Source organism: Brachyistius frenatus, unplaced genomic scaffold (genome assembly GCF_029030835.1).
Source record: "Brachyistius frenatus isolate BFR_SWC_R1_liver_20210118 unplaced genomic scaffold, ASM2903083v1 Contig_43, whole genome shotgun sequence".
Taxonomy (NCBI): domain Eukaryota; kingdom Metazoa; phylum Chordata; class Actinopteri; family Embiotocidae; genus Brachyistius; species Brachyistius frenatus.
Window position 1 is genome coordinate 421,819 of NW_027210642.1, and position 120,188 is coordinate 542,006.

The 120,188-nt window shown below is 41.7% G+C and overlaps 9 protein-coding genes and 1 non-coding gene across 12 annotated transcripts; 5 read left to right on the top strand and 5 right to left on the bottom strand.

Annotated features, from left to right (window-relative positions):
• The first annotated feature begins 1,136 nt into the window (after positions 1-1,136).
• Positions 1,137-22,063, top strand: mosmoa (modulator of smoothened a). Of its 2 annotated transcripts, none has more exons than XM_069702757.1 (3): positions 1,137-1,883; positions 11,886-12,086; positions 21,608-22,063. In XM_069702757.1, the coding sequence occupies exons 1-3, from the start codon at positions 1,778-1,780 to the stop codon at positions 21,790-21,792; spliced, it is 492 nt and encodes a 163-aa protein (XP_069558858.1). In that variant the 5' UTR covers positions 1,137-1,777; the 3' UTR covers positions 21,793-22,063. The 2 variants fall into 2 exon arrangements, with proteins under 2 accessions (XP_069558858.1, XP_069558856.1); XM_069702755.1 differs by having other exon boundaries at positions 1,139-1,883; positions 11,874-12,086.
• A 20,539-nt stretch (positions 22,064-42,602) lies between these two features.
• sdr42e2 (short chain dehydrogenase/reductase family 42E, member 2) lies at positions 42,603-52,671 on the top strand. Its single transcript, XM_069702710.1, has 11 exons — positions 42,603-43,112; positions 44,329-44,424; positions 45,189-45,246; positions 46,387-46,505; positions 46,703-46,778; positions 47,936-48,018; positions 48,946-49,083; positions 49,240-49,305; positions 49,934-49,997; positions 50,089-50,162; positions 52,252-52,671. The coding sequence occupies exons 1-11, from the start codon at positions 42,639-42,641 to the stop codon at positions 52,498-52,500; spliced, it is 1,497 nt and encodes a 498-aa protein (XP_069558811.1). The 5' UTR covers positions 42,603-42,638; the 3' UTR covers positions 52,501-52,671.
• A 723-nt stretch (positions 52,672-53,394) lies between these two features.
• Positions 53,395-53,476, bottom strand: trnal-uag (transfer RNA leucine (anticodon UAG)). Its single transcript has one exon. It is a non-coding gene; the product is annotated as a tRNA-Leu (tRNA).
• A 1,707-nt stretch (positions 53,477-55,183) lies between these two features.
• On the bottom strand, positions 55,184-62,726 carry cdr2a (cerebellar degeneration-related protein 2a). The gene is made up of 7 exons (XM_069702775.1): positions 62,583-62,726; positions 60,830-60,942; positions 59,093-59,241; positions 58,728-58,904; positions 57,379-57,681; positions 57,004-57,274; positions 55,184-56,852 (listed from the first exon to the last, which is right to left on the bottom strand). Exons 1-7 carry the CDS (start codon positions 62,659-62,661, stop codon positions 56,580-56,582), a joined length of 1,365 nt encoding a protein of 454 aa, XP_069558876.1. The 5' UTR covers positions 62,662-62,726; the 3' UTR covers positions 55,184-56,579.
• Positions 62,727-63,296: 570 nt separating this feature from the next.
• On the top strand, positions 63,297-67,936 carry mfsd13al (major facilitator superfamily domain containing 13a-like). The gene is made up of 7 exons (XM_069702776.1): positions 63,297-63,687; positions 64,255-64,569; positions 64,657-65,085; positions 65,550-65,704; positions 65,822-65,905; positions 66,594-66,737; positions 67,173-67,936. Exons 1-7 carry the CDS (start codon positions 63,475-63,477, stop codon positions 67,312-67,314), a joined length of 1,482 nt encoding a protein of 493 aa, XP_069558877.1. The 5' UTR covers positions 63,297-63,474; the 3' UTR covers positions 67,315-67,936.
• A 708-nt stretch (positions 67,937-68,644) lies between these two features.
• LOC138623326 (uncharacterized) lies at positions 68,645-71,162 on the bottom strand. The gene is made up of 6 exons (XM_069702778.1): positions 71,102-71,162; positions 70,598-70,903; positions 70,392-70,492; positions 70,218-70,265; positions 69,871-69,981; positions 68,645-69,736 (listed from the first exon to the last, which is right to left on the bottom strand). The coding sequence occupies exons 1-6, from the start codon at positions 71,151-71,153 to the stop codon at positions 69,683-69,685; spliced, it is 672 nt and encodes a 223-aa protein (XP_069558879.1). The 5' UTR covers positions 71,154-71,162; the 3' UTR covers positions 68,645-69,682.
• A 1,456-nt stretch (positions 71,163-72,618) lies between these two features.
• On the top strand, positions 72,619-78,297 carry LOC138623327 (ER lumen protein-retaining receptor 2-like). The gene is made up of 5 exons (XM_069702779.1): positions 72,619-72,872; positions 74,513-74,613; positions 74,717-74,875; positions 74,963-75,215; positions 77,150-78,297. The coding sequence occupies exons 1-5, from the start codon at positions 72,782-72,784 to the stop codon at positions 77,182-77,184; spliced, it is 639 nt and encodes a 212-aa protein (XP_069558880.1). The 5' UTR covers positions 72,619-72,781; the 3' UTR covers positions 77,185-78,297.
• Positions 78,298-79,025: 728 nt separating this feature from the next.
• LOC138623328 (lipid droplet assembly factor 1-like) lies at positions 79,026-80,574 on the bottom strand. Of its 2 annotated transcripts, XM_069702781.1 has the most exons (5): positions 80,501-80,574; positions 80,101-80,217; positions 79,815-79,983; positions 79,568-79,714; positions 79,026-79,261 (listed from the first exon to the last, which is right to left on the bottom strand). In XM_069702781.1, the coding sequence occupies exons 2-5, from the start codon at positions 80,206-80,208 to the stop codon at positions 79,203-79,205; spliced, it is 483 nt and encodes a 160-aa protein (XP_069558882.1). In that variant the 5' UTR covers positions 80,209-80,217; positions 80,501-80,574; the 3' UTR covers positions 79,026-79,202. The 2 variants fall into 2 exon arrangements, with proteins under 2 accessions (XP_069558882.1, XP_069558881.1); XM_069702780.1 differs by lacking the exon at positions 79,026-79,261 and having other exon boundaries at positions 79,311-79,714; positions 80,101-80,198; positions 80,501-80,568.
• A 12,679-nt stretch (positions 80,575-93,253) lies between these two features.
• Positions 93,254-107,202, bottom strand: gpr139 (G protein-coupled receptor 139). Its single transcript, XM_069702798.1, has 2 exons — positions 106,523-107,202; positions 93,254-95,968 (listed from the first exon to the last, which is right to left on the bottom strand). Exons 1-2 carry the CDS (start codon positions 106,668-106,670, stop codon positions 94,941-94,943), a joined length of 1,176 nt encoding a protein of 391 aa, XP_069558899.1. The 5' UTR covers positions 106,671-107,202; the 3' UTR covers positions 93,254-94,940.
• Positions 107,203-113,349: 6,147 nt separating this feature from the next.
• On the top strand, positions 113,350-119,491 carry proza (protein Z, vitamin K-dependent plasma glycoprotein a). The gene is made up of 9 exons (XM_069702782.1): positions 113,350-113,515; positions 115,419-115,558; positions 116,224-116,375; positions 116,489-116,513; positions 116,602-116,715; positions 116,813-116,947; positions 117,225-117,340; positions 117,446-117,563; positions 118,494-119,491. The coding sequence occupies exons 2-9, from the start codon at positions 115,480-115,482 to the stop codon at positions 119,024-119,026; spliced, it is 1,272 nt and encodes a 423-aa protein (XP_069558883.1). The 5' UTR covers positions 113,350-113,515; positions 115,419-115,479; the 3' UTR covers positions 119,027-119,491.
• Positions 119,492-120,188: the final 697 nt, after the last annotated feature.

Genomic DNA, 120,188 nt, shown 5'->3' on the forward strand with positions numbered 1-120,188 from the left:
ATATATTTTTTGTTGAGTTGGCTGAAAATGCTGGGCCCAACTATGTTTATATACCAATGTAATCAAGCAAAGAATCATTAAGATAACATAAAATAAGACTTTATTAATCCCACAATGGGGACATTTATGTCACAGCAGCATAGAAACACAGGACAAAAAAGGGAAGCAGAAAACAAGACAAACAAATGACGAAATACGCATATAATCAATATAAGATTAAAAAAAAAAAAAAGTATAAAACAAAGACTAATGTATGAATTTATATATCACCTATCAAACAAATCAAATGTAATAAAAAAAAAAGGGCTTTACAGGCGACTGACAAAATGTAAAACATTAAAAATTATGGTGCAAAAACTAAACGCAATTAATCACATAATTAAACACACTTTTGGGACTTGTGGCCCCTGCTGTCTACGAGCTGGGGTGATTTAAGGTTGCTGGTCACCGCCTCATGGCAGGGCTTTAAATGCGCCACCGGCACATCACTGATATTTCAATTAATTTAATTCCCCCCCCCCCCCCAAAAAAAAAAAAAAAAAAACCAAAGCGATTCAGGACAAGAGCCCCAATTTATTTAATTTTTTTTTTTTTTTTTAACAAAGTATCGCGAGAACAGAGGGAATGACTCCCCTCCTGAACGTGAGCTGTGTGTGTGTGTGTGTGAGCATTTGTGTGTGTGTGTGACGCTGCGTGGGGGTGTCCGCCTGATGTCATTTGGCAGAAGGGGGAGGCTGAGCTAGCGGTGGGCATACGGGTGGGAAGCACAACAATACCGTTCCCATTTTACCGTCCAGATTTATTATTATTTTTTTTTTTTTGGGGGGGCTTTTCGGGAGCGTCGCCTGTGGCCCGAAGCACGCCGCGCTTTTGAGGAGCCCCGCGCTTTCAGTCTGTCGCCGCGGTCCGGAGCGGGCGCACAGGAGGGGAAGGGCTGGCTGGCTAAACGGACCGAAAGTACCAGATGCTATTCCAGCGGAGAAGGAGGAGAACGGGCTCGCTTCAGCAGGAGACGGTGATGGGTTCTCGTTTTCCCGACGGGTAACGCTGAAACCTCCGCCAGAAAACACGGGATACTGCGAAGCGAGGAGAGAGAGAGAGAGAGAGGGGGTGGGGAGGGAGGTGTGGGGGGTGGGGGCTGGGGGGGGAACTTGCTCCGGTTCTTCCGCGCCTCCCGTTTTGTGTGTGACATTGTCCCTGAAATGCTAGCGCAGTCCCGGTCCCGACCGTCGAGCAGCCTCTGGGCCGCAGCTCGGCGCACCGAGTCCGGATCGGTGGAAATAAGCCAGCTAGCCGTCTGCTAGCCGCAGACTGTGCCCGATGCTGCTGCTGCTGCGGCGGCTGCTGCTGCTAAACGGATCCGAAAGACAACACGAGCGGTTCGGGGGCCTCGGCGCCGAGTGAGCTTTTTGTTTCACCTCGCCGGACTACAAACAAAACAAGGCATTTGAGATGTGATGCTTTTGTGCGTCGTATTTGAGCCCTTTTTTTGTTGTTGTTGTTGTTTTTTTTTTTTGTTTGTAGCCGGAGGCTCTCGCTTGCTTGACGCGTGAGGAGCTAACATTGCTGCAAAAAAAAAAAAAAAAAAAAAAATGCACAGCAGAACCACAACAGCGGGCTCCTGTTGAAGGGGGGCGAGGTCAGACTGATAACAGCCCACCCTGTGTCTCTCAACGCCCGGGGTCAAATTTGGACGAGGACCGCCGCATCTCTCCCCCCCCCAACACACACACACACACACACACACACGTCATTCAGCGCGTCGTAGGCTGGCGGTATGGATAAACTCACGATCATTTCAGGGTGCCTCTTTCTGGCAGCAGATATCTTTGCAATAGCCAGCATTGCAAACCCAGACTGGATCAACACTGGTGAATCTGCAGGTAAACGAAAGCAGACCGTTTCAAAAGTGCTGTTGTGTTTTGTGTGTTGTTGTTTTTTTAAGCGGGAGCTCTCGCCCTCTTGGACTGTTTGCCATCAGATAATCTTCTCAGCTCGTACATGTCCCATTGTGTGCAGGGTTTCCATCTGCAGCTACATCTTTTGTCCTCCCAACAGCAGCGCTGTTGGTGTGTTATTTATGTTGCATCCCCCCCCCCCCCCCCAAATGGAAATATCAACTTTACAGTTGACCGATCAGCACCAAGCCTCTCTGTTATGGCCTCTAACTAATTATTATTTTCAATCAAATCGGTTCATCATTTAGTGGCTCAAACGTCAGCTCCGTCAATCTCTGCCACAGGCTAGTCTCTAATTAGTATTTTCATCTTTTTCGATCAAATCAATGAAACATCTCGGTCTTCGGAAAGTCAGAAGAGAGTGAACATGCCAGTCATTATTTTCTAGAATACAACAGGACGTCTCAGCTGTTGAACTCAAAAGATATTTAATTTACACTGATTTATAAAATATACAACAAAGCAGGATATCCTCAAAAATAAGAAGCTCTCACTAGAGCATGGTTTTACTAATTATCCAATAAAGTGACAAGTTTGATCAATTTTACCCTCTCAAATAAGTGAGTTTGCTTCCTGTCTTTGTCTGGTGTGATTGTACACTAAATAACTTTAAAATTTTTTTTTTTTTTTGCACGTTTGGACCAAAGCGAGCTGTCTGAAGATGTCACTTCAATGGGGGAAATGTTGCTTTGCACGTTTCCCTATTTTCAGACATTTTGCGCAGCAAGCAGTGGATTGATGGCAAAAAATAATTGCAGCCTTTTTATCTGTCCAACGACTAATTGATTAAAGGACTTATTTCAGCACTTGAAGGTAATGCCGGTTCTGTGTTAAAACGGGTGACTTGACATTTGAAGTGACCTCCGGTGTGATCCGATCGAATAGCAAGGGACCCGAAGTAGGTGTTTATTTGCGGCGTCCCTCCTGATTGAAGACGGAAGCACGTGCTGCTGTTCCTGTGTTTTATTTGTGTCGGCCCTAAAAACACACTGGAGCTATTGACGGACAGCTGCTACTCTTTGTTCCCTCCGCGGGATGACGGCTTAGTAAGTGGGTCAGGGAGGGTTCATCATCCGCCAGTACGTGTCCAGACTGTTTTAGCCCAACGGAATAAATAATCTGTACAAAAGCAATAATGGCCTGCAAATGAAATGCGGACAATGGCTCCCATTTGACTGCGTGGCCTAATGCGTCTCTCGTCCATTTAGGTTCTGGATATTTTGTCTCGGCTCGTCTAAACTTAGCACGCCGCAGCCGAAGGTCGAGTGGCCGGTGACGGCACACCGAGATCCCTCGGCTCTGTACCTGCGTGTGCCGAAAGTTGAACCTTTTTGCTATATTTAAACTGCGTTGTTATGGAGAGCGTCGGATGTTGTGATTAGAGAGGATGTCGTGCAGCCACCGATTTCCACCCCGCCGTCACTTTTCTCACTTCTTCCCCTCGCGGGTTTTCTTTGCCTTTTTTCTCCTTTGATGATCGCGACGCGTCCTGTCTTGGATGGTTTTACGAGACGTGTAGGTGATAGATCACCGACAGGCATCTCCTCCGCACCTTTTTTTTTTTTTTTTTTTCCTCTCTCTCTCACCGTGTTGAGCATGTGCCAGTCAGTAAAATAGGAACACATAATAGGAAACTAACAATCTTTTATGTTAGTTGATGAAAAGTGTCTCTGGTTTGTTCTCTTTGCAAGGTCAACTTTTTGTTTACGTTTTCATCCTGGACAGTTTGTTGCAGTTTCTGTCGATCTTTGTGCAGCAAGAATAGAAAAGTAGTTTTATAACGGACGCCTTTGATCATTTAGACAGTAGGAAAATAGATGCAGACATTATTATTATTATTTTTTTTTTTTTAGAAAAGATTCCTCATTATATGGTGGGATGGGTAAATATACAATTTTCTCTTTGGAGCCTCTGTCTTTTAAAAACATTTTAACATTTAAATGAATTTCAAAATTGTTGTGTTTTTAATGAATTAAGTTCTTTCAGAGTAGCTGAATTATGGAGCTGTTTCTATTATCTAGTTTATTGTTTGAAGTGGATACTAAGTAGGCTTTGATGACTATCTACATATTGTTGCCTCCAGTCAGCTGACCGATGGTCCCCTGCGTCGCTGTCGTCTTATCGGAGGACTCTGTGCTTGACAATCTGCCCTTGTAAGTCCTCAGCGTGACGTCTTTGTACGCGAGCGCCTTTGTACTCCGAGTGTTGAGAAACAGACACGCTCCCCTGAGCAGGTCGCATTGATAAAAGCCGACTTTGCTCGAGGCGTGTGGGGCTTTTACCTCCTGTTTTACTTTTGATCTCGTCTTTTTTGTGTGAACTAATGAAGAACAAGTTCACCATCTGTAAGGCTCGTGCAGAGAATCAATTGGCGTCGACTGTCTTTTTCTTGTAATCGTCCTCGCTGATTGTGGCCGGATTTGATTCACATTTAAAGACAAATCTCCGTCGCCAGGCGGGAGAAGTAGCACGGCCGTCCTCGCTACGGTGTGATATTCTCGGGCAGTAGCAGCTAGAGCCGACTTCCTGTGCTGTGCTTCAAGACAGAGCCATTGTTGTAGCAGTGTCAGACACAAACTGTGATTCCCGGCAGCTCCGCCAACGACTGCCCTCCTGCAGATACTTGTCACCACAGTGGATGTCATTCTCTCGAGCCGGAATAACCTCTGAAACCCTCCGTGTGTGTGTGTGTGTGTGTGTGTGTGTGTGGGTGGGTGTGTGTGCGTGCGTGTGCTTGTGTGTGCGTGCGCACTTAAATGCAAAATCTCTTCCAGCCTCAAGCTGCTGTATCTGGCCAGTGAGTGATTTAAAAAAAAAAAAAAAAAAAAAAAATTATTAGATACTTACCACCATTTAATTTATAATTTTAGCATAAAACCTGAAAGGTAATCGTTTCACAAGTGCTCTTATCACTGGAGTGAAACAAAACATACCAATCCAGCGCGGCACCATCCTGACTTTACTTTAAAAGTGCTTTATTGCGTGTAGTGAGCTGCTGTATTACGCTGCAATAAAGCGTTGATGGAGATCCCCAGGTGATCATTGTGGCTTTTCAAGACTCTTTTCAAGTAAACAGATTTTGAAGACACGGCAAAGGCCTTTTGCATTCTTATCGTCTTGATTGTAATTAATCTCCACGCCACAGACATTTTCCCCTCAGAGCGGAAAATGTTGATTACCCCAAAGTGCCTTTTTTCAGCATCACTTGTGTAATAATAAACAGACAAATATATTTTCCACTGAGGGCTAAGGAGCAGCATCAGCTCCAGTATGCCGCTGTGAGTTTTGATTTGATGTCGTCTTTTCAGTAAATCACACAAAAAGCCTGATTTATTGACAAGAGAATTGCACTCCAGTGTTTGTAACCCACCAAAAAAAAATTAAAGTAACATTTGGCCAAATTGCTGCACATAATGACCAGTGCTCAGGACCTGCTGCTGAAGTTATAGACCGAAACTGACATTATCCGAAATGGATGAAACGGGAGACTATTAAATGTTCTTATTTTATGTATCCCTTTTCAAAGCACAAGGGCGCTCGGTGTCATTGAAACCAGGCCGAGCCATTATCGTCCAGTTACCGGGCTGCACTGCCAAAACTGCTGTTGGGGCCCAAACTCTGGCACCAAGAAGGGCAGAAACCCAGCACTGCAGATGTAGGACACATGGCAATGTTCGCCAGGTTCAGGCAAACAAAATGTAGTTTTAAAAAGGGCCTTCCGCAGGCAAGCTGGTTTAACGTACAGGTATTGAATGGAGAACCTAAATCTCGCTCACGAAAAGCTGCAGCTGTAACACTCGCGACCCAAGCGAGTGACCCAAGTGGTAAAACTGCTCCGGTTATTACTTTTTTTTTTTTTTTTTGCCTGCAGGTGGGGGGGGATCTAAACTTATTTCACTTTTCCATCGACGCTGCCGGTTGTCTGGTCAGACTTGAACTGAACATCTGACATCATCTTAATAATCTTCGGGATGCTGTTTATGATTGAGTGACTGTTTATGATTGAGTGACTTTCTGGTAGGTTGCTTGGTTTGCTTTACATCGAAATTAAAAAAAAAAAAATGTCTGTTCCGGCTCCTTTTGTGTTTCTAATGTCAACACACACTAGTTCATATTATAGTAGTTGAACATTAGATTCATTTGCAGTGTTGGATACACTTACTGTAGGTTGAAGGAATGCAACACTCCCATGCAATCCATCACAAAGCCCTCCTGTTTATTGGTATGCATTGCCAACAGATGTGCCAGCATAATACTGTGCTGTTGCATGCTCTCAAAAGCAGCATTGTACAAATGTATTTTTCTGCATTTTACAATCGGTCAGGGTGTTGAGGTTTATCCTAAAAGAATGCATCAGTGGTGGATAAAATGCCTGTAAGCCACGCTTAAATACAGGTACAGATATCGGATAAAAGTTTAAGTCGCCTATGAAGAAAATGGCTTTAATAAAACTCTTGGAAGTATCTGATATTCCCTGTACTTCAGTATCAAAAGTATATTTTTCAATATAAAACGTGTTTAAGTATTGAAAGTGTTTTTTTTTTTTTAAATGCAAGGGGTTCAGACATTTGAGAGTTATGAAGTTTATTCTTTTAAAACGACACCTGCTGAATTGGTGCCACTGTGGCTACAAGTGAAAATCAGGATCAATTAATTATTCAGTTATCATGATGTAGTTGTGACTTGCGAGCGTCTATTGTGTCTTAAGTGGAAACATAAGCTCAAGCAAGGCTTTCAGAGCACTTGTTTGCACTTCAGCATAAATGTGATTCAGCTGTAGCTTCCGATCTTTGACCACCGATTCGCCAGACCTGCTTGCGGGCAGTCAGCATCATCAGGTCATCAAATTTCTTCTCCTTTAATTTTGTAGTAAAGAAACTATGATGATTAGGGGGAAATGTATTGGAAGTAAAAGTATATATGTTATTTAGGAGATGTAGGGAAGTTAAAGGGAAAGTTGAAGTTCTACTTTGTTCCATCCCGCTACTGGAATACATGTAAACATCTGATTGTTGGTCGACGGATTTAGAGGCGAGGTAACTGAGATTCTCCCTTGCATACGGAGCATCGATATTTTCTGCCTATGAACAGGAAACTGACCAGTGCAACCTGAGTAAAGGGTTTCCATCATCTTACAAAGTCGCGCTCACCACGCTTTGCCGTGCTGGCCTTTTAAACTCGGACATGTGTGCAATTTGTCTTTATTTAGCTTGGAGCATCGGTTTGAGGTCGGTTTTCATGCGTGTCGGCGTTTGCATCTCATGCTTTACGGGTTTGTCGGCCTTGTTTTGGGCGCAAGTTCGGGCCGTAGACAGCTGCGCTCCAGTGCCCCGACATGGCAAGTGGGCACTGGAAGAGCCTCCGGCGGCGGCAGCGGCAGCTGTTGGCTGCTTTCGCTTGCCTACTTGCCGCCCACTAAAGTTCAGAGGGCTGTTTGAATCATCCCTCCAGAGCTTACAAACATCAGCACCTACTATGCTCCACTAATGACAGCATCATCACGCTGAATATGAGCAGACACGCCGCTCATTTCCTCTCATTTAGACAGAGACATGGTGAGAGGAGTGTTTTGATCATAGTGAGAGGCAGAGCTCACCGCGGGTTGAAAGGGCATGATGGGGTTGTGAAAGTGAGCTCGGGCCCACAAATGGGAAAATTGGCCATTATTTTCTACAAATGAGAGACGGAGGAACCGAGGGTTGTTTGTAAACCAAACATAATGGGAAGTATAGTTCGCACCGCATTCACATCTTGTGAGTATTTTCCTCGTATTGAATTTAATAGAAGCATGTGTGACTCATCAGTTCAAACCGCCACTTCCTCTCTTGGTGCCGTCTTGGTTCAGCCTGTTCCAGTGGGCTCTCGGGTCAAAGCTCACCGTCTTTAACTGTGACCCTGCGGCTGTGCTCGGCTAGCCCCCCCCCCCCCCCAAAAAAAAACAACAAAAAAACGAAACACAGATGCACTCGTTATGTGGCATCAACCAGACTGCAAACTGCTGCTGCGTCACTCTTCCGGACTGAGATATCGCTGCTCGACGTTATTTATCACCCACAACTTCTTTTAACGTCACATCGGTGCTGAATGAAAGGAAGGCTAATGCGACTTTCCCTTTACGGAGCACCCTTACATGTGGCTCAAGGTTTTTCCTCACATCCCTCTCTAACCTGCCTCCGTCCTACTATTGGCTGGAATGAGCGTATGGTCGTACCCGCTAGTGTTTTTCCTCAGTTAAAAGAAATTGCTCAGGCTTACTTGCTGAGATTTTGACGCCAAGATTGACACAGCTGCCATATCTGTCAATTAAATCCTGCATAAAGCCTGCGTGCTGGTTAGCTTAGCTCAGCACCAAGATTGGAAGTAAGTCTGAAAGTAGCAAAATCAGCCAGCCAAAGACCTCTAAAACGTACTATGTCGTGTCTCTATTGATTAATCCACACAGTGGGGTTTGTGCAAAAAAAAAAAAAAAGAAAAGAAAAAGTCACCACTGCAGTTTTTGCACAGATGTGAATCTGTCACAATTGTTTGTTTGTTTATCACTGAGATTTTAACCAGACCAGTTTGTGTGTTCCTGCTTGTTGAGTTGTTTACTCGTGTCCGTGTACCATAGCGTGCCTGCCTGCTGTAGGGCAAGAATTCCACAGAGAGCCAGTGAAACAGCAGGAGGCCGGAGGATCCAGGGGAAACGGTCATAAACCGCTGCCATTAACTGCAGCTATCAAGCGTTTGCCTAATGTTCCCCTATTCCCAGCACCAGTCCTCCGCTTTCTCTGCCTCGCTCACCTCCCGTTCTTTAATTTGTTCAAGGTTACTCTGTAATATTGGGGCGACTTCTCGAATAGGCTGTTGAGTAAGTCTGAGAGCCATTCAAGTGCTGGTTTGCGTCAAGAGCCATGACCTCCTCTTTTCAGAGGCCTCCTTTCTAGTTGTTCCTTGTCTGTAGTAAAATATACGCCGCGTCGACAGTATTTCTGTGGATTGTCTAAAAGCTTTTTTTTTTTTTTTAAGCCTGTGTTACAGCCCTGAGTTCTACAGTTCCATATATAACCTGTCGTCTACAGACTCCCAAGCCTTTCTTGTAACCACTGGTATTGTCTGTGGGAGTTGGGACAGGCTGAGCTTGTGTTTGGTTGTTACTGTAAAAGCAGCGCTTTCATTGGGTGTTGTAAAGGGGACAGGATTTCCTCTGGACATGCCAGCACGCCTGCGGGGGCCAACAAGAACACTTCGCTCACACACAGGCTTTGCTGTTCTGTTCGTATTCGAGTGCTCAAGCATCATTAAGCATCATGTATTACAGACGGGTTATAAAATGTCTAGATTTGGGTGCCAGACCAAAGTTGACCTTCTTAAATTCCGGCTTGCATACTTGTCTCATGCTGCTCACGTAACGCCCACCTGCTGAGCCGCTGTTGAGCTTTCATGACGTCGCCCACACAGGCTCGGCTTTTCAGTGAATGGGTTGTTTTGTGGTCAGCGTTTATCACTCGTTAATTTCTGTTTATGTCTAACAAGTGTTGAGACAATTGTGTGGAGAATAGGTTTTTGCCATGGAAGCCTCAATTCAGAACAAGCTCAGCGAGATACTGTTTTGTTTTCGTTGGAGCAATTTTTACATGGACAAGCAAATTTGATTTAAAGTTCCCCTGTGGAGTTTTTGAACTACGGTGGCGCTGTGGAGCTACTTTTTTTTTCTTCGCAGTCGTCCCGGACTTGCTGAGTGTTCATCCTGAAAACAGAAACCGTGTCAAAGAAAGAAAAAAAAAGGGGGCTGCTGCGTTGGTCAATGAAATGCGACCGAGGTCAGTGCGAGACAAACGTCCCCGAGTTTGGAGGTTCATCCGACTTCGGGAGGCCGTGCGGCACTTTTTTGTCGTAGCTGTCACCTCGAAAACGAGATTAATCCGATTCTATAGTTCTGGAAAGATTTCGCAGAATCATTTTGTGAATGGGAAAAGTAAACGATAGAATTACCTCGTTCAAAAAAAAAAAAAACTTTAACAAACAGCTTATTTTTAAGCCGATGCGGCGACCTTCCCCCGAACACGACTCTACCTGAACCTACCGTCAAGTTTGTTTCGGCTCCTGAACTTAAAGAAACCTCAGCCGGTGTTGTCAGTGATTCGTAAAAGGTTTTGGAAGGCGTTATCACAGCCCTGTCACATTATTTACACACGGAAACTGTCGACGCATGAAGTTGTACGGCAGCTCTTCCGCTCACAATCCCACCACACGTAGTGAAAACCTCAAACACAACCTCGTCTTTTCCCAAAGAGCACTTCCTACCCCCGCGGGGCTGTCGTTGATAGTGCGCCTTTCATTGCCCGAGACCTGTGATCAGCAGTAGCCTGAGCATTGTGATGCTGTTCTGCTTACTCGGGTGGAAAATCCCTTTGAGGACGAAGCTTTAATTGAATGCCGAGTCTCCAGAGTGGCCGCTCTGCTGGAGCGCGATCCTGCTCTGAGTTTTGGCCTTCACACTCTGGCAGAGCTTCGCTTCTGTCTGGGGCATGAATCCATTTGTCTCCCTGTCCGATCAGTGATGGATAGATACAGAGGGACATTAAGGCGTGTCCTGTTTCAGATAGCTGATGAGCTCTTGCACTCTTAAAAGATCTTGGACAGAACAGCTGGAGGATGGAGATATTTTTTTTTTTTTTTTTTTGTGAAGAGTCTGTGCTTTTAGCTGAGCGTGCAGAGGCTTGGACTTCCAGTATATCGATAGAGATATTGTGATAAGTGTCGCCCCTGTGTGGGATACAGTCAGTAATTGGCAGGACGGATTGAGTGCCCACCTTCTCTGCTTGAGTGTGGAAGCTTTGGGCCCACCAGCGTGAGAAAGCACAGTTAGTCCTCAGCTCGCTACTAGATGGGCGACATTTTAAAGGAACATCTCTTTTTATTATTTTATTTATTTATTTATTTTTTCAATTCCTCCCTTTTCACCTGTTCCTTTTTCACTTTGCCATCAGTTGAGCTGCTCACATTGGTCCCCCACCTCCCCAGAGACCTGGCTGTGGACGGGGACACTAATTTGTCACCACTTTTAATGTTTGTCATCAGAATGAGAATCTTAACTTTTTTTTTCTATCTTTCCTTTTTTTTTTTTTACCTGTAGATTATTTCCCCTTTTCTCGCTCAGGCTTGAAGCATGATGAACAACCATTCAGCCTGCGAGTTCTGGGTTTTAGATCAAATACCGGGTTGATGCTGAAAATATACTTAGGAGGATCTTTCTCGCTGCTTCAGATTTTGGTTTATTTCTTCTGCAGCAGAGATGCAGTCTCTAGATGTACCTGAACACTCAAGGGACCAAAATATTTTTAGGTGCAAAAACAAAAGATTATTTTACATTTGACTTAATGGTAAAGCATTTTACTGTCTTTACTTTAAGGACAATTTTGTATAAATGTTCTCTGCATGTGCTGTGTACCTCGTCTGACGTTTTAAGTGCATCGTGTGTGCTTTTTATTTGCTGTAGCATTAAATTATTATGGATCAGGGATTTGGAACCCGTTCAATGGATTGGATATGAGGCCACGGAGCGTGTACTGCAAGGCTGTAAAGATGATTCAGCCAAAAATAAAACAGGACAAAACCGTTTAAAAAAAAATAATGATGTAACTTTAGAAGCAATTGAATGGTACTTAAATATCTGCTTAGATACTCCATTTGATTGTGCAATAATCCAAATACAGCAACAAACAAACAAAAACGGATTTCCTCTAAATAAGCAACTTTGTTATGTAAAAATTATTTGCGGTTTAAAATTGGTCTCGACTTCCTGCCACAGATTGACTAGTAACCCCCAATATTCAGTGGTTGTTGTTTTTTTTGGTACATTTTACAAATGATGAATTCAAACGCGTGAATTTAAATGGCCGCCCCTTCACTTTGCCTGCTCTCTCTTTGCAGGTGCCCTTACAGTCGGTCTCGTCCGGCAATGTCAGACCATCCACGGACGAGACCGGACTTGTATCCCGCCACGGCTGCCCCCAGAGTGGGTCACCACACTGTTCTTCATCATCATGGGCATCATCTCCCTCACAGTCACCTGCGGACTGCTGGTGGCATCGCACTGGCGTCGAGAAGCCACCAAATACGCCCGCTGGATCGCCTTTACTGGCAGTAAGTGAACGAGAATATGACATTCACACCGAGTGAAATCGTTTTACTCACCAGACTCGCCGTCGGCACATTCTCCCTGGAGCTTTCTCACTTTCTTGTCTGCCTCAATGCATCTGTCATGACATAACATCCAAAACATTCCCGCCCCCTTTGGCATTAGTATGTTCCATGGACATAGTCTCTATAAGACAGGAAAAATAAAAGGAAAAGAGGTCAAGTTCCATTTTTGTCACTCGGTTTTAGGCCTGCTCATTTTCACGTGTGGAAAATGTGTGTGACGTCAAAAACATCTGAATGTGTTTGTGTTTCTGAGCGTGATATTAGAACTTATGTGTGGGAGTGTGTTGTTTTGGAGTATTTTTTTGCATGCTTGACGACTCCTCTTGCTCCCTTAAGCTAATTTATAGATTAATGCAGCTTGTGTGGTTCCTGAGTGGGTGGCTTATGTGCCGCAGCGTTTCTCTTGTGTTTTATCTTCGTTTTTGCCTTGAACATTGCACCTCCTTTTTTTTTTTTCTTTTTTTCCCCCAGACATTATATTTGTATAGATGCACTTCCAGTGTTCGATGATAACTCGGCATCCATCTTGTGCACTGTGGCTGGACTGGTTTCGTAAGGCTGCGTGGGAGGCTGGAGTTTGATCGGTCCGCTACTTGAGGAAATAGACAGCCCCGAGCACACTCGTACCGATGGAGCAGTGCTACGCGAAGCCACAATTCCCCGTATTATTGTTTAAAAGCTGTGTGCGTTTTTCAAGACGCTGATGCCGAGAGGAGAAGTCACCCGCATATCTGCACGAGCACCCCAAGTTTCGCTTTCCTGCCAGGCACACAGTTTTTAAACCTCATCCTAATTGCTCGCAAATACCTGACGAATCGCCACTTTTCAGAATCCCAAACCTCTCCACAAAGTGTCTGTCCGGTGAGCACAAATCTGTGTCACAAGCTAAATTGGAAGGCGTTTAGTGATTGTTTAACAATCACGCTCAATGAAAAGAAAGGGAGTTGCCATGGCAACTGGGAGCAGTTGTCACCCTTGTCCCCCTTGTTAAGCTTCAGCTGGCCACATTAGACAAGCGGTGTATTAATAGTTCAGTTTTTTTTATTTTTTTTATAAACCTTTAAATCTTGATGATGATCGTCAGTGAGGAAATAAATGAGGAGATAAGCCTGGAGGGGGGAAAAAAGACTTGTGATATATTTGAGGATTTATTCAAGAGATGAATACAGGTCTTTTGTAACACAGGGAGGAGTGATAGTTAAGTATCACTTTTTCTGCTTCAGAACAACCATTCGTCACTTCAGCGGCTGATGGGTTTCTTTGCTTTAAGTGCAGTTAAAGACGGACAATAAGGCAAAGAGCAACCAGGGCTGATGTTGCTGTATTTGAGCTGTGAGGGCGAACACCTTTCTGCTGCCGGTCGTGCGGGTGAAAGTGGGAGAGGTTAAGTGAGAAAACGGATTTGGGGCCGGAGAAGAGGAGAGAAGAGAGGAGGAGCTGAGTGAAAAGTCATGTTTGTAGAGGTCAAGAGCTGGAGGTGTCAGAAAGGGAGAGGAAGATGCCAATGGAAAGGTGAAATAGGAAAACAGCAAAGTTGGTGGCGAGGAGATGGCGGGGTGGGGGGGGGGGGGTAAGATTCGTTCGGGACAAACAGGTGATGAAGGTTGAGAAGAGGTGGGCAGCCTGTAGTGTAACTGGCTCCAGGCCCTCAGCACCTGAATGGACAGCTTTGTATAACTGGCACAGGCCTGCCTCTGTCCCTCTGAACACACACACCAGCAGTATCCCCCCCCCCCCATCTCCAGGTACGAAGGTCATCTACCGGGGTAGAGGGATAATAAATACAACTCTGACAATACATTACCAGTACCATTTAAATTTATAATGGGGTTCCCCCTGAAGAGAAACCTTATATCAAACTGAAACTTAACACTAAATTGACTTTTTTTTGGGGGGGGGGGGGGTTTTAGTAAACTACTTATTAGACTATCTATTGATCTTGTTTTTGTGTTCGTTACAAGCGAAGTTTTACTTTTCCAGAGAAGATCCAGTGATTTTGTAATTTTGAACACTCCCTAGGGCACACAAGTTGAGGCAATGTCAAGTCGAGACGATGTTTTTGAATTTGTGAAAAGCGCTCCGGTGACACTAAAACGGGGTTAAATTGCTGTTTATGGCGCATCTCTGGATAGTCGCACATTTCATCAGTTCTGTGCACTTTCCAGGATGCAATTCGTTGGCAAACTCGTATCCAGCAAGTTGCTCCGGGTTGGCTATGAACCCTTGAGCGTATAATCGGTGAATCTGATTGCAGGCCTGGGTATGAAAAAGGAGACTGAAGTACTAAGAGGGAGAGTCAAAACCTGACAGCTACAATGACTGTGAGGGGCTGATAGTTGTCTTTGGTAAGGATATATAGATGCAGCCAATCTTAATTGCTTTTGTTTTTTACCTTGGCATATAATAACAACATTAACCAGTGGTTCCCAAAACTGGGTGGCGTGCCCCCTGGTGGGGCACAGAAACATTGCAGGTGGGCACATCATATACGAGACCAGGAGAGAAATGTACACCACAAAAATTGTTATGGAAAAAGAAAACGAAGAAATCCGATGCAATCAAGATTCAGGTTTGAAGGATTTATTCAGACAAACAGACATGTCTGAAATATGACAACTAGTTTGCTCCTGAGTGCACAATGAACATAGCAAAAAAATATATATTTGTCTCTTGTGTCTAAAATCTTTTTGGCAGTTTAACTACATTTTTACATGAATTTGTTACTTAATGTTACGTGTGGCTACTAAAAGGTGGCAATCCAGAAAAAGAGAACTAACCACTAACATAAACTAATATTGATTAGGACAGTGGTTCTCAATAATCTGTTTGATTTTCATGACTCGGCGTTTCCCTCCAGCATCGCTTTGTGTAAACACAGAACAACAGCTAGCAACAACAGAACACTTATGAGAGGTATGTTTCATCTCCAAATGTGTCCTAATTTGAACAACTTTGAAGCTTCATGTGCGAGTACATTTGCACAAATATCACACTGTGGATATTCCACGTTGGTATGGGCCACGCGCGTAAATTTACGATGCATAAAGTCGGGGCGATATTTCTGAGGCTCGGCGTGAGCTCGGGGTTCTGCTGGACCCAGCAGCACCTTATGTTTCTCCCCGATGCTGCCGCTGTCAGACTTTCAGGTGACTCGCTTTGAGACGCCTCCCGTTTGCCACAGTCTTGAGCTGGAAGACTTTTTGTCGCCACGTGCTACCAAACGGTCTCTGGCTGCTTGGTTCAGCACGGTACGATGGCAAAACAAAAAAAGAATTCAAGAACGCTGGCTGTTCCAAATTAAAAGCCCGGCAGAGATTCGTGCTCCGTCCAAGCCTTAAACTAGATTTTGACCTTGTTTTTCCCGCAACCATCTGGCGACACCCCGCCCCCACCCGAAAATTATCGACCCCCAGGTTGAGGCCCCACCAGATTAGGACCCTTTGAACACGTTATTTAAAAAAAAAAAAAAAGTGTGATTTGAGATAATTGCTGAGCACCTCTGTAGCGGGGCCTCTTGTTTCTAAATGACCTCAGACGTATCTTTGATGGATCCTGTCATTTATCATCTGAGGCCGTCTGGAACAATGAGTGCTGTTAACGAGGAGCATCAGTGTCGTTAAACGCACATTAACAAGGAGTGCGGCTCTCATGGTTCTTGTTAACGGCGCTGGTGCAGATTAAACATGTTTATTAGATCATCTTGTCAGGAATTCTGTAAAATGACTTTAATGGAGCACTGACGGAAAAACACGTCAGCCTTGTTAAACCGTTCACCACTGCATTCGTTAGAGCAGCTTCATTAATTGATTGGTTAATTCGATTTTTTAATTTTTTAATTTTTGAGTCCCCGGGACTGTTCAAACTGTGACAGTTCTCCACAGACGGCTCCGTGGAGGGGAAACGCTGCATCAGTTAATCTACCGGCTCTGGTACGTTACCTTCAAATATCACATCTTCTCAAACACTGTGGAGCGATTACACATCATAATGATTCTAATAAGAGAAATGAGGTCGTTACACCAGCAGAGCAAATGGACGCGAGGGAAGGAAACAAGAACATAATAGGGGAGTGAGAAGAAGGCCCGAACGGTGAAGGTGAAAACTAGGGCTGCGCGATTAATCGTATTAAAAACATAATCTCTATTCATACCTGTATGTGACAACAATTCTGCAGCCTTTTCATTAGGTAAAGGAGCTGCATGAAAACAAGTGCTTCTACTTTCGCCCTCAACAAACAAACAGCGCAGCGTTTTACCGCGTGACGCCGAGCGGCAGAAACCAGCAGTAAATGAGTGCAATGCATTTATATAAAGAAAAAAAAAAAAGGAGCGTGAGAGAATCGTGATCTCAATTTTATGCAAGAAAATCATGAATTACATTTTATTATTGCAGCCCGAGCCCGAGTTTTTACTCGGCTGTACAAATAAAAGATAAAAATGCCCAAATGATTCTCGGCTACTAACGGAAAACAGGGTAAAGTAGAGTTGGAAACAAGATGCATCTATATACCAAGATTACAGTTCACCTGTCATTCTTCTTTTTTCTATTCTTTTTTTTTTTTTTTTATCAATTAATGGTTTGGTCTTTAAATTGCCAGAAATGAATGAAAAATTGTGATGAATCAGTTTTCTAAAGCCCAGCAGTCCAAAAACAATAATAATAATTCAAGCTTATTTTCAAATAGGACAAAGAAGAGCTGCAAATTCTCTCATTTGAGGAGCTCGTTTGGTGTTTTTTTTTGGCTTGAAAAAGAACTCCCCAATGAATCTGTTGTCAAAACAGTTGCACGTTACTTGTCGAGGAACCGTTGCTCTTCGAGTGCAGTAAGTTAATTGCTCTACGGTATAGAAGTAAATGTTAGTTGTTAGTACATCGGTGAAGTTGCTGTAGTTCCGCCAGCAGCAGGTGAGCGAAGCCTCCGTATGTCATCAGTTTAGGCACTTAGTAGAAGCAGTGGGCCACGAAGTGCACTTCAACTAATTGACCGGTGAAACTTGCAGTTGCTGAGTCACGTATTCCTGGCTGCGCTTTAGCTTTCCTTTCACCACACCCTTTTAACACCCGCAGCCTCCTCGTAGACAAACACGTGGCCGGTAAGAGTAACGAGCATGGAAATGACAGACATAAATATGAACTTGTGTCCCGTCTCGCGGTGCCGGCTACCAAAGTTGATTGAGGCCCGCTGACAGACTGGAGACGAGTCAGCACGATGCATCCGATTGGCTGTTCGAAGAGGTGGCTCTTGACCTGCTGCCACTCTGGTTTTATGCAGTACGTGCTGGTTTGCTTCTTAGATAGGGCGGGGGCGGACCGAAACAGCTAATAGGATCATGACGCTATAAAACCAGTTTATTAGTTAATCATGTAGCTGCATGATGATACACTCAGCTAATTGTGTTCAGATGAAATGTAAGAGTATTAAAACTGCAGCTGCCATCCCATAAATATCTCAAGATTTATTGGACATTGTGGGTGAAGTTACAAGGAGATGAGCGAGACTGATTGAAGGACCTATTGGATCGTTATATGATTTTTGCCTGATTATGATTTCGAATTATTTAAAACACTTTGATTTGTTCAGTTAATCACTTCATTTCTGGCTGATTATATTCTCGTAGCCCACCGCTAAACATTTGATCTCCGGAGTGAATTGCAGATATTGATTGCTTGATTAATATTTTCAAAGGCGCAGAAAAATCACGTCTTTCATTCCCAGAGTGCGGCAGTACTGCCGCCCGTCTTATCCGAGCGACACCGTTCTAGTTAACAAAACTACTGAATGGAAAATTTCCATCGGGAGGGACTTATGTGAACGAGAAATGAATTCGATTGCCATTGCACAACCGAAAGGAGAACGCGCGGGAAATGTGAAAGCCTTTGACGACTACACCCCGTCGTGGTGTCTTCATCTTAATTGAAGAGGGTGAGCAACGACGAGGAGGGGACGCAGCAAGACGCACCGAGGCCACGTCCGACTTGGAGAGAGAGAGAGAGAGAGAGAGAGAGAGAGGAGAACAGATTTACAATTTGAGAGGTACGGGCACGATTGGCTCATTGAGATCGTGGCCAAATCTGATTGGTTTCCTTGGACACACCCACAGCCAGCTGACAAGAAAAGTGTGAAGATAAATCTTGAGCTGAGGTCCATTAGTAAGATGAAACTAGGAAACGTCGTCCATGAGGTACTGAACACTTGCGTGAAAAGGTAAATGCTAAAAAAAAAAAAAAAAAAAAAAAAAAGGCTTCTCGTGCCGTCGTGCATAACCAGGATTATTTAAAAAGGAAGTCCCCGTCTTGTACTGATTTCATCCAGCGCACACTATTAACACGTGCCGGGTGACAGCGCAGCTTTCTGGCTGCATTTCCCACCTGCACCGATGCTCAGCACATAAAGACAGCACGTGAGGAAATGTCGGTCCAGAGCTGGAGAAATGGCGAACAGCTCTTTGATACATCAGCGAGAGTTATTTTTGATGAGATGAAGGTGTTCCACAAAATCTGCACATCCATTGATCTGTGATTTTAAAAAGTCACGCAGTTTGCTTCGGTTGGAACGTCTTCACAGGAAACAGAAGAAAAGAGCCATTTTAATTAGCCACAGCTTTTGTTACGCAATCGCAGGCACCGACTTCCCGGACAGTTCAAAACGACTAACATGACGTATCCATCCACGACTTGCGATTGCTCCGCAGCTGCTGACACGCCCGACATGTGCTGAGCAGGACATCCCAGCGGGGCTCGCGGGAACCGAGAGGGGGCGTCTTGTTGTGGATGTAATGATTGTCAGCAACGGGGGTCGACGCTGATTGATCCCGCTGGGGTTGATGCTGGTTTCACAGCTCACGAATCAGTGCGTTTACGTGTACACGTGAAAACCAGGTTTACGCAGGGAAACCGAGGACACGTGGGCTTCTGGACGAGCTCTGACCTCGTGGAGTTACTCCGGGATTACATGACGAGACGCTCACAAATCCACAGAATCGTTTTACCTGGAAAAAAATGTAAAAGTGCACCGAGCAGGACCGGTGCTGTTTTAAAGGCAAAGGGTGACGCGGCAAATATTGATGTGTTTGAGGTGTTTTGTCTTTCCGTGTGAAGTCTTTAGACAATGACTATTCGTGGCATTTCGGGTTGTTGTTTTTTTGCATCCTTATCTTTAAGTGTTTAAAAAACCTTTTGCACACTATTGTAAGTGAAAAGTTGGCACATTAGCCACCACTAGAACAGCTCACCTGAACCTACGCTCGAACTCTTGGTTGGCTGTGTTGCATTGTGGGTAATGTCGCTGGCAGCTTTTTGTAAAGGAAACAATAATACCGATTTCAGATTTTTTTTTAAATATATATATATTTGAAGGGGTTTACAATAAAGTAATTAATTAGGTTGAGAGTTGCTGGTTACTGAAGTGCATTTATAATAAAATCACCGATTTAGAGAATTTAAGCTCAAATTTGCAAACCGAGTGAATTGATTATGGTATTATCAGTGCAGACAAAACCAGTGTGATTTATAATCTCCTGTTAGAAGACAAACAGAGGAGGGTGGTTTGTGAATTTAGTCAATGTCGGTGTTTTTTGGTGGAGCTCCCTGCAGCGCTGCTGTCGTCTCAAGACTTTTCTAAAAAAACAACAACAACACTGAACTAAAACGGTTTCGCTCGGGTGCAGTTGAAACGGACACAACCTGAATGCGTTTGACATAATGCGAATGTCTCATGACGTAACCTGTTCAATCAGTAAATCACACCTCTCGTGTAACATCAAGTGGCAGCTGGCGATAACTCAACAACAATATCAGCATCCACGAGCTCCCTCCACTAATGTTTTGTCTTTTTGTAATTTAGCAAATCCTTTTTTTTTTTTTTTTTTTGGATTAGACTTAACAAGCATGCAAATAAACAGAGCTGCAGTATGTTTGTTTAAAAAGCGTGAAATCTGATTACTGATTTGCACCTTTAAGCTTGCAGAGAAATTATAAACTGCGTTAATCAGCTTGAGGTAAGGCAAGGAGCTTATTTATGCCTCATAACATTTACTGCACTGTGGTAGTTTGGGGGAATTGTGTACATTAGAGCTCAAGGTTATGGCTTCACGATTTTACCCACAAACGATTCCGACAGAAACTTTTCACAGACTTCGCCAACTTCAGAGCTGAAATCGGGAGTGTTGCTTTGTGAAGATTTGCTGAAAAAGTTGCCTGTAGAAGAATGCTGCCTTTAGTTGCTTTTAAAAAATATTGCAATTTGGATTTCCAAATATAACAGAAGGGAAAAGAGTGCGTTATCGAACAGAAAGGTTTATAGTAGACAGTGTGGATACGGTTACTTATAGATTGGGGAATGTTGTTGCACATCTATAATGATCATTATTGAATCTGCACCAGCATGGAGGGGAGGAGGAGGAGGAGGGGGGTGGAAGCTGAGCATAACATTAATCAATATTTCATCAGGTTTTTGCTACTGAGCTGCACACCTCTGGTCAACAAACATCCTCAGTAAGCGTGTGCACGTGTTTTTGTATTTGTGTCCTAATGAAATCACAAGATGTTTATGCTTATTGGGGGGGGGGGGGGGGGGGTCTGTGCAAAGTGTTGTGGTCTTATGTAAAGACACAGTAGTTTACAAAAAGCAGTTTAATGCTCTATATCAGTGTCTCTTCATTCTCACAAGTTTCAATTTGCGAAGTCTTAAGTTCCCCGGTGCAGCACTGCTTTTACCTCGAAGTAAAATGTGGTCGAACTTGAGTGTTTTCAATAGACATTTATATCAGTCGTGTGCCGTTGGTAAAGAAAAAAAAAAAAAAAAAAAAGCTCCAGCTGCAGCTCGTACAGACGCATCGATAGTGTGAAATGTCCGATTTCTGCCTTATTCAGCATAAACTGAATGTCACCAAATTAAAGTATTTACAATTATTTGCGGAAACGCCTTTTTGTCTCTTTTTCTAGTGAAGATGGGCTGCTGAACTCTGGTTTGACTGAGCCACTCCTTATATTGTGTATTTGGCAGAATAATCTGTGACAAATAGTGAAACATTAAAATGCCATTAAGGCTTGTTTATTGCCTCCTTCCCTCGTCTTTGAAAAAACACGAGGCAGAGTCAACAGAACGAGTCTGTTTTGTGTAATTGTTCCTTCGAAGCCATTTGAAAGGCACCATTGTATCTCCCTAATGAACTTGCTCAAATTGAATTCAATTTATGCCTCATAAAATTGAATTCAATTTGAGCAGCCATCCTGCTCAAGTTGATGTGGTTATGCTTCATTTTCTGAATGTGGAGAACAAACACTAAAACAAAGGAGGTCCGACTCGTTTTCTGTCCTTTCGTTGGTGTTTGTTGATGTTTTGTTTGTGTCTGAAAAGCCCCCTGGAGCCTTGGGCCATTTTTACACGCAGGTATTCGGACACATCAAGAAGTCAACTTGAAGTATTAACTAACATTTTTGTCTCTTGCTCCTTCTTCCAGTGATCCTGTTCTGCATGGCGGCGCTCATCTTTCCAATAGGCTTCTATATCAACGAGGTGGGAGGCCAGCCCTACAAGCTGCCCAACAACACGGTGGTCGGCTCCTCGTACGTGCTGTTTGTCCTCTCCATCTTCTTCACCATAGTGGGACTGCTGTTTGCAGGCAAAGTTTGCCTCCCCGGCTGAGGACTCCGCCGTGCTCGCCTCTGGACTGACAGGAGAGGCTCTGAAAATTTTATGGGATTTACAAAAACACACAAAGACTGAAAATCAAAAACAACAAACTCTGGCCGGAAGCCTGAAACGGGAAGTCTCTGCTTATGTGTCAAGGGACCGCAGCACCATGGAGTACCTAAACTACTAAAAGATGAAAACGATTAAATGAACAAAACACGAAAAAGGGGGACATGGGCGCAAAGGTGGTGGAGAGAGAGAGAGAGAGAGAGAGAGAGAGAGAGAGAGGATGGGAGGAGGAGAGGGGGGGCAGCTGAGGCTGTCGCAGCACCCTGCCACTGTTGATTTAAAATATGGCCGTCTCTCTGTTGTTGTTCTGCTGGAAAGGGTGCTTAATGTGCTGCTGTCATGGCAACCGAGGCCACAATGCTGGCGCACATTTCTTGAGGACCACTACAGCCGCTCCTCGACTTGATTCCCGGCCGTCCGCCCCGCCACCCTTAGCACACATCTGCGCCGTCACAACCGCTCTTGTTGCTATTTTTGGCTTCTCTTAAGCTATTTTCCGTTTTGTGTTTTTCTGTTGTTGTACAATTTGTGTTCAGGTTTTTTTTTTTTAGTTTTTGTTGTTGTTGTTTTTTTTTTCCTTTTCTCTCTTCTTCTCCCACCCACTGCCACCTTTCCACTGAAGTAGTTTTGAGTGTTATTGAGGTTCACTGAACTGAACCATTGAAGGGAATTGGGAGGGAGGGAGGGAGGGAGGGAAGGAAGAGGAGGGGCGGGGTTCTGCCAGCTTGGCTTCGGAGCAGGGTTTACTCTCGGCCGTCGCGTCGCACGACCCCCAGGTGTGTGATGGGAGGAGAGCAGCTGCGTTCCCAGCTGTCCGGGCCCGGTACACGGGCCGCTGCGGATGAGAGGACGATGCAGGTGTGCCTCCTCTTCGTCTCCAACCGGCTCCGGCTCGGGGGGGGGGGGGGGGGAGGGGAGGGAGGGGAGACCGGACGGGACAGGAGGTCGAGCACCGTAAAGGAGAATGCCACTCAACGTAAGACCCGGCATCATGTTATTTACGCGGACCGCGACGACGGAAGCATTAGTGAGCGGCGGCGGACGCCTATTTTCGCTCCGCCGGACCCAACGACGCTGACACACCTCCTTTGCCAATAACTAGAAGACTGTGAATTTAGAGAAGAATCGTCCGAACATAAACACACCTCTTGTATTTGTATAAAACACTCTTGATTCTGTCGAGTACGGCCACATTGCGGCGTCAGTGGCGTTACATTTCCCGCGGGGTGGGTGGGTGGGTGGGTGGGGGTAGAGATGGACCCCGTACATCGCTAACTCACACCGGACAGTGTTAACTTTTATAAATAGACGATGAGGTTAAATAACGTGTGAAAACAACGTACGTGAACGCTAAGCAACGGTGGTATTCTCCTTTAATGTCGGGACAGGAAAATAAGCGAGCCAGGAGCATTTTTCTTCGTCTTGTTTTGTGCAACAATGAAGTCGCTGGGACTGCGGGTCAGGTCCACGCATGGGGCTGTGCCTCGCTGTGCTGTTTGTGAGGTCTGTGAATGCAACACACACACACACACACACACGCGCGCACACAACACAACACACTGTCTGCAGTGTGTCAGTCGACATATTATAGCTGCAACCACGTCCGGTTATAGTCCCTATTATTTTTCCGATTATTCACTTCAGTCAAAACCAGAAAATATGAGTCCTCGGAGCTTTAAAAGATGTTTTAAATTGTACCTTCTTCTCCAATAAAACTCACTTTGTTCAGCTCAACAGCAGTTTTCAGCTATCTTTTCTCCGTCAAGGTCGTGTCTCGGGTGGATACGAAGTGAATGGCCACGCGTGCAAAACATCATAGTGCAAACATCTTCTCAGAATGCTCTTTTAGAGAATATAATCGATCGGTAGAGTTGTGCATTCATACATCTTTACGGTGGGTTTTCAAAATTTAGTCAAGCCGGTTTTGATTTGTCACGTTTCATAGTTTCGGGGGATCTGAACAGGAAGTTGCTGTGGAGTTGATTAGCGAGCTGTGAGCGACAACTTGTTTTTAATCCCACATTTTGTTACATGCCACGATTGAAAGAAAGATACCAAATCAGCTGTTAGCACTTCCTGTCACTCACCTGGATTTACACTGATTGACTGATGAAAACTTAAAAAAAAAACCATGATGATTCTCAGCTGTAAGGAGCCTCTTTTACTGCGTCTATGGTTCCTAAACCGATCTATGGATATTAATTTGGGATGATTGCACCTCAGTTTGGAAACTTTCTGCTCTTAAAAAAAAAGCAACAAATTCAGAATTCTGCGATCCTCATTATTCAGACTCATTCTTCAAAACACACTTAACTAAAAAAAAAAAAAAAAAAAAAAATCTCCGTCTCTGAAATTAGATGTATCCACAAACGTTAAAAGCCCATCTGCGGGTGACCTCAGCGGAGCCGAACCCGAACTAAATCGTTTTTTTTTTTTTTTTTAAACCCTCGGATGAATAATTTAGTCCGACGTCAGCGGCGACGGCGTCACCGCGGAAGCATTTCTGCTGAAACAATTAATCCAGACGGTTGCAGGTACTTTCGATCGACTCATTATCGCAGCTCTTTCACATTTCTATAAACATACTGTACATGTTTACACAATAATGCAGAGAGCATACAAGCCACTGACACTCGGATCGCTCTCGATGTGTGTGTGTGTGTGTGTGTGTGAGAGAGAGAGTGTGTGTGTGTGAGAGAGAGAGAGTGAGTGAGAGAGTGTGAAGTGTGTGTGTGTGTGAACGCAATCACGGCCGCTCAGTCGCTAAGTCTTTAGAGTTTTGTATTTTCCGTTTCCTGCTCAGCTTTTCTTACTCTCGGCCTGATGATGTATACTGCTACACTTTACACTCTGCAGTGCCCTGTCTTGGTTGGTTTAGTATTGTGCCATGACCTGTTTTTGTTTAATAATGTACAGACACAAAAAAGGCAGGATCTCTGTATTAGGAAGCACTGTGCATTCAACAGTATAGGTAACAGACATAGACGCACCACAAATGTATAAAAAAAAAGAGAACTTCTTACCTCATTGTTTTTGTTTCTGCTATTATTTTCTAATGGTGGCAACATGTGTGCCCTCTAATTTGTCTCCTGCCTTGATCGGATGTCTACACATAAAGCCTATGATCATAGGAAATTATTTATCACAGAATAAAAACGAGAAAAAACAACCAAAAACGGGTGTGTGACTCTGACACGGTCTGTATTGTGCTTATTTTAAAGGATGTAAAAAGCTTTTTTTTTTAAAAAGATGAATCGCGTAAGTCGAGTAGATGATACAAAATAAGGTTTTCTCTGGTTTCTGAAGAGCTCTCTTGCTGTGGTCTCAGCGGGGGTGGGGGTGGGGGGGGGTTATTTAAATAAAACTTCGCATTTTCGCATAATGTCGGACTATTATTATAATCACTAAACCCCGGTAGAACAAAGCTCGTGCTGAAGCTGCAGCGGCCTCTGTGCCGTGAAATTTTGCCTGAGCGCTGCACCTCGGCGTGACCCTGCAAAATAGAACGGATATTAATCTTACAGCCGTCATGATATTTCTGTCTGATGCGGCCCAAATGTTCTCCTCTTCCTACTTCATTAAAATCTATATAAATACACGTCCTCAGACACAAACCTGCTGTGATTGAAGAGCAGCAACGTCGGGATGCGTCCGCGACGGGCTGCCCCGAGTGCGTCCGCAAAATACTTCACCGTCATTTAGGCGCAAGGAAGCCAAACTGCAAACCTGCACTTCAATAGTGACCAACAGCTGAGACATTTGAAGATTGGGTTTCACTCCCGTCAACTCACCTCTCTGCGACCTCAAAATCTATTTATACGACAGCATTTTCTGGGTGCGCTAATTAAGTTACACTCGCACTCTGATCAGTGTGAGCTGAAACTGTGTTCGGGACGTGCGGCGCTTCCACCCTTTATGTTGACCTTGGTAGATCGGTGAAATGATTTGATTTGGTAATGAAAAAGAAAATTACATTATCCATCATAAAGTTGCTTGTGGCAGCTTCTGGCATTGCTTTTTTTAATTGGGACTTCACCTATAAACGTTTTTTTTAATTTTTTTTTAATTTTAACTTTGACTTTTAACTAAGTTTCAGCAGCTATTAAAGAGATGATTCAACGTTTTTCTTATTAGTTTTCTGGCTGAGAGTTAGATGAGGAGAGCAGGTGAGCTGTCCTGCAGAAATACCACCCTGAATGCTATTTATAATATCATGTGAAGATTACTTGTGAAAAGTCCATTGTGTGATATATGTCGCTCCTAATCGACTTTAAGTGCCAGAAGAAAAATAAGTAAGCGGTTCATTGGCTGAGACAAGTTGGTCAAATCTGCCTTACCTTGATGTCACCATGACTTTCACAGGCAACCAGGAAGCAACTGTGTCCAGCCAGAAATTGCCAGGCACATAACTTGGCCATAAAACCCCAATATGTCGTCGTTTTTTTTTACTCTTTGGTTTTTGTCTGCCGAAGAGAAAACATCAACATCTCTCAAGTAATCTCTGCGACATGGGGCACTTAAGTTTATTACTTCTCCTCATTAGCATCTATAAAAGAGTTTGGCACTCTTTTCATTCACAGCCCAAACAACACTCGTACAGAGCTCAACATTCGAACCCAGGATGCAGATTTTTTTTTTTTTTTTTTATACCACATCTCGCACAAATAAAGCACACGGACCCGAGGGCAGCGTTCGATTCTCGGGAAGGAAGTCCACCGTGAAAGGTCTTTTTTTTTTTATTCACGTTTGTCATCCATTCAGGTGAAACTAGTCTCCTTCATTTGTTTGTCATTTGCTCCCCGTCAGCACGCGGCAGGAGATAAGACCTCCCAGGGCCGCACCTCCATTAGCCTCTCGGTAAACCCCGCAGGCGCCGAGTTGAGCTTGAGTGGTGTTTCCATTTAGGATTTCAGAAGGTCACAGGAACAGTAACGGCGGAACGCATCAGTCTGCTGCTCTCCTAAGTCAGCAGCTGGACTTCAGCGGAAACAACAGGAAAAATATGCGCTGATGAATATTTGATTGCAACTGTCGCGCAAACACTGCGGCGGCCTTCGCGGCTTCACTCGCTCTGTTGTTCTGTCGCAATCACAGCAACACCGCACTGCATTAAGCTCTATTTTATGTTTTTTTGTAGGTTTTTTTTTTTAGAGCCTGTTAATGTTAATGTCAACGTTAAATCTATCAGGAGCCAAACCGACAGAAAGCCACGATAATTACGGCTGCCATCTGTTACTGCAGCGATTTCCAACCGAGGCGCCGGGATCCTCTGGAGAGGTCCCGAGAAAGATCCAAGTGGTTGCCAAATGATTACAGATGAATAAACAATAAACAAGACCAAGAATCTACAGTCACGCTTAGCAGCACGGAGAGGCCGTGGTTACGCGCTGCTGTGCTTTGAACTAAATGCTAACGTTAGCATGTTTAGCAGGTTTAATGTTGCCTATTTTATTTGAAAATGTTTGGCACGCTAACATTCGCTAATTAGTACAAAATACAAAAGTACAATAAATGATTAGTTTTACTTGTTATTTGGTCCTGAAATAAATAACTGAAAAAGGGATCAAGATTTCTCCTCAGGGAACATTAATGAATAAATGTAATTGCAATACACTCAACAGTTTTTGAGAAGTTTCTCTCGATAATAAAACTGTCAACTGAGAAATCTGTGGATCTCAAAGCCGGTCAGGATTCATCCTCCGGCGACTGTGAGTGTAAGTTTCATATCCGTCTGTCCAGACAGTATTTGAAATGTTTGAAATTGTTCTCTGTACAGCGACGATGCCAGCATGGTTTAAACAAAAAAACAAAAAAACTAAACTCTGCCGCTCAACAATTACGCTTGTTTGATTGTTGTTGTTGTTGTTGTTGTTGTTTTTTTGATGCCTTCCTTCTTACTTTTGTTTCACCAAAGTCAAACAATACAAAGATTTTAAGGCCTCTGAAAAGTTTCCCGATGACAAAATGCTATCACATAAAGAGCCATCTATCTATCTATCAACTGCAAAGATATTCTGATTAATATCTGCCGATTCATCGGAAAAAAAAAGAAGAAGAACAAACCACATTACCGGAGTAAAAACATAAACAATTTAGCTCTGCTTGATGCTCCTGCAGGGCTTTTGCTTTCTTTACTTTTACCCAAAATTACTCCATTTTCTGTTGTCCCAGTATGTGTGCGTGGATCAGCCGCCATGTGCAGAGCCAAACTGAGGAGGGGGGTGACAATAAAGTTGGCCCGGAGGACTCGCAGACGAGGCTGCTTCACTCGATTTAGTCCGGCCCTGCTGATCGGCAGCAGACGCTTAATAGTGAGTTATTGGAGAACAAATCAACACTGACAGATCCCAGGACACTTCTCTCAGTCCAGATAGAAGTGAGACGTTTCTTTGGCCCAAGCTGCTTCTAATAACCACCCAGTCCACTAAAATACAATATATATTATGTACACTGCTTTGCCGTAAAAGTTAAGCGCATTACCAGCTATATGTATTAAACTTTTACAGTATAATTCTTCTGTTTTATTCTGATTTAAAAGAAGCGAGCCGAGCAGCGACGCAGTCGTAGAGGGTGAACAAAGTGGGCGGTTTAGAATGGATTCAACTTACTATTAGACCTCAGTTAGGTTTAGTTAAGAAAGTTAACACTTCTAAAGGATTGCCAAACTACTCCGAAGTAGCCGTTGGCACTGCAAGCGCAGAGTGAAGGATTGTTGCAATTCTACTGATACGATTAGCTGATTTTTTTATTATTTTTTTTTCTGTGAAAATATTAAACTCACTGCTGGGAGCTCCGTATGTTTAATGGGACATCATCAGTCAGTGATCCCTTTCTAATTTTGTTGCAATGTCTGTCATTTAACAAGTCAGCCATCTGCTGAGCTGAAGGCATGTGTGTTTTACATTTCAGAGTGTAGTTGGAGTTTGACATAAAATAGAGTTTTGGGTGTAGGGAAAGACTTCTCACCGATTTATTCAGTATTCAGGAGCTGCTTAATGCAACTGGTTGACTAGACCAGTAGTGGTGTCGTGCAACATTTAGTAGACTAGTCTACTGTAAATCACATCTGTCTGGATTTTTGACACACGACAGGTTGTTTACCAAAGACTGTACGCTTCAGTTTGTCTACTTTCAAACAAGGCAAAAAACATCTTTTCGGGCACCTAAACACATTTTTTAATTTTTTTTTTTTTTTCCCTTTCCCTCCTGTTCATTGCAGCACACCCCGTCAGGTGCCTTTACATGACGTAAGTTGCGTGGGTGGCGGAAGCAGCGAGAAACTTCTCAGCGGATATGTTGCTACAGCAGCACATACTCGTCATGTTTTACACCCGCTATTTGCGAATGTGCGCACCGTGCTCCTTCCATGTCTGTTCACGTGTTCATTGATTACAGCGTCACATGTCTTCAGGTGCTAAGGTAGATTATTGTGTCAGCACGCCACAGATGAAAATACGGCTGCCGTCTGTTCATCAGAGGCTGCTCCAGCTCTGCGCGCTCCACCCGAGGAGAAGATTGACCTGTCTATCTGTCTGTCTAGCGTTCCTTTGAAAAAGATACCAATACAAAAAAATAAAAAAAAACTCTTGATGAATTCAACACAAATTGTTACTTTGCAATATTCTGACAGGACTAACGGTTTGTGGTTAATGTTATTTATTTATTTATTTTTGCACAGGCACATAATTAACTGGTTTGAACATCTTAAATGTGACATCTTATCTTCCCTTGTGAAATGATTCAAAGTTGATGAATATGCAACGTAAAAGATGTCTCCCGCACCCCCTGCGAAGTCTCTTCTCCGTCTGTGTGAACCGGAGGTTTCGGTGTCACACGGTTGGCTTGGAACCTCGCTGTGATGTCACAAAATAATCCATAAAAGAACCGAACTGTTTGTAAAATGTAATGAGGTGTGAAGACCTTATTGAAAACAGGCATCTTCAAGGCATCCTGTAAACGACCGACGTCGTTAACTCAGGATATAGAATGACGTTTTTACTTAATGGGTGAACGGCACAGGTGTAGCTGATTAAACTAATGATTTCTGACTGCCATTTGGCTGCTTCGCAGATGTTAATAGTAACATCTGTGCATTTCCTATAACTATACCTCTAGATGTCAGCAGTGGAAAAAAAAACAACAAAACAACATAAGCAGTGAAAGCGCAGTTTTCAAAGTGACACACGCTTATCTCAGGCCTCAGGGGTGCCGCGCTAGCGCTAAATTTAGCTGCCTTCAGTATTGATTGACCATTTAAGTGGGCGATAGAGGCCCAGCAGAGGATGCGGTAATGTTTCTTCCCAGACGGATGTCCGTCTGCTGCTCGTCAGCATCCATCATGCAGTCGACCTGCTGCCGAGGCGAGGTAGACAGATACAAGACAGGGAAGGGCAGCATCAAGAAGGATCACAATATTACAAGAAATCTATCTCCTCCGTTGTAATATTAGCAACCAGCAATGTGTGATCAGCCATCGCGTATTGACTCGTGTTACACCTCGTTTTCATCCTGCAATCCGTATTTTAACATTTACGGTGGATCAGATAATTGTGTGTAACGTAGGAGAGATTGCTTGTAGTAATGCAGCCACTAATTATCATCTGACTCCACAATGGATTTCTGGAGCTTTTTAAGCCTCTTTTACCTCTTTGTTTTGGTTTTATGACCAATAACAAGGTGTTGGAGAATTTACCAACTGAAGCGACAGATCATTTTCACAAAGATTGGCGCTAAAAGGGAAGTTAATATGAGACCTCAGATAAATGCTAATGTCGCTCCATGTCTGGTGGATATATGAATAAGCACGTGTTCTCTACAACAACTTTACAAGGTGATCAAATATGTCAGTGTCCAATGCCTTCATCTATTTTTGCTACTTTAATTTTAATTAAAAAAAATGCCCAACCTTGCTCTGCAGCTCCAGAGTTAGACCTCAGCAGCAGTTCCTGTTGTCTGTTGTAATATGGAGCGAACACAGCCAGCACAGTTCTTGCAGAGAGCACCTGTGACTGGTGCGTTTGCTACAGGATCATGTTTTTAAAGCATTATAGAGTGTTTAGATATCGATAAAGAATAAGAATTGACATGTGAAGACGAAATGTTATGTTAAAACATTTTTGTGGAAGGTAATTATCTGATCACAAACACTATTAAAAGTTGAATGTCAAAGGTAAAAGGTCAGCATGTCCGCAAACTTCACTGACTACAAATTACTGGCTGATTTTTCAGCAGAGCAAATAGTGAAATAATGAAATACCCCTCCCCCCATCATTATCATACCGACTGTGCCAAGCTGTTATGTCGTTTTCTGGGTTTGTGCCAGAAAAACACACAAGAAGGAAAATGAATCACAAACAACAGCTCATGATGTCATATATTTTTAGAGATTGTAAAAAGACCCAGACAAACATTACATATGATAGCAGTTCTGGAGTATTAGGATCAAAATGTACGACAGTATCAAAAATAAAAGTAAAAGAGAATGGTTCATTTCACAATAATTATGTATTTTTTGTTATTTGATTATGACAAATGGTACATTCATGTTTTTTATGTTGCACCAAGTAAAAATGGGGCTACTTTTTTCTACTTTATATAGTATTAGGTATTGTAGATTGCCCCACAGGGATGAGTAATTTTATCTTAATCTGTGGTATTACATCATAACACATTTGTTCATTATATTTTCTGTTGTTAATCTGAAAATTGAAAGTAACTAGAAACTAAAGTTTGACATACATGTATTATAACACTGTACCTAAATAAAGTACTTAGGTAAACTTAGCTACCTAATGCAAACTGTCTGAGGGACAGAGATTTTGAAATGATTGGTAAAAACTAATCAAACGATCTCAGTAAAAAAAAAAAAAAAAAATTGCTTTAATGCTTAATGCAATTTCTATGTAAAAAGATGTTGTCGGCCCAATTAAAATTTATGAAGAAAACACAATTTAGAAAACTGCTTCAAAAATCCTATCGATTGTAAATCAATATTAATGATTGGGCAGATTATGCCGTGAAAGGCTAATTGTATTATTTCGATTTTAAAGCCCACCTGGTTGAGGATTTAAATAGTCAAATGAAAAAGAAGAAAGTTATAACGTGACACTGCTGACTCACTGAACAAATACACACCTGTTAGTCAGAACTACTATTTTATATCTGTCAGTGTGCTCTCTAAATATTCTGTCTGCATAGTGGAAGATAACCCCAGTAGACTAAACACAAATCCTCCACCTATATGCCCTCCTTTTTATTTTTTTTTTTTTTTTTTTTATCCATGCGGCACTTTACCTTTACCCCAGATGAGTGCAGTCTTCACCAAAGTCCTGGTGTCAGTCATCAGCCCCAGATATTACCACTGACACATATCCCTTCAAGTGTTCTGTCCCAGTGAAAGCGTCCATTATTCATCAGACATCCTTGTGGTACCCTGAAGAGGTGCTCCGTCACGTCAGGCCCAGTTTTCCCCCGTGGACGCTGATACGTTTGGTATGTTGTTGTAACAGTAGAAGCTGCAGCCACTGCAGTCTCATGGCTCACAGACCGAGCCTGCTGACCAGTGTTTATTTCTGCTGGGCTCCACAGTTTATTTTCACAAGGGTATTAATGTCTATTTTGATATACCTCTTGTGTTATTTTAGATGAGTCATTGGAGAACGTGTGGGTACATTTGAGAACAGTCTGTGCCTGTGCAAAGACGGCAATACGCATGCACGACAGAGAGGATTGTGCGTGTGTATTTGTTCACTGGAAAATGCATACTCATATGTTAATGCAGGCTTCTGTATCCTGCTGTGAAGAAGAGAAGCTCGTGACTTTATCTGAAGTCAATCAACAACGCTACTAAAGAAATGAGAATAGACTGAGTCAAAAGGAAGTCGCATGTGTACTGAAAATGCAAAATGTGAGCCATAATCGATCAGTTCAAACCGTTTTTCAAATTAAGAATGTTTCATGTTTTCTGCACTGTCTAATCAGACAGAAATAACGTGGGGAGCAGCCCAACTTTTCCTCTGTTTGCCCCGTCAGATGCCAAAGTGACAGGGTTAAATGTAGGGCACTTTCCAGGGGGTAACCTATTTTGGTCCTGAATTGAGGCCTCAGCCTGGTCTGCTGTCATCCTCCCAACATCATGAAAAACCCCAAAAGCTCACAGAAATGGGGATACATTGCCACATCCTCTGACAACCTGAAGTTCAACTCGAACAGCAAAATAAAACACCTCAACCACCTCAAAGAAAATGGTTAAAGCAAATTAAATCACACAGTATTGCAAAGTCAAATACTGGAATAATAGGACTGAAAATGAACAAACATGTTTGCGCCCTTTTTTTTGTTCTAAAAATTGATAAGGCTTTTTAACCCACAGGGCTAGCGACATAAGGTGGGAAACACATATTAACTTGATCAGAGTCTACCGTCAGATATATGTCACATAACATTAAGCTAAACGCTGACGCCATGATGACAGTAATGCCAAACTGCCGATAATGCTGCTGTTTTGTGTACATATGTTCATCGTCTTGTTAGGGATGATGGTTTTGTTTTGCTGTAATTTGCTCGTAAACTCTAAAGTATCAGACAACTCAAAAAGATGGAGCCATTTAACCAGAGGCCAAAACTCTGCTTTAGAAAGATTCAGGAGATCAGTGCTCATCCCCTGGAGAGCATGAATGTTCAAGTCCATCCAATAATTGTTGAGATATTTGAGGAACATCTTGTCCTCCCTCACTCTCCTTTTCTATTTTTACTCTTCAACTCCCTGACTGACTTTTCGTCTAATTATTCTCTCCTTTTTTTTTTTTTTCCTCCAGCAGCACCACACAGTCAGACTGCAGACTGGTGCATGCTGGGACTGCAGCAGCAGCTATCATGAATAGACCTCTATGTCAGAAACAATAAGTGCTGAATACACAAAGAAAATGCAGTTTTTTTTTAAGCAGTGGATATGAATGATTAATGTGACCCTGGTTTGAACAGAGCCGAGTGAAAACACTGTTGCGTCTTTTTAATTTCACTTCAGACCACAGAAAACTCAAACACATGAGATCTATGAGCTGCTGCTGCTGTGTTTTCTTGTCTATGTGTGTGGTAGATAACAGTACAGATGCCAGGGTGCTCCGGAGAGAGATGAGAGCTGAGCCCGGCTCATGGTCTCTGTCAGGGACAACTGGAGGACGGTGCAGTCCGTGCGATAGTCTGAGATGTCTGTAATCCTGTTTGTCCTCTACCAATGTCTTTCTTGCAGTTACAAAGCTTGTGCATATGTGTTTGTTTTTTCATTTTTTTCATTCTTTGCTTATTTTCATACTTCCTGTGTCAGCAGCAGATAAATGCCGAGTTTATTTAGGAATCTGCGTCCTCTCCCCGTCTTTTGCTTGGAGCCATCAGATGCATCAGGACAGCTGCTTGGCTGATTGGACTCTGGAGCGATGGATTGAAAGGTAACATGCCAGATATTGATTGCCTGGGAGCCTCCGACCTCAACAAGAACAGGCTGAGAGTAAAATCTGCTATGATATACAGTAGGTTGTGCTACTTTTCAGCCTTTTTGTTGGGTTTTTACAAAATATTTACTCAGAATAGCAGAAAGAGGCCGGACTCATAAACCTTGTTGATTTTTGGAAAATAAATTATGATTTTGGCTACCCTAATAAATGTTCTACTGTTTATTCTCTGTTCTCGAGCTATAAGCAGCAAGTCTTGTTCTCCTTTCGTCTGAACTGAAGCTGTTCCTGGCAAAACGTTCTGTGCTATACCGGCAGGAGATATTTGTCCCTCCCCTCTTATTTTATCTGCCCTTGAAGCAGCAGCACTGCCATCATCGTTGTCCCAAGCCTCCAGTTTGTCCTCTAAGGCGTGTCTGTCACTTTACTCAATTTATTTCTCCTTTATCTCTCTGGCCGAGACAGGAAGCAAGCTTCATTGACCAGCCATATCAGCTGATGGGCTCCATAATCCATCAGCTAATATAATTATACTGATATTTGTGACATTTATATCTGCAGTGCCAAAAAGTTAAAAAAAGGAAAATCAACTGATGACAGACACTTTTCCATTCTGATATACTTTTATACTGTAATTGTGTGAGCCACAAGTGTTGTGCTGGTGCCATTGATTCGTTGGAAATGTGGGACCGAGTTCAAGGTAGTGTATCAGGGGTGTTACGCTTTGTGGGGTGTCTTGCGGGGTCAGTGGTCAACGATAAAAAATAGACCGCATAACTGCAGTATGTTCCTATTTCAGCTCAAGCAGGTTGTTCCTCTTCTCGTACATTCCTGTTTTTCTCTGTTATGGTTAACACAGGCAACCTTCCAAAATAATAGTCATATAATTTAAATAGGCGGGAATCTCTTCTGGGACTATCTCCTGTTCTCCCTGTTCCTGAGTGGGTTCTCTCTGAGTGGCCCGACTTCCTCCTACAGTGCAAAGACATGTGTTCGGTTAATTGGTGACCGTATGTGTAAATGTGAGGATGAGAGATTGTCTGTCTTTCTGTGATGGACTAGCGACCTGGCTAAGGTGTACCCAGCCTTTGCCCAAAGTTTGCTGGGATAGCTCATCCCCATGACACTGGATGGGATAAAGCAAGTATGGATGGATGGATGAACGGGAATCACTTCTTAAATTTGAAATCAAACACAAGTCAGTGTAAAAACACAGTACAGATTGTTGATTCTCAGTGGGATCAGCAACACTTTCATATTACCTTTGATAGTTTTTGCAGACATTTTAATGTACTTTGTTTTATATAGGATATCGAACTACATTCTCCACCTATTTAGTAGGTAGGTAGGTAGGTAGGTACTGGACTCCCGTAACATTGTCTGACTCAGGATGGACAATTTACAATGCAATTTATCACAGAAGCACAACTGATATCGAACTCAAGTCTGTGTTTTCTGAAAAAATATAAAGTTGTCATGATTTTGCTATACTTCATTCATTCTACCTTCTTCACATGTTTTTCCCGAACGCTCTCATGTCTGTTCAGACCAGCCAGTCCTCCCCTGCTGCCCCATCTTCTACTCACCTGTTTCCACTGTGCTCATTAGTTTCAAAGAATATTTACCACCAGTCCACCATGTACACGATGCCAGACTGTCTTTGTGCTTTTGCCAGTGCTTTCCAGGCTTCGTCCTTCAGTTTAATTTGCCTGTTTTTTGACCAATGCCAGCCCGAAACTTGTTTGTTGCTCGATCACTTTGTCTGCCTGCCTTGTAAAATTCAAGTTGACTTTTATTTGACTGATCCAGAATCGTGCATTTGGGTCCATTGTCTGAGTCATGACAAAAGTAAATTAAGTACGCTTTCATCTTTCAGAGGATGTATTGTGATCTCTAGCCCCATTGTCAAGAGTTTGGCAGGTGCCTGATTGTAATTTCCTTCTCTGTTTAAGGTTGAGTGAAGGTCACTGAGGAACACTTCCTTCTTCCCGTCTGTCATTTCTCTGCTCCTGTCTTATTTCTGCAGTGCTGACAGTCCTTACTCTGCACTTTTTCATTTCATTTATTAAATTTGCAGGTCATATAAAGAAACAGACCACCAAAGCATTTTATTTGTTTTCGAAAGGGTTCTATCCGTGAATTAGATTAATTGTATCCTCACTTTTGACTGCTGTGTCGTTCCTATTTTCCATCTTTTCTGTCACCGGAGGAGCCATATGTGTGTGTGTGGTGCGTCTGTGTGCATGTTTTTTTTTGAGAGTAGGTGGACACAGTTGATGCGCAGAAAAAAAAATGTAGATAAGACACCCACTGCTGCACTGAAATGCTTATTTTAACAAACTGTTTTCCTCTTTTAGCCACGCTCGCAGCATGGGTCTATGTGGGTCCACCGCTTTGATCCAGACCGAGACATGCCAGCAACTATTGGTTGGATAGCCATGAACTTTGGTACAGACATGATCTGTTTCCTGAGGATAAATCCCATCATCAGGTCAACAACTTATAGCACGACAAGTATACCTGCAAAACAAATCCCCATCAGCTGCAGCTGTGCTCTGTTTTTAGTGCAGATTTGCAAATGTTAGCGTGGTAACACGCTGAACTGAGATGTACACATAGTAAACATTGTCGTTGTGAGCATGCTGGAATGCTAATGTTAGCATTTAGCTCAAAGTTCTGCGTCTTAGTTCAACTTCCCTACTCTTGGTATCTCTTTTGTATTCCTTTGGTTCAGATACTGGCGTCATTGTTTCATCGTCAACACTCACAGCTGCTTACATTCTAATACATTCAGGTGTCCATCGAACAGTTAAAATTGTGTCGAATGCATTAATACATCAAATTAATCCACTGCTTTGCTCCACTCGCTTGCTCATCTCCTCCAAAAATGCAGCTTCCTTTCTCCCAGTGTACCACTTTATTACAAAAGTGATTTGGGGAGGTTATGCAAGTCAACGTAATTGATTTTGCTCAAAATCCTCTCAATCCTGCATGAGTTTTTCAAGCTTTTTCTCTTAAGTGTGACCTCACAGTTCTCGCTTCCTAAAATGAGCTTGAAAAGAAATGACTAATCCACTCCCATTACTCACTTCAACAAAAAAATGTACCTGCCAACATCATTTTTTTAAATTTATTTTTTATTTTTTTGCAATAACTTTCCCTGAGGAAATGAATGTTGGGTAATTGCTTTATTTTGTAACTTGATGGGTTTCAACACACTCAAGTGTAATATTCGTTGATGACATACTTACTATGGTGTGCATCCTTTCCTGTGACAGCATGGCATTGTGCGTGAAACGATTTGTCACATTTTGTGTATTTCTTTGAAAGTACGTGTTCATTTTGCCTTTAAAATCCTTGTTATCTCTTTAGTATTTTAGTTGTCATTCATAAGATGTTGCAATGTACACTACGGTGCACTCTTTTTTTCCACTCTCGCTCTGACAGGTTGGATTTCAGCATGACGAGGAGGGGAAAGGGATGACTCCTTTACTTCTGCAAACCTTCCATCACGGCACTGCGGTCCTGTCATCCACCGGGCATGTAGGTTTGCTGCATGCAGAGTGTTTTTTTGTATTTTTTTTGGGGGGGTCTGCTTTTGACAGGTCTTTGTAGCAGTGTCTCCCTCACCATATCTGCTCTCAGCTGTCAGAGACCTACTTCACACTACCTCTAAATTCACCACTTCAACTATTTTCAACTCATCTGCTATGAATCCGCACTGAAGTTTCACCAGGGTTTGTCAACGTTAATCTTCAGAACAATAATGTAAGATGAAAGTAGATTTAATGGGGGGGGGGGGGGTCATAGTGTATTTAAATACTGTTGTATGGCGCCCCCTGCTGTTTGAAAGAACCTTCAATTGAACACAATGTTTGCTGTGGGATCATAGAGGTTTTCTTTCCAGCTTGCCAATCAGCAGATTCCAAGTCATATAATAAGTTATGAGTGTTCTTTTCATCAGAGATGCTCTTTCTTTTCCTTCAGCAGGTGCTTCACAATTATTGGAGATTAACTTTTTTTCTTTTAATCTTCTTTACAATAGTGTACAAGCACCCACAGGAGAGATTCTGGTGAAATATGCTTACAAGGAGGTAATGAAAAGTAAGAAATATTGCAGTTGCATCCTCAAAACCAAACTGATTCTCCCCAGACATGCTTTTAGATACGAGTACCCTGCTTTGAGTAATGCGTTGTGTCTGATAGGGTTTCTCCACAAAATTCTCCACTTCCTTGTACTGAAAAATCCATTTTCAGAGGTTTATGGTTTTAATTTTACTGCTGGACACTTACTTCAGTGACAAATCCACTCTCAGTAATATTGCATTTCCAAGTTTCCACACTTATCTACATTTTATTTTGACGTCATGGCTCCCAGAGCACAGAGAAACTTTACGTTTTCAGCAGACGAATTTGAAAACTGAATTGCAGTGTCATGCACATTAGCATTCTGCACAATGAAGGTCAAACATCCAAGTGAATTTAGTAGAAGCAAAACACTCACTTTTCTCACTCAAATTATTTTACTGTTGAATTACTGAGGGCGTCAAACTGTCTGATTCAATGTTTTACATTGTCACTTGCATGTTTCCTATTTTTTTCCTGTCTCTTCGTAGCTCAGGTCCCACACTGCACTGGGACTTCAGGGAGTTGCCAGCTTTGCCCAGGGCACTTCACATCCTATCTCCATTCCTTGCTTTGAAGGTCACCTCAGAGGAGGGCTTGGCACGGTTGCAGAAAAGAGAGGTCTGCCTTTACCTCAGCACTCCTTCCCCTCACTGCTGCAACAGGTCAGGCAAGGTAACGGCTCCCTGCTGACTGTGATTCATGGGTGTGCTCGCCAGCATTAAATGAGTAACTCAACCCTTTTATCATACCGAGCGCTGAAATAACAAATGAGCGGCAGAGAAAAGACAGCAATAGGCGTGATCTAATTAGTGTTTTATAGTTCACTTTATAGCAGTGGTTACATTTGTTTCTGTTATTTGGTGCTTCAGCAAGCATTATGTGATTTGTTTACATACAAGCAAATGGCAGGCCACAGTATAGTATAGTATAATGAACCAAAAACACAATCAAATGCTGCTACCACAAGCAACACTGTTGCTGTCTCCTCGCCTCTGATTGTAGCTCCGCAGGCTCGACCTCTACTACACCTGAATCCTCAACTGAACTGTTGGTGGTTGAATTGCATTGTGGGTAACACAGACGCCAGGTTTTGACTCAGAATTCACAAACACTGGCTGCATTGTGTCTCCAGCATGTAGCACTTTGCAAATAAGCATCACTATAACATCAAGTTTGCTGATGACACAGCAACATTTGCCTTAATCTTTGCCGGAGTCTGATTTTTTGATGAGTTACGTAATATTGTGGAACAGTTTGTGGGAGTTTGCTATAATTAAACAAAAGACATGGCATCATTCAACCTGCCAAAACTGTCTTCTTTTATTTGCTCTATGAGTTCAGAAATGTAATAAATTTCCCTTTAAGAAAGTAAATTTGCTACAGTAAATGTGATGCCTTTTCACAGGGTGGAATATGTGTCTCCTGAAAATACAAAATGCTTCCAAAAAGATAGACACATACAAAATGATACAACATCAGTGCCAGAGCAGCTGTTTGGATAAATGCAATTTTAGGTCTGAATTAAATCAACACATTATGTACTTTCCATTATAAAAAGATAGTATATCAAAAAAGTGCACTACAATTACATTTTTTTCCCCCCTTTTTTTTCCTGCAGTTTAGCTCCTGTCATTTGGCAGCTGCTTGAGACTTTTTTTTTTCTTTCTCCCCTCTTTAATTACGTGCAGCGCATTCAGCTGTCAGCTCAGGTTTGGCAGTCTGTCTGCTGGCTGCTAAATAAAACATGAAGCCTCTATTTCTGTCCTCCAAAAAACCCGTGCTCAGGAAGGGACTGCTGCTGTTGCTGTTTACCTGGCCTGTTGTCATGTCCGAGATGCATCTTCATTTGTTGCCTTTGTTGAGTTTCAATGACCTCACTTTTTTCTTCAATAGAAATTCTGTTATAATATATATATATATATATATATATATTATTATTTTAATTTTTTTTTTTTTTAACAGATATGCAATCAAAGCTTCATTTAAAAATCCTCACTATCTTTTTCACTCTGTCTTACAATTTAATATGGAGTTCAGCTTACCGTCAATGGCGCTACTTTCTAATGACTCTCCCATTATAAAGCTTTAAAAACTCTCATATTGTGTTTACAGGCAGCCCAATCCCAACAAATCCCCAGTAAGTCTGTTTGGATTTCTCTTATTCTAAATGTTTTAAACACAACATTTGTTCATATACTAAGAGATTAAGTGAGAATTACTCTACATTTGACTGTAAATGACTTTTTGGCAGAAAAGAAGTAGGCCTAAATATCTTTGTTCATGTATAGCGTTCTTCACAACAAATATAAGTAATGTAACTAACGTTGATTTGATAACATCCCTTATGGATCATTCTTGATTTCTGAGACCTTTCATCAAACATGCAGGCCCAGTTTGTGGCAAAGGGAAGAGTTACATACAGCAGTAGTTAATGTGAAAGAATATGAATAATAATGGTTAAATTGAATTATCAAACCCTACATCTATAATGTCAACTCAGGTATAAGATATTAATAAAAACAGCTTTTGGCTTTTCAGGTTGTGAAAAATATGGTTTAGCTCGCCAAACCATTTGACCTCAGACCTTTTAGAAAACAATTGAAGAGGCTTTGGACTAAAACCCACTTGAACCGATAAAAACGTAATGGATAAAAAAAAAAAAAAGAAGAAGTAATTTCTTAAATAGCCAAACTTCATTAATTAGTACAAACCGATGTGCTCATGGAGTATTAACATGTAGGCTGTAACTATTATTACAGAATAGAAAAGCACCAAATGGAGGGATTTATTTTACAAATCTCCAAACTGTTTTCTTTAATAAAACTTTTTACACTTATAAACCTTAGCGTCTTAAAATAATGTAGATTTAGTGTGGCTTTACATGTATAATTTGTAAGAAAAAGATAAGACAAACATGAATCACTCTAAATATTTAACCTTCAACTACTTTTTAAAAGTTATTTGGAGTTAATTATGGCTAAACTGAAGTGTTATGTGTAACTACACCGCCAAACTTGGATACATCGTCTGAGTCTGTGAACAGATTCTCTGAACAAATGATAACGTGCTTCTGGCCCCCGAAGAAATTATAAACCACCTGAAGCTCCCATAAGATACCTTCATGCTGATTCTGTTGCTGCTTGTCCAGCTGATGGTGATCCTGCACGCTGAATCCAGACATTACGGTAAGATATCTCCAGGGAACGGTGCAGGTGACTGACAGGTGAGAGAGGTAATGCGTCGGGAGGGACTAAAGTGAAGACTGCATTATTTCATGAGCCAACCCGGCACAGGTATGGATGTAAGAGGACGAAAGCAGCAATAGGTAAGTTAATAAATGAGTGGGACTATTCAGTATCTGTAAAGTGTCTGGTGTGGGCATGATCGGATCTGTGTTTGCATCCGTTTGAGTGCTACATTTCTAATAAGCACATTCGTTTTGGAATTTAAAAAAACCCAACAGGTTTTGCATAATTTGACATGTGGCCTCTGGGTCATAAAGTTTATTACTGAGGACAATCTGTGACACTTTGTTAATCCTTGAAACATATTTGAGTGTACATGACCTTAAAATAGAGTGATCATTTTTCATGTGGGTGATGTAAAATATAGACGAATGATGTATGCAAATTTAGACTTTATGACTTTAAAATGCATGTTATATTGGCTATCAGGCTTTTTAAAATTATTATTATTCAGTAGTTGAATCTTAATTCTGCTGTCACGCCACATTGACATTTTATTTTGAAAATATGCTTTTATATCCTAAAGTGATCTTATTTGTCTTACAGTTTGACAAGAAGGCATTTGTGCTCCTATTTTTAGAAAGCGAGAAAGTAAGAAACAGCAGTTGAATGCAAGACAAAACAAACATGCTGAGTCAACATTTGGTGGCTCTTTTTGTATAGTGTGAGTAAATGGGAAATCATTATAAAGTCCATAACAATAATAAATACATGTACTATTATTGTTATTAAAGTAGTGGCAATGAGACAGGAAATAAGTCACTGTATGGGTAATATCTAACCCAGCTATAGAGTTAATTACACTCACTTGATTTTTGTCAAATTAAATAAACATTGAAGATCTTGGGTTCAAGGATAAAACCCAGCACTTGAGTCAAACTACACCAGCACTTGTTCTGTCCCAAAGTAGCTCAGGGGTGGGGTTTGGATTGTTTTTTAAGTCAGCGACTTCAGCATAACGTCAACAATGACTAACCAATATTTCTCCTCCTACAATCTTTCAGGATATATGGAGCTGTGTGGTCCCAACATGAGTGAGAGTGGAGGCTCTCTGTGCCAGGTGAAGCAGCTTCCCTGCCACAGTGTCCCCCTTTGTCGCCTACAGGCCAGTGGACACCACATGCACAACCTCCCCCACCTCACCCACCAGCCGTGGGTCAACCATCCAGCTCCAGCGGTCGCCTCCAGCCCGGCCGTACGGCGCAGGGCAAACGGAGCCACAGTGGCTACCTGCAGCAGCCCGGAGTGTGTGGCCACCCAACTGGGAGAGGAGGCGTCTCTGGCCCGGGGCGTCTCTACGGGGAAGGTGGTGGTGACAGGAGGAGGGGGATACTTTGGCTTCAGGCTGGGGAGAGAACTGGCCATTAAGGGGTTGTCGGTGATCCTTCTGGACATGAACAAGCCTCCATGTGATATTCCTGATGGAGCAACCTTCTATCAGGTGACAGTGGAGAGGAGAACTGACAAATTTTATCCTTGTTTTTATATTCATCCATTTTTGTTAGCCTCAAATTTTTCCCATAACTTTGATATGAATGAGAAATTGTAATACCAGACAATTCTCTCTTGGAGTTGTACAGTACATCCAGTGATTGTTGGCGGTGATTATTCAGCTACAGAAGTGGAGTTATTGTTTGACTTCATCTTGCATTTTGTCGGCTACAATAACAATGGAAGAGTTTAAAAAATGTTCACGAGTTAGACGCCTCACTTCATGGTGACAAAGATCCATCTTGAGTAAAGGTCTAACACCTGCCTTGTGATTTGATTGATGAACAAAACTGCCAAACCACACTTTTGTCTCTTTTTTGGATCTTTCTCTCTCCAGAACCATAAAATGTTATAGGTGCAATACATCCTCCCTTCACATAGGTTTATTAAAAAACAAATCTTCATTTAATTTCCCCCAGTTCTATACATTATAAGATGAAGCGAACCCTATACTTCATATAGATTAATAGTCCAATTACGTTTTCCTTACACAGGGAAATAAGACCTAAATCTCTGATTTAGAATCTTGTTTTGGTCTCAGTAAGCTATTTTGGCCTTTTCCCCACCCAATATTAATTACATTTTTAATTTGTTTTGTTACATATTTTCCTGTGCAAACAAACAAAAAAAAACCTCACTTGCAGACCGATACTGACATATTCAGAGTGATAAAACATTACTTCTCTTAAAGTGAAAAGCAGTGCCATGAAGCGCGCAGCAATTAAATAGTTTATGTTTCACTCATAACTTACACGGCTCTGCGCATACCTGAAGATCAGCTCTAGTATTTCCTTGCGTCAGTGTATCTCTCCGGTTAGCATGCATGCTGGCTGGAAACAGACACAGGTGAGTGATCTGTCTCAGAGCGCCAGCTGCTGACCGGGTCAGAGAGGGTGGAGACATGACTCAGGTTTCACCTGCAGGTCTCTTGGCACACTTATCTTAATTATAAGCCCTATCATGAGTTTTGTCATTGAATCACACATGCCACGTGTTGATAAAACACTCTTTAAATGGTAAAAAGTGAAATACTGTAGAACAACACTGCTCGTCTCCATCTGTCTCCTCTGGTGGATGAGTCTTATTCTACATATGTAGCTGTCAAAATCAAGATAAATGTCCTCAGATTGATGAACTGACGGTGGTTCTCCTTCCTTCTGTTACAGAGTGACATTCGTGACTACTCTTCCCTCTATAAAGTGTGCGAAGGGGTCGACTGCATATTCCACACAGCGTCTTATGGCATGTCCGGACCAGAACAGGTGACTTTACTTACTGTCTTTTTCAACACTTAAACATTCAAACAAAAGTCAGAACAAAAAATTGCGTTCAGTCAAACCTTGTGATGGAACGGCGTTGTTTTCCATGTTAAGTTTACAGTGTAAAATATTGAGAGACACCCGAGAGACAAGCTTCAAAATTTTTGATAAATCATCCTTGCAGCCAGCCCTCCAACAGCCGGTTGTTTGTCCCAACCTGAATTTGCATTGCAGGAAATACGCAAACGACTTACGGGGTAGTTTTTATGGGAGGACAGTCCCCCGGCAGCATAACTTACCATACCATGCTTTCCAAACTTAGTTTATCTTAGAAATAATTAGCTAATCTGCAGGACAAGATGTACCAGAGGTACATAGCCTATGTAAATAGGTGGAGTTCCCCTTTAAGGCTGATCTTTGACACGGGAATCATTCTGCTTCGTTGTCTAAAACAAATACCGTGATCCAGGGATAAACCTCCCTGCTGAATCCCTTTTGCGCTCCATCAATGAAGCAAAAAACACACCTCACTACACTCAGTCCTTTGTTTGGTTGCCTGCTGTTTTTTGTTTGTGTGAGAGGGAGAGCAAGTAGTCATGATATAAACTGTTAACCAACATGACAGGATTTTGTTTTCCCCTGTTATCCTCATTTGGCCCTCAGTGAGATGTATGTTTAGCTCATTAGTGCACAGCGGTGAAAATAAGGGCCTGTGAGAAAGGGTGTAGTTAAGAGGTGACATTTTTTCCTTGTTGACTGGCTTCCAGCTGAGGAAAGAGCAGGTGGAGTCAGTCAACGTTGGAGGGACCAATAATGTCATAAACGGTAAGAACATGTGCAACGATTCATCCAAGCTTTTCACATACACTGTGATAAATTAAACACAGAAAATACCTATTGGTTAGCAGTGCTGAGAAGGTTGAAGTGTAATAGAGTACAGTTAGCCTATTAAGTATTCATAACTATTTCAATGACTTTATCCAAGTAAAGTAACGTATTACATTTTGTAAACTTTTTAGTTACTTAAAACATTTTTTAAACAGGACAATATGCTGAAAAGTTCTAAAAACTAAACGTAACCTGGGCGGCCTGCAACCTTGTGAAACCTCACCACAGTACTTAGCACGGATTACTGTCAAAACTTTATTCAAATACCTTTATAACCTGAATTAAGATTGAAATATTTTGATTTTTAGAGCTCTACCACCTAAACAAAATTGATTGCAGTGAAGGAAAAATGTTTCCAGAACCTCAAACCAAGTCTACATTCAGGTCAACTGAGTGATGATAGAAGTATCAACAGGGCTGGCTACCGCTCACCATGTTTTCTCACTGTTTCCTGCATGATTCTTTTTTAAATATCTCTTTGTCAGTCACCGTTCCCGCTGGCTACAGCAATACACATACACATAAATTCAAACAAGAGAACTAACAAGAACAAGAATCTAAATTTGAGCTCCTACTGCCAAATGAATGGCGCTTGTCCAGACATAGACAGAGGTCAGCGAAAAGATGCAAAGCAACCAAATTAATATTATACTCTACATACAAGCCTTTTACCAAAAACAATATTTTAATATATTAACGCCTTTGTAGTCTCCAACATCTTAAATAGTCACTGTAATTCAATTATGTTTTTTCAGAGTAACAGATTAAAATTGCATTTATTTTTGTAATTTAATTACGTAATTTACATGTAACTCGTCACTCCCCAACACTGTTGCTGAGAGGGCACTTGGTATTGTGATGCGAAAAATGATATGTCACTAGTTTGGTTTTTAATTCAGATTTGTATATCTAATTTTGTTAAAGATTTTTTTTTTTTTTTTTACATGTTTACAAGTTTGATTTCATATTGTGAAGTCAGGAAAAGTTTTTTTTTCAATCTGCACACCAGCACGAACCACCCTGGTATTCTTACTATACCAGCATTCATATATTCTTGTGTGATCTGCTCTCTGTCAGTGTGTAAGGAGAGGAGCATCCCCAGGCTGGTGTACACCAGCACCATCAACGTGGTGTTTGCAGGGAAACCAATTGGGGATGGTGATGAGGCTTCGGTGCCATATGTGCCCCCTGATGTGGTAAATAAATAAATTAGACTCTCAATAGCAAACTTACATCAGCAGAGAGTTTAATGTTCACGCCACTGATGTGAGATAAAAAAAATAAAAAATAAACTTCTGTCATGCCAAAGATAGATGTTTGATTCTAGTTTGACTGGGTATGCCAACAATGAGACGTATGAAACTATAAAGCACCATGTTTCTTTCTGTTCCAGCACATCGACCACTACTCCAGAACTAAAGCGATTGCAGAGCAGATGGTCCTCTCAGCCAACGGATGCTCCCTGAAAGGTGTGAAACGATTAACGTGTGTAATGACAACGTAATCGCAGAATTACACGAAACAGGTGCATTCAGTTGGAGATTGCAACCCTGCTTTTGTTTCACCATAAAAATGGGTTCGAAAGATTGAGAGAGAGAGAGAGACCGAGGCAGTGGTTGCCATGGAGACTCCGTGTGCAATACAATACACAATACCGCAGTGTTGCCAGTTTAAATTTAGAGCTGGACCGAACGGTACCATTACAGAGCAGCAGTCACTTGATGTCTCAAAAACACACACACACATGCAGTATTCATGCATATACTATATATGTACATATTAGCAGTCTTCTAATACATTATCATGGGTTTTATGTTCCGCCGTGCGGTTTATGTGAAAAGGTGTGATGCATCTCATGCTGTCCTGCGGCGTAACCCTGCACCCGGTCAGTGACCTTCACCTTACACACTTAATTAAGCTTAAAGCGCGGTTCCGTCTCATCACATACTGCAGGTTAAAGTTCACCTGTGTGCTGCAGTAGGACGTTTTTTTTTTTTTTTTAACGCTGTCTCAGGCGAGACATGGCGGCACAAAGGCACCTCAGCAGTGGTGGAAAGTAAAAAAAAAAAAAAAGTACAAGCACTGGACTCGTTTGCTGCTGTAGTCCTACTCTCCAGTGGGAACTATTGTTCTTTTACTCCACTGACTGACGCTTATATCAACAAAGAACACGCGTTGTTCTTCTTCTTCACGTCCATATTAACGTCTCTCACTGATGCATCAGTGTTAAGTTTCTAATAGTATCATAAAACTCCGCTCGCAGAAGCCATTTTGCTACGGAGCGTTTACCTTTAATGCTTCAAGTATATTTAGCTGACAGTACATTTACTTAAGTATGTGTGAGGAGGCAGGGCCTTGATTTGTAATTGGCTATTTTTTTACATATTTGTAGTATTGCTGCTTTGATTGGAGTAAAAGATCTGCGCACTTCTTCCACCACTGCTCCTAAGGGATGAGTTATGTTAATAATAGTTAGCATGGTCTGATACATTGATGTGTCTGATGCACAGTGGAAGAGGAGAAAGAGCAGCATGCTGACCACTGCCGAAGTTTGTCGTTGTTTTGTAATGTGACTTTCCCCAAAAACTGCAGAAATTCAGTGCGGCTTTGATGTTGTCTTCTGAAGGTGGAGGCCTGCTGCGGACCTGCGTCTTGCGGCCATGTGGCATCTATGGACCAGAGGAGAGGAGACACCTTCATAGAGTGATGGTGAGGAACTGATGCAAACAAAACATACGTCTTCTGATAATGATGAATGCTATTCTGTGTTGGCACTGGAAAAGGAAAAGCCCATCTTGCGGTATGTCAAGCCTCCCTGGCAGAGTGTGCTCCTGTCTGAAGAGTTTACATTATTGATGGAGCTCTCCCGGCATCCAGTTACAGCCCCTTTTTCAGTCCAGTCTTTCCTCTACAAACGCAGCAGTCGGTGCAATCTGGTGAAGGGCTGCATGCGTTTGGTTATGTTCTGTTTTGTTTTTTTGGTCAGCCAGGTGGCCAAGAACACTGATTTATGATATTGTGATGGTTGCCTTTGACTTTACCCACTAGTCTGGAGTTAATGTTTGCAAAAAAAAATATATATATATATGTTTCATCCAAAAATGACAAATTGTGTGTATTTATCATTCCGAAACATACCATACGTTTTGATACAGGAAAACTGACACAGTTAAAAATACGTCTGTACAAATCTTTAGTCACAAATCATCCTCAATTTTATGGCTAAACAGTTCTGGGGTGTCAAAATATTGTTTTACTACCCAAAATACAGCAGAATATTAAAGAAATAAAACTATAATACAAGTTCTTTCTGCAAATTGGCGTTGTTTTTCATTCAGAGAATAATCATGTTTAATGTAGTCTTAGTCAGGCTTTTCTAGTTTCTGGGTGTGAAAACCCCTCTTTGGTGGTGTGTTCAAACACCGTCTTCTTTTCAATTAGGATGTGAGGATGGCTTGCTAACAAGAAACAAGCCCTGGATGTTGTAAAAAGGACAACATGATGGATATTAAAATTCTTTTCAAAAGACAACTTAACTTTAACAAATGTTGTCTGCCATAGATGAATTATTACAGGCACGCAACTCCACGCACAAACTGTTTACCTATTGTCCTTCACCTCCGTGTCTCTGTTCAGGTGAATGTGGAGCGTCGGTTGTTCAGTTTCAGGTTTGGCGACCCCCGGGCCAGGATGAACTGGGTACACGTAGATAACCTGGTGCTCGCCCACATGCTGGCAGCAGAGGCTCTCACACTGAAGAGGAGCTGCGTCGCTGTGAGTCACGCCGTCCATCTCAGCACAAACAGACAACATCCTCGATTCATACGCCGCAAACCCACAATGAAGACTTGCGTTGTGATTTAACTTAAATTCAAATATTATCAAGGGTTTCCTTTTTAAATGTTCATTTCTGTTTTTTTTTTTTTGCAGAGCGGACAGGCCTACTTCATTAATGATGGCGTTTCAGTCAATCTGTTTGAGTGGTTGACACCTTTGGTGGGTCGTTATCAAAGCACGTGCATGTTCTTTGTGTGTCTTTCTGTCAATGAATCCTACGAAAACACCAAAAAACAAGTTTTAATAGCTGCTCCTGCTAACATGTATTGTCAGTGAAGCTAATGTCACACATGCCTCATTATTCTGTGGCACAGACCTCCATTGTTGTCAAAAAAAAATACACACATGTAACACACTAGTGTGTTATCCTGGGTGACATTTTTCTTCACTTTGATGAATATGGGCACAGGGGTTTAATTTGTGTCCCATGAAATGAACCATCCCGCTGCTGTAAATACTCATAAGCCAAATGTATATTAATCCACAGCTGAAAATAGTGCCCAACAAATGGACTCCTGTTTAAGCAACATTTGCTAAAGAACACAGTGCCCAGCTGTTTTATAAAACATCACAACATATTTGTGACCTTTATTTTAAAGATTTTCATTGTTAATGAATTTGAAAGTGCCACACACAGGGTAGGGAAATTAAGAACTGAAGCATAAGCAGAAGATTTGTTGGCTAAAATACTTATTTAGGCGGCTTTATTTGTAGTTTGATTGACAAGAGTTTAGTCTTTTGTTGAATTTGCTTTACCTTTTGTTTTGTATTTCTTTCTCTGAGGCAGTTTGAAAAGCTGGGCTGCAGCAGGCCATTAATAAATCTGCCGGTTTCACTCGTCTATTCAGCAGGTAACTTCTCTCTTTTAGTGATCCTGTATGCCATATTTGTTTTAAGATCTAGTTAGTTGATACTAACACTGTGATGTTCTTCTGTTTCAAGCCATCCTGGTGGAATATTTGCACATGCTTCTGAGACCAGTGATAGAAGTGCCTCTTCTTTTTACCAGAAGTGAGGTAATTGTATTGTTTTGTCTCTTTAAACTTTCAATTTGAGAGTTGATATGAATTCTGGCGAACCAAGCAGAACCAGCTGAACTCTCCGTATTTGGTGCTCGGAAGAACGAGTCAAAAAGCAAAAATGGAAAGATTTGGTGACTCAGCTGCCCTGAAAGCTCCTAAAGCCATCTGACGTAGAATAAAAGGCAAGTAAAAGGCAAAAAGATGTGACTCCATACTGTTGAAAGTTACAGCACTGTGCAGGTCGGAGTGAACATATGTATGCATGTGCACCAGCCTAATTGAAAGTATGCGTCATGGAGTTTAGGTTACCTGCTCTCTGACGTGTGGATTCTTATTTAAGTCTCTCCCACCTCAGAGAAGACAGATTTCATTGGAGCAGGTATTTTTCTATCGGGCCCCTTCTGGCATGAGGGCAGTTGGCAGTGACACTGCTGGGGGAGGCCTTTCACGATGACGTCTTGAGAAGTCTCCGTCACGGCCTGTAAGGTCCTCATGAATGTGTGATGAGGCAGAAACCAAAGCTGAGCACCGTGGGCCTGCGCCTGGAGCTCATTCTGTCAGACGGCTGCTGGCCGGGGGGGATCAATGATTGTCCTGTGAATAAAACATAAACTGCTGTGGGTCAGAACAGGAAGTTCAAGACAAAGTTTAAAGGAAGTGACCTCATCGCACTTGTTGTTGCTATGGTGAGCGGAGTTGGGGCAACCTCTCGTCTGGGCTCAAATGAACCTGCCAACTCTCAGGTTAAGATATTGCGTTTCTCCTCTTCCACGTCTGTAAACACGTGGAGGAAGACGCAGTTTTACCCTACAGAGTGGCGCCTCAACCTTCAGTGATGAAATATATATTCCATAAATCCCACAGGCCAAAAACCACAATTAATCAATCATATTAGCAGATGTTGCCAGGTGATACAATCCCATAAATATAAATATAAAAATCTCGCTAGGGCACCAAATATGTATTGATCCGCAGCTGAAAATAGTTCCGAGCTGTTTACTTCTGCTTAATGTTTGCTAAAATTGACAGTGCCCAGCTGCTTTTGTAAATAACTGAACCTGTTTAAAAAAAATAAAACTAGATATTTATGACATGTTTTCAAAGATTTACTTTGTTATAAAGAATAACGAGTGGCACAGGCAGTAATGGCTCTGGTCCCGCCACGTTTTTATTGAGACGCCAGTCTTTATCTCAACACGCATATGCATGAGTTAGCTCCACCTCGTCCAACTACAGCAGTAAAATGCTGTTTACAGATTGATGCATCAGGATAAACATTCATTTTTTTAATGCTAACACTCTTAATCAAGTCATATTTTCAATGCAAATTTTTGCTCGTACTGGAATATTTTCACATTGATACATTTTTTTACTTAAGGATCTAACTTCTTCCACCACGTCCAGTCCACAGCTGGATGTTAGAAAGTTATCCCTAACACATAAGCAGCATCACAAACAGCATCCTTTTTTTGTATATCATGTGCCCCGAGGTAACGCCTGTGGCAGTGAAGGACTTTTTTTTTTTTAATGCAGGTTTGTCAAGCAGGGTAAAACTGAAGGCATTAAGAGCTACCAGAGGAACACAGACAGTACGGTTGATTGTCAGGTCTAACAGGATGAGCAGGACTCAGCAGGTCTGTGGTTGTTTGCGTGTCCAACATACAGGTATGAATATATGACAGCTCGGCTGAGTCATACAGAAGAGCTCTAAAGATGTTTTTGTAAAAGGTGAGGCCTGATTGAAGCAGTTTTGCGTCGTAAGAGAAGAAGAAATGAATCATGTGGGAGGATGGAAAGCTGCAAACCGCTCCTCTGGTCTCACTGGTATCTGTTTGAACTCTTCTGTCAGTGTGTCTACTTCGTATGCAGACACTTTATCCCCAGGTGGTAAGAGGAGGCAGTAACTGGAGGCATCCGTCAGTCGCAGGTTATCAAGGTGTAAAACCAAGTTTGCCTAACTGAGGTTAATTTGAACCATTAGCCCGACAGAATGACCTCCAACTTGGACTTTCTGGCGTCTGCAGCTACAGAAGGGGCTACTGGAAATGATAAAACCTTATAAACGCCTCATTCTCCCTTGCAGGTCAGGAACATATCAGTGAGCCACACCTTCAAAATCGAGAAGGCCCGTCGAGACCTGGGTTTCTGTCCGAAGCCCTACAGCCTGGCAGACTCCGTGGAGCAATACCTGAAGTCCCGACAGTCTCGCTCCAGCTCCCGTCTCATCTGCCTCTCCTGGACCTCCAAGCTGCCCCGACACCTGGTCGTGCTGCTGCTGCTGGGTTTCAGCCTGGTGCTACTGATGTTCTCTTGCATACTCTGTCAGAACTAAACAATTTTCTCTGGACCCAACAGCTTGCACTGTCAGCTGTCACAGGCTTTGCAATTTCAAATCAGATGCTTCATCTCTTTGTCAGAAAATTTCAAATGTTTCTTAGTTGTGGCAAAACTGTCTGATGTTAACTTTTTTCAAAGTGACAGTAAAAGTGACAAGTTGAGGATGAAACTGACCATATGCAATAAAATATGCTTTAAAAAGAAGTCTTCAGACTGTCAGGTTGTGTAATTTCTCTGTTTCAATTTTTTCAAAGACAGCAATTTCCCTTGGTCCTCTCCCTTTCTCCTTTTTGATGTTGGTGTATGCGTGTCTGATTTCAAAATGATTAAATTTCCAAGCGGCTGAAAGTATTAAACCTGAGTTATGTGAATATTACGGATTTCTCTACAGTTTGACGTTACTTTAAAGAAACAAATATCCAACTTTGTACTTAGTATATTTAAATTGTTGTTTACTGTATCTAAAGCATGCTTCCAGTTTGTATGATAAAGATTTGTTGTGATTTGCACATCTTTAGAATTTAATTACTATTGCACTAGTAATTTTGTACTCTTTTAGAAATAAAAGCATTAACAATGAATGAATGTAACGGCCATCTATGGCACATTCACTCCCTTGTTGTATTGATTTAGTTATTGATGGAAAGGCATAGTTGTTTTGTTGAAATATATTGAAATGTTAGGTTAAAAGCTGCCGCAAGAGGGCACTCTTTCACTGCTAAAGATTTTCCCAGCGACGTGTAAGTGATCTGTAGCATCGATAAGTGCCACGAACGTGTATTTTACTGTAATTGTCTAATGGATTGACTGTGGTTCCGTCTACTTGATAATGTGACTGCATAGTCCATGTGTGTGCTGGCCGTCGACGGGTTCGTAAAACATAAGTATTTGGCAGCGGTGGGATTCGAACCCACGCCATCGAAATGACTGGAGCCTAAATCCAGCGCCTTAGACCACTCGGCCACGCTACCACGCCTTCCGCGCGTGACATTTAGATCTAAGTATTATCATTCTCCAGAGAGGAGCCGTGCGAGGAAGGCTTTCTCTGTGAACACCTACAGGGAAGAATTGCGGGAGGGGGGGGGGATTTATGACTGATGTCACACACATGAGTCAGCGGATGGGGATCATGCTGGAACGTAAATTGGCATTGAACAGCCTGCAGAAAGCAATGTGGTGATATGCTCTTGCCTCTGATACTGGATCAAACCGCATTTAGGTGTTGGCAGCCTTAAGCAACACTGTCTTACCTGTTAATTGGTGGAAACTAATGCCAGAACTGAATTGCCAATGTCATGCTGACTGAAATATGTATGTGTGCACTGTCTAGTCTGTACCATGACTTAGTTAAACATGCAAGTTTGTCTTGAAGTTGCTCTTATTACCTCAAGAGGCGATAACGAGTCTCTGTAGTTTCCTGTCTGTCCTCTCGGTCTGCTCCGTCTGAAAAAATTAGGCCAATGTGGAAGTGCCTTAAACTGCAATACCACCGAGGGCCACTAGTGGGTAGGCTTCAAACATGCTCTGGCTCCAAACACGCTCTGGCTCCATATACTCCCATTCAACTTTTCTCATTAAATACAATGTAAAAAATGTTTCTCCCATGAGTCAATTTAGTGTCATTCACTAAAGTTACTTCTTATTAATTTTCTGGCAGTCCATCTGAAAATAATCCCATCATTAATTAGATATTAGGCCTCAAAAAGCAACATTTTTGGGGGCCGTGTCTGTTTGATTCACAGACCAGTGGTGCAGTCAGATATCCGCTGTGGGTGGGCGGAGCATAGTGCTCTTGGGTTCCCAATCAGATCAAATCAGATCCACCACTCGCTCAGCATCTTATAGCTGCGAAATAATAAGCGATGGCCAAAATCCAAACTCGAGGCTTCATAACAGTTAACAAACTGATGGGTGACAGCACCGTTAGTTTTGGCCGTTTGCCGTTCATTTGCTGCAGGAAAACCATGTATCAACTCTATCAAAAGAAATTCAAATTTGCCCAAACAAAGTCAGTACGCCTAGTCTGTTTGCAACATGAAATTGCCTGTTTGGTGGATAGCTGGATGATGAGCTGATTGAGCTGCTCACATACATCTATTCTAATTAGTCAGAACTGCATTTCGACAACAAAATGCCATTTTTTTTTTTTTTCTTGGTCTACCTCTGGACGCAGACCTCTGCTGCTTGCCTATCTGATGTCTATGTAAGATCCGTGTCGGCATGTTTTCGGTCTTGCCCAGACTTGTCCCTCTGGGCGTGCGTGGTATGCAATCCCCTTGTTTAGGAGGTTTAATGGATTTGGGGCCAGTAGGTTGGGGAGAGCTCAGTTACGTAAAACCTAATTATGAAAACAGACAAAAGGCCCATTAATTGTTTTCTAGGCCAGAGTACACCGGGGGGACGGAGTTCTTGAGGAATGAGGACACCCCAGTCGGTGCTGTGTGGCAGAGAATATGTTTCGCTGCTTTTTATGTGTTTCGATTTCATTTTCTACGCGGCAGGTAACCACTGCATTTCTCTCCTCCGATGGTATTTTACGATTACGCACAGGTTGAAACAACTCTGCACGCAAAACTACGAGATGCCGTCTCTCTTGCTGCATCACCTTCAGCTCAGCTCCGCGTGCGCTTATGTTCGGGCTTGTTTAAGACATTAGAACACAAAGAAAACTCTAAAGCTCATCAATCAATGTTTTCATTAGTCAGTTGCCAGAAAAACACATGAAGTCTTCACAGAGGACATCTATGATCATACAGTGATGCTTTCTGTAACAGGTTGTTGCTAATGCCCCTTCTCAACCATCATTTAGTACATCAAAATCAAGCATCGTTTTTTTCTGACGAGCACCTCAAAGCAAGGACAGTGAACTTAAAATGACAACAATGTAACATTATTTTTTAAATGCCATGATCCTGAGTTTTCCTACATACGACTGAGAAATCACGTAATAACCGCTTTCAATGGCAAATCAAGTGTATTTTCTAACCTGAAAAACACAATTTGTGATCCATACGTCAAATTTTATGACAACAATTGGGGGCAAAGGAAACTGTCTACAAATATGGGAACATTACTTTTGTGCTTTCCATGTGCTTCAGTAATTTTCTTCTTTTTTTAATAACCTGTGTCGGACATGTGTGTCGGACGTGTTTACAACCTCAGAAGAAGCACCCCAGTGTACATTTACGCTCTCTTCCAGTCAACTGACCAAAGTGCTCTGAAAATCGATCAACAAAGAGAATAAATAAACATTTCATCCTCTATTAACTTCGGTTAATAAATAAATAAAACAGAAACAGTCCGTCATAAAAAAGTGCAGAGCTGTTTTGTGTCCTGCTGGCATGCAGACACTCATTGGAAACATGAAAACAGAAAGACATCATTAACAGTTGTCCAGTGTCCCCCTATATTTCTCTGGTGACATGGCAACTACCGTCAACTTACAAAAACCTGCTCGCTGTTAAGCTAATTATCATAAACTCCTGAGTCTTTAGTTATTACATTGCAACACTTTTTCATCCTATTGTGCCATTGCAGCATTTCTGTTTACGCAAATTATATATACCAGCTCACCAAGTATTGTTCGTATTAGCACGCAAACAATGGCTTTCTCCTCCGAACACCCCATAATCACGCGCATAACATCACATAAACACTGAATACGGTTGGAATAATACCTGCGGATTTGGAGGTCGAGCTGCATATTGAAATGTACTTCTCATTTACTGAGGATCTGACAGTACATATTCATCTAAGTTTAAATCATTTCAAATATAATACTTTCTCTATCGTCTATAGTTTTCTGGAATTAATTCCTTCATCACAAAGGGTACAGCTACGTATTATAACAAGTTTTTCAACGCTTAACTTTTGAAAAGGACAGAATAAAAGGAACAGTGCAGACTAACAAAGGCATAGTCAGCGTGTCTAAGAAGCACAGGGTCCGAATGTACTTTCAGCATCTGCGCCCCTTGTATAGTTTTACAGCGAAGCAACCTCAACATTTCTCCTTTGTCAAAATATTTCACAGACACAAGCGTGCAAGTCTCAGGATGATAAATAAGGATCATTTGGCTAAACCAAATCCCCGTCGCTGACCGGACATCTGTTTTCACTGAGGTCCTCTTTGGTCTTTTGGATGCAGGTGAAGATCTCCTTGAAGAGATGCTTGTACTCGGGCTGCTCGCTGTCTTCGAGAAACACGGGCAGGTCAGACAAGGTCGCGCAGCTGGAGCGGCGGCGGCGGGTCCGGGTGCCGACGGAGGGACTGCAGGACGTCTGGACGGCTTTGTGGCTGAGTTCGTCTGACGTCAGCTGGCATCGGCGCAGCAGCTCATCATATTTCACCTGGATAACACGCACACACATCGAAGCGAAATAAAGTCTTCGCACTCAAACAGGCAAACTTTCTAACCGACAAAGAAAAAAAAAAAACTACTTTTTTTTTCGGAATATTTCTTATGAATATATTGTAGCCGACATGTTATGAATACGCCACCTGCAGTGCGCTGTACTGTGCATCCACCTCATTGAGCAGAGACATGCCCCTCTGCTTCACAGCCTGCGCTCGCCTTATGCACAGCTGCTCGTGACCTCGGCGAATTTCAACCGGGTTTGTTGCTCTCAAAACGCTGTCGCTGCTACGCCTCTGTCGGCAGTGTCCGCTCTGCTCCTCGACGTTTTCCATCTTCTCCTCCGCCTCACTGGGCCTTTCGTCTGAGGCAAAGAATACCGTGTCAGGTATCAGCAGCTGGACGGGCCTTCTGACGCTGGTGGGAGCGGAAAACAGAGACACGGGTATTTCGATTGCACGTTATACCTGCACCTGCGCCGTTTATCAAATGCTCTAGTCCGTACAAAAGTCGGCTCCAACCTTTTAGCGCAGTCGGCGCGCCACAGAAGCCGCAGCTGCTCCACCTCGGCCTCCAGCTCCTTCTGCCTGACCTGGCAGCCGACCAGCAGGTCCAGCCGCTGCTCCAGACTTCTGTTCTCCGTGGACGTCAACTCAATCTCCCGCTCTGCAGTCTCCCTGCGGCCCCGCTCCGCTGCGAACTGTCTCTGAAGGGTTTGGACCGAGCGCTGGAGGGCCTCGTTCTCCTCCTCCAGGTCCTGGTGTGTGAAAGAACCCTGAGGCGACCAGAATCCGTCCACGCGGTTACTATTGCGGGCTTCATACCTACGCAAGGAAGGGTTACGTTTATTCCATGGATGAGTTGAAACATATCCACTTGACCTTTACTGTTTCTATTTCATTTACTCAATAAACCATCTAAACAGTCGACTAAATATCAAGTTTAGAAAGGCTTGCGGTTGAATTATTACTGTACACTTGAGCTTCAATAGCAGCAGAGAAAACTTTAAGGAGTTGTTTTTTTTTTTTTTAAATTGTCCAGTTCTCTTGATGGAGGTCGTTGGGATCCTATCCAGTCTGAAAGTAAAACTCCAGAGCTGAAAAAAGTTCTCCTCCTCCTTTGTATTTTTCCAGGTAAATAGGAATCTTTTAATTTAGTTTTTATTTGCAGTTTCAATTCTCCTAAAGAGGACTGAATTACTAAAGTACCATGAACTTGGTAGACAAGAAGAAAAAGTAACGAGTAAAGAGTATCAGGTCACTGAGAGGCACCTAGAGGTTTCATGCATTAATAACACAACAATGCAAAAATCGATTCTAATTTTGCAACACTACCTGGGAGTGTTATATTAGCGGAGAAAGCGTGATAACTATGTCATCATATTTCGCTTTACCTCTCGTTTGCACGACAAACTTTCTTAAAAGGATCTGTATGACGATTTACGTGTTTATGAGTTATCATCAGATCCTGGGGCTGACTTCCGCATCCTGTGGATTATGTCTACAGTAAGCGATCTGGTCTTTTCTGGCTGAGTGGAATGTAGATGTCGTTTCAGCATTCGAGGGCAGAGACAACACTGTATTCAGCATAAGTAAAAATCAGAAAACAGACCGGATCTCTTAACTGTTTAGGAAGACAAACAGCGAATCACATTGCCCGAAGTGGGGCCAGATCTTTATTTTACTCTGTACTGCAATGAACAAACTCTGATCAGCAGAGAAAACATCAAAAATGTTGCGGTAACTCGTTGTGTCTTTATGACACAATACCATCTACAGCCCATCACCCATTTCCCTCTCTGAAAGTAGTTCCTCTGTCACGCTTAGTAGCACGGAGCAGCACAGTGCGAGTGATAAAACTTGCTTATTACCTGTCATGGTGCAAGTCATACAGCTCTTTGAGACAGGGCACACTCTGTGCTCCGAGGTTTCGCCGCTGCTCCTCCAGCTCTCTCTTATTTCGCTCTGCCTGGGCAGTCTTCAGCTCCTCCATCTGGGTCTGCAGCTCCTCCATGTGGGTCTGAAGCCCTTCGATCGTTTCTGTTAGGCTGAAGGCAACAAAAACATGGAGCTGTGGCATACTTTGTTTCAGATATTATATTTGGACATTTATGCGTCATGTCCAACTGACAGGGATAATAATAATAATAATAATAATAATAATAATAATAATAATAATAATGATGATGTAAAATATCATTTAAAAGCGAAATTCACAGATGGACGGTGGACTAACTTATGGATCTTCTGCTGGGCCAGGCGGTTGTCCTGCACTAGTCTCCGGTTGCCTTGCTCCAGATCCCTGGCAGCCAGGTCCAGCTGCTCATACATTTTGGCATGCTGGTCGTTCATCTGACGCAGCAGGTCCACCTGCTTAGTCATGTACTGGTGCACAAGACGGGGACGAGACGAAAATGATCTTTCTTTTCACTTATATTGATAGTTTACAGATGGAAAAGTATCATCAGATCAATCTGTGAAAATAATTGTGAGCTGCGTTCAGATACAAGTACTCCACCAAGGAGAAACACGTTTAAAGTTCCTACTTATGTAAAACGCTTATAATTCAAATTCAATTTCATTTTCAGGTGAAACTTTTGCTTATTACAGATTAAAAGATGAAAATGCAGAGCAGCATCACCAGGCCACACGTGAGGTTATTTCATGGACAAGAAAGGAAGGTAAAATAGGCTATGATCTTTCTCAAAGCTTTACTTTTTTTGTTTTTGTTTTTCTAAATAACCCAGACTGACATATTTGATCACAAACGGGCTTCATCAGACACAGCGAGCTGCCAACAAAGGGCCTGGACAGGAACTCTTGACATTGTGGCAGGAAATGATAACGTGAGTCTGTGACTTGTATTTGCATGATGAACACAAATGTATTCAGTATCTCTAAAGATGTTACTGCAGTCATCTGCTAATGACTGTTGAACATCTCCACGGATTCATTTCCATTGACTTAAAACCTCCCACCTTTAACTCAGTCTCAGGATTTGTTTGTGTTAAGTGTAGCACTGAACTTATTGCATCAACTAAGTCACTTTTCTCCGGGAGAAATAAATGCAAATATTTCTCCAGAAGTTGCTTGGCTCTGTCAAACTAAAGCATAATCGCTGAATCCAAACCCTGACGCACTCAGGTGTACACACAACTCTGAGGTGTGTAAATCTTGTGGCAGACTCTACGTTAGGATGAGGATCAGAGAGACGTATTAGGATTACCGTACAACCTTAATAAATCCTCAAGCCACAGCCCTCTCATTGCCCTAAACAAATTAAGGCTCTTATCTGAGACGACCTGCTGAATGGTGTGTCCTCCAAATAGAGCAGCACTGTCTGCAGAGGCCAAAATGTCTTGCCGCTAAAATACGAGGCCTAATTTTGTTTATTACGTTTTACCTAAAGCCCACTAACAAAGAGAAATCTATCCTCTGCCGTATTCAGGTACTCTCACGTAATAGTCCACTTGCTTCTGTGAGGTTGGTAATCTAGTACTGATTTGAAAAATACCTGAATATGGTAGATTGCTGTATCTGTGTGGTTGATTAGCAGAAACCTACCCAATAAAACAGACCTTGGATCATTTCCAAGATAAAAGGTTTTCCCAACATTAGGTGGATCAACATTCTGCTAAGACGCTGCACCGTGCCACGGGCTCAATGGGTCAGACTGAACAGGATTAGCTTTTACTCCATCCTATTTTCAGTTGAGAGAAACTCCCAAACACACTTCCCTTTCAGTGAAAGAGATTTTCGGATTTCTCAGTGAATCGTCTCTAATCTTAGACTCATTCACTTAAAATCAATACATTTATACAGCAACAACAAGCATGGACAGACAGGACTGTGGCGGCAGAGGATGTACTGCGTGGTAAGATGGATATGTCTTGCTCCCGTGCTGCCCTCAGAGGGAGTTCAGTGCTGCCGCAGCCTCAGGAACAGTGATTAGTTCCTTCCTAACATTTATCACCTCGATCTCCTGCAGCTGCTCGTGGTTGGTGGAGTACATCTGCTGCAAGGCCTGCTCCAGCTCATGGTTCCTGTCGAGGAGAGTTTTTCCCAGCTCCGCTGCCAAATGGAGATCTGCGCAAAGCAAAGCAAAGCACGTAAACACAAAATACAGGACCGCTCCAATACCTGAACACGGGCGGCTGATATAACCAGGTAAAGTGTGTAAACAGTGTGTAAACACAGGCTTGCACTAGTGCCGCTCACTCAAACACACAACTTATTCTCTCACGGGTATTAGTATTTGGCAGTGGAGAATCACAGAGGAATCCGAGGCAAGCCCCGTGACCTTTTCTCTGAAAGGCCTTTTCCCCCCATTAAATTCTCTTAAGTTCTGGATATTGTCCAGAAACACTGTGGATCAGCCCTCTGGACTGAAGCTGATTTAACGTGGGATTTCTAAGGAAGTAGTAAGTAGGGAATGAAATGCAATTAAACCAGTGCCCTAATCTGGAGCCCTCAGGGTTGGTGGAGCGGACGATGCTACACAGAACAAAAAGCACCTTCAAGTTAATGTTATCAATGCCAAAGAAGAGGATAAAATATTCACATTTAAGAATCTAAAACAATTGTTTGCCACTTCTATTTGAAAAGGCACCCAAAAAAATTGAACAATTATCAAAATAATGCAGATTTTTATTCAGTCAGTTCATAAATAGATGAATTGCTTCAGCTTTATAATTGATCCATTCTCCTTCACTTTTTAGACACTTTAGATCACCATCAGTCCATACAGTATTATTGTTATTTCATATTGCTATATAGCCTGCGACTATATAACAACATTTAGGCTATATGACATTGACATTTAATTCCACACATCATACTTTTTTCTAGTTTAAGTTCATTCTCTATTCTCGGGTTTTTATTTCATCCTACATACTCCTGATTATGCGGGGCCATATTTGTTTCCTACTTACTTTTGCAGGATTTACGTGACTTGCTCGGCATCACACAACAAGATTCTCAAGCAGCATATCAGTTCAGAAAACAATAAACCCAGGATCGGTGACTGCCTCATCAAATCCTGGCCACAGGGCCCAGTCAGGGCTTTTACCCCCATGACCAATGTGAGTCTGTCACAAGAGGAGACCAGACACTTCGATCTCTTTTGATCTGCGAGACCATTTGTTAGGGCTTGTGGCATGTCATCAGTGCAGTGGGCTATTCATATTATATTCATAATAAATATGGTGGGGAAAAACAACAACAACAACCAGATACAGCATAGTATGACTGATATTTTTGCGTGACAATATTGTAAATGGAGATCAAGTATCAGTACTTTAATATAAAAATTTAACAGGTGCACGCGAAGTTATGACAGGTTTGTATGACAGTGCTGGCCAATCTGACAATTTGACACTCCCATTTTTCTGCAATAAAAAGGACTGAAGTGAGATGAACAGACTGTCAACAATCCATTTTATCTATTAGAATAAAGTGGGGTTTTAAAAAAAAAAAATTGGGACGTTTTTTGCGGTCCCCCCCCAAAAAAGCCAATTAAACACCGTGTTTAAAATCACAATAACGTTGTGATAATATCGTATCGTGGGGAAGAAGAGGAAAACTGCCATACTCCTTGTTTTACCAGTTAAAAAAAAAAAAAAAAAAGTTTGTACATGAACTAATGCAATGATTGATAATCATACAGTATCTGCATCAGCTCACAGACACAGTCAGACCGGGTGCGACCGCAAAGTTGCTCCTCTTACCGTGTTCCAGGTCCTGCGGGTCGTACCAAGACTCTCCACTCTTCTCAAACTCTTCCTCCAATATCATATCAGTTAACATTGTAAAGCCGAGCCAAATACCACACCACCGGACCAAAAACCGGACACACAGGCGTGTGTGTGTGTGCGTGTGTGTGTGTGCGTGTGTGTGTGTGTGTGTGTGTGTGTGTGTGCGTTCAGCAGCTTCAAGTTGTCCGCTGCACCCACCTCCGTGTGCAGAAAAATCTAAACTACATCCTCCCAGTGGCTGAGAGGGTATAAGTCTGTTGACTACAAGCAACGTGGCAAATCTTTAATACAGCCCAGCATCCGGTAGGAGGCACACATACGATAGAGGGGAAATGATTTGCTTTGTACAAAAAAAAACAAAAAAAACTGTGAAAGTTCCTTATTTAATCTGAACTCTTATTATGATACACAGTCCAATAAAGTCAACAATGACGACTAAAGGTTGAATACTTAAAAAAAAAAAAAAAAAAAAAAAAAAAAACGGTTTTCGCTGTCGTAACCGCCTACTTTTCGTGACGGACATTTGCATCGACGAATCACGAAGCAGTAAGTGGAAGCACCGAACACTTCTGGCCAATGTTGGTCTGTTTTCTTGAAGCCCCGCCCCTCACTACAGGCACATGCAGGATTTCAGTTCTTGAGGAGGGAGTCTCTTATTGTGACGCCGTCTCTTCAATGGGAAGTAACGTCTTGAAATGTGGACTTTCAGGGAAATGAGACAGCTGGCGCAAAAACTGTCACAGATCTGAACGCCTTTTGCTACCAGCCGTAATTATTAGCAATGCTGAACGACAAACAGGGTAAAATAATAACTGCAAGTGACAACACCTCTATCCAGCCCGACCGATAACTTGGTGGAGCTGCAATGGCCGTGGAGGAGAAACCTGTCTCAAGTGTGCACCCCGGAAGAATGAATTTAATCCGACTCCTGATCAAGTTTGGGGTCAACCCTGCAGCTCTGGCTTATGCCATGACTACTCTGGGGTCCGGCATGATAAACAATATTTTTAGTTTCTACTATGTCAAACTCTTTCTGAATAAGTACAAGATATCCGAAGGAGCATTTCATCAGTCACAGGTGAGTATCCTCCGTGACACGTTGTTCTTTACGGGCAAATGTGTATGATGTAAAACACGGTTAAGAATAAAGGTGAAGTTTTGGGAACCTGGCTGAAAATTATGGTCATTTTCAACACCATCCATCCATCCATCCATTATCTATACCCGCTTTAGCCTGAACGGGGCTACAAGGGGGCTGCAGCCTATCCTAGCCCACTTTGGGCAAAGGCCTCGGACAGGTCGCCAGTCCATCACAGGGCCACATAGACACGGACGGGAACAAACACCGTTCACGCTCTCATTCACACCAAAGGGCAACAATACCAACTAAGTCATTTACTATTTCACCTTCTTTAAAACGTCTCAACATAGGCATGTCATTACTTCCCGTTTCATCTGACCTCTTTTTCTAAAAACCTAAACTGGAAACTTTTGTACCTCCTGTAAAATAAATGGCTTGCATGAATAATCAGTCATCGACACAGATGTTGAGTTCACTTTCTGTTGATTTAACTTCGGCCGAATCATTGTTTCGGCACTACTGTACTTGAATCACCGAATAATCTTCCACTCTCCCTGTGCACAGGTGGTCTACATGGTGTGGAACGCAGTCAATGACCCGCTCTTTGGTTACCTGCAAGATAACTCCAGGGTGCCCTGCTGCTCTCACCGGCGTCTCTCCATCCTGTACGGCGCTCCCCTCTACTCGCTGGCTTTCCTTCTAGCCTGGTTCCCATGGCGGTCCTACGAGCCCGGTGACTGGTTAAGCGGCCTCCACTTGACAGTAGCGCTCTGCGCTTTTGATGGCATGCTGACATTTGTGCTGCTGGCGCAATGTGCCTTGTTTGCAGAGATTTCCAGCCACCATCAGAGCCGACTGAGACTTATTAAGTACAACCAGGTAATGCCTCCATCTTTCCTCTGTATGGTTCTGAGTGAAGAAAGCAGCTGTCCCTCCTCATCGTGTTTGTTCTTGTTATTGTCCCAGGTGGCTTCTCTTGTAGGCTCCTCCAGCATCCTCTTCTGTGGCGTGCTGTCCAGAAACATGGAGGACTTTTCAGCGTTTCAGGCGTTCACCGTGCTGATTGCTGTCGTGAGCTGTGGCTGCATGATCTACACAGGCCTCCACAGTGAGAGCCGCTTCGATCATAAAGGATCTGAATCGGATACTCCAGGGTCTGCTGACCAGACTTCCCATCAGTCAGGGTTTTCTTTCTCCATGTTAAGGACGTTGACGTGGCAAATCCTGACCAACAGGGACTTTCAGCTTTTTGTACTCATGAACTTCTGCCAGGTTTTCATGTTGGCTTTCTTTAATAACTTTACCATGATATTTGCGGAGCACCTGATTCCTCCAAATGTGCTTCCATCGATGGCCAAGAGCATCATGTATGGAGCAGGATTCATCTGTCCACAGGTATTTCCATCCAAATCACATTTCCTTCACATTGATACTGGCTTTGATCTGTCTTTGTTTTGTCTTTATTCCTTTCAGTCCTTGTTTTTTTGTTGTTGTTGTTTTTGTCCGTAGAGTATGAACTCAAATTTCAAGTTATTGTTTAAAACTCTCTGATTATGGTGCAGTGGAAGTTTTACGAAACTTAATCCATCTGAGACTTGAGAGTTGACGGGTTGTTTACTCCACACTGTTGTTTGCTTACTGTTTGCCTTCATGGTTTACGTTTCATGCAAAATAATTTCCGTCTCGGCCGCACACTCTTTGACTCAGATTTCAGAGCTCTGCACAAGTAACTGAAAGCATCAACAAGGAAATGATTTTTAAAAAACAAAACAAACAAAAAACATGTAATTTGCCACTTTATAATCTGCTACTTTAAATTACTTTACATGTTGTTTTTTAACTCTTTGTCTTCGTCCTAGCTGTTGGTATTGAGCTGCCAGAGTCTGCTGCTCGGTGTCGGCTACCACAGGATCATCCTCTTCACCTTCTACATAGAGGCTGCAATGGCAGCGGTCATGCTGGCGCTCGGTCCTCAGCACTCCTACATCCTGGCTTTTTTTCTCACCGCTAACATGTAAGAAGTCTCTGATAGGGGTTTTGCATGTCCAGTATTCAAAAGCACTGATTTTTTTTTTAACTCTTATTTTTGATCAAATTAAACCTACACCTTCTCCTTTTATCTTTTATACAGGGTTGTAATTCAAGCTGCCTTCAGTCTGTTTGGGCTGCCTTTGGCGGACATTATTGACACAGACCTGCAGAAGTACAAGCGCAGGTAAACAGAACTACAGCTTGAAGCTCTGTTGAGGCTGTACTTAGGCACAGTGGTGCTTTTATGCTCACAATGACAAAACAAACAAACAAAACAAACCACTTTCATGTTTGGCACCTAAAAAGTTTACCATGTTGTGTACCATTTGTCTAGCAGGCTAGAATTTGCTAATTAGCGCAAAGTACAGCTGAGGCTGATTTTTATTAGTTTTGCAAGTGTGTATCTGACAAACTGATATTTCGATTTTTGGTGCTTGATGAAGAATCAAGGTATCACTAAAGTGAGAACAGTTCATTGTAACAATACCAGAAGTGTTTGTACAGATTTTCATTGTACTCCATCCTGTACTTGATGAGATATTTCCACCTGGACCAAATTAGTGGACTGGCAGCACTCTGCTAGTGAGACTAAAAATATAAATACCAGGAAACTTCCACTGAGTCATCTCTCAGATATAAATGTATACTATTTCATTCACTCCATTTGGTGCAACATTGTTTAAACTTCGTGTATTTTAAAACGTAAAACAGGAAAATGGGCAATATCACGTTTCCATAACAAGTGCACAATATACAAACATGAAACCAATGCATTTTTTTTTTTCATATTTATAATCAAACAAATACATTTTATTTAGCTATATATAATTTGGTGGAAATATAATTTTCTTCTTTATTTTCCCCTTCCACAGTTCCCCTCTGTCCTCCATGGTGTTTGGAACGAATGCACTCTTCACCAAACCAGCTCAGTCTCTGGCCCCGATGATCGTGATTAAAATCCTCAACCAGTTTGGATATGACCAGCTGAAGGATGCAGCAAGGGATTCAAATCCAAGGTACAGACGGTTTCTTGCTTTCTTCGGGTTTCTGCCTGATCACATAATTAGTCTTTTTATTGTTTATAGATCTGCATTATTTTTCATACAACGAATACAATAAAGCAGTTATTCTCTAGATTTAAAGAATGGGCACCACAAACCTGAGAGAAAATGTAAATATAAGCACTTCAGGTGCTGATGATGCCCTCCTGTATCCGAATGTTTTACCCACTAATTATAAGCAAACTATTCTTCCTTTTACTCTTTCTAAAGCATGCTAATAATATTCAACTTACTGTCCAACCTTCTACACAACCACTAGTTTCAGTTTCTGCCAAAATGCCAAAAATGAAATGTAACTGAATCCATCAGTGAACCGTCCCTATTTACAGCTGCATTGTGAAAGAAACCATAAACAAAGAAACATTTTACAGTGTTTGTCCTCGTTTCTAGTGCCTGGGAGAGCCTCCACAGCATCATGTTCTACTTGGTGTGTCTGGTGCCCTTGTGTGTCGCTGCTCTGCAAGTCCTGGCTTGGAGGCCGTTTTCCATCCGCAACAGTCACACAGTTGACACAAAGTACATTGACGGCTAATGACAGTTTTCTAAGCATTCAAAGAAAGTTGATTGTGGGTTTGGGGAAATTCTTTAGTGACCGTGTTGAGAATAATTAGTAAACTATTGTAAATTTAAGTTTATCAATGCAGTCTATAAATATACACTGAATATCTATAGTGAACATCTGTAAATCATCTGGATGTGACAGCTGACATGTGACATCAAGTAGATAAAAATCAAACAGCTGTAACTGTTTTACACGGGTATTAATCTATGCAAAGAGGCAAGGCAGTACTGCCTTAGTGACTTGCATTACCAGCAATAATGGTTTTGGACCAAACAGGAATTATTATTCTTAATGTTATCCCAGCCATATTTTTTTTTTTAGTCCAGTCACTGACTTCTGGAACTTACTGTTCTCTGCACAAAGGACGAAGTCCTCAGAAGGGATACAGAAAATCTCTTTTGTTCCCAACAGAGGAACTTTACTTGTTAAAATATGTAAATTAGATGGGAGCTTTTGAAATTGGCAAAAATCATTGAGATCCATGATACATCCAGTAAAAAAATATTATGCTGATTTAGTAGACACCTTTTCACTCCTCCAGAACCACACGTGGTTAAATAATTATTTACCATAGACTGACTAATGTCTACCTCATATGTAGGAGCATATGAGGCCGAAACATGTGGTATAAGGAAATTGTAAGTACAAGACTGCAAAGAATATTAACTTGAATTTTTACATCCAACGACTGTCACATTCCTGGGCTGATTTTGGCTGTATGATTGAGGGCTTTGCCGTTTTGTACACAAGAAATACAAAGTATAGCTAAAACAGTGTTTGTTTTTTGTTTTTTTTAAAGTCAGTCTATTGCGCTGTTATATCCATCAGCAGAGTGGAGAAAAGCTAAAAGCACTCCCATTTACCTGGTTACCCTGTAGATGAGGCACCCGGCGTTGACAATACATCGTTTAATTTCATCATTGAAATAAATAGGCTCACCTTTATTTTACTTGAAAGAACAAGATAAAACAGTCAATGCCCTCATCTTTGCCATATACATGGAAAAAATTATAGATTACGGCTTTAACAAAAGCCGTGCTCTGAAGTGCATTTTTTTTTTTTTGTGATGCTCTGACATGCATTAACATTTTTGGGGCTGTAAACAGACTTGTGCTTCAGTTGAAATTATAAACAAGAGTTGAGTAAATTTAGAGCAAAATGTTCAATGTTTTGAGGCAAACATGGCTCACACTGCCTGATGGTTTACAGTAGAGAGTAAGGAAGAAGAGCAAGTTGAGAGAGAAGAATTTACAGAGTTGAAGTTAAGGATGTTTAGGTCAATGGCACAAACAAAAATGAGTACATCACAGCTTTTATTTTATCAGTTAGAAAATATCCATGTACAAATAAACATCCTCCGTAGCCTTATAAGTGATGTATAAGTAGATTCTAATGTAAACTATCTTCATTCATCCTTTGGGAATTTAAAGTGAACAACAACAGATAAAAGTAATTATACAGAATATGACGCAGCAGGATACCTCGCAGACAGATCTGAATGTTAAAGATTTCCTAAATGTGAATTTTTTTGTAAGATAACAATGATTTCTTTAGAATAAGAGCCACTTCAGCATCAAAATGACACCCTCTCCTTTCCCATTTAACATTGTAAGCTGTATTCAATATACAGCCATGTGTAATGTGCCTTTTTTCATTGCAGCATTTATAACAATCAATTTTTGGTGCTCAAATAACATCAATATAAGCTTCTGATTAAAAATGTGTTTGTACATATCTATGCCCTCAGTATGATTAATATTTGATTGGATTTTAAGAATGTTATTTTGATGTTGTCCATTAATTTAGCAAACATTAGAATATAATCTAAACAATGTCATGAATACTCAAATGAGAACATGGTTTCATCAATCCATGTCTCCGAACAGCTGTACACATACTTGCTCCTTTGGTTTTAACTTTTGTTTTTTAGAAAACAGTTTGATCTATGAACCAGGTAAATGCAAATGAAGTGTGCAACATTTTGCTCTGCATTTATTCACATATTATCTTCATATTACACAGCTATTTATTTAAATCAAACACTGCAGAAATATACACGTGGATATGAACAAGACATTTATGGAAGGTACCATCAAGACATCATGGGTAGAGCTACAAAAGCCTCAAGAGAGGCAGTTAACACTACAGAGTGAATATTTAGCAACAAACTGGATTGACTCATCTCGTGAGAAAAGGTGAACAAATGCACAACTAACTTGCATCCTTTGAAGATTTCCTCTTTTCTTCAGTTACATACTCAGTCTAGCGTTGTTTGAAATGTCCTTTCGGTCAGGCCGATGGAGGTCTGAATCTGTCATTTAATGTCCCTCAGTGACACTTAGACATTTTGATAGATGCCATCAGAGGAGATGCTGAAGTCACTACTGGCAGCCTGCAATGAAATTGAAAACTTTGAGAGTTAAAACGGCAGCATTTCAGACTGGCAGGAAAGTACCTACAGGCTGTAATACATGCTATGCAAGAGCTTTACCCAATCTGACCATAACATGCTGCAACCAGATTTACCTCAATGTGAGAATGGTTTCCACTCCCTGCTTGTTGTCTTTTCTCTAACTTCCCTCTGCTGGACATTTCTTGCAGCACATCATGGAACTGTGCTGTTTTGTTTGAGTTATTCTGTTTGGAAAGATAAGAGGAACTTTATTATGAAACAGATATTTAGAGGTTTTCTTCTCTGTATTTACTATAAAAACAAGTGAACAACTGCTGCATTTGTGGTATTTTAAGAGTCATTGTTGTCCAGTACAGAGGCCCTGGTTCCTCTTCCTCTTTTTGCATCTGTGGGCTTTTCCCAATTTAGAAAACAGTGATCTCACAAATTGAAATAGAAAAATCAGACACTTTTCTACAACCTTGCCAGTTTTGCACATCGTGCTGCTGATGTTCATGTCATAGCCATACTGGAACAGAAAGGAAAAGGTTCATTTCACAACAGCACCTTATATTTATTTCATTTTCAGTCATGTTTGTTTGAACACTGACAGATCTCAACAATGCATAAGACTTCAAATAAATAAGTGATTTACCTTCTTTAAAAGGATAAGTATCACTATTGCCACACTGTAGATGGCCAAGAGGACACATGATATCCACAGAAGAATGTTACGCACTACTATTTTAACTTTCTCTGCAAGTAAAAGAATAGATTTTTTTGTCACAATTCATCTTAATCAAAACATGTGGCCTGACCTATAAAGTCAGTTTTTCTTGTAAAAGACTCCTTCCCCCTTACCGCTCACTACAAGGGTGGTACCCAGCCCCACATGCTGGATTTTATCTGATGCAGCAGCACAGTGGTAGATCCCACTGTCCTCTGCATTAAGCGACTTGATGTGTAAAGATGCTCCATGCAGGCTGTACTTGCTGGCAGTCAGGTTGACACGACGATGGGAATTTTCTTTGAAGACAAACCACACATAATGCAAGGGTTCGGCTGAACACTGTGAGCTGATGGTACAAGACAGAACAGCAGCTTGTCCTGTTTTCTGCCACATCATTTTTGGCTGTGATAAGCAGTTCTCTGCCTTTTCCATGCTCTCTGGAAGAACCACACACAAAAGAGATTTAAAAGGTATCAAATTTAATGTTTGAGCTGAAAGATTTGTTAGAACATCCACTGAACTATTGTTGAACAGAAGTTATCTTGAAATATTTATCATTCTGAAACAATGGATTCCATGAAAACATGATTCCCCAAAGGAATAATCCACAGACGGCAAACATAAAGACATCTTACCTGTCACAGGCAGGTGGGTGAGCAGGACAGAAAGCCACAACAACCAGTCCATGTCTGTAGCCTGACAACTCGTGAATGATCTCATGATTCCTTGTATGAGGCGAACTAAATGGCTGACCACATGGGAAGTCAGTTTACTGCACTTCCTCAACACTTTGGTTCCTTATTATCTCCCTGTATTGAGCAGTGAATGGTAAAATTATGGGTTTTTATTAACATTTCAGTGTGTTTATAGTAACATGGCATGATGATATTATGAGATAATGTATAAACAGTTTATTTCACACCTAACAAATACAGCACAGGTTCGAAGATTTTATGTCACTGTAAGTGGAAAACCACAAGTTGCTGGTCAGCCTGTTATTGCCCAATATAAGCAACATTTCTGAAAATAGGAATCAAGAATAAAATCTTCTCTGTGTACAGGTGATAGAGCAATCTAGGAAAGATGAAAATGTGTGGTTACAGATACTCAGAAAGCTATCCGGTATAGAGAAATGTTGCCAGCACTAAGACTTCAACATATCAATGATTTAAAATCATGTATATACAGTAGAAAAATAAGAGTAAAACTAACAGTAACTCTATTCAAATGGAAAAAGATCATTAAGCTCATTGTTTCCAAGTTGTTTGTCTTGTGACATCTTCCAAATCTCAGTGTGTAGTCGGGGTTACATTTCAGATGTCTGAGATATCAACAGTTCCACTGAATAGGGATTTTTTTTTTTTCCTTCTGAATCTCTCACATTGTTACATTTCAATAAATATTGACTGATGATATATTTCACCAAAAATGATTAGAGAAAAAGTCTAAAAGCTAAAAACAGATTTGTGGCAGAACTTTGTTGTTTCTTCTCTCCTCGTAATCATCTGACGCCCCTCAGATTTATTCACTGTCCCTAGTAGTTCAAATTAGCTCCACCTGCAGCAGCTACAACCGTAACATGGTGGTTACACACTGATCCTTCACTATTAATAATCTAATGATGTAATGATGTAAAATATATCTGTCAGAAGGACTAAACCAGTACTTTTACTTGAAACCTTACCCAGAATTTGTTGTTAATACTTCCGAACGTTCATTTGAGTAGGATTTACTTGTAATGGAGTATTTTTACATTTCTGTATTAATACTTTGATTCGGTTGAATTAATTTGTTATTTAAGAAAAGGATCTAAACACTAGTTATTTTACGGATTTATATTTTACATGCAAAACTATCTAAATATCTGAGGAACACAGATTACCTTCTTAAATCACGAGGTTATTATACGTATAAATATCAAAATACAGTTGAATGCTACCAAAGTACTCGTCCCATAAACGGACAAGTATATAAAACTGTATAAATCATCGTATACAGCCTGTGATCCGGTTTATTAACTTCTTCAAACGGCGCTCCGGCTGCGGTCTCCGCTCTGCTCGCTGTGGGCGGATCCTCACGCAGCTGTCAGTCACACTATCGTCCAATTAAAATCTGTCTGCGTGGTTTCTTCCCGCCCCCTTCCACGTCGACTTGCACTCTCGCCATATTTTCAACCCTGGTGAATCCCGCTTGCCCCGGTGTAACCCCAGATCTCGTCTCCCAACACCGGACGGCGGCATCGTAGAAAGTGTCAAGGAGCGAAGTGCGGAGGTGACACCTGCGTTTCAGCGTCCGTTTATATTCATTCCGCAACGATGAACGTCTTCAGACTGACCGGAGACCTTTCTCATCTGGCCGCTGTCATCATCCTGCTACTCAAAATATGGAAGAGCAGGTCGTGTGCAGGTGAAGCTCCGGCTCTAGTTTTACTACACAACGCCGCCGTGTTGTTTCCCTAAAGATTTATGTTCAAACTGCGCGTTTCGTTAACTGCGAAACGTGGCGTTTTAGGCACAAAAGCTAAGCTAGCTAGCTACACTTGCTGAACGGTTGCAACTCATTCATTTGAGCCGGTGGCTAACGGCTAACGGAGGCTAACTAACCGAGGAGCTGCAGCGCAGAAACCTTTTGATGATTATCGCAGCTGCTGCTGGATTTACTGGAAATATAGCGAATAACGAAGCTCGTGATAATAGTGTCCTTATTATAACAACCTTTGCACGGTCTTGCATGTGCGAGTAAACTATGAAGTTGCTTCAAACACGGATTGAGGGACGTCGGTTCCTGCTGCTGAGCAGACGAAGGAGCCAACGAATATAAATATAATAACTCTTATCAGATTGATTTAGTACCATTTTTGCCACATCGTCACCGGATTGTTTTTGTTTTTTTTGTACCTTTCTGTACACATCACACATCGGTGTTCTCCTGCTCTGTTAAGTTCGAGGCTCGGAGCTCGATTGTTTTGGTCTGGCTTCTGACGTGGCGGTTCCCAGAGGCGCGACGGAAGTAGCGAACTTACTAAAAAAAAAAAAAAAAAAGTTTGTTACTTCTTTTTTTTATTTTATTATTATTTTTTTTTAATCGTACTTGCAAGAACACTGATAATAATGAAACCTGGTCTGTTGTCTTGACTGACGCCAATAGGACATAATTGTCCTACTTGGTTTTTAAAGCTGAGGGATTAAGTGTCAAAGTTAAATGTTTGTGTTGGGGTAGAAACTAAAAGATGATCACGTTTGATTTTGGGTTAAATTTGTTTAATTTGAGGTTAGTGGGAAGTCTCGTTTAGGTACAAGGTCAAACTCTATTACTATTCTATTATTATTCCACAGAATTCAATCCTTTTTCGATGTGTTAAGTACATTTTTATTTGTACAACCAAAAAAAAACCAACAAATCACATTAATTTGCCTTGGAGTACTTTACAAGCTGCGCAACATATAACATCCTCGGTTCTTAGAGCCTTGATTTCTATAGGGAAATTTTAAAAATGGTTAATTGTAAAAACAGAGGGCTGATTTGTCTTCCCAGATGGACAGACATGGTTTTATAAAGAGTCGGCTGAAATAACAAGCGGAGAAGTACCATAGAGAAAAAGAATGAAAACATTACGGCTCGAAGAAGTCGATATCAATCATCGCACAACTTTAAAGTGCCACTGAGCACTGATAGGACACCTCAGAACAGGCTACACTAACACTGAACAAGTCAAAGTGGACAAATCCGTACCTTTGTTCGTGCCGAGTCATCAGTTTTTGCATCCACAATGACTGAAAAAGCTTTCTGTAAATTGGCCTGTGTACATACGATTTAAATATTTATGCCTGTAAAATAAGTCCAAAAGTGGGCAAATATTTTGCGTTTGGCCTCCTGAGATTGTTGCGTTCCAGATGTGCGTTCATTCCATTTCCAGTAGGTGTCACTGTCCAATAAGGAAAAGCACGGTTCATGATTTATCCAGACTACTCGTGAAGCTGTTCTCTGAAGTTGCTGATGGCGTTTGCGTACCTCCAATCTAAATGTCTTGATATTTTTTGTTGAAGGTATCTCTGGAAAGAGCCAAATTCTGTTTGCTCTCGTGTTTACCACACGTTACTTGGACCTGCTCACTTCTTTCATCTCCCTGTACAACACGAGCATGAAGGTAAGACACCCGTCACGTCTCAGCCTCGACCAGCAGCCCGTCATACGGATCCCATGTTTCTCCCAGCACCTCCAGCGACGAGCTGTTCTGTCTCGTTTGCCAGGTGATCTACATCGGTTGTTCGTACGCCACGGTCTACCTGATCTACATGAAGTTCAGGGCCACCTATGACGGAAACCACGACAGTTTCAGAGTGGAGTTCCTGGTTGTTCCTGTCGGAGGTCTCTCTGTTCTCATCAACCACGACTTCTCTTTCCTAGAAGTGGGTTCAACTTGTCCGACACATTTCATGAATTATTAACTCATTAGTGTGAGAGAACACGGTCAAGTTAAACGTGTCTGTCTTCAGATTCTTTGGACATTCTCCATCTACCTGGAGTCGGTGGCAATCCTGCCGCAGCTCTTCATGATCAGCAAGACCGGTGAGGCTGAGACGATCACCACCCACTACCTGTTCTGCCTGGGCCTCTACCGGGCCCTCTATCTCTTCAACTGGATCTGGCGTTTCTACTTCGAGGGCTTCTTCGACATGATTGCCATTGTGGCCGGCGTGGTCCAGACTATCCTCTATTGTGACTTCTTCTACCTTTATGTCACCAAAGGTGAGTTTCCTATTGGTATCATCCAGTGCGGCATTTGATAGTTCTTTTAAAGAGTCTGTAAGTAAGCTTTAAATTAGATAGAGAATTCTCCACAAAACAAAAAAACAGCAGAGAGATACCAGACACGATATACATTGGGTATGTATGTTTTAAGCCTAATTTTAAAAGAAGAGAGGATGTCTGCTTCCTGAACCCAAACCAGGAGCTGGTTTCTCAGGAGAGGGACCTGGAAGCTGAAGGCTCTGCCTCCTATTCTCCTTTTGAAAACTTTAGGAACCTCAAACAGGCCAGCACTCAGCAAAATGCTCTATTAGGGTGATATGATACCATGAGATCTCTGAGTTAAGATGAAGCTTGGTCATGAACAGCTTTGTAAGTAAGGAGAAGAATTTTTAATTATATTCTTGATTTTTATGGGAAGCCCTATGAAGAGAAGCTAAAACAGGAGAAATATAATCTATGAAATATGATCAGCATATTTTGAATCAAGCTTTTTAAAGAGTGAATGGGACATCCTGATAATAAGGAACGGTAGTCCAGCCTAGAGTATCAAACAAAACAAAGGATTTTCCTGAATTTATTTATATTGCGCCGATGACATGAAGTCCAAGACACTTGCCTTGTATGTTAGTTAAAGGACATAATTATCAGGCGGTACCAAGGAAGCTAAAAGATTCATGTAGTGTTAATTTATAGACATGAAATATTTATCCAACACTCGTTCCTATACACACACACACACGCACGCATTAAAACCCTAACAAATTATCATTTGATGTAATCGTTCCTTCTGGTCACATGGGCCCTGAAACCATCGCTAACACGATTTCTAAAGTTCAGCCTTTCAGATATTACGAGGTCAGAGTTTCTTCAATGAAGCGGGTATTTTCCAAAGTTTCGGTCATTTAAGATCAAATTCCCTCCACTGGGAATGGGAATGCACTCCCGGGAAACGCATAAAGGAAATCTTGTGCTAAAAAGACTGTAAATTTGGAAATGCGCCGATGACTCAGCCGATATGGTTGCATTTTAGTTCAGTGTGTTTTACGTCATATTTCTTAGAGTTACAATTGAAAGAAACCTTTGCTTCCCCCGTGATCAAATTAAAGTGCTTCTGAAGCTGCAACCAGTCACACTAATGCAATATTTGAAACGGCATTACTGGAGAAAAATTACCGCATCTGTGAAATGACCCGTAGGTCTCCAAATATGGGAGAAGCTTCGATTTAGGTCAACCTCTCTCTTGCCTCGTTCATAAGTCATTACAGTCAGTTATTTCTGTACAGTCTTTTCAACACAGCAGTTTTCGTCTCGGTTTGAATCTTGGGTTTCTTCTTTTTAGTTAATTTTCATAAATGATCTCTTAAAGGTCTTCATTGATGTAGTGGTTATTACTTGAAGCCTGTTAACACTGTGGCAACAAGAACCCAGAAACATTTTAGGAAGTATTGACCTTCTTTGCATTATGAATTATTATTAATATTATTATGGTTGTTATTATTATTATAATACAAGTATACAAATGAGAAAAAGCAGAGCTAAGAGAGAGGAGCCGCAATTGACGCGGGGGGAAAAAAGGAGTGAACGTGAGGAACATGCGCCTCTTGCGTCTCCGTTTCAAGAAGCACAACGAACAACACGCCTTTGTCTTGTTTCTTCCGTGTGAAAATGCGTCTCTCGAGGGTTATTCAGTTTCTAGTTAAGTCCCTGAGGGCTTCACAGTTACTGGAACGATGTGGTTGAAAAGACTTGTTAGCTGACCACCATAGGTTGTAACTAATGAGCACAAATCAAGGAGTCTCGCTTGAAAAGCTCCTTGAAGAAGGAAACGGGCACTTGAACAGTGTCAATGACAAGAGGCATGAATCACGTATAGGAACAAATCTGGTCCTAATGATGTTTCTTACCTGACAACTTCATGTCTCATTCTTCAGTGTTGAAAGGCAAGAAGCTGAGCCTGCCAGCGTAAAACCGCGACGGTGGAGACGGCGACTCTCAGCAGACTCAGGGTGTGTGGAGATGACACCATGGAATCTCATGACCTATAGCAATGGATGCCTGAGACAGAGAGCCAACTATCGGGGTAAAACACTAGTCTTCTTGATGATTGCTGATGGAACTGGTAAATGATAACCAACACCAGAGCTGAACAAAGATCATCCCAGAACAACCTTTGGATTTCTGTGTTCAGCATCTTGCCTTAAGCTTCTTTTCATTGATGTTCAAATAGGAGAAAAGGCTTCTTTTTTTTTTCTTCTTCTTTTTTTTTTTTTTTTTTTTTTTCTACATGCGAGGTGTATACGCTTATGTTTTTTTTATTTTTTTATAATGTCACAAATACGATCGACTCTGAGAAGTACCTTGTTTGACTCGGTAATGAAATGCACAAAATGTACAGTCTTATTAAAGAGTGCGATAAAGAGTAATGTATCGAGTGCCTGACGAAGATTAAGTCCAGTTTCTCGCAGTGTTGTAGTTTTTTTTTTTTTTTACTTTGACATTTTTTTTTTATCTAGGTAATTGTATACCCAGACTGTAATACATGTTCCCTCTCTTAGAAACATTTAAAGAGGCCAACATCAGGTGTTTCACACCAACGCACTCATCGTTTTGTAAAAAAATTTTGCTTTCTAAAAAAGAAGACTGAACATTTTACCAGGTTGCTCTCATTCAACAATCAAAACTTTTTTGTAAAAAGAAAAACTTGTAAGAGAATTTGTAGCTTAATCTTAAATCTAAGACCCATCAAATAAATGACTTTAATGCCAGGAATCATTTTGTTGTAGATATCAGTAATTTCAAATGGTGGCCGTCTCCATTTGAAATTTAAAAGAAGATGTGTTTACGAACTGTATACTTCTTCTCACTGTATTTTAAGATCAGCTGTTTTATGGCTTTGATATAGATTTAATACAATCTTTCAATAAGATTGTCACATTTTGGATGTAGATAGAGCACAAACCTTTTTGTTCAGCTTTTATTGCACCCAGTAACAAACCCATCAAGTACCTTGCAGTGGTGACTCGTCATTTAAGGCTAAAATCAATAAAAAGAGAATAAAGCAATAAAAAAAAAAAAAAAATGAGCGACAACATTTCCTACACTGGGGTAAGAAGTGTTTTGATATCTGGCACATAGACGAACTGTATGTCTGGACAGTGGGCAAGTAAACACATCTGATATTGTGGAGTTATGATGCTCCAATACTGAGTCGGAGTGATGGTGTTTAATGGGTACGTTTTTATCCAATTTAAAGGACTCGTCAACTTTTTGAAATGAGTAATTCCTAAATAAAAATTATTTCAAATTTCTTTACAAAAAAAAAAAAAAAAAATTCAAGATTTTCTTTTGCATGATATCACCTCCATTAAAGATTTCATGAGACTCACCCTCCATTGTTGTTGCTGTTTGATGTTTAAAATGATGCAAGCAACAATAAAATCCACACTGCTTTTCAAGGTACCCTTCAGAGTTGTTGACCACTACTACTAACACTGAGGATCAATATTTTCACCCGTGTTCTTAATTAGTTTGTCGTGTGACATCTTACACTTCCAGCCAATTTGACATTATTACACCGATCAATAACAGTATACCAGCTGACTATGAGCAAGTGAACAGAACATGTCAGAGAGGCAACATTTACATTTAATCACATTAAGTACCCTTATGTTGCCGATCTAGCATTTAGACACCTGTATAATTTAGATAATTATTCCATATACATTATCCCACTTGCTTTTAAAAAAAGACAGGAAGAAGAATCAGAAATGAAGAAATAAATCCACCATTACACAAGACATGAGTGCATTCAGTTTAATTTATTGCAATAAAGATTATATCCGACCACTCGCACAAAATACTTTGAGAGTTAACCCAAACACAGGCTTATTTGGATAAAGTAAACAGTTGAGTCCACAAATTCTTTCTTAAAATAAGCTGTCATCTTCAGGTATTCCCAATCAAGAGAGAAGAGGAGGCATCAAACTACTGCATTTCCTTTTGTTCTGAAGGTTCACTTTCACTCTCCTTCCCCTGGATCGGACCTCTCTGGTCAGACGAAAACAATCGGATAAAAGAACAAAATAAACGTAACATGATTATGTGTACAATATCACAATAGGAATGATGACCCAATTAAACTCCACACATTTTTAGCATCACTGATGTTCTGACCACCTTTCAGTAAGTGGCAGATGCAACCTTGACATGTTCATATTGACGATTGTACATTGCCACCAGAGACTTGAACCTAAAAATGCTTCTCGTGCAGTTATTCTCTCTTCTAAGTAGGCCACAAGTATTTAGTGTGCATTAATGAAACAACTCGTGCTGATTTGTCAGTCCATTACCTTTTATCAGATGTGGGTAATTACGGTACAAGGGGTTGATGATGGTGATATACGAAGCATAAATGATGCCTGAAACCAGGACAGAGAAGAAGCCGATGCCAGACAGCACACTCAGCAGAGTTACCCCCCCGACAAACAGCAGGAACACTGATGGACACAAAGAAGAAATCCCAGGTTTGTGGCTGCAAAAAGAATCGTCAGGTGCAGTTTCATTAAACAATGCAGCGTTTGAGTTGAGTTCACCTACCCTCAAAGAAAACAAAACCCACCACCGACATAGTCATAGTCACAAGAGCAAAGGAGAGGAAAAGTCCCGTCGGCAGTGCAGCCATGGCGCCGAACACCAACGCTGTGAGAGCCAAGGAAGGGTGTCTGCTGAGATACTGCCCGAGTCTTGAGTTCATCACCAGAGCTACCTTTTGAGGACAGAATGACACAATACAGCTGGGAGGGAAGGTCGACAAAAAGGTGAAAGTACACGATGGATAAAGAAAGAAAAACTGGACAGGTGCAGTTGTTAAGTTTTAGGTCACCTTGGGGTCATCGTTGAGGCGGTTCAGCAGGGTCGTCCATCTTCCCCTCAGCTGCTGATAGCCAATCACACCGTTGTTGCTGCTGCTGTTCTGCATCTCTGCACACATCTGATCTGACTGAGAACCAGAACATGAGTATGACAGAGTCCACCTCACTGGTAAAAACCCAACCACTGAGCTCCCTGTTACAAGTAACTCCCAACAGATTCTTGATCTGTACATCTTCATTTTAATCCTAAAATTTAAAAAAAAGTAAGCACACAGATTCTCATTGGCTTTAACAAAAGACAATCCTGGCTAACAACTGTACTGTACCTCAGCTGCCATGTGTTGCACTCTTAGTGACTTAAAATACCCACCTCTGAAATCATACTACAAAGTTCTGCTGACAATTACTCACCTGGAAAATATAGAAAACCTTGTTTGATTCTCAGCAGAAGTCAGCTCACAACATGAAGCTGTGTTCTGTAGTTGTCTCAGACAGCGAAACAGCACTAACACCCTTTTTTAAACAGAAAAAAACCCACCTCCTTCTTCCTCCTCCTCCTCCTTCCTCCTCCTTCCTCTTCTAGATTCTTGGATAGAGACTCCTGACAGGTTTGTGGATATTATTGCTGCCATCTACTGCTTACCAAATATGTTGCAGCGCAAGTCTGCAGTTTAAGTCCGGTTTTGCCTAATGTTTTTTTCAGGAATTTAATATTTATGACAAACACTCAAACTGATTGGTACCATAATTCAAAAAGGTGCTCTAGAAATGATGAATAGTGCCATGGATAGATCTTACTCATCAATTTGGGACCAAATGGCCCCATGAAGGGAGAATCTTAGCATCTAATGTGCCTTAAACATTTGCAAGTATTGGATACAAAGCATACCTACAGAAGTAAATGTGTGTATTTGGTCATTTCTTATATTTATTGATTTTTGTAAAAATGTATTTTAATATGTAAATAATATTAAATTATTTCAGCTATGCAGCTATACGAATAATAAATGACTCGATCATAGGATATAGATCAAATCAAAATTATAATATATTTTTGGCCTAAATGTATTTAGAATCCTGTGTTTGCTGCCCTCTAGTGATCATACTGAAGAACAACTACATAAAACGACAGTTTTAACATCACTCCAACTGTTATTTACATCTTAATGTAAAACCAAACATTAGTGTGATACTAATACATAACAGTTAAATCAGTTTTGGTAATAAAAGATGTAGAGTCTCTGCAACACAATGATTTATGTATTATTGAAATAAACTTATATTCTGTGCAACAAAACTTAAAAAATGTTTCTGCTATTTTAACATTTTCTCATCTTGTTGTCTTTCAGTGGGAACATTTCCGGGCTGTTATTCTCTTGTATTACCGCCACTCGCCACCTATCGTCTCCTCCTCCTTTGTCAAATTACTCATTGTCGTTAAAGGACAAATGTCACTATAATTATGATGGACTTCATAGCCAGCCTTCTCTTATGCTGCCTGATTGTGCCATAAAACACCATTTGTCATTGGACTCGTGATGAATTGTCACAAGATGTGTTTCCCTGCACTGAAGGAAGCTCTTTCTCTCTTTTATTTCATTTCATTTCATTTCATGTGACTAAAATAGGAAAGAAATCCATTAAGATCAAGGATTCATTTCTGGATGTTGGTTTTTAATGAGATGGTCCCAGTTTTCTGTGCACACATAAGCACAACACAAGCATGATGGCATATCAGGCAACATGCTGATACCCTTTTGAACATGCACGGTTCGATACGGATCCCTGAGCAGTTACTGTGGCTGGTTTATTATGAGGGAAATCACAACAGTACCCCAGAGATCCAGGAGATGGGGGCGGGGGCGGGGGGCGGGGAGGGGGGGCGGTTTGATGTTTTACTTCACAGCTGTCAGGCTGGAATGGCTCTCTAAAAATAATGACCACACTTCCTAACTTTATGCTCTGTGCTACTATTAGATGGCAACAGCAAGATGTCTATGTGAGCACGGCGACTGATCAGAATATCAAATGACTCGGCTTTTACCTCCACCACTGATTACTTCTTCAATCAAAGATAGGAATTGCTGCTATTGCCACCGCCGCCCACAAATTAAGTTTAGCCCGATGAGTTTTGGATAGCATTAACTATATGTGAGCACATAACTGCAAGGTCTGAGGGAGCGAAATGGCAGTGTGATCTGTTTTGAACCGAGAGACACCCTCGGGACCAGTGATGACAACTTATTTGGACCCTTTATAGCTGCTGGCCATACTAATTAATCACTCTCTTTCGTATTGAGTACAGTTGAAGGATTTGGCGAGGGAGAAAAGGAGAGAGACTGCATCTACCTCTCCAGACTGCTGAACACTATGAACTCGGTGAACCAAGACTTCAGCAGGAGCTGCAGAAGAGTGGTGTGCAAGTGTTTGTTTTTTTTCTTTACAAATGAGAGGAAATTCCCCAAACATTTAACCTTCCTTTTGTATTCATGGCTTTACTAGCCTTAGGAGTGTGTTTTCATGGCTTTTAAGCTGTGTGTTTTCCAGTCCTACTTATGTATAAAAGTTCTTATAAACTTCAAAACCATAACTGATTGAGAGATGAACTCAGTAGGCTATTATCCATCACTTGCGGAAATAATAATCAGCGACGAGCAAAACAAATTGGGTTTTTTCCAAACTGCGAGCAAAGTAACTGGAATGAATTGTGGCACATTTTTCGACCATTTTGTTTAAATGAACCGTTTCACACATTTGAATTACATTTTTTTTTGGTTAATTATGCCACAACTAAAATGTAATGAAGTTAAATTGTATCCAAGATACAGATACATGAAAAAGTCAAGAATATATGTTTAATTATTTGAGGCACAGACAAAAACGTCATGTTAATTGTAGCTCAGTCAACCAAATTCAAATATACCTCTTACCACAGTTGGGCATTGTTGAGTAAAATAAGACAGCAGTAAGTAACAGAGTTGTTCCAGGGCCCCCGAGACAAATTATATTTGTGACAAGCAGCACGCTCTCGTACTTAATGGTAAATGTAAACTGAATGTTCTTAATGTGTCCCATACGCATGCGGCGCAAAGATATATTTCACTGTCTGAGGGGAAATTGACTGTACGATAAGTCTGCTGGCACGTGTCGGGCTGCTCAACAGATTGTAGCCAAGACGTGATTGATGGGCTGTCAGCAAATTCCAATTTGCTCCCACTGATTGTAAAAACTAATCACAACGAGAGGGGGAGTGACGAGTGGTGTGGAATAGTTGGAAATCTCCCGTGGTATGCGGTTAACTGGTGCATGTCCACCTCTTGTGTGGCTTCCAAAGCTGCATCATGCATTGCATTAAAGATGTCTTTCCCTCGCTGTGCAGTTAAAGCAGTCTGCTTTCTGAGGAAATGAGAGGGATCTGCTGCTCCTTTGCCTCCTTTCAGCTTGTCACACTCTATACCCACACCTCTCCATCACACTATCGCTCTATAACCACCTCCCTATCTGCCGTTCGTCACTTTGTTCACCTCTCTTTGAAGTTGCACAGGAGTGTGCAGGCCAAGGCCAACATCTGGCGGCAGGAGAACAAAATGTCTTTGGAGTCTGCCCTGTGTCAAATAGGTTGGTCCTCATTGTCAGTGGTTGTCATTTTGCCAGATGAAGGGCCCTGTTTGCGGTGCCTGTCCTCCGAATGGAGGGCCGGAGGCTCAAAGGGAGCTCCCTAGAGGGTGGTAAAGGGCGTTGCGGAGGATGGAGTCAGAGCCCCTCATCAACCTCTCAAAGCTCACCAACATCAGCAGCTGCATCACTGCATCACTGATTCTGGATTATGTTGCAATATAAAGCCAACACTTAAACATCCACAACCAGTATCATTTCAAAATCCCCTGGATTGTTTCCTAAACAAACCAAAAGAGAAAATGAAGGTGTCATACCCATAAAAGAAATGATAGGCATATCAGTGCTCTTAGTGGCAACCTGTCTTAAAAAAAAAAAAAAAAAAAAAAAAAATCACCATTTCCTAATGTGGCACACTGTCAATTCTTTGTTAAAAAGCCTAAATCATCTTCATTAATGTCATAAAAACTTCAGGTCAGCAACATTTTGGCTAAATGTGTTATTGCTGTTACAAAACCCTGGTTTTTCTGTTTTGTTTCGTTGAATCTAGTTTGTGTTATTTGCAAAAACCTTCACTTCCAAATTACCGATAGTGCTCAATTTATCAATATGTTTTCTCCCACGTGACCCTTGGAGGGCTAGACAGACTTCTATTGCATCTTTGCAACAAGGAACTATCTTTCACGGCCTTATCCTTTTATTCAGGCACCTTTTTATATTAATTTCTTCCGGACACAGACGAGCTCTTATAGCCCTGTGTCTGTAATTAACCCTTTCTGTTAGAAAATCAATCATGAACAATAACAGCAAGATTGTCAGAAACAAGATTTCAGTCCCAGTGGAAATTACGGCCTGAGCCACCAGCCGCATTCATCTTTTCAGACCTCGTGGCAGTTAAATGCACACCAATACTTAGGCACACCTAAGCAGTTATGATTTAGAATTTATAAGTTGCCTCTTTGCATCTATCAACATGTTGCGCATCTCTTTCAATGAAGCCCGGCATCAGACTTTTGGTTTATCATCTACTTCATCATGGATAGTAGTTGAAATTTTTGTATTTAATCAGTGTGTTTCAGTTATAATGATTCAGCTCAGTCGCTGCAGTCAATCTCAATCCAAACTTTTTCATCAGTTATGTGCAAAATCTATGAGATGTCATTGAATAACAAAGTAGTGTGCACATTTTCAAAAGTTGGGTCAGTGAGTTTACGGTTGGAAAACAGCAAGAAAAATGAACCTGATCAGCAAAATGTTGTTGCATTGTGTTGTTTCTACACCTCATCACGTATGCAGTTTCTTTCTCAGCTCCAGGATTGTGATGGATGGCCGTTGCTGCCATTTGTTCTTGCATTTTGAAACACTGCTTGAATTGTGATTAAAGATGGAGTTGGCTAAAAGCTGCTGCGGGAGTAGTGTCAACTCTAGAGAAAAAAGGAAGAGGAGGAGCAGTTGGGAGAGGTCATCATTAAAGGGAGGTGATGGTAATATGGGGCCACAAGAAGAGTTCCTCTCGCTCATTAAACCTGTGGCCATCCTTTTGTATTTGCCATCACTTCACAATGTGTCCCTCAGGAAGGCAGCAATGCTCTTTTGGCCATGCGTCACAGCTTTACTGTCAGCTGCTGGACTCACTCATTAAACCTTCCTTTATTGTTTTGAACCAAAGGGAGGGATTCACACAGTATTGTAGGTTTTGTGCAGGAAAAGGAGATTATTTTGTTATATTTCATGTGGTTTTATGGAATTATTGCCGTGCACCACATGATAGAATATCATCTGATCAAATTGCAGTGCTATGTGGTCTTTCGGTGTTTAAACAGATCCTTCATGATGCAAACAAAGTTGTCAGGTGCATTTGCATAATATTTTACCCATAATATTGCTGTCAGTGTCAACTTCACAGGTGACCTTTTGTTCCTGTAGTTGTTTTGGACTTGCAGTTTGTTTGATCCTCAAACCACTCTGAATTAAAAAAGCTACTCCAACATCAAGGTGGTGTGGTTAGCCTGATGAAAGCAGAGTGGGTTGCACAGCAGGTGATACATTAAATGGGCAGATATTCACAGCCAGAGGAAAGGCAGCTGGGGAGGAGGACTAGGTGTGATGAAAGGGGGATTAGCATGGATTCATAAGGCTCTATCATAGGAAAGGCATTGGTGCTAGGCTACATGAATGTACTCAGGGACAGGCACTCAGTTGGTTTCTGGTTAGCATTAAACAGAAACGTGGCCTTTGACTCGTCGAACATGACGGTATATATTTTTTTTACCTCCAAAAATAACAAATTGATCATTCAAAATTTGACAACAGTTTACCAGTGCATATAAAATGCATATAAGGAACAGAACTGTGGCTTTATTGTATTAACGATCGGTGTGTTTTCACTGGGCTGCTGAATCATTCATAAAATCATTTGACAATCAACGTATTTTAGTGAAATCATAATACAATAAGTCCACAGTTCTGTTCCAAAACAACTGAATCTTAGAATCTTAATCACCAACATGAGAGGTGTTTGAAACCTCTCATGTTGGTGATTAAGACTCAGTGGACCCCTGTGAGCTTGATGGTGCTACAGGCTGGAACTGAATATTAATGACTAAATTAACCAGTAAAAGTTCACTTCCGTTCATTAAAGGAACCCTGTTGCAGTATTTGAATGATTGTAGCTCTATGGACCAATGCTCACGAGTGAATTCCTGTTTTTTTCTTTGGTATCTTGCTAAAACATGATGGAAACTTCTTGCTGCCACTTTCACGCTGATTTGCTAGTTGGTGACATTCACTTGCAAAGAGTGCAAAGAGCAGTGCTCCAATAAACATGAAAAAAGGAGGCTGCAAGATAGAAAACCTGGAGATAAACAATATAGGATCTAAGATATGCATTAAAATAGATGTACAGATTTTGTATAAGAAAGGATACACACAATGTGATTTTGTGAAATGGGCCTATTCTGAATAACTAAATGAAAAAAGTGTACATCATTTTTGTTCAGCTACAGGAAAGCACCGCAGTTCACTTTTAGACCTGTACTGTGGGACTTTTATATATAGAGGGCTGTCATTTACATTCAGGCCCTTCCTAAACAAGTTCACACAATGCTAATTAAACAGCAACAGATAAATCCCACTGCCCTATCAAGCCAGTACGGAGAGCATACACAAAACAGCACACATAAATTTGGACACTAAAATATTCAGAACTGCTAACTTGAGTCATGTTGCTCATAGTAAAAAGAAAATAGGTTTTCATGGCCTTTAAGGTTGCAAAAATGACCAAAAAAAATGTCCTTCTCTTTGACAATATTATCATCATACTTTAATATATGATTTGTTTCAGTCCACTGTCTGGAACAGTCCAAGTTGTTTGCCTGAGTCACTTTGTGTCAGAATACAAATGTCCTCTGAAAGAACCACTCAAAGGCTAAGTAATGACTCCAGAATATAATTTTGTCACCACTAAATTTTCCACCAGCTTCAGTCCCAGTCCGAAAGAGGCACAGGTATAAATTGTTACTGGTGTCACTGATATGAGCAAAGCTGTTTGAAAATCACCTGTTTGTCACATTTCTGCGCTTTTCTGTGTGAAGATCTTGAACCTCATCAGTTGAGGTACAAGATTGAGTGCAGTCGTCTCCAATGTCTTTGTTTTGTTTTTCGTTCTCAAACGCTAGGTCTGATTACACAAATAATAATGACAGCAGTTATTACTCAGTGAGGGAGATAAGTCTTTGAGAGAGAGCCTGGAGCACACACACACACCTACATCTCAGATAGACACGGAGACAGATATAATAACAGTGTAATACAATCCAATACATCTCTGCAATGAATAAAACATTTGTGAGGACAATATTAGAGTCACCCATGTACAGTGTGTGCTGTAACACCTGTGTGTAAAGAGGAAATGCAATGCAGTCCAGTGCAACAGTACTGCAAGCTCCTCACTGTTATGTACAGTATAATAATAACACACAGTGGTAGTTTGTGCCGCTGTATTAGATTGTTACTGTTATTGTGTACACTCCTTGTAAAGACACCTTATATTACATTAGCAGTTTGTGATTTAAACTGATAAAAAAGCTTCATGTGATGCTGCCCTTGCGGGTAAGTGGACATGCTTGTGTTTCATCTGCAACTGAAGGATCTTGTGAATCCATAACAATCGCAAGAGCAAATTATTTTGCGAGTGATATAAGTAGAAGTAGTAATCAATATAATCCGAGAACTTTATTTGAATCTATAAATTATGTTAGAAATCTCCACCATTAAAGCTCGCCTTCTCCTCAGACTCGTAAAAGTTCATTGTAAAACTCCATTAAGCCAATTTCTCACTGTCATGTGTAAGAGTAAAACTTATACTGAAAATCAAGGCTCAACTCTGGTCTTGGTCAAGGTTTGCTTTATGAGGATCATCTCTCATTATCTTACAATCAACAGACGAGAGCTCTTTGAAAATGTTCATTCTGAGTTTTAGTCAAACTGCGACAAAAAAAATCTGAAATGATTCTTTATGTTTTACATCTGCTGGATCAGGGCAGCACTGTATCGTGGTCCTCCTTGATCTCAGAGCTGCTCGTGATACCATCAGTAACTCAGATCTCACTCAAAGTCTCAGATTTTGTGTGAAGTAGAGGCACAGCTCAGGTTTGTATCCTATTTTACACACACACACGCACACACACACACGCACACGCACACGCACGCACACACACACACACACACACACACACACACACACACACACACACACACACACACACACACACACACACACACACACACACACACACACACACACACACACACACACACACACAGTGAGATTTCTGTCAACATAGGAGGCTCTTGGTCTGGAAATAACCACAGAGGACCTCTTATTTAGACACCTCATTCTTTTCTCATCCTAACCTAATTTAAATTATAGGTGAACCTTCCAAAGAAACTACCTGTCTTTTACTCCCTCATTAGAGAAGAAAATACTCAGATAGGCTACTTGAAGAAAACTTCATTTACAGTGTGGCTGGTCCCTGTAAGCCGTAACAGTGTGACTGCATGCACAACACCAGGACCCTGAACTGAAGCAGCTCGGAGACATGTGTCCCTTCAATGGATGATTTATTGTCCCTGCCTGAACATAACAGAGTTTTGACACACACATTTAAAATGTCCTTTTTTTTTTTTTTTTTTTTTTTTTTTTACAGTGATGCTCAGAGAAGGTTTTTGTCACCTTTTTTATACTCTTGACTTTAAAAAGAAAGAAAGAAAGAAATCAGTGAATGTGAATACCTGTGTGCACGCACACTCAGAATCAGCAGCAGCCCCTTCACAGCAGCATCAGACAGACTCATCCATCTTTGTTACTGCAGCAGCATACTGCTATGACTTGGCCATAAACACACACACACACACAGTTTTTTTTCTCCCAGTCCTTCCATCTTTCTCTCTTCATTCTCTCATTTTCTCCTTCTCTGTGGAACTCTCCCCTTCCCGGCCAAACCTCACATGGTTAAGGTCTGGCAGGACATTTATCAGATGGATTATACTGTATATATATTTATATTAGTGTGTAGATGAAAAGTACAGCGAACCTCAGCTCATACAATCTACCGTGATGTGGTTTTATTGTTGCAGGTTGTCGCACTGACACGGACACTCTGATCTTCTTATTCAGCTGCTGTTAACTTCACCGTTATGTGGGGAAGCAACAGTGAGTAAGTGTTTTTTTTTTTTTTTTGTTGTGAGTGAGGTGTTAATTGGTTTGTCATGAGCTGTGTGTATTCACGATTGGTAGACTATGAATATGAGCAAGTCAGACATTGGCTGACTGTAACTGCTGATGTAACCAGGGCAGTTTGGGAGATGACACACTTGTGTTGCTCCTCAATCAGAGGTGATTATAGGCGAATAAAATAGCATCTTCTCTTGCGTGTGTTTCTTGTCATGTACGTTATGCTCTGTTTCTCACTTATCCTGACACTGACAGGGACAAAGTGTCAGCTGAGTCAGCGCTGGTGTCAAAGACTTTAATTGGGCGTACACACACATACACAGTCGTGTTTCCATCACTTCAGAGAACATTATGGCCATTTTCTGGAGGCTTTACAGTCTTCACATAAAAAGTACTGATTTACATTATGAGGACTTGCTTTTTGTTCCCAAATGGGAGGCGAGTACCCACAATCTGACTGTGTAAACAGATTAGTTGTCCACACAACACAAGTCATACAAGTGCATACACATGGCTGAATCCCTCCTCTCTATCTCTGAGCTTGTGATTATCACCTGGACTGGACTGCTGATCTCTTTTTGTCACTGCATTGTTCAAGTGTTTATTCTCCTTTATTAGAACAACCTGTTCATGTATATATTCTAATATATATATAAAAAACATGTTTATGTCACATATTTTACCTCTTACAGGAAGAAGTTGCATAAAGGGGGATAGTAATCAAACTAATGTGGCAGTTTTTAGTTCAGTTCTATTCAATACTGTGTTAACCTGTTTGGAAGTGCTGGATTGTAGCTGTAAATTGGTACAATTATTTCTTTATGAAGGAAGAAATTAAACTTCAGAGAGGCCTCTATATAGAATAAAAAAGACACTCCTACACTTCCTCGATTTCCTTTATGGCTTAGGTGTGTGTAGCTGTATCTTAGTGATTGATTACAGTATTGAATGGGAAGTCAAGACTTTAGTGTGATTTTGTTTGCAGACAGAAAGACACAGTCCACCAGCATCTCTGTATCTCAACCATTAGACATACTGTTCTTTATTTCTTCATTCAAAAATATCAGCAAACACATTTCTGCATACTTTCTCACAGCACAGTAAGACACACTCTTTATACAATCAATACATTCATTAGGAGGAAAAAGAACATAATTATGCAAGCCGAGAATCACTCCAGTACAATCAAAAAACACAGCTCTGAAACACTGCCATGGAGAGAGGTAAAAGACTGCTCAAAAAAGTCATTGTGTAGAAAATCACAATCAGAAAAATACCAACAAAAATGCCAGAAGCGTCAGTTGTACATTCATGGATATATCATTATAATACTGTGCTGTATGTAATTATATTCATCATGATTGAGTATAAATACATATTTTATTTCATACATTACAAGTCCTATGGCACAAACACTTTTTAAAGCTTCTCTTAAAGCTCTAATAGGCTACGAACTTTATTTACACACACAGTAATTCGTGCTCACACACTTCTGTTTTCACACACACACACACACACACACACACACACACACACACACACACACACACACACACACACACACACACACACACACACACACACACACACACACACACACACACACACACACACACACACACACACACACACACACACACAGAGTAAAGCTGAGCAGGTTGAGAGAGACAGTGAGGAAACAGAGGATATGTGAGAGAGAAAATAAAATTTTCTCCACTGATTGATTTATGTTTGGGTATCTTTTTAATATCTGGCTGAAGAAAACCTGGGCATTTTCTTCCTCATAATGGTGAAGATTTCTTGGCATCGGCCCCCCTCACGCACACACCCTCCCACTCTCTCCCGAGTGCCTCACATGGGAGAGGAAGGGACACCTGCATGTGACACTCTCTCTGTCCCCAACTCATCCCTCCGCTTTTGGATTTCCAGCATGTCTGCCTCCATCCCTGGAGGCCGCGACAATGACAATCTGCTTCTCGCACAAATGTCACATTAACATGGGCGAAACACTGGATGGGATTAACACGTGCAATGAATGTCATGGCAACATTGATCTGGCATGGGCTCCCCAGGCTGAAGCAGAATTTGTTTTTTCCAATCATACTTTCCTAATGATCACAGGTCAGTCATTAGTTACATTGATTAGAGTTAAAGCACATATTTACGTTCAGTCAAATGTAACAGCCTGCTGAGCATGACTTTGGAGGACCTTGGTTCAAGGAGCTTGCTCAGTGATGACTAGTTATTGACCTTTTAGCTATCAAATAATGTTCAACATCCACCAGCTTCAACTAAAGGTCACAAACTGCATGGATCAATTTTCTGCTGACTAAAGATGGAACGATATTTGCAGTATGCACACGTAGCAAAGATGACGCCAAGGTAATCGTTTAACGAGTAAAGGGGACACTTGAGAAATTAACTTTGAGCAAGTGCCTCTGACATAAAGTGGGAGCAAAGAGGGATGAGTGGGAGGAGAACAGAGTGATGGAGGTGTGAAGCAGATGGCAATCGCTACTCCCTCATTCACTTTGCGAATCTGTGGAAAATCCATTTGTGTGGAACAAAGAAATAGGAGCAGAGGATGCTGCAGCCTCTGCGCACAACTGAACTGAAAAGGTTTGGAGGTTAGAAATCAGAGAATTAGCTTTACTCTGGTTCAAGTAATCTGACAGGGTAGAAGAAGGAAGGACTGCAGCTGTATAAACCTTTGAAATCTGTGCACTTAGAAAACATTTTCATGTAGCTGTCACTGGAAATGGAAAGAAATGCCCCTTTTTACAGTAACAATTCGCATTTTTGTACTTTTGGCAATAATTCCTATTCAATCTGTCCTATTTATTATTTTACAGCATGTTAAAGGGCTTTTCAACAGCTTCACCTCCCTGTGAGGTGCATGGAGATTGGATGGCAGTCCATTAACACTTGTGGAATGAGAACTTATTCATTGGTTCTATAGTGTTGTAGCTCTTAAATATTTTAAAATCCCTTATTTTTGTTTAGTTTTTGTTAGTTTTAATATTTTTTTACAGCTGTTTGACAGTTTGACAGTTTGATATTTTTGACAAATACTATGTATTTATATGCTGGTGTTATATTTATTAGGTCTGGGTTTAATTGCCCTTAAAACAAATTTTAGCTGACATGACGCAACAAGTACATTGGCCATGAGTGACGCCATCTCTCCTTGAAAAAACTCATTCATTTGTATGTAGGCAATCCAGCGGTTTTGTGACCTTCCATGGAAGCCTGTGTTTCCTGTTTGGGTGCTATGAGCAGCTGATTTTCAGGTAAATGATTAGGTGGATGTGCTCGTTTGACCAATAGAAACACTGCTGCTCTGTGCTTGGAATCACAGACATTGTACCTTTATTGCGTTGCATCACTACATTTATTACATTATCACACTACCAGGTTACAAACTGTATCAGTAGATAGATATTTATTTATTTTCTGTGTCAAAAATGTGACATCACATCTTTGTTCAGCGCAAGTAAATATTGTTGACCAGAAACTTGACTCCACTATTGTCGTCTCACCGCACAAAACGACCCCCTTTTACGGTTTGAATTCACAGCTGATGCCATTCATGATGACCACTACAGATGTGTAAAACTATTAAAAACATAAAAATTGTGCATTGCTACATCATTTAAATAATCCCAGTTATCAAAGCACTTATCACTTTTTTGCAAGGTCTCCATTGCAGTGAAGTTGATACGTTAAAAGAGATGAGCAGATTTTCTGTTGCTGCTGTGCGAGAAAAAGACACGACACACAGCCCCCCCCCCCAACCCAACCCAACCCAACCCAAGTGTCTCAGACGTATGAGTGTCGAACATGAGTTTGGAGGGCACGACTTTATCAGCTATGACAGACACACCTAACATTCATCAGATTTAAAGGCTTACAAAATAAGAGGCCTGATGTGCCTGATCCCTCCAGGCAGGTATTAGAAGAAATCTGCCCTTTGGCACAGCTCCAGTCTCTCTCTCAATAGATGAACCCAGCTTATGCCCCAAGGTGTCTGCAGAATGGATGTGCATTGATCTCAATGTGCTCTATCTGTGGGCAATACAGCGCAAGGTTTTTGTGTGTGTGTGTGTGTGTGTGTGTGTGTGTGTGTGTGTGTGTGTGTGTGTGTGTGTGTGTGTGTGTGTGTGTGTGTGTGTGTGTGTGTGTGTGTGCCTGTGTTTGTGTGCGTGTTCTCATTTCTAGTTTGTTATCAGGCAGTACTGAGATAGAGTTGATGTACGTGATTGTGTTTTAGTGTAAAATGTTACTGAATTCCCATCAGCTGGTGGCAGGATGAGCAGAGCTGAAATGTGCCGCTGCGGCCCTGAGACCAAATTCGCTGCTGCACCATGGGACAGAAATCTTTGGACGGGGGAACTAAAGGGAAGGAGAACAGATTTTTCCATCCTCTCTGTCTCTCTCTTCTTCTCAGTCTCTTACAAAGCTAAAGGGTTAAAGAGATGCTCAGTTACATTCATTATATTCACCCAGGTAATGGCTAACAGTAAGTCATCGAGGACCATTAATAGTTAATAGAGGACTATCTACTAATAGCAGAAATTTCCTCATCCTAATATTGGAACTGTGATTACTAGATTAATAGCACCTTGGAGCCACACCAACTCCAAGTCAAATTTTTTTTGTCATGTATTTTTGCAAAGCTACTATAACAGTCAAGTCTACCGTTAATAAATATATAACCGACAATAAGCAGAGTGCCTACTCGTCCTACGTCAATCTGTGAGGTTGGATGTGGGATGACTCGGTCTTCCATAGCGAGCGCCGACTTGTAAGTGACCTGCACTGCCAGGATAAACTCAGCTCACACATGAGAGAAGAAAGGCTGCTTAATGGGCGAAACACTGAGTGTAACATACCTTTGAGACTCCCCTGCATATCCAAGTGGAAATAACAGAGCTGTTTTACATTGCTTTGAGAGACAGTCACGACTGTGGGCAGTGGACACTCTGCCTGAGTGAATCACCCCTTGAGTTGAGATGTTTAGTGCCCAGACTCTGACTGGATCTTTCTGGAGATGACTCCCAGCAGACAAAGGCAGCTGTTCACAGCATCTGCAACTGAACCAACATAAATTTGATGCCTCACCAAATGTTCATCTTGGTTTTTGCCTGTTTATACGTTACAAATGGTGGCTCATAATCAGTGGTAGATGGTGGTGATATACCCTCTGCGAGCAGCAGTCAATCACTCAGTAGATGTATTTTTTTGCGTCGAGGAAACAATCAACATGTATTTAATGCTGGTCGCTGCTTTGTGAACACTTTATTGAACATTTTCTGCCGCACATCTGCTGTTTGCTTTTCCACCTTGGTAGCCAAACACTTGGTTATCATTCAAAGCTAGCAAAACTGTCAACTCTGCGCTCCCTAGGCGTGTTGACATTTTCAAGCCTCAAAGAGTCCCATGCGGGCAAAGATGGTCGCCATGGAGACAAAGCCCGATGACTCCTCCCGGGTACCAGCAGGCTCAAGAGGAAATACAGATGGGCTTCCCGTTTTTGTCGTACTGGTACACCAACATCTTGATGCAGTGGGAGTTGGCTGGTGAGATCCAGGGACTGCTTGTGATGGAGAAATTGTGGCTGGCGTAGAATGGCAGCGGCTGCTTCCGGCAGTGGACCAGGGCCCGCAGCACGTTGGCCGCCATGCCTCGGAAACGCTTACTGATGAAGCAGTAGAGGAAGAAGTTGACACCGGTGTTGAGCAATGCCAGCATGTTTGCCAGATCAGTGAGCACATGGAGCAGACGGCCGGCGCTTTGTGAGGCTGGAGGAGGCGAGTAGAAGTGGTAGAGGATCATGAGCGTGCGCGGCGCCCACAAAACGGCAAAAATGGAGGTGATGGCGAGGAGGATGGCGGTGGTCTTGCCGGTGGAATAACCGCGCAGACGGAAACAGCTGCGGCGTCTGCGCAGCTTGCGCACGATGACGGCATTGAGGGAGAAGAAGACGGTGCAGGGGAGGAGGTAGACGGTGGCACAGTGGGCCCACACCAGGACGTGCTGGGCCACCGTTCTTCTGTCGCTCTCTCCTCCTCCTCCTCCTCCTTCTCCTCCTCCTCCTCCTTCTCCTCCTGCTCCTCCACCACCACTGCCGACCCCAGGCAGGCTATGCCACAGCTCAGGCCACCAGTAATAAGGAGCTGCAGAGAGCAAGCACCCGATGTACACGGCGAGTATCACCCTACGTGTGCGGGCTGGGTAGGAGACCGTGTGGTAGCGGAGCGGGTGGCACACAGCAATGTAGCGGTCAATGGTGAGAGGCACGGTGATCCAGATGGAGGTGTGGATGGAGGAGAACTCCAGCACCTGCACTGCGTTGTTTAGCGATGGGGGCAGCGGCGTGGCCAAAATAAAATCCTCCAAAATGAAGTCAACAAAAACAATGAGGAGCAGAACAAGGATGTCGGCGGCGGCCAGAGCCAGGAGATAGTTGTAGGAGGACTTCTGACGACGCAGCACCAGCTGGGACAGGATAACCACAGTCAGGATGTTAGCTGGGTGGAGGAAGAATGCAGGACGGTGATTGGAAGCAGAGAGAGAGAGAGAGGGGAAATAGGAACATGATGGGGAAGGAAAAAAGCATGATGATTGGAAAGGGAATAGGCACAGATTAGGGCAGGGAGGGAAACAGAGAAATTGAGTGTTAGAGGGCAGGTAATTGAAAAGGGGAAACATTCATCCAGCCAACAACACACAAGGCAGCAACAGGGATGCGGCTGATAGCAGTAGAGACGCTGCAGACAAGACATGCACTGTAGTTGCTAACACGTGCCCAAGACAATAAACAAACACAAAAATGAAGATTTGGAGTTGGTAGAAATCTTTCAGCTGGGTGAACTCCTAACCGCTGACATTTTCTCTCAGTTTCAGAAAACATGTCAAACAGATTTAATTCGGTCATTGTTCCCAGACAGTGTTTGCCATGTTTAACCAGCTCTCCTACTCTGTCATCTTTCCCCTGTTTAATGCTGCCTTCTCTTTCCCTGTTCTTCTACACCTGCTGTGTAATTCCAGCAGCACCTGCCTCTGCCTGTGGCCAAATTGTTATCTCTAATAAGGAGTAAAGCCACAACAAAAGCAGGAGGGCAACGTGCAGCAACACAGCCTTGGCAATCTGCTGAGTCCACCGATGCCTGCCATCCTGCCACTGGCAATTTAGCACCTAAAAACAAAGCACAAGGACGCTCCATCTCTCCTCATCTGCCTCTCTTTTTCTATCTTTACTCCTTATCCCCGACATATACCATTATACATTCCCATTTACGTTGCCAATTTTCTGTCGCCGTTTATTAGGGCCCGAGCACCGAATGGATATTTCGGACGACATGCTATTGTATGACTTTTTTGTCATATTTTGGATGACATGCTATTGTATGACGTTTTTTAAATATTTTAGACGACATGGTATAGTATGACGATTTTCATCTTAATTTGGACGACATGGTATAGTATGACCTTTTTTAAAAAAAAATATATTTCGGACGAAATGCTATAGTATTACTTTAAAAAAAATATATTTTGGACAACATGCTTTAGTATGTCTTTTTTGTCATAATTTGGACGACACATTAACGTGAGCAGGTTTCCAGACTATAGTAAAGGCGAAAACTGAAGCTGTAGGCAGTAATTAGGTGGAGACAGAGCAGCAATTACAAGCTTTATCAGAGTTTTTTTTTATTATCACATCTCACCAATTATCGACCAGTGAAACCATCAGCAGGACAATGTATCAAATCACTAGCATGAATGAGATTCTAGATTAAAAAATAAAAAAAGTGGACCTTCTCTTGAATGCATTGCTGATTAGTGCTACCTGTGGCTCAGAATACCTTCAAATAATCGCAGTTTATTGACTTCCATGCTCAAGAGTATTTGTCTTAGTTCCTGAGAGGCTGAGCTAAACATCTTGGAAATAAAAGGAATAACATGCAAAAAAAAAATGTTCTTTATTTATTGAGATGAATCATGGTAAAGCTTCTTGGACTTTTCTTTCTCTTGTAGAAAAGACTAGTACATGAGTTATGGCACATTAAAGGATAGCGTAATTTCAGCCTGGTCGCCAGTTCGATTCCTTTGACCAAAGAAAAAACATCCATTGCCGATGTTTACTTGAGCAAGGCACCAAACCTGATACTGCTCCCAGGGTGCTGCAGCAGCCCACTGCTCTGGATGTGTACGTATTCAATGCTCTCAGATGGGTTAAATGAAGAATGAAAATTCCTGGTGTAAAATCATCTATGTAACCTACTGTCAAATGAAGTCGTTTTTCATTTTCTCCTTCCTTAATGCATGTGTGGCATGAAGTGTCAAATTTAAAGGCATCATTTGAAGCACTCGATATGTTTCCAGTTTATCCAAAGATTCCTATTTCATGCTGTACTAGTTCAATTACCCAAAAATATAATCCACAGGGCACTGTATCTGTGCTTTGTTGTGGCTAACCAACCCCTTTCAGTAAAACCTGCTGGTGCAGCATGAAGCCATATCCAATCTGTCTCCCCAGACAAAGATCCTTCTGACATTGCAATACAGCTTCACAGACATCAATGCACTTAGCAGCCGTCAGTGTGTGTGTGTGTGTGTGTGTGTGTGTGTGTGTGTGTGTGTGTGTGTGTGTGTGTGTGTGTGTGTGTGTGTGTGTGTGTTCTGTGATCCTGTCCCTTTCTGCCGTAATAGATCTGGGATTGGATTAAATATGGCAGCTTGGAGTCTGGTACATCACACTTCACAGCCCCGGTCGCTATCAACTGATTACACATTACAAAGCCGGCTCCAGATAATGACTAAAGATGTGCTTGCAGGACTGGAGGATGCGCAGCAGACGACACACACACACACACACACACACACACACACACACACACACACACACACACACACACACACACACACACACACACACACACACACACAATAATACATGTCTGACCCTGAGCATGCACACTAAAACACACAGATCATAAGAGATACGCCAATTCATCAACATCCAATCTATCAATAACCATAAATGAGATGTCAAAGCTGCTTACAAGACTCAACAAGCCAATACATGTGTACAGTGCTGCTGGATGGCACTCCACCCCTCATAGTCACCATTGCTCATACGCCACACTAACCTTTCTTTCATGTTGAATCTTGTTTCACTGTTGTGTTGATTCTTTGTATATTTTTCTGTCCTGATTTTTTTTTTTCCATTTTGCAAATTAATCCAGAAAACAAATTTTGGGTTAATTTAAATATGGAATATGGAACTTAACCGTTAACACGTTACGGCAGGGCGGACTCGGGGAGTCTGTGTCTACGTTAACGACGCTCGGTGTCGGGATGCTGTTGTTGTTTGCAGACACTGCTCACCGCTGGCGGAGTTTATGTTCGTGAAATGCCGACCGTTCTACCTGCTGAGGGAGTTCGCAGCCATTCTGGTGGTCGCGCTTTGTTGTTGTTACATATTTGTGCTTTTCTTGTTTTGTATTTGTACGCAGTGGGACTGTGAGAAACGTTTTTTTTTCCCCGATCTATCTGTATCTGTATGTCATGTAGTGGATTGACATTAAAGAAGTTGAAGTTGAAGTTAATATTAAGAGTTTTTTTTTTTTAATAAAACCATAATCAAAACAGGTTGTTCAAGATATGTTGTCTGTTGTTTTATGTTGCTCGCCATATGTTTTTTTTTGTGGTCAGGCCAATCTGATGGTTTCGACACTTACATGACTATGTTCCAAGAATGTTGACTTTATATTATGGAGCTCACTGTCTTTATTCCTAATATGTAATTTCCTTGACTCAAATGTATGCTGACATTACACATGTTCTGATTTGCCTCTTGAATGATATTTTTGTAAAACCATAATTGAGTACCTTGAGCCTCTAAATGAGGGGAGATTGATTCCACCTGTGTCATAGTAGTTCGCAAATCCCAGAGACCCTCCCTGATTGGCCACAGATATCATGTGACCAGAGAGAATAGGTGTTGGAAGACAGCAAACTGGTACGTGTCTTTGTACGTTATTTTTTTGTGTGGAAGATTTTTTTGAGCGGTGTCTTGCATGCTTTTGTTTTTTGTTGCAAGTCTGAAATGATTTGATTTATTTAAAAACTCATCGCCATGCAACACTGTATATGATTGGAGATCATGGTGATGTGTATCATTATAAAGAAACGTGAGTGCTCTTTAGTGCTGGGTAACTTATCTTTTTCTTCTTTGTTGTTTTGTATTTTCACAGAGTTTGTGTCAATTACAGAGCAAAGTGTTGCTGATAATTACAGACTATTTGTCAGTAAATAAAATTTTGAAATGACTGAAAATGTATTGGCAATTTGATCATGGACTAATATTTACACAAATCTTTTTTCAAGTAACCTCTCAAGCAAAAATTGCAATATCTTATTACAGGTTTTAAATGTCCGTTTTTTTTTTTCTTGTTTTTTTTTTTTTTTTGTTTTGTTTTTTAATAACAACTATAACTGTGTCCAAATTATAGGAGAGGTTGTTGTGGAGTAAAGTCTGCTGCATTCATCGAAATGACATCTCATTTATATCTGTATGTTGCCCTATTATATTTAGTTTTGTTTTATTGCTCATTGCAATATTTTCTCTTGTCCTTGTCTGGTCACATGACCCTCCATATATGTCGATACCCATTCAACCGCCAACCTACACAGCTGTTGGTGTGTCACTGCAGCCTCTCACTTGGTTTATCCAAGAAGAGGGATCTTATCGGTGTGTGTGTGTGTGTGTTCTGGGGAAAGTTTGCAGCCAAGCTCTGAGCTACTCGAAAATTTCCTGATGGAGATCCAATACAAAACCAACACCGTGGACATCACCTTTAATACATCACCACACTTTCTCTCTTTCTACTGCTGAACAGAGAGGAGGTGCATTAAATGGAAACAGTGAGGTGTTGACTGTCACTGGCTGGGTATTATACTGTTTGGGCTCCCCTGTGAGGCAGGCCCCTCTACAGACGAACAAAAGGGATCTGCTGCGAGCTTTGACATTTCCATTTAGCTCGTGCCACCCTGCACTGGGTTGCCCATTCTTTGCAATTGACTCCTGCTCTTTACTTTGTCTCTGGAGCAGGATAGATCTGCTCAGCATTCAGCGGCTGTGAGGTGCCACATGCTGGGACGCAGCAGGGATGAGCAAAGCCAAGGTGGAGGGTGGCACACTCTTGCACATACAGAACAGAGACATAAACACACATGCACATAAAAATGCATGCAAAATTTTGGCATCTTCCATTTTCTTTTTGCAAGAAAAAATAAGTTTCTCCTGCTGAGAAGGGATTGAAATAACCTGTAGGATGGATAATGGGCTGCTGTGAGTTTGTGTGTCAGGCTACCTTTGCTTGTGTGTGTGTGTGTGTGTGTGTGTGTGTGTGTGTGTGTGTGTGTGTGTGTGTGTGTGTGTGTGTGTGTGTGTGTGTGTGTGTGTGTGTGTGTGTGTGTGTGTGTGTGTGTGTGTGTGTGTGTGTGTGTGAGCCCTTTGTCTATTTGTGTGGGAGTGCTTTTGTGTCTCCGCTCCCCTGCTGCTCCTCTAATATAACGAGGGACAAGGCCATTGACGTTGTTTAGCGGGAAAAGAGAAGGCACAGCGTGCTCCCTGAGGTGTGTAACAAGGTTGACTCATCCCACCACTAAAGGGACGTGTTCAGACGGGCTGTCGACGAACAATACTGTGCAGTTGAACCCCTCAAAACCGGAGGTAAAACACGAAAGACTGCCACTTTCTTGCGCACAAGTCATCAGGCAAGGGCCCCATATAAAACAGACAGAATATTAAAAAAAGGAAATGATCTCCCTCAAAGAGTGAATGAAAGAGAGCATTGCAGCAGTGCAATTAAGGATTCTTTATTTTTTGTCATTTGCAGGAAATCGAGGTTAGGCTTTGGCGGCTTATCTGAAGGCTAATAAGACTAGAGGCAAGGAGATAAGAAAGATGAGAAAATAGATGGAGGATGAGGGAGAGTTTGGTCTGAGGAAGGTCACAGAGAGTTAAAAACAGAGCAGGTGATTAAGAGGGAATAGAAGGTAGGATTAGAGAAGAAGACCGAATGACACAAACAGAGAGGTATAGGGGAGAGGTGGTGGAAAGAAAGGAAGAGAGGTGAAAGACAGAGAGGGGGTGAATATCAAAGCTCGCTTCAAAGGTCACAGGCACTTTGTTCCTGATGAAAACCATTTCCCTTTTGTCTTCTCTAAGTGTCAGACCGGACATGAAGCACGGCGATTCCTTAATTCCCTCGAACAGAAACCAGGGACACGTCCCTACCACAAAGATTGAAGATAAAACATGATTTTATTGACATGGTTTTAGGCCTGAATTCACTTCAAATGTTATCATGAAGCAAAATCCTTTGTATCAGCATCAATTTGCATTGAGTATGTGATGTAAACGCAGTAATATCAGTCAAGCAGATTTTATTAAAGCTTGACGTTTGAGCTGAGTGTTAATGGGTAATTTTGTGGAAGAAGCCCATAAGGAAAAAAAACCAAACAATTAAAAACAGAGCAAGAATGAGAAAAAGAGAGACAGAGATACTATATGTATTGCAAAAGGATATTTAAGTTTAATGTGCACGTTAGGAGAAAAAGAGTCCCTGTGTGCCACTAATGATATTGATGCGACTGCAGTGCTCTACTGCCTTCTCACCTCAGCAGCCATTCATTTTACAGACAGGCTACAGTGAATCAACGTTTGGAGATTACTGTCCTTACATCGAGGCTAAAACTGCCGCTGGTGATGAGGTGCAGGTATTGTGCACTGCACGGCAAACCCTGCTGATCATGTTCAAAGGGCTCATAAACAACGTTAACAGTTATAATGTGTCCTTGGATTGTCATCAACCATTTTTAAAACAATTTTTTTTTATCTCTGAAAAAATAAAAGCGGTGAAAGACAATCAGAGAAGTAAACTTGACAAAGGAAGAAGAGTAAACAGATGGAAGATGAGGAAAATGAAACGTTAAATCAATGTCCAGATCACAGCACTGTAATTGTCCTCTGATTGATATGTTACCGTTTTCCAAGCTACGCCAAACAACTTGCAGGGATTTTGTTTTCACCAGAAGTGACAGAATCATGTTATCAGCTGGTCAAACAAAGTCAGCTCTGTCACAGCACATCTCTGGTTTATTGCCTGAAACAACACCTCCCTCCATTCCTGCCTCCTCTACCCGCCCGAGTCCTATCTGGCTCGTCTTCCCCCACGACAGGCTGACACGCTCGCCATTCCTCTTCCTCCCTCCCTCTCCTTTCTTAAACTGCAGACTGGAGACCAACCAGAGCTCGCAATCCCAACCTTCTTCCATTTGATTTACTCTGCCTACTTTGATCACGCTTCGAACCATCCCTTCTTTTTGGTCTGGTTTAGCCCACCTAATCTCAAACCCCACTTTTAGAGTGATAGTATCTATTAGCGAGCCCACATCCCACCACAGATGCCCTGTCGCTGGTGCAAATTGACAGATCGATAGTTCAAACTGAAAATCGATGGGACCCGTCTCTTCATTAAGCAGCGGTTGACACCTGGCCTACACTGCAACATGGAAGCAGGGGTTGATAGCGCTCAACTTTCCCAAACTTTTCCCCCTTGGACCGGTGGATAAGTGGGAGCGGGAGGATATGTTTTCCAACTCACACGTGCGCCAGTCACATCGCTGACTGTTGAACAGCCAAACAAAGAAAAGCTTCAAGGACCAGAGAAGTACTGTGCAGTACGTGAACACACACACATGCTTGTGTGCACAGGTGGAGGAAGGATCCTCTGAAAGGCGCGCAGCAAATGACCGAAATCATAGACATGTGTGCGTTTCTTCTCCCACAATGCACACACATTTCTCCACTAAACAACAATTTGTTGACACAAATTTCTTCTGTAACTTTCTGCTCTGAGGTCCCGTTATGATACTTTATAAAGTTCCGAAAAAGCAAAACAGCAATCATGCTGTTTGGAATTTCCTTCCAAATATTTGCATTTTTAAAATATTTGGTTCAACTTTGTGTTGGATGGAAACCTGCAAAATGTAATGGAGGGCAAGAGTTGTGATGCCTACAGACATACAAATCTTTGTCAGTAGAATGTAGACATGTATTGTTTTCAGGACATCTGCTGAAACAACTGATGTGCTTGTTTCCTTTGGGTTAAACCGTGTCAATGTTTCCAAGGTCAAAAAGGAACTCCTTAGTTTAAATGTGTGCACAGTCAATGGTTGAAGTGGATTGAAGTAAGTACATTTACTATACATTAGAATAATTTAAAGATTCTTTACACAAGTGTTTAATTCAAAAAATGATGATACCAAAGAAAATATGACTCTCAAGAGTCTCATCCTATTAACAATAAATTTGAACGGTTCATTCTCGATTAAGTAAATCAACGCTGTCCTCTGTTGGTTTTGGTAAAACCATCTTTTACGACAGCCTAATGACTAATGAAATAAACCTTACAAATGGTTCATTGTTGAATGTAATACAATTTAATTTAATCCGCTTAGTGTCTTTGTGCCCCGCTGATCTATCTCTGAGCACAGGAGTTGTATTAACACATTATGCACGTGATGGAAACGCAGACATCTTGAGGCAAAATTCAGGCATCAGCAGCAAATTGACTTCTGTTCGAAGATGGAGCTGATAAACCACCGGAGGAGGTGCTATTTAAAATGTCTGCGTGCAGGTAAAAACGTAAGCAAACACCTCTACAAACAACTGATTTGAGAGCAGGCACTCCAACAATACCTCACGAAAACAGCTGCGTTAGAAATTCAGGGCACCTTCACTTAAGCATCCAATTATGTCACACGGCATTGCTCATCAGGTGATGGTTTCCCACTACACAGTTTGTGTCATGGCAGAGAAAGCTTTAAAGGCACGCTGTACTGTACAAAGAACGCAGCAAAGCACCGACTCCTTCATTGTGCTGCCAGCACACGTCTGTTCTGTCTCGAGCAGTGTGGTGTAGTGAGTAGGGAGGGAAAGAAAGAGAGAGAGCGAGTTAGCGATTAATTAAAAATGTGGCAATTCGTTTCAGCTCCATCGTCTGTAGCACCCCCACTCAGGGCTCAGAGGTGTTACTTCGCTGCCTCTGCTGTTATTAATCTCTCTCTCTCTCTCTCTCTCTCTCTCTCTCTCTCTCTCTATTAGTGTTCTGATGTCTTCCTCTCTTCACTCCACTGGTCTTCTGGGTGTCCTTGTCTTCCTTTTTCCCAGTCTCCCCCTGTTTATCCGCTTTTTGTGCAGAGCGTTGAGTTCATAATTTCCCCAGGTCAAACAGCAATCTTTTCACACCTCTTTCACCATAATCCCTTTTCTCATCACCTTCCTTCATCTTTGCGCTCTTGATTTGACCCCTCTCCGTCTGCAGCATACAGGTCAAAGAGAGTCTGTGAGAAACCTACATATGTAGCGACATCTCAGTGATGCCCTGTTTACTAATGAATGGCTGGCCTATAATCAAAACACTGGAGTGTTTAATGTGTGTGGGTCTGTAGGTCACGCTGCTACTACTCACACATGCCGCACTCATGAAACATTCATGATTGAGCTTGAGTGGAACTAGCTGTGTCATAATGATTGAATAACTCAAATTCACTGCTGCAAAGTATCAGCCTGCCGCACTCAACTCTGCCTTTAATTCAGACAACTATCGTAGGATTCCCTTACGTGCTCAGGTTATTGTTGCTCCGTCGAACAAACAGCCTCAATCCCATTTGTAAAGACGACTCAGCAGGAAAATCAAGTGTAACTCAAGATGAAGTGACAGCAGAGTGAATTGCTTGTGCTGTGCCATCCAGGAGAAATACTTAGGCAAGATTTGATCAGAAAGAAAGACTTTTACTTTTACAAGACAGAAAATCTCTGGAGCAACTGCAGTCTTGGCACACAAAAGCGTTTCACTTTGCATTGCAGATTTGTTTCGAACCAGAACAGCTTAGATTGTTGATAACATCTCACTTACAATCTTTATCAAGGGAACGTGTTCACAGCTTAAGAAGATTTGCCAGTGTTAAAGATTAGGACAAATAACATATAAAAAATGTGGTTGCTTGTTCACATCAAAAGCATAAAATGTAGGTTCATTTAATGTCAGATCTCTCTGACATCTTAAAATCACAGTTAAAAAGTAAAACATTTGAATGATGCTTTATGGTATTTGACGACAGAATTAGTCCTGTATTTTGGTGATGGGTTGAAGTGGCGTGGCTGCCTGTCTGACAGGCCCGTGGGCTTTCAGCATCTGAACCCCAATCTCTGATTAGGCATCAGCACTTTTCCTCTTTCATCTGACCTCCAGGTTTTCTGTCTGTGTGTCTCTCTCTCTCTCTCTGTTTCACGCACACACTCGCATACACGCACCACTTTTCCTCCCTGTGTGAGACTAGATTAGTGCCCATAGATCACGCAGTGGGACAGAGGCAGTAAATGGGTCTGACAATGACTGTGAATGAACCAGTCGTTCAATAATGAAGACATAAGAAGGAAGCGTCATTAATTCAGGTCATCGAGAGGAGCCATGTAACACATATTTGTCCCAGAGGTCAAGCCAGAATCATTACTCACTGAATTTGTCATGCAAATACATACTCGTATATCAACTCCTGATTAATAGAAAAGGTGCTGTTTCTTATTTTGAGACCAGAGCTCTGCAAAATTTCAGAAGAATCAGGAGACGGTAAAAAATTTAATGATGCACTGCACGTATAGTTTCCTTTTATTACCTCTATTTTGTGCTTGAACATTTCCATGTAAGGTACAAATGCAAAGGAACTCTAAACAGGCACGAGACAAATACATCCAAAGTATGTATGCATGCACAAGTGACAGCCACAAGGTCAGAATGACAAATCAACAGTATGTGTGCCTAGAGTGAAACTCGGGAGCAGCTGTGCGCGACACACTCACTCAACCCTGCAGACAAGTGCACAACAAATCAAGATGCCAAGCACAACTACCGGCAAATTACAGAGATGCAGGCTCTAATGGTCAAAAAAATTGGGCAAATTAACATACGCTTGGACACAAACACATAAAACACGTGCACATGTCTTACCCGGCAGGCCGAGACAGAGCAGGATGCTGTAGTAGATGACAGGTAGTGGTCCGAGAGGGCATCCCTGGGCAACCTCGGAGGGATTCTGCCCGGCGCTCCAGGTGCTCCCGTTTGGGGAAAAAACAGGGAAGATGTGGCTGTGCTCCATGGCCTTTATCTTGTCCTCTTCCTCAGCTGAGCTCAGTGTCAAGAAGCCTGGCCACACAATCAAACTGCTTGGTTGCCGGTTTGGGAGAGAGGGTGCTCTGTCCTTGGGTGCCAATCAGCATGAGTGTGTGTACGCGTGCATTTGCGCAAGGCAGCAAGGTTGAGTGTGTGAGAAGGAGAGAGGAATGGGAAGAGATGGAGGAGGGAGAACCAACAGACGGGGAGACGCGAGAGATGATGTGTGTTAGTAGGTGACGGAAAGAAAGGCGGCGAGAGGAGCGGAGAGGGAGGCGTGAAGAGGTGAGTGTGAAGGTAGAAGTGGAGAGGGGAGGATGCTGCCTGAGTGTGTGAGCGAGGAGGAATGAGAGCGAGTCGAGAACGCAGCGGGAGGAGGGGGAGGAGAGAGGGAGGGAAGGAAGGAAGGAAGGAAGGAGGAAGGAAAGAGGAAGGGAGGCGGAGAGGAAGGGAGACGGAGAGGAAGGGAGACGGAGAGGAAGGGAGACGGAGAGGAAGGGAAACGGAGAGGAAGGGAGACGGAGCGAAAGTCGCAAGCGGAAAGAGAGGGAGACAGGGACTGAGAGTTAAGGCGGCAGGTGGGAGGCGGAAGGGGGGGTGGAAGGATGCTTAGAGAAAGAGGGGTTTGAGGACACGCAGAGAAAATAAAACTGATGAGGAGACAGATGTGACAGATGAGAAAAGATAAATGGAGGGTTAAGTCGACTCTGGAAAAGAACAGAGTGCCTTTGCCCTTGCCATTGTGTTTGTTTTCTGCCAACATCTCTTTATTGACTTGTCTTCCGGCAAGCATTTGATTGCATATTCAGTCACAGTTGCTTTTGATCTTTAGATGCTCCATTACTCTTTAAAATGTGCTTTTAAATAATATCCACGAGGCAATTTGCATATAACAGAAACCGCATACAGTAGGATTACATGTGATCGGACACGTGTGTGTGTAGGTGTGTGTGCAATGGGAGATGGGGGTTGGGATTGGCTGCTCAGTCTAATTTTCCATGCAGTGCGAACAGTCTCAATCTCCAGCAAAAATGTGCTAATGAACTCCAGGCTGACACTCTGAAACACAAGTGTTCTTGCTCAAGGTGGTTTGAGGTTGACAGAACCGCTGGTTGCTTTCATGATATATTCATCTGTCGTTTTTACAAATAATTCTCTCTTCTCTCGCTTGTTTAGTGTGCAAAAATGTACGGTATGTTTATTCCCCAAACATTTCCAGCTACAATGCATCGCTTTCACCTCTTTAATGAAGGTAACGTGGCTGGAACCATTTGGGAAATACAAATACAATATATGGGAAGAGAGTTGGGACCTTTGTTTTTTTTATTAATTTACTGTTAATTGTGAGAGGAATAACAAAAAAAAAGTGGCAAATGCCTATTTCAACTCAGATGAGTAAAAAAACAAAATTATGTATTTCTAATGACATTAAAAGGAGAACAAAGCAAGACCCTCTTTGCATTTGACAAAGTTTTCTCTCTATTTTGTCAAACATTTTTGAAAGGAAATACTGACAGGAAGTAAGTCCAATGATGCAGTGTCATTTAGTAGATTTGTTTCACTGCTCCACTTAAGCAAAACCTTTAAGCAATTTACCAATACAATTTTCATTCTCTCTACATTCATTTGACATTTTTAAAAGCTACTACTGTACAGATTGTGCACACAAAACATACAATCGGTATGTAAAACATATCTTAAAAATTCATAACGCCAACAGAGAGTAAAAATTAGCTGCTCCTACACCATCTACAACAATAACATTTTGTTTACAGCAGGACTTTAAATTTGTAATGAAACAGTTTAAGACACTAAAGCACCACCAACAGCATCCTTCAAAATGAGCTCTAAGTTCTAAATGAACACTTTTATGAAGCAGCTTTAACAAAAACTAAACATAATCTTCATTACACTGCATTATACTTATACTTTTCTTGTTTTATCTTTTTACTGTGAGAAACAATATTTCGATCTCTCTGTATGTCTTGCACGTATGGTGGATTGACATTAAAGTTAAAGTTGAAGTTGATTATTTATAGCCAGATGTGCCTAATAAACTGGCAACTGTGCATAAGTCTGAGTACAGTAACCTCTCACCTTCCTCCCCAATTACCGTTTTCTCTGTCCTTCTGCAACCTTCTTCCTCAGCACATGAACCATGATAGAAAGATGGCGGTACGAGACAACTGCAGCCTAAAAGCTGTGATTCGTCCTGTACATGAAGTCAGTATAATTTGTTATCAGTGACTTGTACAGACTTTCAGGAGTAGCTATATGTGCAGAACGCAGAGCATCAGATGGGCTCTGGCATGAGTACAGTGAAACATCATGTCCGTTTACAGAGCTGTCAGCTGCGTCTCTGCTCTCTCTGTGCCTCCTCAGCACGATCAGCCCTACGCCACCTCTCCACAGGTCTGAAGAAACACAACTAGACTCTTTTCATCTCTGCTGTCTGAGCAAGATACAGCATATCATTTAAAAGGTAGTGCATGGGGCTGCGATAAGGACCTGAGGGCAGATGAGATTAAAGAGTCTTGCACGAAGAAAGAGTGAAAGAAAGAGGTTTCGGTGGAAGAAAATGAATCGCTGAGCTGGTGGATAGCTGGGGATCACACAAGAGGATAAAACACATCTTTATACCTGCTTGGAGCTTCATTTATGACATCCTGAGCCTCTTCTGCACAGATACAGGGCACTGTACGAAGGGAATTGACACCATAAACTGCTCAATAATAGCCGGCCTGTTTCTGCCGAATGCCACTTGAATCATAAGCAGGAAACATGGTAAGAAGTGCTCTTAATTCTTTTTCCCCTGAATGTGAACAAATGAGCAGCGGGGTACGCAAGGAGGGGAGCGGTGTTAAATAAAATATGGCCAGATGACGTGAATTGATCACAGAGAAATGTGGGACAGAGGAGGGTGATTCTTCAAGAGTAGCTAGCGTAGCTGTGAAAGACCCCCACAGGGGTAGTGCCTGCCTGTTTCCAGTACTTAATACAACATCATCATTGGTCCTTGTCACACAAACTCGATTACATGCAATCTTCTGGTGCTGTGATACAGATGTGATTGTGTTGTGTGTGTGTGGGTTAATGTTTGCATTTAATATAGGACATCAGATAGTGTATTGCATAAGCGTGAGGGCATTTTTGATGAGTTATCTGGCGTTATTCTTCAAAACCAAACCAGGGCAGGTGATGGTTCTGATGTATTATATTTCCTCTGGTGATAATACAGTAGGAGGTCAGCGGTCCGACAGGTCTGTGCAGGTCGTTATTGCTTGTGTGTGTTATCAACCCATTACATCATCATAACGCACATTGTCTGGGGACCTCACACTGTCTGGTCCTCACTGAACTGAACAGTCACATGCAGACATGCACGAGCGTGCCAAACCAAACGCGTGTTATTGCTTCAAACCCCACCGAAATGGTTTTTGGTTTTGTATGTGTGTCATGTTGAACATTTTGGTCAGGTGTTGTCAGCAGAACAAAGTTGATCTATATGCGGCTTCGAATGGTTTAATCTGTATATCATGTGGGATCCTCGCATATGAGAATCGCAGATTATCTGGATCCAGTGCACTAAAAATGACAACAAATAAAGACTGTGCAGATGGCTTCTGATGTTAGCTATCTTAATCATTTTATTCCCTGCTTCACACCTCAAATCTGAGAAAATGAGGAGATGAAGATGGGATATAATGATGAGAAGGAGTTTAGCTATGCAGTGAGCACTGAGCTACATGCTAACATCAGAATGCTAACATGCAAAAAGACAACACTAAGGTGCGGAAGTTAAGAAGGTGTACTCCTAACATGGTCACAATGTTGGTTAAGCCTTTTAGCATGCTAATTTGCACAAAACACAAAGTAGAGCTGAGGCCAATGGGAATGTTTAAATCTGACCTGATGATGGCACGAGAAGAAAAGTTGACCAAAGTCAGAATTTCATCCTCCCCGGGATAATTAATGTGAGCACAAATGTTTGTGCCAATCAATCTTGAAGATGTTAAGATATTTCACAAGAGAAATTAAAATGTTGACGTGCTGAATATCGAGGGTCTCTTCTAAAAACTGATGATGGCATGCAAACCAAGATGTAACAGTTTTGAGGTTTTATGTTTGCTATTTTCGTCATGACATTATGATTACTAATGCACTGTAACCAGGTTTGAGAGGAAACATATTTATGTTAAACATGACCGGGGAGCTTGAAGAAATCATATTTTATTCTGAACGAAAGTTGTAAATCAGCGGATGGATGCACTGCTATTGTGGTGAACAACAAAAGAAACAAATGATGAAATTATAGAAGGAAAGATGCAGGGAGAATAATGGCGACTTCCAAACATGTACAGTAGACAGTCCAGAGCATTTCATCTTCAGTCGGTGAGATCCATCAGAAAGTTGTCAAGTATTCGGTGACATTAATTATAGATGGCTTTTTTGATGCCTGGGGTGTTTGTTTAGTGTGCCTGTAAAATTGGACCCTGGATTTGAAGAGGAATGGGTCAGCCAGGTCACACGTGAGCGCCACGCCGCACTTTCTTTCCTGCTACCCTCCAATTTAGAGCCAGCACTCAAAGAATAATGAGAGGAGTGGGAAGAAATGGGAGCGAGGGGGAAAGAGGGAGAGATGAGAAAGGGAAAGAGAGAGCTAGGTAGAGAGGGAGGAAGGTAGACCATACAAGAGGGGGATGTTGAATAAAACATAACTAAAGGAAAGAGATGGATGGGCGATTGGGCGAGCTTTCCACTGCTGCAGTTTGCAAGCCAGCATAGAGCAGCTACAGCACTGCCCGCACCTACATGCTGACACGTGTCACAGGCAACGCACATGTTATATGCTACACATGTATGTATTCATACGCGCAAAACATGTTCAAACATGTGCTAGTTCCACACATGGCAGTTACATGTGACTGTGGATTTCACCTCGGACCAGATTCATCGGGGAAATTACTACAATCTTAATCATTTACACATCTAGCTGCGCCGCTGCACGTCCGGGCCAGCTCTCCATTGACTCTGTCCCTCCCTGAGAGGGTCTTCCTGTACGGGGCAGTGCAGCTACTGCCCCTGTCCAGCACCAGGGGACCAGCTGGTCTGAGCATGCTCTTATAATACTTTTGTTATTAGACTCGGGAAATGGAGACATTTAACACAGCGGCAGCTGAGACTGAAGCCCCACGGCCCTGTCTGTAAATTACATTGCTCTCACAAACAATCCCATTGAAATAAGGCCACTGAGGAGGGACTTTGGTTCTGTAAAATGCAGCCCTGATGGCCTCGTTTCAGCAGCTTTTATCATGGTGCCTTGATTTGGAGTTGATTTCTGTGGAGCGCCAATTGTCTTTGGCTGTCTGATGTGTCTTTGTTTGCAGTTCTTCTATTGATCGAAGCAGATTGCATCATTTTGTTTGATCAAGCATGCACACATTAAAAGGAGTTCATCATTCTGATCACACTGCTGCTAAAAATTGCAATAATGAATGTAAACTGTGCCTTTTTTTTTTTTTTAATGTGTTCTCTGTTTGTATCAAACGGATGCTGCACAGCTTCTCAACTTTTTGACCTTGTGACCCCTCATAACAGCCTGACTGTTGATAGGTTGTCAACAGCTCAGTCAAACAGCGATGGATTAGTTAGAAGGCCTGAGAGGTAAATGTATGTAGTGGTTTATAAGAAAAGCAGAGAAAAGTTAAAAAAAATACAAATAAATAATAAGCAGAATTTTTTTGTAACAAGAAGAGTATTTCTTCTTCTTCTAAACATCTTAAACTTTTAATCTACTATGACACCCCTTTGGTCGTCCTGTCCCAAAGGGTGACTTAAGCTGAATTGAGAATATCAATGAAAATATTGTGATGAAAAATTAGCTTTGATTAAAACACTAACAAAAAGAAAAAGACAGACAATATTTGTGTATCGTAAAAAGTATATCCCATTTTTCAGATTCTTTTTAACTTCGCAGCTCCCTTTATTTCATGTTCTTTCTTACAATTACTACTTTCTTCTAATTCTATTTATACGTAGGCCTGAGTTTTTCCTTCCCTCTGTTGGAGGTTTTTCTCCCTTTAAAGAGGAGGTTTTTTTTCCCCTCCTAGTTTATGTGGGAATTGTTGAATTGTTGGGTTTCTCTGCATAATATTGTAAAGTCTTGCTGTAAGGACTTTAATGTGCTAAGTGCCATGAAATAACCTCTGTTGTGATTTGGCGCTATATAAATAAAGTTGAGTTGAGTTGAATTGAATTGAATTGAATTGAATTGAATTGAATTGAATTGAATTGAATTGAATTGAATTGAATTGAATTGAATTGAATTGAATAAATTGAATAAATGCTGGAGGAAAAAATGTCATTGGATGAGTGAAGTACTATCCCATCTTGTCACGTCCTGTCTTTACTTTTACCTTGTCTTTTCTGTCCCGTGTGTGTTTTTAGTTGGTCTCCCATGTCGGAGCAGTTTTTTCCCCCTTTATTCCTGACTTTATGGCAGCGTAAACTCAACTTTCATGTGTCTCGCAGGCTCAAGAGTAACGAGATATCTGCAGGAAGCTCCCTTTAAATGCTCCGTTCATAGTGGGTCCAACTCTCCCAACCGCACCCTGCTCTGTCTTACAGCGCCCTCTGACGGCGCACATTTGTCATTAGTCTCTGCACAGTCAGTAAACAATGAGAGAGAGAGAGAGTGGGGGCAGACGTAATTGTGATCCGCACCCGTTACTTTGGATCGACAGGCTTGATCCATCCAGCAGAACCGAGGCGTGTTTCAGGACCAGCGAGGAGAGAGAGCGGGCCGGGTAGTTTGATTGCGTTACCGGGGCGGTAGGTGCCGATCATCACTGCGGTTGCGTTTGTTGTTGTCCTTTCGTAACGTTACTCTGGTTGCTTTTGTCCCATTGAGGTGACCCGCTCTAAAACGGCGACGGACTGAGTAATACTTCACAGTTTCTGTTGTTCTGAGTCACACCGGAGCAGCTTGTATCGCAGCATCCTCTTGTGTTTACGCTGCGCAGTAGATGATGCTCCATCCTCGTTTGGTAACAGCAGATGAGCTAATGCTACAATGGAAAAAAAAAAAAAAAAAAAAGCTACACAGGAAGCAAAGACTCATTTCTACTAATGTGAAATAATCCCCATGCAGCCCCTGCTGAGCCGCCCCTCAATGCTGATAGAGTTTATTTAGGGCGCATAGAGGAGGCAGAGTTTGTTTACAATCTGGGAACAAAACAGACTCTGAGGCCCACCAACATGGCAGCGTTATGACACTGCGCAATGATGATGATGATGATGATGGTCAAACAGATGAGTAGGCTTTTTTTTTTTTCCACAAAACCTGGATTAAGTAGAGGCACATAAACTACCATTAATCTGTGCAGATAACCTGCTTCAGACAAGGCTAACAGCCAGGCGTCAATAATTCTGAATCCTTTCAATCAGAAACATATTTATTCCATGTTGTAATGCTACTTGGCCATTTTGCTTTATTTGTATGAGCCTGCATTAAAAAGGTTTATGTTTAAGAAACCTGCTGTTTTATTAGAGGTTTGTTAAAAAAAAAAATTGCTTCGCAGTTGTTGAGATGATTAGAAATGGCATTTGTGTTTTAAATTAAATCTGATAGGGGCAATATATAAAATATATGGAAGCATTTAGGCGTGTGCACGTCATGCCTGAAGATCAAGCCTCATTTTACTCTGTTATCCTGGATTTCTTAGTTCTGCTTTCATGAAACAGCCCCCAGTTATTTTACATCAACAACTTAATACACACAACTTTTTGTCAAGAGTTACGACTTGGTGTTACATTTTAGTGGCTGTAATGTGACACTTTACAAAAATAGGACATTTGATCATTTCAAACTCGTTGTATGAATGCATTATCACACCATCTTTTCCTACAACACGCAAAATTATTGAATTGAATGGACATGTAATTTCAGCTTTAAACATAAAGTAAAAAAAAAAAAAACCTGTTTCTAATAACAATGCTCATCTCAGCATTAAGAAGCTGAGATGAGCATCTCGCAGCAGACATTTTGACTTGTCATGGTTGGAAAAGCACAGATGCCAATGTTATAGTCAGCCAGCATGCACAATAAAAATCAGCCCTCAATATATGTATTGTCTAATTATATACCTACCGTAACATGTTAGTTAATTTGACTACATAAATTATTGCGACTACTATCAAGACATTAGCATTATCTTGTATACAGGAATGCCTGTAAATTATCAGGTGGCTCTGCTGATGAATGTTTTCATTTGGGATAAACTTCATTAAACCTTCCTCAGTCCTCAAAGTAAAATATAATACATCTAATTACTGCGGCTAGTGTGGTTCCCTGTCAACATAATATAACATCCTATTATAGACGGTGACGTTTAAAGAGGTGAAGATGTACCTGAAATATTGAGGTCCTTTGAACAATCAGCTTCTCCAGCAGCATGGTAGTATCGATGGATCCTCGCTACAGAGACCTACCCTAACTATGATGAACTTCATAAACATCCAGCGAGACTGCTGCAGCCAATACAAGACAATAACTGTGTGGCAGCGCATTAATTGTACGAAAATAACGACTTCCTGACAACAAGGTGCAGCCTTGAACAGAGACTCTTTCTCTGTACAAGATTCTTTCTTAGCTGCATGCCCCTCTGTAGCTCATTTGTTTTTGTTTTTCAAACATGCACCCCGCATCATGTCAATCTGCTTGTCACTTTTGTAGGAGCGCACGCTGATCCCTGCAGCACCGACACCTCAGATCTTTGCAACGCTTCAGTGTCACCATGAACTCTTCGACCACATCTGCAGCTCTGCTGTGTCTGCTGGCTGGAGTTGTGGCCGCCATTCAGGACCATCAGTCAGGTGAGAGGGCCAGCGTGGAGCCAGACGACACCGTAAACCTCAAAAAGGTTTAGTCTGAACTCAAGAGAGAGGAAAATGAAGTGAAAGAATTAAAGCTCAAGATAGCAGGATGCTAAGTATAACATGTCAGAGGCTCTTCTCTTCATCAGGGAAGAAGATAGCGCTGAGTGGATGCAGTGGTTTTAAGAACTTTTGGGTGGTGATTTTATCAAATGGGTTTAGCTTCAGTCAACGAGATGCTGCTTATTTATATTAGATTAGTTTGGTTTATTGGGTTTTGATTAGTTCTTACCTCTTTTATTGTTTACTTTTTCATTAAACAACGTAGAACAACAATTAATCTGATGAGTCATAAATCATGAGAAATGCCAATCCTGATTTCCTAAAGTTGAAGGTGATGTCTTCAGATGTCCTCATTTGTCTGATCGACAGTCTAAAACCAAAGATATTCACGTCACAATGAAATAAAACAGAAAAGCAGCAAATATCATTAAAATAGTTGATTATTTTTAAAATGTTGATATATTATCATCAAAAGTCCCAGAGAAGAAAAGAACTGGCAACTGAGAGAAGTTGTCTTAAATATTCTAATGGTATGAAACGGAACCAAACCAGTTTGTGAATTGTTTTTGCTACGACCGCTGAGACATGAACTGTTCCCACAGTGTTTCTGGATAAGCAGCAGGCGAGCGCGTTGATCTCCCGTCAGAAGAGGAATGTCGGCGGTAACCAGGCTTCCACCCTGGAGCAGGCTTGCATGGAGAAAGTGTGCACCTACGAGGAGGCCAGAAGGTTCTTCCAGGACTCCTACCGCACGGTGCGCTCGCTGTTAATGCCCTCCTCATTTCTTTCTTTCCTTCCTCTAACCTCCTCATGCCTCTATGCAATAAAAGCTCTGTGTTCACTTATCATGTTGAATTTCTTTTGCAGGATATCTTCTGGTCAGTCTACATCGGTAAGTGCTCTATTAAAATGATTCTCCATCACTGTGCGGCCATTAGCAGCACATTAAATCGTCTCACAGATTTGCTCGCTGTGTTTAGATGGAGACCAGTGTGCAGAGAACCCCTGCAAGAATGGAGCCATGTGTTCAGACAGCGTGGGAGGCTACGACTGCGTCTGCAAGTCGGGTTTCGCAGGGGTCCACTGCGAAACGGGTGAGAGGGAGATGTCGGCATGTCGTGCGGGTGACATCATGGTTAATTTGCTGTGTGATGTGCAACCTTCCCTTCTCTTTCTGGTTCCACGCTGCAGATCAGACTGTGTGCACCCTGGAGAAGAACAAAGGCTGCTCCCAGTTCTGTAAACCAGGCTACATATCCTACCAGTGCTCCTGCGCCCGCGGGTGGAAGCTCAGCCGCAGTGACAGGAATAAGTGTGAGCCTACAGGTACGTCATGTCCTGTGTTAAATTCCAACTGCATCTTTTTTGTTGGTAAAATCAGAAGCCAATTTTTTTTTTTTTTTATATATATATATATATTTTTTATATTCTTTTTAGGAAAAAAAACTATATATGTTTTTTTTTTTTGTTTGTTTGTTTTTGTTTTTGTTTTAACTGACTGACTGCAAATCTGACGACCAAATGTGATGTCAGTCAAAATCTAAAGAGAAAGGGTAAAATATTCTAATGAGAGAAAGTAATCATTATCATCTTCTTCCATCAGGCACATACTCCTGTGGTAAGGTGAACAGTCTGAGTCAGTGGGAGAGCAGACAGACCACCAACAGCCACAGCAACTTTGGGGGACTTCCCTGTACTTCTACAGAGTGTCCCTGGCAGGTAGGAAGACACACACTCACACTGGGACACTTTACAGGTACCCCATTAAGTGTCTGTGATGTTTTTCCCAATCATCCAGCGGTCTAATTGTCGTGTGGTTTGCAGGCTCTCCTGAAGAGTTTAGAGTCTGCAGGTTACTGTAGTGGAGTCATACTGAAGGAGAACCTGGTCTTGACTTCAGCTCAGTGTGCCAACAAGTACGTCAGCTTCCAGGTGGCTGTCGGTGAGTAAACAAAACACATAATCATTACCAACACTGCTACTATTATTAATAGCAACAACAGGCAATATTTTGACTCACGAAATTGATGCACAGATATTCTGTGAAAATTTTGAGGATTATGTGACTACAATGTTTTTCAGAATAAAACGCTTATCAAAGATATTAGTAACAAATGATCACATCTGGGTCCCACCAGTAATGGAAGAAGTACTCATAATCATTTACTTAAAAGTTTAAAAAGCACAATATAATAACACAATGTCAAAATCTAGTATATGGTTGAACTGTGTATGAAAAAGTAGACGGCTTCAGCTTTGAAATGGATACAGGAAGTTGCGGCATTTGGCCGACCAATGGTGTACCTTTATCAGTCAGTGATAACAATTTACATTTATGGGTCTGGCCCTGCTGCTGTGATCCAGCCAAAAACACTCCATTAAGTAAAAGTCTCCCATCTAAACGTCCTGTAAATCAAAACTACTAAAGCATCACCAGCAAAATGTACTTCAAGTATAAATAACTGGTAATGCAGTGTAGTCCTTTTAGGAATCTTAAATATGTTAGATTAATATTATTCATGTGTTTATTTTAACATTGTAGCTTGTTGAAGTGTTCATATTTTATGACTGAATTATGATGGTTAGTTCAAACACCGTGCACACCCTGGTACTTTCACTTATTTAGGCTGATTAGACCTCTTCTCAGGACTGTGTGGGACTAGAGAAACTGGGTCTGATTGACACTTATGATACTTTGTTAATCCTACTACTATATATAATAAATCTGAACCTAGCTTTGCACTGCTACAAGAACAAGTACCTCAAAGCCGCACTAAATGCAGATCCTGAGTAAATGTATTTCTAGCGCTGAAGTCCACATGGAGTTTTACACCTTGAAAACCGTCATCTTTCTTTACCTGCACCTCCTCAGGCAAACGTACCAACCATGAAAATGGAGTGCAGACCCTGGATGTGAAATTAGTCCACATCCACCCAGGCTATAACGAGAGTCGTCCTGAAAATGACCTGGCTGTGATTGAGCTCAGCAACCGCATTATCTTTAAGAGAGAAGTCATTGCTGCCTGTCTGCCAGAGAGAGACTTTGCCGAGAGCATCTTGATGGCGGAAGAGTTCCCAGCTGTGGTCACCGGCTGGAAGGAAACCAAACCGGTATCTGCTTTCCAGGGCCCGCTCATGCGTAACCAGCTGGCATACAAGCCGTTGCCTGAGTGTCTGAACGCTCACCCCAACTTGATCACCAATAAAATGGGCTGCACCACTCCTCGTACCAATGCCGACTGCACCATGAGCTCTGGCAGCCCCCTGCTCACCCTTTACAGGGAGGTGTTCTTCCTCACTGGGGTGGTGAGCCAGCCGCTAGGGGCTGACTGCACCAATGGCTACATCTTCCAGAAGGTGTCGCGCTACCTCAGCTGGCTGCAGCCACTCATGGCTTCTCGCTAGATGGAGTAGTCGGGGAGTACGTGGAGGTTATTGAGTATGGATTAAGGATAATGCAGGCAAATTAAAACTAAAACAGGGAATCTAATCTGACATTTTCTTCCGTCTAGTTCAAACCCTTCATTCGGCTCATCTGTCTGTCTGTCTTTTAGAAATATCCGTAATTATTTAGCAAAACATATACACTGTAGTCTGTATCCAAGTGATCTCCCATTGTGGACTTCCTCCTTTATCCACAAGGTGGCTCTGTGTCAACAGAGAAGCACTTTTTGCATGTGTCTCACAAACTGAGGGAAGCAGCAAGAGATGTGTGAATTATTCAGCATGTGTTTTGTGATGTGGACATAAATTTTAATAACCTTGAAGTGACGTTATTTTAGCAGTGACTGTACTGGTTGACATGCACCTTACAAGACTCTTGATTAATCACTCTTCTATGAATGTAATAAACCATAACACCAATCATAATGTCAGTTCTGTCATTGTTTAGGGATGCAGGAAGTATGATTTCGAGAGGATGCAGGGTAAGACTGCATTTTGTAATTTCAACACCATATCATGTGGAAAAACAATATTGGATGCTAAATTATTCGATTTCCCGAGAGCCTGTGAATGCATCTGACAGAACTTCGAACAACTTTCGCAGTCCGGACGTTGAACCAGCTGCTCACGTGCAACTCTATGTCCTCAGGCTTTTCCTTTTAATTAATTATTAGGCCTACTGTTAGAACTGTCAAGCTAATACCGTCAAAGACAAATAACTAGAATATAAACAATGTTGTGCAAGTCTCTGCACTTGTTTTGTTGGTTAAATCAAAGCACCACGCGACGGTTTGGACGGTGTCCAGGTGTCTTTCATCAGGTGGAGGAAGTTGAGGTAAGTGAAGTCATTAACAAACTGTTTTCTTAGTCAAAAAGTCCGTTTCAAGCGTGTCAGCCGTGCACACCTCTTTCTTTGTTATCTTTTACAGGGTTCAAAAGAAACGTTTGCCAAACAACAAATGTTTGCATTTCTTTCGCGAAGTGTCACGTGACAAGCGTTTGTTCAACGTTGGGAAAAAACATTGTTAGCAAATGTAACGGCACCAACCACAAAGTCCAGCTGATGCTGATGGGGACGTGTCGTAATTTTTTTTAGTTATAGTCAAAAAGCAAAGTGAGCAGG

What these genes read in the sequence shown, in the direction of transcription:
- mosmoa (XM_069702755.1), top strand. Translation starts at nt 1,778, where the DNA reads ATGGATAAACTCACGATCATTTCAGGGTGCCTCTTTCTGGCAGCAGAT. An exon ending in CAACACTGGTGAATCTGCAG is followed by an intron (nt 1,884 to 11,873) that starts GTAAACGAAAGC and finishes CTCTCTTTGCAG; the next exon opens with GTGCCCTTACAGTCGGTCTC. An exon ending in CTGGATCGCCTTTACTGGCA is followed by an intron (nt 12,087 to 21,607) that starts GTAAGTGAACGA and finishes TCCTTCTTCCAG; the next exon opens with TGATCCTGTTCTGCATGGCG.
- sdr42e2 (XM_069702710.1), top strand. Translation starts at nt 42,639, where the DNA reads ATGACTAACCAATATTTCTCCTCCTACAATCTTTCAGGATATATGGAG. An exon ending in GACCAATAATGTCATAAACG is followed by an intron (nt 45,247 to 46,386) that starts GTAAGAACATGT and finishes GCTCTCTGTCAG; the next exon opens with TGTGTAAGGAGAGGAGCATC. An exon ending in TGAAGAGGAGCTGCGTCGCT is followed by an intron (nt 49,084 to 49,239) that starts GTGAGTCACGCC and finishes TTTTTTTTGCAG; the next exon opens with AGCGGACAGGCCTACTTCAT.
- cdr2a (XM_069702775.1), bottom strand. Translation starts at nt 62,661, where the DNA reads ATGTTAACTGATATGATATTGGAGGAAGAGTTTGAGAAGAGTGGAGAG. An exon ending in TATGACTTGCACCATGACAG is followed by an intron (nt 57,682 to 58,727) that starts GTAATAAGCAAG and finishes TTCCTTGCGTAG; the next exon opens with GTATGAAGCCCGCAATAGTA. An exon ending in CGCGCCGACTGCGCTAAAAG is followed by an intron (nt 57,275 to 57,378) that starts GTTGGAGCCGAC and finishes CGCTCCCACCAG; the next exon opens with CGTCAGAAGGCCCGTCCAGC.
- mfsd13al (XM_069702776.1), top strand. Translation starts at nt 63,475, where the DNA reads ATGGCCGTGGAGGAGAAACCTGTCTCAAGTGTGCACCCCGGAAGAATG. An exon ending in GAGCATTTCATCAGTCACAG is followed by an intron (nt 63,688 to 64,254) that starts GTGAGTATCCTC and finishes CCCTGTGCACAG; the next exon opens with GTGGTCTACATGGTGTGGAA. An exon ending in TTTTTTCTCACCGCTAACAT is followed by an intron (nt 65,705 to 65,821) that starts GTAAGAAGTCTC and finishes TCTTTTATACAG; the next exon opens with GGTTGTAATTCAAGCTGCCT.
- LOC138623326 (XM_069702778.1), bottom strand. Translation starts at nt 71,153, where the DNA reads ATGGACTGGTTGTTGTGGCTTTCTGTCCTGCTCACCCACCTGCCTGTG. An exon ending in TACTTATCCTTTTAAAGAAG is followed by an intron (nt 70,266 to 70,391) that starts GTAAATCACTTA and finishes TTTCTGTTCCAG; the next exon opens with TATGGCTATGACATGAACAT. An exon ending in GAAACCATTCTCACATTGAG is followed by an intron (nt 69,737 to 69,870) that starts GTAAATCTGGTT and finishes ATTTCATTGCAG; the next exon opens with GCTGCCAGTAGTGACTTCAG.
- LOC138623327 (XM_069702779.1), top strand. Translation starts at nt 72,782, where the DNA reads ATGAACGTCTTCAGACTGACCGGAGACCTTTCTCATCTGGCCGCTGTC. An exon ending in GAAGAGCAGGTCGTGTGCAG is followed by an intron (nt 72,873 to 74,512) that starts GTGAAGCTCCGG and finishes TTTTTGTTGAAG; the next exon opens with GTATCTCTGGAAAGAGCCAA. An exon ending in ACGACTTCTCTTTCCTAGAA is followed by an intron (nt 74,876 to 74,962) that starts GTGGGTTCAACT and finishes GTCTGTCTTCAG; the next exon opens with ATTCTTTGGACATTCTCCAT.
- LOC138623328 (XM_069702781.1), bottom strand. Translation starts at nt 80,208, where the DNA reads ATGTGTGCAGAGATGCAGAACAGCAGCAGCAACAACGGTGTGATTGGC. An exon ending in GGGTTTTGTTTTCTTTGAGG is followed by an intron (nt 79,715 to 79,814) that starts GTAGGTGAACTC and finishes TGTGTCCATCAG; the next exon opens with TGTTCCTGCTGTTTGTCGGG. An exon ending in TTACCCACATCTGATAAAAG is followed by an intron (nt 79,262 to 79,567) that starts GTAATGGACTGA and finishes CTGACCAGAGAG; the next exon opens with GTCCGATCCAGGGGAAGGAG.
- gpr139 (XM_069702798.1), bottom strand. Translation starts at nt 106,670, where the DNA reads ATGGAGCACAGCCACATCTTCCCTGTTTTTTCCCCAAACGGGAGCACC. An exon ending in GCTCTGTCTCGGCCTGCCGG is followed by an intron (nt 95,969 to 106,522) that starts GTAAGACATGTG and finishes TCCTCCACCCAG; the next exon opens with CTAACATCCTGACTGTGGTT.
- proza (XM_069702782.1), top strand. Translation starts at nt 115,480, where the DNA reads ATGAACTCTTCGACCACATCTGCAGCTCTGCTGTGTCTGCTGGCTGGA. An exon ending in TCCAGGACTCCTACCGCACG is followed by an intron (nt 116,376 to 116,488) that starts GTGCGCTCGCTG and finishes TTTCTTTTGCAG; the next exon opens with GATATCTTCTGGTCAGTCTA. An exon ending in AGGGGTCCACTGCGAAACGG is followed by an intron (nt 116,716 to 116,812) that starts GTGAGAGGGAGA and finishes TCCACGCTGCAG; the next exon opens with ATCAGACTGTGTGCACCCTG.